This window comes from Pristiophorus japonicus, chromosome 4 (genome assembly GCF_044704955.1).
Source record: "Pristiophorus japonicus isolate sPriJap1 chromosome 4, sPriJap1.hap1, whole genome shotgun sequence".
NCBI lineage: Eukaryota > Metazoa > Chordata > Chondrichthyes > Pristiophoridae > Pristiophorus > Pristiophorus japonicus.
The window spans coordinates 124,916,752-125,044,675 of NC_091980.1; the positions used below are offsets into that span (position 1 = coordinate 124,916,752).

General features: G+C 45.8%; 1 protein-coding gene across 1 annotated transcript; it reads right to left on the reverse strand.

Annotated features, from left to right (window-relative positions):
• Positions 1-40,829: 40,829 nt before the first annotated feature.
• On the reverse strand, positions 40,830-105,441 carry LOC139262164 (uncharacterized). Its single transcript, XM_070877308.1, has 17 exons — positions 105,339-105,441; positions 102,478-102,656; positions 101,423-101,628; positions 98,199-98,336; positions 97,287-97,470; positions 92,269-92,359; positions 86,357-86,458; positions 75,885-75,975; positions 71,118-71,312; positions 69,440-69,581; positions 67,569-67,656; positions 59,881-59,975; positions 56,581-56,735; positions 53,031-53,214; positions 52,228-52,340; positions 50,864-50,957; positions 40,830-40,957 (listed from the first exon to the last, which is right to left on the reverse strand). The coding sequence occupies exons 1-17, from the start codon at positions 105,439-105,441 to the stop codon at positions 40,865-40,867; spliced, it is 2,253 nt and encodes a 750-aa protein (XP_070733409.1). The 3' UTR covers positions 40,830-40,864.
• Between the last annotated feature and the right edge of the window lie 22,483 nt (positions 105,442-127,924).

Consider the following 127,924-nt stretch of genomic DNA (forward strand, 5'->3'; position numbering starts at 1 on the left):
AACATTATACTCCAGCTGCCAAATTTTTGCCCACTCATTATGTCCTTTTGCAGATTTTTTCTGTCCTCCTCACACATTGCTTTTTCTCCCACCTTTGTATTGTCAGCAAACTTGGCTACGTTACACTCGGTTCCTTCCACCATGATTGAGCAGAGTCAACACAGATTTATGAAAGGGAAATCGTGTTTGACAAATCTGTTAGAGATTTTTGAGGTTGTAACTAGTAGGAAAGATGAGGGGAAACAAGTGGATGTAGTTTATTTGGATTTTCAGAAGGCATTTAAGAAAGTGCCACACAAGAGGTTATTAAATAAAATTAGGGCTCATGGGTTTGGGGATTATATACCAGCATGATTTGAGGTTTGGTTAATGGACAGAAAACAGAGAGTAGGAATAATCAGGTCATTTTCGGGCCGGCAGGCTGTAACTAGTGGGGTGCCGCAAGGATTGGTGCTTGGGCCCCTGCTATTCGCAATATATATCAATGATTTGGATGAGAGGACCAAATATGACATATCCAAGTTTATTGATGATACAAAGTTAGGTGGGAATGTAAGTTGTGAGGAAGATGTAAAGAGGCTTCAAGGGAATATAGACAGGCTAAGTGAGAGGGCAAGAATATGGTAAATGGAATATAATGTGGAGAAATGTGAAATTATCCACTTTGGTAGGAAAAATAGAAAAACAGAGTATTTTATAAATGGTGAGAGATTTGGAAATGTTGGTGCTCAGTAGGACCTCGGTGTCCTTGTACACAAATTGCTGAAATTTAACATGCAGGTACAGCAAGGGATTAGGAAAGCAAATGGTATGCTGGACTTTATTACAAAAGGATTTGAGTATAAGAGTAAAAACTTCTTCCTGCAATTATAAAGGGCATTAGTAAATCCACTCCTGGAATGTTGTGTACAGTTTTGGTTGCTTTACTTAAGGAAGAATTGAACTCCATCTGCCATGCTTCTGCCCATTTCACTATCCTATCTATGTCATTCTGAAGTCTACAACTATCCTCATCACTGTCTACTACTTTACCAAGTTTCATATCATCTACAAACTTTATAATGCTGAGACTAGGTCGTGTATAAACATTAAAAAGAGTAATGGATCCAAAACCAACCCTTGCAGAAAACTACTGCAAACCACCTCGCAGTCTGAAAAACATTCATCCACCAACATCCTCTGCTCCCTGTCAATGGGCTAATTCTGTATCCATACTACCACTTGGATGGGTTTTTACAACAATCCGACAGATTCATGGTCACTTTTATTCATCCCAGCTTTTTGATTTCCAGGTTCTTGTTTTAATATTAAACTAAATTTAAATTCTCAAACTGCCATGGTGGCATTTGATACCAGCTTGAAACGTGCAATGCACAACAGAAATACACGCATCCATAATCTAGGCCGTCCTTCAAGTAACTCGGACGGAACCTGAACCATTAACTCTCCACAGGTTCTGCCTGGCATTTCAGTGTTTTCCAGCATTTGCAGTTTTATATTTCAGATTTCTAGCATCCGTAGTATTTTGCTTTTGTCAGACAGACATGATGCCCGCCTGTTCAGGGGACGTTTAATAGATTTTTTTCAGTCTGTCAGCGTTGGCAAATCAGGTAAGTCATCTCTGGCGCTGCCTCTACCTTCGCAAGACCCACGTGACTTGGCAGACGCCAGCCCCAGAGCAATATCTTTCACTCACAGAAGCTGAATTTGAAGTCAATGAGACCCTGGAAAGGGATGAGCTTCCTGTGTTCACCATGACTCAACCACTGAAAGCTCAAAGAAGCCTTTGATAACAAGCGATCAGTTGTTGCAGCAAGAAACACCCAACACTCACGGGTCCCTAACTCTCGAAGCACAAAGTGAATGGCCATTATTATTTGATCAGTCAGGGCCATCATTGTAATCTCTTCTGAGGAGCAGTGGTCTTTTACTAACCGTTTTAAATTGCAGAGTCCCACACAACTTTGTTTTTCTAAGATCAGTATCAGGCGTTGGGTGCAAAAAACAAAAAAGCTGATAATGACTGCTATGTTGTCCATGAATATTACACGCACACAAGAGAAAGAGGCCGAAAAACATTTTCAAAAGCTTGTTTGCATCATCACTAATGCAAGCTGCTTAGGGAAACCTTCAACCCACCTACAGAGAGCAAGGAAGATATCTGAAGTATGTGACTGAGGCTCAGCTTGAAAACTAAATGATGGATTTTGGCTCCGATCCCTGGCCTTTAACCCAGCTTTGTTTTTTAAAAGCTTCAACGATCCATGTGAAGGGCACCACCAAAGTTTAAAAGGAGCAGGAGAAAAAGCAAGCTCAATCGCCAAGCATTGCTTACATGAAGCTAGCTTAGCTTTGATATTAAAAGGGAGACTGAGGGAGATACAGCTTCAAGTACCTCGGGAAGAATAGATTGGAGCAGGAGTTGAGCGGTGTGACTGAATCTCACTACTATGAAGTTACGCTGTCTTGAGACAATAATGATAGCTCTTTTCCTTCAGTCACTGGCCGGAAATTTCCTCAGTACTGCACTCGCTCCGCCACCATAACTTTGTTGGAAGTGCGAGGAAATTTATGGACACTATTTTTGAACTTGTTAGCAATTGATTTTCAATTGGACAGCTTACGAGAGTACTTCAGAGGGCATTAAGAGTCACAGACGTAGTGTGAAATGAGAGTCACATGTAGACCAGACCAGGTTAGGGTACCAGGTTCTCTTCCCTGAATGACATCAGTGAACCAGTTGGGTTTTTACATCAATCCGGATGTTTTCATGGTTATTTTTCTGGTATCAGCTGTGAATTACTGAATTTATCAAATTCAATTTCCCAATTTGTCAAGGTGCGATTTGAACTCATGGCCTCTGGGGTTACTGGGTCCAATACTTCTAATACACTACCACTGCTATAAAACATCACCTCCTACAGCACAGCATTCCCTGCATTAAAGTTCATAGTGGGACCGAAACCCACAACTTCCATGAATCAGAGTTGCAAATGCCACTAGCTGAATCAACATGATACAAGTGTGTGGGATGACGTATTTGGAGCTTAGAAAGAACTCGAGAGGAAAGTTCAGGGGAACAATGCCCACTAGCTGTTTTTGTTTCCAATATCATTGCTGCCCAATATCAGCAGTAACGCCCTCCCCTTCCTATTGACGAATGTGTATTTCTAAAAATCCTTTCCAGCAAAATTAGTTTTAAACCTCCTCCCACATTTCAATCTACACATTACTCATGTTAAAATTCTTCATCACGCCTACATTTCTCTGCTGGAATACCCCTCTGGTCAGATTCAAGTAGAGACAAGGGTGAGCTCTCAAAGAATGAGTAGAAATATCATGGAAATTCCTCATACATGATCATGTAGAAGAAAAATTAGGAGAATTTTGGAAGACTTCCACACTAGTTTAGGTTCGCTGTGCTTTTTATACATAAACATGCGAATATACAAATATGCAAAAATTGGCAGGAAAAGACCCATTTGTTTATTTAGACTTTCCTATATAGTTGTGATACCTAATGCATGTTATGCTTTGATCTATAGTGAATTGTTCTGTGAATACAACCTAGAATCCTGTTTGCTTTAGTTATAGTTTGATGGCACTGGTCATGAACCTTTAGAGATTGATGCACTAAAACACCCAGATCTCTTTATTTCACCACTGGCTTTAATTATGTTCCCTGTCAGGAGTAAGTATAATTTGGCAATTGATCATGGGGCATATCATCCCCCAACACCTACATCTAAATCAAGTCAATTCTCAGTCCAGCGCAGCAGATTACCACGAATTCCACAAGATTCTGTCTTGTAGCAAAGACTCGTGTGAGGCACCTTATCAAAGGCTTTCTGAAAGTTCAGGTAGACAATATCTGCCAAGTTACCCTCATTCACTAACCTGGTGATCTTCAAAAAATGCAAACAAACTCGTAAGAAACGACCTTGTAAAAATTGGAACTATGTTAGTTTCAAATGTGAAAGTCGGGGTATTGTGATATGTTTGCCTTTAAAATCCAATCCAGAAAGGAATCATATTTTGGACTGCTCCTTCGAGCTCAGTGAAGGATTGATTTCCTGTGGAAAGCGGTGATATCACTTTGATGATATCAGCGAGGAGAAGCTTCTTGGAGCTCACTGCTTCCTACCACTGTAATCAATGCACTCAAACCCATTCCATTCAGGCGTTTTATCTTTTCTTTTTGCATTCTCCGACAAGATAGATAATGGGGTTTACTAATGTTACTAATAGTAACTTTGAATAGAGAATTGGAGAAATACTTGAAGGGGAGAAAATTGCTATAGGGAAAGACCAGGAGAGTGGGACTAATTGGATAGCTTTTTCAAAGAGCCCGTGCAGGCATGATGGGCCGAATGGCGTCCTTCCGTGCAGTAATATTCTGTGATTCTATGATTCTTTGAAGACATGCTCTTTGGCCAATAATTGATTTACCCAGTGCTCAGCAGAGGACTTTTGCAAGGACAATGGGTAGAATGTGGATAGTCCAGGGAAAAACTCTGATCCTTGATGGTCCTACTTGAAGCACAACAAGTCCGTTCAAAAATATGCTATGATATCTGAGAACCTTCCAGGCCAGGTGTTGTAATCTATAAGGAGCTAGATCGGGGCTACTTGTGTTATTGTGTCACATGCAAGGCCCAGTCGAGCACTATCTCTTGCACCATGTTATAAGGCATCGTACAGTGCCAACATTTGTCTTCGGAACATAGGAACATTAGGAATAGGAGTAAACCCTTTAACCTCAGGCTCATTCCACTATTCATGGTTGGTCTGCACCTCAACTCCATTTATTGACCATAGCTCCATATTGCCTGACAAAAGAAAGAATTAGCCTTTATTTAGCATCTTTTATTACCTCAGAACATTCTGTCCCTCTCTCTCCCCCCCATCCCGTGTCTCTCTCTCTTCCGGTCCCCTCATGTCTCTTTCTTTCCCCCCACCCCACCGCCCCCCCCCCCCCCACCGCCATCTCTCTCTATCCCCTCCATCCCTCTCCCTCTCTCTCTCTTCCCCCCCCATTTCTCTCTCTTCCCCCCGCCCCCCCCCCCCCCCCACCCATGTCTCTCCCTCTCCCTCCCTCCATGTCTCTCTTTCTTCCCCCACATGTACGGTTTCGGGTCGGAGGTGTCTGCACATGTGCGAGTGGCAGAGTCCAGAGGACGTAGGCGCAGTAAAAACACAGTGCAAATAGTCACTCTGTTCTTTTATGTCCACCTGAGAGGGGAGACGGGGCCTCAGTTTAAAGTCTCATCTGACAGACGGCACCTCAGACAGTGCAGCACTCTCTCAGTTCTGCGCTGGAGTATCAGCCTAGATTTTGTGCCCTTATCTAACAAAAATCTATCGATCTCAGTCTTGAAAGCTCCAGTTATCACAGCATCTCGTCTTTTGGAGCTGACAATTCAAAATTTCTACTATCCTTTGTGTGAAAAAGTGATTTCTGATTTCTCTCCTAAATGGCCTAGCTCTAATTTTAAGATTATGTCCCCTTATTCTTGATACCCCCATCAGAGGAATAGTTTATCTGTACCTACCCTATCGAATCCTTTAAACTTATTAAACACCTCGATCAGATCAGCCCTCAGTCTTCTATACTCAAAGGAATACAAGCCAAGTTTATGCAACCTAGCCTCATAATTTAACCCTCTATGCACCGGTATCACCTTGGTGAATCTGTGCTGCACCCCTTCCAAGACCAATATATCCTACCTGAGGTATGGTGCCCTGAACTGAACACAGTGCTCCAGATGGGGTTAGACCAAGGCTGTGTGCAACTGAAGCTTCACTTTCTATTCCAGCCCCTTTAAACTAAAGGACATTGGTGCTGAAATTCCAATGTCCCGGGTTCGTACGAAGTTCCTACGGACCCAGGAAGGCATCGGAAAAGCCGATTTTCAGCGTGCAATGCGCATGCGCTGAAAACCAGCTTTTCCGATCTGTCAAGTTTCTGGCTTGACAGATCACGTACATATCGGGAGCGAGGACACTTGCAGGGTAAGATTTACGATATTTATGAATATCTTGCCCAGCAAATGTCCTTTAAAATCTTGTGTCTGAAAAAGCAAGCGTATAGCCTACTTTTACAGGTGCAAGTGTTTAAAAATACACAAAAACATTTTAAAATAAAGTTATAAAAACACATTTTACTGTTAAAATCCCTCCCCGCTATGTTAAGTTTATTTTAAGGCATAATTAAAAAAACTTCTTAAAAAGTCGGGAAAATATTTTTTTTATAAGAACTTTAATTTATGAATTTTAAATATTTAGTATATTTTTATATTTTTTATAAGTGTTTTGTGTGTTTGTGGGGGGTTTCTCATTCATAATAATGGGAACTCCAACTTACAGAGTTCTCATTATTGTGAATGAGAAAATACTGTACCTTGATTGGCTGCCCAGAGCCATGTGACTCCAGCTCCAGCATACGGACATCCCAACGTGACGCGCTCCAATCTGTAAGGAGTGAAGGCCTCAGGATCGGAAGTTCGTGTGGTCGCAGCAGGAACAAATTGGTGCGCAACTTTTTTAACTTTTTCAGTCGTTTGCCCGTGGGAAGACCTCGATCGGAATTTCAGGCTCATTCAATAGCTTTCTCAGGTCCAAAGTGGATTACATCATACTTGCTCACATTAAACTCCATCTGCCATAGTTTTGTCCTTGAGCAAATTCCTGCTCCCACCTGTACTACTTACTATCCCTCCTACTTAAATATCATCTTAATTATTTCTTCATCCAAGTCGTTAATAAATATAGTGAAAAGTTGAGGCTCTAGAACAGATTGCTGGGAACACCCCTTGTCACATTCTGCTACTCAGTGTATATACCTTTTATCCTCACTCTGTTTCCTACCTCCCACCCAATTTCCAACTCAATTCAAGAGGCTATCTTCAATTCCTGCTATGTTAGAAGTAGAGGTGTCTACAGCTGTGAGGACAGAGTTGGTAACACAGAAGTAATGAGAGGAATGAAATGATAGAGCATGTTACAGTGTGAGGATTGGGTTGGGCAGAGCATGCATGCTGTAAGGCTGACGATCTGTACCCTTGGAAAGTGTTGGATAAGGCCGAAGTCAAGTTCAATGGTGAGATGGTCAGACTGTGCATGAACGCTTCAGGAGAAGGTGCCCAATTATTGACTGACATACGGGATAGACTGGCAAAAATTATCAGGGGCCATTTTCAACTCTTGCCCAAAATGGGCATGAAGTGGGTGGAACATCCGTTGCACCCGCTCAAAGGTAGTCACCGTTTTAAGATGCATGCCTCAATACCATAGTAAGGGCATGTTGTCAGTGCTATTCACGCTTCTACTTGGTAGTCCACAAAGAGTACACTAGTCCTCCTGAAGATGCACCATCACACTCCGCAATCCTTGCTGCCCATATACTAACTTGCACCAAGCCCCGTTCACCCATCATCCCTCCACCTGCTGACCTACATTGGCTCCCAGTCCGGCAACGCCTCAATTTTAAAATGCTAATCTGTGTTTTCAAAACCCCTCCAGGGCCTCGCCCCTCCCTATCGCTGTAACCTCCTCTTGCCCTACAACCCCCCTGAGATCTCTGTGCTCCTCCAATTCTGGCGTCTTGCGTATCCACGATTTTCATCACTCCTTCATTGGTGGCCATGCCTTCAGCTGCCTAGGCCCTAAGCTCTGGAATTCCCTCCTTAATCCTCTCCGCCTCTCCACCTCTCTCATAAAATCATAGAATCATAGAATGGTTACAGCAGAGTAAAAGACCATTCAACCACGAGGGTCTGTGGAGCGTCTTCCTCTGTTTCGGATGCCCCCAAAAGTTTATCACCATCCTCTACCTGCTCCACGATGACATGCAGGCCATGATCCTTACCAACGGATTTATTACAGACCCAATCCACGTCCGGACTGGGGTCAAACAGGGCTGCGTCACTGCCCCAACTCTCTTCTCAATCTTCCTCGCTGCCATGCTCCACCTCAACAACAAGCTCCCTGCTGGAGTGGAACTAAACTACAGAACCGGTGGGAACCTGTTCAACCTTCGCCATCTCCAGGCCAGGTCCAAGACCAATCCAACCTCTGTCGTTGAGCTACAGTATGTGGACGCGCCTGTGTCTGCGCACATACAGAGGCTGAACTTCAGGACATAGTCAACGTATTTACTGAGGCGTACAAAAACATTGGCCTTACGCTAAACATTTGTAAGATAAAGGTCCTCCACCAGCCTGTTCTCGCCGCACAGCACTGCCCCCCAGTCATCAAGATCCATGGTGCAGCCCTGGACACCGTGGACCATTTCCCATACCTTGGGAGCCTCTTATCAAAAAGAGCAGACATTGATTTCGAGATTCAACACCGCCTCCAGTGCGCCAGTGCAGCCTGAGGAAAAGAGTGTTTTAAGACTTTGGGCTGGAACCTCTACTTTTTTTGCATGCTTAACGCCCACTTAATGCCCATTTTACTGCTGAAATGATGTAGAACGCCCATATATCGCCCATTTTGGCACAAAATGGAAACTGAAGCCCATTTTTAGGAAACTTTTCGCTGAGCATTACTTTCTCCATGAGCTTAATGCCTGGAAAATATATTACCGCCCGCCCACTTTTTTGGGGCGTAATCATCAGAATGGGTGAAATCAATGCCCATAGCATTGCCCTGCGTTACTTTCCACGCTGATTTAATGCCGAGATTCAATATTAATGCCCGCCCAATTTTTTTTGTCATAAAGAGCATATTTACCAAAACTGGTGGCCATGAGATGGCCCAGCTTTCACCACCTCGCACACATATCGCCCACAATATCGCTCGCCCAAAAAAACGCCCAGAAAAAGTGGAACTAAACGGGACTAATCACAGCGTTATGCATGCCATATTCCAGATCACATGTCTCATCCTTTAAAAGGCTGCTGTGCTTCAACCTCGGTGGAGTTCGGATGCACTCTGCAGGTCATTGGAGTGGATGTGAACATCTCTAAAAACATCTTGAACATACAGTGACCGATTGGAATTGAATAGGTGTCTTCGTCGGTGTTATGTATGCAACCCTATGTAACCAGCATTCTACCGCCATCAGAAGGTGTATCTGTTGGAGTCCCAAGGGATCCCAGCATCCCTTGGGAGCACTTTATATAAGCAGGCCTCCCATGCTGTACCAGCACTCTGGAGTTAGAATAAAGAGACTGAGGTCATACTTACTCACGTCTACAGTACTCAGTCACATTGCTTTATTCAAGACATAACAACTGGCAACGAGATAATGAACCATGCATAGAATGCAGAGAACTGTTGGTATCCTGGGGAAATTCTTAGAAGGTTACGATTGGGAGGCCTTCGTGGAATGACTTGACCAAAACTTCGTGGCCAAAGAGCTGGAAGGGAGTGCGAATGCTGCCAAACGTCTGCGGGGCAACAACCTATGGCCTCATGAAGAATCTTCGTGCTCCGATGAAACCAACAACCAAATCATATGCAGAACTGTCTACACTGGTCCAGGAGCACCTAAATCCGAAGGAGAGCGTTCTGATGTCAAGGTATCGATTTTACACATGTCAACGGTCTGAAGGCCAGGAAGTGGCGAGCTACATCGTTGAGCTAAGGCGCTTTACAGGACGTTGAGAATTCGATGGATTCCTGGAGCAAATGCTAAGAGACTTTTTTGTGCTTGGCATTGGCCATGAGGTTATCCTTTGCAAACTAATGACTGTTGAAACACCGAACCTGAGCAAAGCCATAACGATATGGCGGATTGCAAAAGTTTCGATAGATATGTAAAGAGAAAAAGGTTAGTAAAGACAAATGTAGGTCCCCTGCAGTCAGAATCAGGGGAAGTCATAACGGGGAACAAAGAAATGGCAGACCAATTGAACAAGTACTTTGGTTCGGTATTCACTAAGGAGGACACAAACAACCTTCCGAATATAAAGGGGGTCAGAGGGTCTAGTAAGAAGGAGGAACTGAGAGAAATCCTTATTAGTCAGGAAATTGTGTTGGGGAAATTGATGGGATTGAAGGCCGATAAATCCCCAGGGCCTGATGGACTGCATCCCAGAGTACGTAAGGAGGTGGCCTTGGAAATAGCGGATGCATTGACAGTCATTTTCCAACATTCCATTGACTCTGGATCAGTTCCTATCGAGTGGAGGGTAGCCAATGTAACCCCACTTTTTAAAAAAGGAGGGAGAGAGAAAACAGGGTATTATAGACCGGTCAGCCTGACCTCAGTAGTGGGTAAAATGATGGAATCAATTATTAAGGATGTCATAGCAGCGCATTTGGAAAAAGGTGACATGATAGGTCCAAGTCAGCATGGATTTGTGAAAGGGAAATCAAGCTTGACAAATCTTCTGGAATTTTTTGAGGATGTTTCCAGTAAAGTGGACAAGGGAGAACCAGTTGATGTGATATATTTGGACTTTCAGAAGGCTTTCGGCAAGGTCCCACAAAGAGATTAATGTGCAAAGTTAAAGCACATGGGATTGGGGGTAGTGTGCTGACGTGGATTGAGAACTGGTTGTCAGACAGGAAGCAAAGAGTAGGAGTAAATGGGTACTTTTCAGAATGGCAGGCAGTGACTAGTGGGGTATCGCAAGGTTCTGTGCTGGGGCCCCAGCTGTTTACATTGTACATTAATGATTTGGACGAGGGGATTAAATGTAGTATCTCCAAATTTGCGGATGACACTAAATTGGGTGGCAGTGTGAGCTGCGAGGAGGATGCTATGAGGCTGCAGAGTGACTTCGATAGGTTAGGTGAGTGGGCAAATGCATGGCAGATGAAGTATAATGTGGATAAATGTGAGGTTATCCACTTTGGTGGTAAAAACAGAGAGACACACTATTATCTGAATGGTGACAGATTAGGAAAAGGGGAGGTGCAACGAGACCTGGGTGTCATGGTACATCAGTCATTGAAGGTTGGCATGCAGGTACAGCAGGCGGTTAAGAAAGCAAATGGCATGTTGGCCTTCATAGCGAGGGGATTTGAGTACAGGGGCAGGGAGGTGTTGCTACAGTTGTACAGGGCCTTGGTGAGGCCATACCTGGAGTATTGTGTACAGTTTTGGTCTCCTAACTTGAGGAAGGACATTCTTGCTATTGAGGGAGTGCAGAGAAGATTCACCAGACTGATTCCCGGGATGGTGGGACTGACCTGTCAAGAAAGACTGGATCAACTGGGCTTGTATTCACTGGAGTTCAGAAGAATGAGAGGGGACCTCATAGAAACGTTTAAAATTCTGACGGGTTTAGACAGGTTAGATGCAGGAAGAATGTTCCCAATGTTGGGGAAGTCCAGAACCAGGGGTCACAGTCTAAGGATAAGGGGTAAGCCATTTAGGACCGAGATGAGGAGAAACTTCTTCACCCAGAGAGTGGCGAACCTGTGGAATTCTCTACCACAGAAAGTTGTTGAGGCCAATTCACTAAATATATTCAAAAAGGAGTTAGATGAAGTCCTTACTACTAGGGGGATCAAGGGGTATGGCGAGAAAGCAGGAATGGGGTACTGAAGTTGCATGTTCAGCCATGAACTCATTGAATGGCGGTGCAGGCTAGAAGGGCTGAATGGCCTATTCCTGCACCTATTTTCTATGTTTCTATGTCTATGTTTCTATGATAGCCCAGGCATTTATAGTGATAACACCAAACAAATTTTGCAGCATAAAGATGTTTCGGCAAGTACTGTACACAAAGTAACATCGTTTTCAGGCAGGAATGCATATGGCAGAACATACATGCCTGCAGCTGCACGACCTCAGATGACTCAGAGTCTGCCATCAAGCGTTAATGCGAGGCAATTGACACTTTGTTGGGGCTGCAGAGATGATCATCGAGCCCATCAATGCCGCTTCAAACACTATGAGTGCAAAGGCTGTGAAACAATGGGACACCTCCAGCGAATGTGCAGACGAGCTTCAAACCCTGCAAACCACCAAGTTGCAGAGGAAGACCGATCCATGGTGGATCAAACTGAAGTAGAGACTCAAACCAAGGAGGCAGAAGTGTACGGGGTACACACCTTCACCACAAAATATCCACCGATCATGTTAAAAGTCGAACTGAATGGAATTCCAGAATCTATGGAATTGGACACGGGTGCGAGTCAGTCCATCATGAGCAAAAAGGCCTTCAACAGGCTGTGGAGCAACAAGGCACACAGGCCAAGATGAGCCCTATTCATACCAAGCTGAGAACTTACACTAAAGAGCTGAGCCCTGTAATTGGTAGCACAGCAGTAAAAGTCTCCTATGATGGAGCAGTGCATGAACTGCCACTTTGGATTGTACCAGGAGATGGCCCCACACTGTTCAGCAGAAGCTGGCTGGGAAAAATCCGCCGGAACTGGGACGACATCCGAGCACTTTCGTCCATCGACGATGTCTCATATGCCCAGGTTCTGAACAAGTTTCCGTCGTTGTTTGAGCCAGGCATCGGAAGGTTCTCGGGGATGAAGGTGCAGATCCACTTGGTTCCCGGTACACGACCCATCCACCACAAGGCACGGGCAGTGCCATATATGATGCGAGAGAAAGTGGAGATCGAGCTGGACAGGCTGCAACAAGAGGACATCATCACGCTGATGGAGTTCAACGAGTGGGCCAGTCCGATTGTTTCGGCTCTCAAGGGCGATGGCACGGTCAGAATTTGCGGGGACTATAAAGTAACGATTAACCGTTTTTCGCTGCAGGACCAGTACCCACTACCCAAGGCAGATGACCTATTTGCGACGCTGGCAGGAGGGAAAACGTTCACCAAGTTGGACCTGACCTCGGCCTACATGATGCAGGAGCTGACGGAATCTTCGAAAGGCCTCACCTGCATCAACATGCACAAAGGTCTGTTCATCTACAACAGATGCCCGTTTGGGATTCGATCGGCCGCAGCTATTTTTCAAAGGAACATGGAGAGTCTGCTAAAGTCGGTTCCATGTACTGTGGTTTTCCAGGACGACATATTGATCACAGGTCAGGACACCACCGAACACTTGCAGAACCTGGAAGAGGTTGTAAGTCAGTTATATTGTATGGGACTCAGGTTGAAACGCTTGAAGTGTGTTTTCCTGGCACCAGAGGTTGAGTTCTTCGGGAGAAGAATCGCGGCAGATGTCATCAGACCCACCGATGCCAAGGCGGAGGCCATCAAGATCGTGCCAAGACCATAGAACGTGACCGAGCTGCGGTCATTCCTGGGACTCCTCAATTATTTTGGTAATTTCCTACCTGGGTTAAGCACCTTGCTAGTACCTCTACATGTCTTGCTATGCAAGGGAGATGACTGGGTATGGGAAAATCACAAGAGACAGCTTTTAAGAAAGCCTGAAATCTGTTAGGTTCCAAAAAACTGTTTGTCCTGTATGATCCCTGTAAACGTTTAGTGCTAGCTTGCGGTGCGTCTTCATATGGGGTCGGATGTGTGTTACAACAAGCAAACGAATCGGGAACATTGCAACCGGTCGCTTATGTGTCCAGGAGTTTGTCCAAGGCCGAAAGGGCCTACAGCATGATTGAAAAAGAAGCCCTGACATGCGTTTACGGGATAAAAAAATGCACCAGTATCTGTTTGGGCTTAAGTTTGAGTTAGAAACTGACCATAAGCCTCTCATATCGCTATTCACAGAGAGCAAAGGTATCAATACCAATGCCTTTGCTCGCATCCAAAGATGGGCGCTCACGGTGTCTGCATATAATTATGTAATTCGTCACAGGCCAGGCACAGAGAACTGCGCTGAAGCCCTCAGTTGGCTACCATTGCCCACCATCGGGGTGAATATTGCACAGCCTGCAGACTTGCTCTTGGTGATGGATGCATTTGAAAACGAAAAGTCATTCATTACGGCTCATCAGATGAGGACCTGGACCAGCCAGGATCCTTTACTGTCCCTTGTAAAAAACTGTTTCCTTTATGGGAGCTGGTCTAGCGTCCCAGCAGAGATGCATGAAGAGATCAAGCCGTTACAGCGGTGCAAAGACGAAATGTCCATACAGGCGGACTGTCTTTTGTGGGGTAATCGCATGGTTTTGCCCAAGAAAGGCAGGAAAACATTCCTATGCGACCTACACAGTACCCACCCAGGAATAGTAATGATGAAAGCTATAGCCAGATCCCAAGTGTGGTGCCCGGCATCGACTCAGATTTGGAGTCTTGCGTGAGCCAATGCAACACTTGCTCTCAACTGAGCAATGCACCCAGGGAGGCACCGCTAAGTTTGTGGTCATGGCCCTCCAAACCGTGGTCTAGGATCCACGTTGACTTTGCTGGCCTGTTTCTAGGCAAAATGTTCTTGGTTGTTGTGGATGCTTATTCAAAATGGATTGAGTGTGTAATAATGTCGGTTAGCACGTCTACTGCCACCATTGAAAACCGACGAGTCATGTTTGCCACGCACGGCCTGCCTGATGTCCTTGTCAGCGACAATGGGCCGTACTTCACCAGCGCTGAATTCAAGGAATTCATGACCTGCAATGGGACCAAGCATGTCACATCTCTCCCGTTCAAGCCCGCATCCAATGGCCAGGCAGAATGGGCAGTCCAAATCATCAAGCAAAGCTTGAAATGCGTGTCGGAAGGCTCCCTGCAGACCCGCCTATCCCGAGTCCTGCTCAGCTACTGCACAAGACCCCACTCGCTCACGGGGTTCTCCTAGCTGAGCTTCTCATGAAAAGGGCACTCAAAACAAGGCTCTCTCTAGTCCACCCTGATCTCCATGATCACGTCAAGGGCAGGCGGCATCAACAAATCATGTACCATTATCACGCAAATTTGTCATGCGATATTGAAGTCAATGACTCTGTATTTGTACTCAACTATGGACATGGTCCTAAATGGCTTGCTGGCACTGTCATAGCCAAAGAAGGGAGTAGGGTGTTTCAAGTCAAACTCGCAAATGGACTAACTTGCAGAAAGCAGTTGGACCAAACCAAACTGCGATTCAGACAGCCACGAGCAACCTGAAGAGGACACCACCAACTTCGACCCTTCCGACACACACATCATGGTTGACTACGAAGCTGAACTCATCATCCCCATCAGCCCAGCAAGGCCAGCTGTGCAGCAGCCCAGCGAAGAACCAACCAACTCACCTGCACCTGCATTTGTACCGAGACGATCGACTAGGGAGCGAAAAGCCCCAGATCGTCTCACCCTGTAAATAAGTGTACCATTGACTTTGGGAGGGAGTGATGTTATGTATGCAACCCTATGTAACCAGCATTCTACTTCCACCAGAGGGCGTACCTGTTGGAGTCCCAAGGGATCCAAGCATCCCTTGGGAGTACTGTATATAAGCAGGCCTCCCATTCTGTACCAGCATTCTGGAGCTAGAATAAAGAGACCAATGTCACACTTACTCACGTCTATAGTACTCAGTCACATTGCTTTATTCAAGGCATAACAGTCAGGACATTCCTTGTTTGTGACCAAATTGGTGGAAAACAGAGAGCTACTGCAATGGGGCCTGTTCTTTCTCACCCTCTCTTGGTGACCAATCACATGCAGCAGACTCGACATCTAAATTATGTGCCCAATATAAGCCTTGACATACTGATGAGGAGGACCAGATGTTACACCCCTCGCAAGTACAAGGAGATGCATTCTTACCTCGAATTGCCCGACGCCATCTGCCTTCGGAGACTGCGCTTCCACAAAGAGGTTATCACTGAAGTATGCCAGCTGATAAGGGCAGATCTGCAGCCTGCCAGCACCATCAGTCCGTCGAGATCAAAGTCACTGCAGCACTGTCGTTCTATGCCTCGGGTTCTTTTCAGGCCACAGCTGGAGACATTTGCGGACTTTCTCAGCATGCCACACATCGCTGCATTAGACAGGTCACTGAAGCCCTGTATGCATGCAGGAGGGATTTGATCAGCTTCCCTTTGACCAGGGAGGCACAGAGTGAGAGGGCTCTAGGATTCTCCAGAATTGCAAACTTCCCCAAGGTGCAGGGAGCAATAGACTGTACACACATTGCAATGCAGGCACCTTTTCAGGATGCAGAGGTTTTCAAGAACCCAAGGGATTCCACTCCCTGAATGTCCAACTGGTTGTCGACCACTAGCAAATTATACTGGTAGTGAATGATCAATTTCCAGGCAACATCCATGATGCTCACATCCTGCGTGAGATCACTCTATCTGACTTGTTTAACAATCAGCCACAAGGTCAATGCTGGATACTTGGTGACAAAGATTATGGCCTCGCCATCTGGCTGATGACCCCACTGCGTGACACCCACACCGAAGCCGAGAGGCGATACAATGAGAGCCACAAAGCCACTCTCAATATCGTGGAGAAAACTATTGGAGTGCTAAAGCAGCACTTTAGATGCCTGGACCACTCAGGAGGTGAGCTCCAATACCACCCATGGCAGATAGCTAAATTCATGGTGGTGTGCTCTATGCTGTACAACTCGGCTATCAGGAGAGGACAAGAATTGCCTGATGAGTCTGACAGTCCACCTCACCAGAGAGAGGAAGAGGAGGACGAGGAGGCGTACGCTGAAATCGGCCCAGACAATTAGGCTGACGCTGAAGCCATGCCCTCGCCCCCCTGTAGACCGCATGAAAGGGCCTGCGGTGGCATGATAGCTGCAAGAGCCTTACGTCAGGAGCTCATCAATGATCGCTTTGCCTGAATGAACATTGGCATTATTTACAAGGCGGACACACTGCTGGGTGTGCAGATGCTACATCAATGGTGGGCATCACCTTGATGACAGTTAAAGTTTAAGTTGATTGAAGTTAAGTATCATTATACTCTTTGATGTTAAGGAATCGCCAGCATGTAATGGTGCAGCTATCTGAGCCAATGCGCTACAAGGTTTTGTTAAATAAAAAACATTTAAACCAAACATTAGTCTGAAATCATCAGTATTTCTGCACAAACCAGCCCTTCTCCCACCCCCTGCTTCTCCTCCCCACCTAAACCCCTTCCCGTCCTGACTCCAAGCCGCCTGGCCAAAGATCTCCTCAGGCGATGCTTCATTGGCCGAGGCGGGGGGGAGGGGTGCGGGTGGTGACGGCCAAAACGCTGCTTGAACGGATACATGAGAGGACGGTCCAGAGGTGGGAACGTGCTCCGAGCCAGAAGCAAGATGTTGCTGCTGGCTGTCATGTGTGGTTGGCAATGGGGTGCGGCACCTTGGGGTGCAGTGCCGCACTCCGGGACCACTGGGAGCCCTCTGCCACTAGTGTTTCTGGCTACCAGCTCCAGGGCCTCCTCCATCCCTTCCATGTTATATCTTATTTGTTGAATAAAAACACGGTGCCAAATATATTCTTGGTGCTTAGTAGACCTCCAGAATCACGGGATTCGAGCGTTGCCATGCCATTGCTAAGGACGGCCACACTTTATGGCAAAAGGTCAAAAAAATATAACGCTACAGTCCATTTTATATCGCTCGTGGTAGCGCCCATTTTCAAAAGTGGAAACTAGGTGGTTTGAGAATGGGCGAGAAGCCGACAATCTCAAAACCCTTTTTAATGCCCACGCCGGAAATATCGCCCATTTGCCACCAAGCTCATGGTCTACAGGGCTGTAGTAATACCCGCCCTCCTGTATGGCTCAGAGACATGGAGCATGTGCAGTAGACAGCTCAAATGGCTGGAGAAATACCATCAACGATGCCTCCGCAAGATCCTACAAATCCACTGGGTAGGCAGGTGCACCAACATTAGCGTCCTCGACCAGGCCAACACCCCCAGCATTGAAGCACTGACCACACTTGATCAGCTCCGCTGGGCAGGCCACATCATTCGCATGCCAGACATGAGACTCCAAAAGCAAGCGCTCTACTCGCAAACGAGCCAAAGGTGGGCAGAGGAAACATTACAAGGACACCCTCAAAGCCTCCCTGAAAAAAGTGCAACTTCCCCACCGACACCCGGGAGTCCCTGGCCAAAGACTGCCCTAAGTGGAGGAAGTGCATCCGGGAGGGCGCTGAGCACCTCGAGTCTCATCGCAGAGAGCATGCAGAAATCAAGCGCAGACAGCTGAGAGAGTGTGCGGCAAACCTGTCCCACCCTCCCTTACCCTCAACGACTATCCCACTGTGACAGGGACTGTGGTTCTCGTATTGGACTGTTCATCCACCGAAGGACTCATTTTAAGAGTGGAAGCAAGTCTTCCTTGATTCCGATGGACTGCCTATGATGATGATGATGATGAAAATTATAGCATCATAGAAAGGTTGTAGCAGAGTAAAAGGCCATTCGGCCCATTGAGTTCGTGCTGGTTCTCTGCAAGAGCACTTTAGTTAGTCGCACTTCCCCGCCTTTTCCCCGTAGCTCTGCAAAATGTTTTTCTTTCAGGTACTTATCCAACTCCCTGTTGAAAGCCATGATTGATTCTGCCTCCACCACCCCTCCAGGCAGTGCATCCCAGATCCTAACCACTTACTGTGTAAAAAAGGTTTTTCTTACGTCGCCTTTGCTTCTTTTGCCAATCGCCTTAAATCTGTTTCCTCTGCTTTTTGACCCTTCTGCCAATGTGAACAGTTTCTCTATCTACTCTGTCCAGACCCCTCATGATTTTGAACATCTCTATCAAATTTTCTCTCAATCTTCTCTGCTCTAAGGAAAACAACCCCAGCTTTTCCAGTCTATCCACGTAACTGAAGTTCCTCATCCCTGGGATCATTCTCATAAATAATTTCTGTACCCACTCTAAGGCCTTCAAACCTCCTCCTTTACTACATTCCTTATCACCTATCTCTTTGACCAAGCTTTTGATCATCTGTCTTAATATCTATTTATGTGGCTCGGTGTCAAATTTTATTCAATAAGACTCCTGTGAAGTGCCTTGGAACATTTCACTATGCTGATGGTTCTATATAAATGCAAGTTATTGTTGTTGAGAGCACTATCACAGAAATGGGAACCTGGTGTACAGTAAGGGGCTGAATTACAGGGGTCTGCACTGGGCCTTTCACCAAGCAGTGATGAGCAGGAGCAAAGGGCAGGGGGTGGGGGAAAGGAGCACGTCCCCGATCTCTGGAGAGAGAGCTCGTGTCATATCTCTGCAGCACAGAAAACAATCGATGGCTGACATCAGCTATTGCCCTACGCACTGAACTGTCTTTTTCCGCACCATGCTGGACAGTGTAGGGGAGTCCACTTCTAACCTATGTGGAGTTCTCCTGCATGAGTTGCTGCAGATTATAACTCCCTCTAGACTGAGCCAACAATTTCCCTCAGTCACAATCCCTACTGCACGTAAATCATTGAATTTTACAGTAGGTCATTTGGTCCATCATGCCTGTACTGGCTCTTTGGAAGAACTATCTAATTAGTCTCACTACCCCGCTTTAACCCCATAACCATGCAAATTTCTCCATTTCAATTATATATCGAATTCACTTTTGAAGGTTACCGTTGAATCTGTTACCACCCTCCTTTTGGGCAGTGAATTCCAGATCATAACATCTCGCTGTGTAAAAAAATTGTCTCCTCATTTATCCTCTGGTCTTTTGCCAATTATCTTAAATCTTTGGTTACTGACCCTCCTGCTGGTGGAAACAGATTCTCCCTATCTACTCTATTAAAACCCTGCATAAGTTTGATTATCTCCCAAATCTCCCCTTAACCTCCTCTGCTCTATAGAGAACAATTCCACCTTCTCTCATCCACTCCACATAACTGGTGTCCCGCATCTCTGGTATCAATCTGTTAGATCTCTTCTACACCCTCTCTAAAGGTTCATCTAGTGTGAACATTTATTTGTTTCCCTCACCAGGGCCTCATGCCAGCCATGGGTGATGTGGGTGGGGAAACTAGCAATGGTTCAATAGCTTATTGCTACACATAACAAGAGATGGTATGTATCACCAATCTTTGCTGCATAGCTGCTCTTTGAGAATGGTATTGGAACAGATAGACCCTCAGAACCGGGTTGAAATTGCCCAAACTCATTTCATGTAGGGACCTTACAGTCCAGTGAGAGAGAAAGCTCTTATTCCTTCAGTCAGGGCTGAGTTTGACCATAACCCCTAGAAGTGAGAAAACAAAATGCTAACCAGCACACCTCCCCCAGAACAAATCCTGGCTTCTGATTTGGACGCAGAATGACATTGAGAAGCCTCACCTCCATTATTGTGGATTGTATTGCAAGCACAAAATGTTTCAAGCTGAGTCATTTTTTGTCCTTTCTTAAAGGCTTGATTGTCAGAAGACATTTAAATTCTCTGTAAACCCTTTGTACGATGAAAAAGACTCATTGCAGCTGTGAGGAACACCATTGTACAGAGGCTCTCAGCTGCTTGGACTTATAAGTCCCTGACAGAAGTGAGGCCAATATAAGAATGCAAAGAGGTATGGAATGAGGACTCTTGGACTCTTGCCAAGCTTAGGCGTAGAAATTCATCTTGGGTGGCATTGCTAAACAGGTGGTATAGCTTGGGCTGTCCGTTATATGCCCCGCTTTACATTCAGTTCTATCGAAGTCAGTGGAATTGAATATCGTGTGGTGAGTGCAGCAGGCGGCTAATTTTGATATCACCGTTTTGTGCTGCCGCCCAACAGGTATCTACAACCCATGGTGTAGTTAGGAACAGCTCTGCAAAAGGCAACCAATCCCCAACCATACAAGCACCTGTATTCCAGTTGTGGTAAACTATATTTTGGGATGTATGTAGAATTCATACATCTATTCAGGTAAATGGAAATATTGCACACAGACCAGAGATTGTCAGGTTGGACTAGTACTGCTGAGTCAGAAGGCTGTGGGTTCAAGTCCCACTTCAGAGACATGAGCACATAATCTAGGCTGACACTCCAGTGCAGTGCTGAGGGAGTGCTGCACTGTCAGAGGTGCCGTCTTTCAGATAGGACATTAAACTGATGCCCCGTCTTCTCTCTCAGGCGGACGTGAAAGATCACATGATCTATTTCAAAGAAGTGTAGTGTTCTCCCAGGTGCCTTGCCAATATTTTTCTCTCAGCCAACATCACGAAAAAACAGATCATCTGCATATTGATGACCAAAAAAAAACCCTCGAGTTAAATACCAAGTCCCCTGTGACTGGAGTGTGTGAAGGTCAAGACACTATCCCCAAATATAATGAAGTTTTAACAGAAAAAAAAAATACTATGAGAAGCAAAAGCCGAAGTGGCAAATAAGGAATTGGGACAGGCATTTAGGGGGCTCCCCTAATTCATGTGTTCAAATCCCATGTCGATCACAAGGGGATTTTTAAAAAACATTTTTAACTGCATTTTATTTTTAAGTTGGTCTACGGTGCCAGTACTGCATTATGAGCTGCCTCCCTACTGTAACTGCAGATTGTCAAGTTTTGTTAGAGAAAGGAAAATTTATACAGCACTTTTCAGGATCTCAGGATGTCCCAAACTGTTTTCTAGCCAATTAAGTACTTTTGAAGTGTAGTCACTTTTATAATGTAGGAAACGCGGCAGTCAATTTGCATATAGCAAGCTCCCACAAACAGGAATGTGATAATGACCAAATAATCTGGGGGTTTTTTGTGATGTTGTTTGAGGGATAAATATTGGCCAGGACATGTAAAAGGGGAGGTCGTGAAACTTCCTGGGTCTGAGAGGGTGTGAAAGCAGGTATATTTCTCAGGGAAAAAGGACAGCAGGAATTTTGGGTGCGTGCCCCTTTAAATTCTGGAGAGCAGGTGTCATGAGCCAATCAGTAGACTGGGCAGAACCGTTAATGGGTAAAAATACAGATGGATGCTGGGAAGTGTTCAAAGGCATATTTGGTTCAATGGAAGACCTGTGCATACCCCTAAAGTGCAAGAGTTCTACTTATGTAATTAAATAACCTTGGTCAACAAAAGAGGTGAGAGATAGTAAGAAACTAAAAAGCTTATTCAAATAAAAATAGTGGAGATCCCATGCACTGGGAGAGAGATACAGAACAGCAAAGGGATACCATAGGCCAGACTTTCCCTAAAGGCCCTCAACGCCCGATTGCCCGCTGAGAAGCATCGCTAACATTCGACGAAAAAAGCTGGTGAGAATTTCCATTTTAAAGATAAAAGTAAGTATAACTAATTGCCCGGCGAGAAAATGGGCGTTGCACACTCATTCTCAGCAGTTGTTTTGGCGGGTAAGTGCAAAGTTAGACAAATAGGCGGTCATTACCGGAATGGACGGTAAGCAGTAAAATTTACTCTGAGGCTGCGGTTGGGCCTAGGGAGGGGAGAAAACTTGAAAAAAAAAATTTCTTTAAAAAAAGATAAACACGTACAAAGCATTTCCATGACAGATTTAACCCTAATCGCCGTGTTAAAATTTTCAAAAACTAATTAAAGAACCTTTAACTTACCTTTCTTTGCAGGGACCCCACTTACTGCCCTGTAAAAGCAGTTTTTACAGGGCGGGTCTCTCGGCGATTTGGACGTCGGCGGTTGAGGCCAAACTTATGCTCTGGCGGTTGTTCCCGGCGTTGCACATGGGCAGTTTGGTCCCGGCAGGCGACTTCAGATGTGGACAATAACATTCAAAAACTTACGTGGAAACTGTCGCCGGGCGGAAAGCCAGCTGTAATGCCGAGAAAGTCGCCGACAATGAAGCCGAAAGTCTGGCCCAAAGAAACTAGTTAGAACTGCAAAAAGGGATTACAAGGAAAAAACTTGTGAGGGATATCAAGGACAACACTAACAGTTTTTAAAGTTATAATTAAGAGAAAGAGGGTGGCTAAGAGTAATGTGGGCCTCTTATGGACAGATGCTGGTGATATTGTAATTGAAAATCAGGAAATACCAAACTTGCTAAGTACTTACTTTGTATCCGTCTTCACAGTAGAGGGAGAGGATAAAGTACCAAAGAATGAAGAAAAGAGGAGGAACCAAATAGATTTAATATAAGTAAGAAAAATGGTAATGGAGAAAATTATGAGGCTAAAGAAAGATACATCTCCAGGACCTAATGGTTTCCAACCAAGTGAATTCAAAGAAGTAGATGAGGAAATTGTAGATGTTCTAGTCATGATCGTCCAAAATTCTCTTGATTCAGAAATTATCCTCTTGGATTAGAAATTTGCCAATGTCACTCCATTATTTAAGAAAAGATAAATTAGGAAATTATAATCTAACGTCTGTTGTGGGAAAGTTACTAGAATTTGTTATTGGGGCAGAGTGACTGAGCACTTGGGCAAATATGAACTGATCAGAGAGCCAGCATGGATCTGTAAAGGGTAAATCATGTCTAACAAACCTAGTTGAAGCTTTTGAGGAGGTAATTAAAGCGGTAGATAAGGAGATGTCTATTACTGTTATTTATGTGGATTTTCAGAAGGCATTCAATAAGGTTCCACCCAAGAGACTGTTAACAAAAATGTGAGCGTATGGAATTGGAGGTAACCTTTGACATGGGTAGGGAATTGGTTAGGAGATAGGAGAAAGAGAATAGGGAGAATGGCTATGTACTCCAACTGTCAGGATGTGACTAGTGCTATCCTCCAGGGATCTGTACGGCTACCTCAGCTTTTCACTTTATTTATATATGATTTGGATGATGGAATAGAGAGCCGTCTATCTAAGTTTGCTGATAACACTAAGTTAGGTGGCATAGTAAATAGTGTCAATGGGAACAGAAATTTGCAAAGTGACAGATTCAGTGAGTGGGCAAAATTGTTCAGATGAAGTTCAATGTGAGGAAGTGTGAGATAACACAGAAACATAGAAAATAGGTGCAGGAGTAGGCCATTCGGCCCTTCGAGCCTGCACCACCATTCAATAAGATCATAGCTGATCATTCATCTTATTACCCCTTTCCTGCTTTCTCTCAGCCACTTTGGACCAAAGCAAGATAGGTTAATATTCTAAATGGTGCAAAGCTTGGTGTAGCAGAGAGATTTAGGGGTCAAGTACAAAAATCACTAAAAGCTAGTGGAAAGTACAAAAATTAAATAAAATGGCTCTTGGAATATTGAAAATGGCTCTCCAGAGGGCTGCAAGAGGGTAGAAGTTATGTTACAGTTGTATTAAGGGGTGATCTATATGAGATGTTTAAGATGATGAAAAGATTTGATAGTGTAGATAAAAAAAAATCTATTTTCTCTGCTGGGACAGTCCAGAACAAGGGGGCATAATCTTAAAATTAGAGCTAGGCCGTTCAAGGGTGATGTCAGGAAGCACTTCATCACACAAAGGGTAGTGGAAATCTGGAACTCTCTCCCCCAAAAAGCTGTTGAGACTGGGGGTCAATTGAAAACTTCAAAACTGAGATTAATAGATTTTTGTTAGGGTCATCATCATCATAGGCAATCCCTCGAGTCAAGGATGACTTGCTTCCATGCCAAAAAGTTCACAATGTTTCAATGAAGGACCTAATATTCCAGATCCCGAACTATATCTTGATGGGTGGAAGATGCCTGTGTGTGGATTTTTTTAATGTGTGGTGGCCATTGCACACCAGCCACCACACGGCCTTGACAGAGCTAGGTCTTGGTCCAGTGGCAAGGGTTATCCAAGATGACTGGAGACCAGCTCTACTGCACGGACCTAGTGCGCACACATATCGCAGTGTGGGCTGGCCCGTGCTGCCCCTGGGCCCTCGCCTCTCCTGGGCCCCGAACTCACACCTCTCCTTGGCCCTGATCACATCCCTCTCCTTCGCCCTGACCTCGCCACTCCTGCAATACCTGCACACGCTCCAATCAGTGACCTGGATCTTAGTGACATCAAATCCAGTCGCCCTCTTCGCTACCATTGCTCTCCTGCTCCAGCACGTGCTGCTCCCTGGAGTGGTATGCTGCCACGCTGCTCCTCCCGCTCCCCGGCCTGCTACGATGGTGCTCGCAGGCCGGCGGCCGTGCAGACTATGTTATTCGACTATATTTGTTAGGGTCGATCATTAAGGGTTATGGAACCGAGTCACGATACAGATTAGCCATGATCTAATTGAATAGTGACCTGGATTTTGTGCTCAAGGCTCTGGAGTGGGACTTGAACCCACAACTTTACAATGCAGAGGAGAATGTGCTACCAACTGAGTTACGGCTGACACATTCTCTGGAGCAATGGTATAACCTAGAGTTGTCAGAAATGTGAATGTCCGACATATAGCATGGCCAAAATGTGCATTGCATATTTCTCATTAAATGTGGCCCCCAAATTCATTGTGCCACTAGCATCCGTGAAGTTAAGCTTAGAAATTGGCTGTTTGATGCGTGTTGGATCTTTGAAACACTGTTGTGTAACTATCAGGAAAACTGTTCAGGCTGGGGCTCTCTTCTCTAGTAAAGAGAGGATGGAGAGGTGACCTCATCGAGGCTCTTAAAATGATGAAATGGGTTTGATAGGTGAGACATAGAGAAGCAGATTGCCACTTGTAGGGGAGTCCAAAAATAGGGTCCATTATTGTAAGAAAGTCACATAAACCAATAAGGAATTGAGGAGAAACTTCTTTATTCAGAGAGCAGTGAGAATGTAGAATTCGATACTATGGAGTGATTGAAGTGAATAGCATAGATACATTTAAGGAGAGGTTTGCTAAGTACGTGAAGGAGAAAGGAACAGAAGGCGCTGTTGATGGGGTGAGATGAAGTAAGGTGGGTGGATGCTCGTGTGGAACATAATCACCAGAGTAGACCTGTTGGGCCGAATGGCCTGTTTCTGTGCTGTAAATTCGATATAATGTCATTCTATGTTGTTTGGTGTGGCTGTGAATGAATAGCTTAAAATTCAAAGCAACAATAAACAAAAGGAGCTTCATTCTTGTTTTCAAGTAGTAGGTGGAATGAAGGGCATGTATTCTGGGAACTCACTGATTGCAAGGAGACAGCTCCCTCTATCTTTAGTGTGATGTTCTCAATACTAATGTTTTTTTTTCGCTGAAGGAGCTGTTTAAGGGCTCTGTTTTCTGATCAGCAAAGTCCACATACTATGCATTCCTCTGTCCCCCACGTTGAAGCAAGCATTTCAAACGGAGGCTTCGAAAACCAAATGAAGCTGAATGTTTAACATAAACTGGTTTAATATCAACATTAAAATAGCAGAGAAAATTTTTTTTTGTGAACAGGTTTGTATCACATAAAACTGGATGGCATCCGAAAAAGGACACGGGGATTGCGATGCATGATTAACCTGCGGCCGTTCACTGTAATACAGGCAGCATTCCAACTTTGTGCTGCCTGCTATTTGTAAAGATTGCTGCAAGCAGCCGGTGCTAACCACGCTGTTCATTGGTTGCAAGCATCAGGAGGGGGTCCAATATCATTATTAACTTGCGTAACTCAAAACTAGCTTGCACGAAAAGCTAGCCTGCACCTCTTAAAGGGGAGGTGCAGTGTGGCTGGAGCAGGTGCTGGGAGTCATTCTGCAACTGAATATGACCTGGGAAAGAGTGAAGAATGGCTAACTATGGGAGAGAGCAGGCACCCAGGTTTTTGGACGTTGCACTGAAGGTCTGGGTGGAGGAAGTGGAAAGGAGAAGAGATATCCTGTACCCTCAGGGGAATAGGAGGACCTCCAGACACATGATGAGTGGGATCAGACAGCCGCAGAGGTCAATGTCAGGAGTTTAGCCCCAAGGACCTGGTTGCAGTGCCACAGGAAGTTTAATGACCTCACACTTGTAATCTAGGTCAGTGAAAGCACCTTCAAATGCCATGTCCAACCAATTGCACCACTAGCCTCAACCACTGCTCAAATCAACACACCTACATCACTCACCTACCAGCAATCTCTATCAATCAGGACTCATATCGAACATTCATACGCTTCACCTCACCCTCACACACTGAGCACTGTTGCAAGCCTCACACCCACGTCTCACAGCTTGCACACTGCCACATCACCGAAACAAATTGTGCAACACTCACTGACATACTTCCCCCTATCTTGCAAGAGAAGGTGGCGCACAAGCGGAGGCAGCAGGAGAAGCGCACCTGCATATTCTAACCCCCATGGAGGAAACGGTGCTGGCCATTATGGGAAGGGCCATTGTTGTTGCTGTGGCCACCAGCGGGGTTAAATCCATTGAAGATGATGGTATCCTAATATTAATCCTTCTCACATCCCACTTCCTCCTCATCATTAACTCTCTTCTGACTTACAAGCTGCAGATGGTGTAAGCATGCACTTCTTGCATAACATAAGAAATAGGAGCAGGAGTGGGCCATTCAGACCTTCAAGACTGCTCTGCCGTTCAATAAGATCATGGCTGATCCTCACCTCCACCTTCCTGCATATGACCATATCTCTTGATTCCCTTAGAATCCAAAATTCTATTACATAAGAACATAAGAAATAGGAGCAGGAGTAGATCATAACGCTCCTCGAGCCTGCTCCGCCATTCAATAAGGTCATGGCTGATCTGATCATGGACTCAGCTCCACTTCCCTGCCCGCTCCCCATAACTCCTTATCCCTTTATCATTTAAGAAACTGTCTATTTCTATATTAAATGTATTTAATGTCCCAGCTTCCACAGCTCTCTGAGGCAGCGAATTCCACAGATTCACAACCCTCTGAGAGAAGAAATTTCTCCTCATCTCAGTTCTAAATAGGCAGCCCCTTATTCTAAGATCATGCCCTCTAGTTCTAGGATGGAAACATCCTCTCTGCATCCACCTTGTCAAGCCCCCTCATAATCTTATACGTTTCGATAAGATCACCTCTCATTCTTCTGAATTCCAATGAGTAGAGGCCCAACCTACTCAACCTTTCCTCATAAGTCAACCCACTCATCCCCAGGATCAACCTAGTGAACCTTCTCTGAACTGCCTCCACAGCAAGTATATCCTTTCGTAAATATGGAAACCAAAACTGCACACAGTATTCCAGGTGTGGCCTCACCAATACCTTGTATAGCTGTAACAAGACTTCCCTGTTTTTATACTCCATCCCTTTTGAAATAAAGGCCAAGATTTCATTGGCCTTCCTGATCACTTGCTGTACCTGCATACTATCCTTTTGTGTTTCATGCACAAGTACCCCCAGATCCCACTGTATTGCAGTACTTTGCAATCTTTCTCCATTTAAATAATATTGACCACTGTCTTGAATATACTCAATGACTGAGCATACCTCTGAACAGCACTCTAGGGTAGAGAATTCCAAAGCTTCACAACCGTTTAAGTGAAGAAATTTCTCCTCATCTCAGTCCTAAATGGCTGACCCCTTATACTGTGACTGTGACCCCTGGTTCTAGACTCTCCATCCAGAAACATCCTTCCACCATCTACCCTATCAAGCCCCTTAAGAATTTTAAATGTTTCAATGAGATCACCTCTTATTCTTCTAAACTCTAGGGGAATATAGGTCTAGTCTACTCAATCTCTCCTCAGAGGACAACCCCCTCATCCCAGGAATCAGTCTGGTGAACCTTTGTTGCACTCCCTCTAAAGCAAGTATATCCTTCCTTCGGTAAGGAGACCAAAATTGTACACAGCACTTCAGGTGTGGCCCTATATAAGTGCAATAAGACTTCCTTACTCATACTCCAAGCCCTTTGTAATACCATTTGCTTCCCTAATTGCTTGCTGTAGCTGCATGTTAACGTTTTGTGATTTGTGTACAGGACACCCAAGTCCCTCTGAATACCAACATTTCCCAGTCTCTCGCCTTTTAAAAAATAATCTGTTTTCGATTTTTCCTACCAAAGTGGATAACTTCACATTGCTCCACGTTATATTCCATCTGCCAAGTTTTTTTTCCACTCACTTAACCTGTCTGTATCTTTCTGCTGCCTCTTTGGGCTAGACATTTCATTGTGCCCGTTTGGGGTGATAATTTTTGAAAAGTGAAAAAAGTATCGCCAGGCGATAATCCTTTTTTGATCCCGGGAACTTCAGCTTCAGCATTCCAAGAGGGAAGTGGAGCGCTAAATCAAGCGCGAACCATTTCTCTTAGGGTGCTAAAATGTGTGAGGGGGTAGTAGCAGCAGAGCACTAAAAAATCTTCAGTACTGTGCTATTGGCATCAGAGGCTCCTTTCTCGCTTAAAGGGAAGGGCCAATGATGGTTTGGAACATCCTGTGGGGTTAGGGGAACTGCGCGACTTTGATTACTGCCCCAATCAATCTCAGAGAGTGGAGGGCTTAGGTATCATGCGGCAATGAGGCTTCCAAAATTTTCTGCAGGCACCAGACTGGTGCGAAGAATAAAGTTTGGCCTACCTGACCACCACTGTGTTTAATTATCGCTCCTTAAGTGGCCAGCCAAGGTGGAAGCAACTCCTGTTGCCGCCGTTGTTGACGGCCAGCGATTCAGCAGTGGGCAGAAGTAAATTTCACATCCGGGCGGTAACGGGGTGTTGCATACTGGATGATGCCACGATCTACGGGGCGCTAGAGACCAAGGTGGTAAGTGTTAGCGCCAGCGAAAAACCATCAGGGAAGTTCACGGGCATTGCGGAATTTGCCGCGCCAGGTCGGTAACCCGAGCACCTTGTTACTGTCCCCTGTAGGCGCTAACAGGAGGTGCAAAGCAGCCAAATTTCTCCTCCAATTTGCGTCCGCCTCACAACTTACTTTCCCACCTAGCTTTGTAACGTCAGCAAACTGAAATATATCACACTTGGGCCTCTCATCTAAACCGTTTCTCCTCTCCCCTCATCACAACTCAACCCTTCTCCCTTTTGCATTTCAGATACCCAAGAACTGCAACCTGCCTAGGCAATGGTGGAAGAGCAGGAAGACAGTAATGATGAAGACACACCATCAATTGATTTCACACTCTCAGCCACCAGCTCAGATACTGACATGGCATGTATCTTAGAGGATAGCATACAGGCAGAATCTCCACATGGTGAGATACCAGCCACAAGTCTGCTATAGCCAGGGCAGGAGGAAAGGGTAGCGCAGGAGCCAGCTCGTCGGAATGCGAAGTCCCACACGAGTTCTGTTGCAGGATACGCGGATAAAGACTTTGATGGGCTGGGTTACAGAAAAAAAATATATTGGATGCCTATTAGCAAGGCTGCATTTAATGTCAAGGAGCATAGAGGAGTCCAGCTCCAACTTGGCACAGGGCTTTGCGCAGAGCTTGGAGCACAACCTTTCCAGCATGGAACCGGTGGCCAACTCCATTAGCACACTTGTGGATCCAACAATGATGCAGTGACTGATAGACAATCTCTCAGCTGCCATTGCAGCACAAGCCCGGAGGAGTGGCAGTGGTCCCATGGAGCACAAACCTGCCATCCTCTCTCAGGATGACAAGATTCGTTCTCCCACCACTGCCACTCTGCCAGTGCCCTTGTGGTTGCCTGTAAGCCAGCCAGCCCAGACTGCTGCAGCCCATGGTGCAATGGTGCAGTCTGAAGCCAGGCCTTCTAGGACCAGAGCTGCTCGAGGTCATCCTCCAAGGTCATCTGAAGTCTCCTCCACTTAAAGTTAGCAGCCTTCCATCAGCCATGCTGCAGCCACTCAGGTAGCACCTCATAGGAGCACGAGGACAGGCAAAGGCACATGGACGACAGCCATTAAGTGAAAAATCAAAGGTGATTTGTTTCTTTTTGCATGCAATGTGGCCTGATTTAATTTATAAATTTGGAATGGGAAATGTGTATTTTGTGTTGAATGTTATTTTTGCATTGTGGCAAAAAGTAGGAGTGTGAGATGGTTGGGGAGTTGGGGGTTGAGTTTACTGGTATCGTACTTGAATTAATTCTTCATGTATAACTTGGGCAGAAAGGGATAATCTAGATTGCAGCCTCTTTTCTTCTTCCTCCTCTTCTGCCTCCTCTTCCTCATCCGCCTCTTCTGTCTTCTCCTCATGCTCCTGCTCCTCAGCTTCTCGCTTGATTGGTGGTGGCAAGCGCTGTTGTCTCATGATGGTACGGTTGTGTAACATGCAGCATACCACCACAAATCTTGAGACCCACTCAGCCGAGTGTTGCAGGGCTCCTCCAAGCAATGGAATCATTGCTTCAGGAAGTCAATGGTCTGCTCTATCAGATACCTTTGAGGCAGCATGCCTCTCATTGTATGCATTCTGTGCATGTGTGCATGGGTTGCAAACCGCAGTCATGAGCCATGTCATCAGCGGATATCTTTTGTTGCCCAGCAGCCAACATTTGGTTTGCCATGGTGGCTGAAATACAGCTGGCGCAGAGGACTGCCGCAGAATGAATGCACCATTATTGCTTCCAGCATAGCGGGCATTGACCTGCATGTTACGCTGCCTATGGTCACACACCAGCTGCACATTGAGGGAGTGGAACCACTTTCAGTTCAGGTACATGGCAGTGTTGACATGAGTCACAGGCAAAGCAACGTGTGTGCAGTCAATGGCACCCTGCACCATGGGGAAGCCTGAAAATCTTACAAACCCTCATGCTCTCTGGCATGCGGGAATGAAATGAAGTTACCTCTTGTTGCATAGAGAACCTCAATAACTTCCCTTATGCAACAATGCACTGTAAACTGCGGTATGCTGCTAATATCTCCAGCTCTAGCCAGGAAGAAGCTAGACGCATAAAAGTTCATAGGCACGCTCACATTCACAGCCATTGGCAATAGGGTCCTCGCCCTGCTCTGAGGTTGCAGTTGTGGCTGCAGCAGTTGGCAGATTTGAGTGATGAATTACTTACTGAAACGAACAGGGTGGATAAAGGGGAACTAGTGGATGTGGTGTATTTGGACTTCCAGAAGGCATTTGACAAGGTGCCACATAAAAGGTTACTGCACAAGATAAAAGTTCACGGGGTTGGGGGTAATATATGGGCATGGATAGAGGATTGGCGAACTAAAAGAAAATACAGATTCAGGATAAATGGTTCATTCTTAAGTTGGCAATCATTAACTAGGGGAATGCTGCAGGGATCAGTGCTGAGACCCTAACTATTTACAATCGATATTAACGACTTGGAAGAAGGGACCGAGTGCAAAGTAGCCATGTTTGCTGATGATACAAAGATGGGAGGAAAAGCAATGTGTGAGGAGAGCACAAAAAAATTGCAAAAGAATATAGACAGGCTAAATGAGTTGGCAAAAATTTGGCAGGTAGAGTATAATATTGGAAAGTGTGAGGTCATGCACTTTGGCAGAAAAAAAATCAAAGAGCAAGTTATTATTTAACTGGAGAAAAATTGCAAAGTGCTGCAGTACAGCGGGACCTGGGAGTACTTGTGCATGAAAAACAAAAGATCAGTATGCAGGTACAGCAAGTGATCAGGAAGGCCAATGGAATCTTGGCCTTTATTGCAAAGGGGATGGAGTATAAAAGCAAGGAAGTCTTCCTACAGTTATACCGGGTATTGGTGTGGCCACACCTGGAATACTGCGTGCAGTTTTGGTTTTCATATTTACGAAAGGATATACTTGCTTTGGAGGCAGTTCAGGGAAGCTTCACTAGTTTGATTCTGGAAATGAGGGGGTTGACTTATGAGGAAAGGTTGAGTAGGTTGGACCTCTACTCATTGGAATTCAGAAGAATGAGAGGTGATCTTACTGAAATGTATAAGATTATGAGGGGGCTTGACAAGATTGATGCAGAGAGGATGTTTTCACTGATGGGGCAACTAGAACTAGGGGACATAGGGCTAGATTTTACACTTTTTTTTGCATGCATAACATCCACTTAATGTTCATTTTACCGCTGAAATGAAGTATAACACCCAGATATCGCCCATTTAGCCACAAAATGGAAACTGATGCCCATTTTTCTGACACCTATTGCCGAGTGTTACTTTCCCCATGTGCGCAACGCCGGGAAAAAATAATACCGCCCGTCCACTTTTTTTGGGCGGAATCATCAGAATGGGTGAAACCAATGGCCATAATATCGCCCAGCGTTACTTTCCACATGTAATTAACGCCGAGATTCAATAATACCGACCACCCACTTTATTTTGTCGTAAAGATCACATTAGCTGAAACTAACGCCCAGGAGATCGCCCGGATTCACTTTCACCACCTCGCACACATCTCGCCCATAATATTACTCGCCCAAAAAAACGCCGGGAAACAAGTGGAACTAACCGGAACTACTCACCATCTAAATCACATGTCATATCATTTAAAAGGCTGCTCTGCTTCAACCTCGGGGGAGTTCAGATGTACTCTGGAGGTCTTTGGAGGTGATGTGAACATCTGAACAAACATCTTTATCATACTGTGGACGATTGGAATTTAATAGCTGTCTTCGTCGGGACATTCATTCTTTGTGACCAATGAGTGGAAAACAGATAGTTCTTAGAATGGGGCCTGTCCTTTCTCACCCTCTCTTCATGACCAGTTACATGCTGCAGACTCGAGATGGCAGAAGGTACACTCGACAGCATCATGTGGCCAATGTAAGATGTGCTAGACTGGTGAGGAGGACCAAGCATTACACCCCCCGCAAGTACAGGGAGAAGCAGCCTTACCTCAACTTGCCTGACACCACCTGCCTTCAGTGACTGCGCTTCCACAAAGAGGTTATCACTGAGGTATGCCAGCTCATCAGGGGAGATCTGCAGCCTGCCAGCACCATCAGTACTGCACTCTCCGTCGAGGTCAAAGTCACCGTGGCACTTTCGTTCTACGCGTCGGGTTCCTTTCAGGCCTCAGCTGGAGACATTTGCACTATATCTCAGCATGCCATACATTGCTGCATTAGACAGGTCACTGAAGCCCTGTACGCACACAGGATGGAATTTATCAGCTTCCCTATGACCAGGGAGGCTCAGACTGAGAGGGCTTTAGGATTCTACCGAATTGCTAACTTCCCCAAGGAGCAGGGAGCAATAGGCTGTATGCAGATTGCGATGCGGGCACCTTTTCAGGATGCAGAGGTTTTTAGGAACCGCAAGGGATTCCACTCCCTGAATGTGCAACTCATTGTCGACCACCAGCAAATGATACTGGCAGTGAATGCTAAATTTCCGGGCAGCATCCATGATGCTCACATCCTGTGTGAGAGCACTGTATCTGACTTGTTTACCAATCAGCCACAAGGTCAATGCTGGATGCTTGGTGACAAAGGATATGGCCTCACCACCTGGCTGATGACCCCCTGCGTGACACCCACACTGAAGTTGAGAAGTGATATAACGAGAGCCACAGAGCCACTCGCAATATCATGGAGAAAACCATTGGAGTGCTTAAGCAGCGCTTTAGATGCCTGGACCACTCAGGAGGCGAGCTCCAATACCACCCTGAGCAGGTAGCTCAATTCGTGGTGGTGTGCTCCATGCTGCACAATTTGGCTATCAGGAGGGGACAAGAATTGCCTGAAGGGTGTGATGGTCCACCTCAGCAGAGAGAGGAAGAGGAGGATGAGGAGGTGGAGGCTGACATCGTCCCAGACAATCAGACTGATGCTGAAGCCATGCCCCCACCCCCCTATAGACCACATGAAAGGGACTGTGCTTGCATCATAGCTGAAAGATTCTTACATCAGGAGCTGATAAATGAGCGCTTTGCCTGAAAGAACATTGGTGTTATTTACAAGGCTGACACACTGCTGGGTGTGCAGGTCATACATCAATGGTGGGCATCACCGTGGTGACAGTTAAAGTTTAAGCTGATTGATGTTAAGTGTAATTATACCCTTTGATGTTATGAAATCACCAGTGTGTAATGGTGCAGCTATCTGAGCCAACAAGATTATGTAAAATAAAAATCATTTAAATTGTCCATTTGTCTGAAATCATAAGTATATCTGTAAAAAATAATCCTTCCACTCCACCCCCCCTTCTCATCCCCACCTCTACCCCTTCCCCTCTTGACTCCAAGCCACCTGGCCGAGGAGCTCCTCAGGCTCTGCTTCATTGGAGGGGGGATGACGGCCGAACCGCTGCTTGGACGGATACGGGAAAGGACGGTCCCAAGGTGAGAACGTGCTCCGAGCCAGAAGCAAGATGTTGCTGCTGGCTCTCATGTGTCATTGGCAATGGGGGTGCAGCACCTTGGGGTACAGTGCCGCGCTCCGGGACCACTGGGAGCCCTCTGCCACTAGTGTTCCTGGCTAACAGCTGCAGGGCTTCCTCCATCACTTCCATGTTATATATTATTTGTTGGACAAAAACTCGGTGCCAACTATGTTCTGGGTGCTTAATAGGCTTTTTGCTGCTGGTGAATCTCCCTCATGCCTCCCACAACAGCCAAACAAGCACTCACCACACACACACACACCTTCAGTCCCTCTGAGCTCCCTCTCTCTCTGTCTCTTCTGCGCATGTAATGATGACCCCTGACCTTCTGAATCGCAGGAAACAAGCATTGCCATGCCGTTGCTAAGGTCGGCGACACTTTACGGCAGAAGGTCAGATTTAACGCTAACGCCCATTTCAGATCGCTTGTGGTAACGCCCAATTTTTAAAATGGACACTAAGTGCTTTGAGAATGGGCGAGAAGCCGGCGATCTGAAAACCCATTTTTACCGCCCACATCGTAAATACCGCCCATTTTTGGGTGATCTGCACAAAATGTAAAATCTAGCCCATAATCTTAGAATAAGGGGCCGCCCATTTATAACTGAGATGAGGAAGAATTTCTTCTCTCAGAGGGTTGTAAATCTATGAAATTCGCTGCCTCAGAAAGCTGTGGAAGCCGGGACATCGAATAAATTTAAGAAAGAGATAGACAGCTTCTTAACCATTCTGGGATTAAGGGGTTATGGGGAGCGGGCAGGGAAGTGGACCTGAGTCCATGATCGGATCAGCCATAATCGTATTAAATGGCAGAGCAGGCTCGAGGGGCCGTATGGCCTATTCCTGCTCCGATTTCTTACGTTCTTATGAGACTCATTCTAGGCTGAGCTTGAGGAGAGTTTTTCTCCAAGGGCAACCTTTGATCTATATTTGGACTCTCTACAACTTCAGATTGTTTGTTTGATTGACTCAGACTTAGCCTTAAATTCTGACTTTCTCTTGGACTTGTTTCCAGTACATCTGATGTAGAATTTGCTACTGGCACTCTACTTGTAACAAAACTATCTGACTCATCAGAAAGTACCGAATCATTCCAACTTTCAACTCCTTCCACATCTGTAGATATAATATGAGCAATGTGAACAAACCTAACCTTTCCATGATCAAACATCTTGACCAAATATGTGTGAGGGCCACATATCTTCATTAATCTTCTTGGTAACCACTTTAACCATTTATGGTGATGTTTCATCACTCTCACCTTCTGATTTAATTTCACACTGCTCTTCTCTTACTCTACCTCTATCATGATTCTCTTTCTGTCTTAATTGTTTCTCTTCTACACACTGTACCAATTCGGCTTTAACAGCGTGAACCTGATTTGTGGCTATCAAAACAACTCTGCTGGTGTTCTACCAATAGTTGTATGAGGAGTCTTCAGATATGTAATTAGAAAATTTGCCAATTTGTGATCCAACGACAACTGCATTTCTTTGGATTTGGATCCAACATTTGCTTGATGAGGGCACATTTTACAATTTGTACTGTGCGCTCTGCGGCAACATTTGAAGCAGGGTGGTACAGTGGAACTTTGGTGTGTTTCACACTGTTTCTGCTCATGAACTGTGCAAACACTTCTGAACAAAATTGCGGCCCATTATCAGATTCAATTTCTTCCGGAAGACCATATGAAGAAAGCAATCTTTGCAAATTGTCCAATGTTTTACTTGTTGTTATTTTCCATATCGGAAACACCTCTACCCACTTCAAATGGCTATCAATCACAATGAACAATTGTTGTCCTTCTAACTCAACAAAATCTATATGTCACCCTTGCCACACCCTGGGAGGCCATTTCCATGGCTGTAATGGTACTGATGGTGGTTTCTTGCTTAATGATTGACATTTTGTACATTAACGATGTACTCTATGGGGTAGAAATTGATCCCGCGTTTCGATGGTTTTTACCACAGCTGCGGTTTAGGTCGACTCTTGCGTGATGTTCGGCTCTTTGTTGTTTTTTTTCCATGCATCCAGAACTCGCTCATAATGGGGGCGGTGACAACACCTGAGGGGTGGAAACATGGCAGTGACAGTAACTGACGGACGGAAGTTGAGTGCGGAGCGGAGTCACTGCCACAATAATGTTATCACGGCGCCGTGTTAAAGGGGACAGCCGCCACGATTTTTAAACTTCGGGCCACTGGGCCACCAGGGAGGCTGAACCCGAAGGCACAATTGTCGGGCCGACATTGCAGTCGGCCGACAAGAAAAAAAACATGGCGACAGCGACAGTGCATCCTTCCTTTTGAGGGAAGCCGCACCGCTGCTGCAGAAGGCCACAGCCTCACTGGACCACTGGGAAAAAACAGGTTTTGGCACCGCCGGGTTGATTGAAGATTTTCCGAGGGGAATGTTGCCGTTGGGGGGTTAGTTTGGTGGTACGCACGGTAATGACGTGCTTAAGGCGGATCAGCAGCAGCGGAGCGGTAGGTGGGGATCGGGGCACCGCCAGGAAACCTTGGGAGGGCAATTGGGCTATCAGTGGCCAATCCATGAAAAGTCGGCAGCCACTCCACTCCGCAGCATGGCCGCTGATTTGCAGTGGTAGCAGGCCTGAAGGAGCGGGCAATTTTGGCCACTATGCCTTTATCCAAATCTGGCCACCATAACAAACTGCATGCAAAACTCTTGATCCAGCACATTTCCAGGGGCTGGTCAAGAAGATCTTCTAAAAATTTGGACCTGAACTTATTTGAAATACTAATCTTACACGCCACATGATATAATCTTTATCCACGGATAATTAATTCCTACGAATGAAGTATGGATGAATATCTTCCTCTAATACCTGGTTTGGCCAGTCATTTGCTATGTAATCATACACGTTTGACATAACTGGGTCACATTTGGTTGCTCTACCAATCTCTTCAGCTGTGATTGGCAGCTCATCAATCTATGAAATATAGAACACTTCATCCCTATTGGGTGTAACTTGTGATGCGGATGGCAACCTGGACATAGCATGAACATTACCATCTGACTTAGGTACAGCAACAATGGGTATAGCCATTAGAGATAATGTTCTCAGTTTCTAGTCTTTTGAGTTATTGCTCAACTTTCTCCTTGAGTGCATATGATATGGGACGTGTCTTGCAGTAAACTGGTCTAGCGTCCTTCTGGCCTCTGACACTCGCCTTGAAACATTGGATCGGGCTGCCTGTTTCATGGAACACCTTTGGATACTGTTTGATGACATCATTTTTTGATGCAAATTTCATTTCAACATGAAAAATCCAATTCCAATCCAGCTTCAGTGATCCCAACCAATTTCTACCTATTAAGGCAGGCTTGTGGCCTATCACTACTGTGAGAGGCAAGCTCTGAAACTGATCCATGTATTTCGCCTGACTAGCCTCGCAGCTCTATCTTCGACTTCTCCACTGGAAAATCACTGAAATTGTCAAGATATAGCAATTCTGGTACTACACTCATGGATACACCAGTGTCGATTTCCATGGGTATCCTGGCTCCTGCAACATCTACTTGGATGACGATACTTTGCGAATCATTGTTAGGTACCCTCGTGCTCCTGATGACATGTATCTCCAGAAGCTCCTCGTCCTGTTGCTTCCCTTCAATGCTCTGTAGTCTCCAGCGATTTTTACTTATAGCATTGAAAGTTCTTCAGTCAGCATGCCTTCGCAACATACCCAGTTTTCTTGCAGAAGAAACACTCTGCCTTCACATATGGACAACTTTGAGCTGTGTTGTCCCAGGCACCAATAGCATGACTTCAATATATTGTTACCAAGGCAAGTTGCTGAGGCCTTGGTGCCCAACTGTCTTTTACTTCTAACCTGTAAGCGATTAACACTGCTGTCTGATGACTAGAAATGGCACAACATTCTCAGGACTATTGGCTGGCCAAATGCATCGACATAGCTGTCTGACAAGCTAAATCAAAAGTCAAGTTAGGGTTGCCAACAACTTTCTTCTGATTGCTTCATTTTTCATCCCACAAACAAAGCGGTCACACAACGCTCGGTCCTGAAGGTTTCCAAAGTGGCAGTGATAGGATAGCTTTTTTAATGCTACAATACTCACTGAAACTCTCGTCGGTTAATTGATTTTGTATACCAAAACAATAACTTTCAGAAATTTCTAGGGGCTCAGCACTGTAGTGCTGTTCTAACTTGGTTAGAATCTCCATCAATGGTGTGTCATATGGCTTGACGGGAACAAGCACATTTTTAAGGGTTCCATACACCTCAGGGCGTGTTTCAGTCAAGAACATAGCCCGTTTCCTTTCTAAAACCACCCGATTACAGTTTTCATCATCGGGCACTTCGACGATACTATTGATGTGTATCTCCATTTCTAGCCACTCAACATATGTTCTGAAAGTCTCTATGAAAGGCGCATCCATCTGGACTCTTCCGTTCAGCCAAGTGTGCTTTTAATTTACCTTGGATTTTTAGCTGTTCTTCAAAACAAAGAACCTCTCAAAGTCTCTCTGTTTTTTGGCAGAAACATCCACCAACAAAATTTCAGCTGGGGAATCCAATTATCTCATCCTTGTTGCCAACATGATATATTCTTTATGACATCACAAACACACACAAAGATGGCTCTACAGGAACTCATCATGTGACCTTGTCACATGATATTTTTTATTATATACATCATTGTTGCATTACCACAGTAGCCCACTAGGGGGAGTTCTATATTACATATGTATTGCACCTTGTTGTTACTATAGTTTAAAGAAGGGCTTCAAGAAGAATTGCCTGCTGTACAAAATGACATCTGGCTCCATCGAGGGGACACAGCTCTGGTCGGCAATCTCAACGATAATGCACGTGGCATTTCCTGAACTTGCCACGGCTGGATTTTTCTGATGTGCCCCATCAGCAAGCAGAGGAGCTCCACAGGACTGGTTCACTTGCATTTGCCACTCATGGTCAATGTGACAGCTTTCTGTGTTTTTTTGACAGTAACAGGTAGTGTATGAAGCCTTCGCTGTTATTGTTCCCTGTCGTGGTATTTGAGAACCTGGCATTAACATTGCCATCTCTGTTTTGGCCAGAATTTGGTACGAGCAGTAACCAGGGGTCAAAAAAAAATGCAAAACATTTTTCTAGCACAATATGACATTAATATAACATTAACATTTACAGGAAATACTCAGGCAAAAAGGGGAATCAAGAGCGATTTCCCTAAAGCATATAGTATGTCCGCAGATCATTAGTTTCTGACTTGCATCATCTTTATACCCTTCTCAACCTTGGTGACAGTCTACAATATAGGTCTTGGGCCTTCACCTGGGTTTGTCACAGTTTACTTTAATTCATTAATGGGATTTGGACATCACCGGCAAGGCTAGCATTTATTGCCCATCCCGAGTTGCCCTTGAGAAGATGGTGGTGGCGGTGAGCTGCCTTTGTGACTGTTGCGGTATGTATGTTGCTCCCACAGTGCTGTTAGCAGGGAATTCCAGGATTTTGATCCAGTGACGATGAAGGAATGGCAATATATGTCCAAGTTAGGATGCCATGTAACTTGGAGAGGAACTTGGAGCTAATGGTGTTCCCATGCGCCTGCTGCTCTTGTCCTTCGAGGTGAAAGAGGTCACGAGTTTTGGAGGCGCTGTCAAACAATCCTTGGAGACTTGCTGCAGCGCATCCTGCAGATAGTACACGCTGTTGTCACGGTGTGTTGATGGTGGAGGGATTGAGTGTTTAAGGTGCTGGATGGGCTGCCAAGAGGACTGCTTTTTCCTGGATGATGTTGAGCTTCTTGAGTGTTGTTGGAGCCGCACTCATCCAGGCACGTGGAAATTGTTCCATCATACTTCTGACTTGTGTCTTGGAGGTTGTTCAGAGGCTTAGGGGAGTTAGGGAGTGAGTCACTCACCACAGAATAACCAACCTCTGACCTGCTCTAGTAGCTATGGTATTGATGTGACTACCATTACAAAACACTGCTAATAGATAAGTGGTGGTAAACAGACTCATGTCTCACTTGATGAGAACAAGTTCAAATTAATTTCCAAATGTTGAATCAGCAAGGTGTTTGATGTCCAATTGACATTTCTTTTCAGCGTGTTGCACTTCATACATTTTCCCTCATTTCTTTGCTTCTGGGAAGAAATTTGATGTAAGCATTCCAGACACGCAGAGTACAATCCCAGGATGCAGTAATGTACTGAAGAGAGAGCACACAAATGTTTAATAGTTAATAGGAGGGGAGATTTAATAGAGGTGTTGAAAATTGCAAAGTGTTTTTCTAGAGTAAATAGGGAGAAACTGTTTCCTTTTCAACTATATAGCCTATTCCTTTTTGAAAGTTACTACTGAATCTGCGTTGAGTAAAAAAAAATCTCTTCTTTCTCCTGGCTTTTTTGCCAATTTTCTTAAATCTGTGTCCTATGGTTACTGACCCTCCTGCTACTGTATCAATACCCCTCATAATTTTGAACACCTTTATTAAAGTTCCCCTTAATCTTCTTTGCTCCTAAGAACACATTCACAACTTCCCTAGTCTCTCCACATAACTGAATTCCCTCATCCCTGGTAGCATTCGGGTAAATCTTTTCTACACCCCCTCTAAGGCCTTGATATTCTTCCTAAAGTGTGGTGCCCAGATTCAGCAGAGGTCTAACCAGTGTTTTATAAAAATTTAGCATAACTTCCTTGCTTTTGTACTCCAGGGGCTAGAAATTCGGATATTAGCGATTTCGCCCGTTTTTGGGCGATAATCGTGGAGCTTTTTTTATTAGCGTTGGGATAGCGTTATCGCTGGACATCGCAAAATTTGCCAAACGGTGACCAGCAATAGTGATAGCGCTAAATCCGACCATGCACAATGGAATTTGGGCGCCGGAGCTGAAATTTGTGATGAAAAAAAACGGACCTTCTGTGCATGTGCAAATTTTTTTTTCCTGATTTATTTTTCTGTGATTTTTTTTTCCTCTTCCCACAATTCTGGTCAACTGTCAGGGTGAGCTTGTGCAGCAAAGTATATCCAGGGCTGAATCAGGTATTTTTCAAAGACTAAGTAGCCATGATGGAAGGGGACTCCAGCAAGCAGAGAGCCCAAAAGTTTAGTTATGAGGCAAACGAGGCCCTGATTGCAACTGTGCAAAGCAGATGGGCGGAATTAATAGGAGGGCTGCAGGTAAGCCCCTCCCAGCTGTGTGAAGGCATTTGTGGACCAGCGTGGCCAAGGAGGTTTCCTCAGTCGATAATATCAAGAAGGACCATCAATAATGTCGTAAAAAGTTCTATCACCATTGCAGGGTCATGAGAGTAAGTAATATTTTTATTCATGCACTGGTTCAATATTAAATTGTAAATCTGACACATATTGGTATAGGTAAGTTTAACGTTGCACCTTATTTGCCATGAATGATCATTACACTTTAGTAGGACTGCTTTTTGACATCTTAAACAATGTTTCTGCACTTCAATGTCTTCCTCATGAACCATATGCACCTACCAGGGCCATTAAACAGAGGACTGTATTAAATGCACACAGTATGGTATAAGTGCTTTGATGGGTATCTGAGTATGCCACAAGAGCAGAAGGGCCCTCTGGTATCCATTCCAATTGTCAGGGAAATTTGTTGCATAGCCACCAGGAGCAACGGCGCAAAGACGGTGGTCCACCCATGCACTGCCATTAACAGATCTGGAGGAGCACGTGACAGCTCTCATCGGTGCTTCAGGGAGGTCAACTACTCGTTGTCTGCCCACTCTATCCCACCATGTTGACTATTCCTCCTCTTATTCTGTATATTGCAGATTGTCATGGCTGTCAATGACCACGCCCAATTGATGGTCTTGACCTTTGGCACTGCAGTCCCCAGTGTCACAGAACCCAGACCCATGTCACATGTGAGTGGCGAGACCGAGCAAGAAGCTCTCCATACCCCGATTTTCTTCAGGGGATCCAAACATGCCATTGTTTATCCCCCTTTTAGAGCAGGCCTCTGGCCGTGTTGCTGCACAACATCTTGGTACCACCTTCTGTACGGTCATGGCGTGAGGGAGAGGTTTAGGATGGAGGAGCGGGAGGGGGGAAGGAAGGGCTGCAGGTAAAAGACATTTGGTGCAGGGGTTGTTCTTTTGTTGTTTTGTTGTTGTTGCTATTTTATAACAGTTTTAAAAGTTTCCCAATTCTGTTAAGTTATTAAAAGTTCACAATAATGTTTAATAAATGTTATTCCATTTTCCAAATTACATTTACAATGTTTAATAAATCTTATTCAAGTTACTGTATGTTAAATAAATTACTTTGTTCACCTAAACCATTCCTGTGTAGTGTCTCATTTGCAGAATAAGAGGGGGAATAGTTAATATGGTGGGATAGAGTGGGCAGGCAATGGTCAAACATGCCGTTCACTCTTCAAGCAAAGCGATAGATTATGAGCTGCTGATGTAAGGCTTTTGCAGTGGTGAAAGCTCCACAAGGCCTACACTGTGGTGGTAGTGGGGGTGATGGTGATGGCATGGGTTCATCGCCAGGTTCCTCGTCCTCCTCCTCCTCCACCCCCACCTCTCCTTTTCCTGAGGTGGTCCTGCAATCCCCATTGGCAAATCCTGTCCCCTAATGATGGCTAAGCTGTGTAGCATGCAACACACCACAATGAACTGAGAGACCTGCTGAGGGGAATATTGCAGGGAGCCTCCAGAGTGGTCCATGCATCGGAAGCGCTGTTTGAGCACTGCAATTGTCTTTTCGACGATGTTTCGTGTGGCTACATGGCTGTCATTATACCGATGCTCGGTTTCTGTCCAAGGGTTCCGGAGGGGGTCATGAGCCAGGTGGTGAGGCCGTAACCTTTGTCCCCCAGCATCCAGCTCTGGCCTTGTAGCTGATGCTTGAACAGATATGAGACAATGCCCTCACGCAAGATGAAAGCATCACAGATGCTCCCTGGAAATTGGGCATTTACTGCCATGATGTGCTGAGTATAGTCGCAGAAGATCTGTACGTTCAGGGAGTGGAATCCCTTTCGGTTTTGGGAACCTCTAGGGCGATGTGCGTACAGTCAATGGCAGCCTGAATCTTGGGGAAGCCAGCAAATCATCCAAGATGTACAGCCAGCTCATTCTGTGCCTCCTTGGTCATTGCAACTTTATAAAGTCCATTCTGCGTGCGTACAGTACAGTAGTCACCTGGTGAATGCAGCGATATGTAGCGTGCTGCGAGATGGAGCATATGTCCCCTGCTGATGCGTGAAAGGAGCTGGAGGCATAAAAGGCAAGTGTCGCAGTCACCTTCACCTCAACAGGCAGTGCAGTCCTGTAGGTCTGCCTTTATGAGCTGGCATATCTCTATGACCACCTCTTTTCAGAAGCGCAGCCTTCGAACGCACTGTGTCTCAGACAGCTGCAGGTATGAGCACTGTTCCCTGTAAATTCGTAGAGGGCCTCTTCCCCATACGTCTGTGAACTCTTCGATTATGCTCAAAATGCTCTTGAATAAACCACCTTCCAGCTCGATGTTGCATAGAAAAAGCAACCAGCAACAATAAAAGATATTATAGCCCTGATTCTTTTAAATGTCCTTAAATATCCTTAAAAACAATCTATGAACTCACATAAAGCTCACTGTGTAAAATACATCCTTCCCTCCAAATGCTTTTATGCAATGAACTTTTGTTCCATTTTTGAAGGTGGCACTGTTAGCGCTGAGTGCCCCCTGGATCCGACCTGGTAAAACTTGATTTTTTTGGGGCGTGTTTTTTGGGCCAGCGATAAAAATGGCGATATCAGCGATTTTTCCAACCCCAGCGATAGTACAGCATTACATGTCAACTGACATTATAAAAACGGCAACAAAACAGACCGATAATAATTTTTAGCGCCAGTGCAAAACCACTGCTGAATTTTCCACCCGGGCGCTAAATTTTTTGCGACTTGTTTAGTGAAAAATAAAATTACTTTTTCAGCTTTGCCATGATGCGAAATGGACACAAACCTGCCGAATTTCTAGCCTTATGCCCCTATTTATAAAGTTAAGGATCCCATATGCCTCCCATCTGGACCTCGCCTTTCCCACTGATGGCCTGGCCTCCTCCCCTCCTCCAGCAACTGGTGCGTACAATGGCTGTGACCCCCACCCCCCCATTTTGAACCCCAGTGCACCACTGCACCCCCCCCGCAATGCCTGCCCTCAACCAAGCCTTGGACCACCTATAATCAAGGGCACTACCCAGCGGCGAGCCTGCGGCCAACACCTCGCCGTAGGTAAATAGGCCCATATAGCAGTGCCTGGTCTCCAGTCGTCCTGGGCCCCCTTGCCACTGGACCAAGACCTCGCTCAGCTAAGCCCGTGTGGTAACTGGTGCGCAACGACCGCCTCACGTTAAAAGAAATCACGCACAGGCATCTTCCACTCCTCTAACATGAAGTTTTGGACCTGGAACGTCAGGACCCTCATAGACAACCCCAACAGCGACAGACCAGAACGCCGCACCGCCATAGTTGCCCGGAAACTTAGACGCTTTGATATCGACATCGCAGCCCTAAGCGAGACCCAGCAGGCAGGGGAAAGCCAGCTCAAGGAACAAGGTGGAGGTTACACCTTCTTCTGGAAAGGGAAACCAGAGGCAGAACGCTGCCTCCACGGAGCTGGCTTCGCCATCAATAACAAGCTGGTCGACCGCCTCATAGACTCCCCCTGCGGGGCCAATGAACGCCTCATGAGGCTTCGACTCACCCTATCCTAGAACCAGTGAGCCACAGTCATCAGTGCTTACGCCCCAACACTCGATGCAACAGATGAGGCCAAAGAGGGATTTTTACTCCAACCTCAAAAGATCCCTGACCTGCGTTCCCGCGGGCTACAAACTGATCCTCCTCGGCGACTTCAACGCCAGGGTCGGCAGGGACACAGACCTCTGGGGAGGCGTGATTGGCAGAGAGGGAAAGCCAACTCCAGTGGTACACTATTCCTGACAAAATGTCTAGAGCATGAACTGGTCATCACCAACACCTTGTTCTGCCAGAGGGACAAATACAAGGCATCGTGGCAACACCCTTGCTCCAAACACTGGCACCTGCTCGACTATGTCATTGTCCGAGCCAGGGATCGCAAGGATGTGCGCATCACCCGCGCCATGACAGGAGCCGACGACTGCTGGACGGACCACCGCCTAATCCATCCATCATTGACATCAACATAGCCCCAAAGCGAAGGGGGCAGCAGAAGCAGTGTTGAAAAAAAGTCAATGCCGGGACACTTAAGGACCCAGCTAAGAGAGCCCTATACTCTCAGCGTCTCACAACTAACCTGGCATGCTCGCGACACAGAATGCCCATAGCGCTTGGTCTGCCCTCCAGGCCTCCATAACCAGTGCCTGCAAAGAGACGCTCGGTCACTCAACCAGGAAACACCAGGACTGGTTTGATGAGAATGACCAGGAGATCCAAGAGCTAATAGATTGCAAACGCAGGGCATTTCTGAGCCTTAAACAGCAACCCAACTCAGGAGCAGCAAAGCAGCATTACAGACGGCAAAAGGCTAAGGTCCAACAAAAAACCCGGGACCTAAAGAACAGGTGGTGGATGGAGAAAGCACAGGAGATACAACAGCTGGCCGATAGCCATGATGTGCAAGGATTCTTCACCGTAGTTAAGGCCACATACGAAGCAAACTCCCAAGGCCCCACCCCACTCCTGGCCAAGAAAGGGGAAACACTCATCAAGGACACTGATGCAGTCAGGGCCTGGTGGAAGGAACACTTAGAAGATTTCCTTAATCGAGACTCTGTCTTTGTCTCGAGTGTCCTTGACTCCATTCCGCAGCATGCTACCCGCCACCACCTCAGTGAGATCCCAACACTGCACAAGGTAGAAAAAGCCATAAGACAGCCAGAAAAAAACAAGGCTACGCGAGCGGATGGAACCCTGCAGAGGCACTGAAGTATGGCGGAGAGACACTACTGGCACGAATACACAACCTCATCTCTCTCATCTGGAGGGAGGAGAGCATGCTGAGATCTTAGAGATGCAGTGATCGTTACCATCTTTAAAAAAGGGGACAAGTCCGACTGCGACAACTACAGAGGAATCTCCCTACTATCAACCACTGGGAAAGTCGTCGCTAGAGTTCTCCTCGACCGTCTTCTCCCCGTGGCCGAGGAGCTCCTCCCAGAGTTGCAGTGCGGATTTTGTCACCTCCGGGGCACAACGGACATGATTTTTCCAGCGCGACAGCTGCAGGAAAAATGCAGGGAATTGTGCCAGCCCTTATACATGGCCTTCTTCAACCTTACAAAGGCCTTTGATGCTGTCAACCGCGAGGGTCTATGGAGTGTCCTTTTCCATTTCGGATGCCCCCAAAAGTACGTCACCATCCTCCGCCTGCTCCACAACGACATACAAGCCATGATCCTTACCAATGGATCCATCACAGACCCAATTCACATCCAGACCGGGGTCAAACAGGGCTGCGTCATTGCCCCAACCCTCTTCTCAATCTACCTCGCTGCCATGCTCCACCTCACAGTTAACAAGCTCCCTGCTGGAGTGGAACTAAACTACAGAAGCTGTTCAACCATCACCATCTCCAGGACAGATCCAAGACCACTCCAACCTCTGTCGTCGAGCTACAGTACGCGGACGACGCCTGCTTCTGTGCACACACAGAGGCTGAACTCCAGGACATAGTCAACGTATTTACCAAGGCGTATGAAAGCATGGGCCTTACGCTAAACATCAGGAAGACAAAGGTCCTCCATCAGCCTGTCCTCGAAGCACAGCACTGCTCCCCCAGACAGCAAGTTCCACAGCGTGGCCCTGGACAACGTGGAGCACTTCCCTTATCTCGGGAACCTCCTATCGACAACAGCAGGCATCGACGACAAGATCCAACACCGCCTCCAGTGCACCAGTGCAGCCTGAGGAAAAGAACGTTTGAAGACCAGGCCCTCAAAACTGTCACCAAGCTCATGGTCTACAGGGCCGTAGTAATATCCGCCTCCTGTATGGCTCAGAGACATCGACCATATACAGTAGAAATCTCAAGTCGCTGGAGAAATACCACCAGCGATGTCTCTGCAAGATCCTACAAATCGCCTGGGAGGAGAGATGCACAAACATTAGCGTCCTCATCCAGGCCAACATCCCCAGCATTGAAGCACTGACCACTCTTGATCAGCTCCGCTGGACAGGCCACATAGTTCGCATGCCAGACACGAGATTCCCAAAGCATGCGCTCTACTCGGAACTTGTCCACGGCAAACGAGCCAAAGACAGGCAGTGGAAACGTTACAAGGACACCTTCAAAGCCTCCCTGATAAAGTGCGACATCCCCACTGACACCTGGGAATCCCTGGCCATAGACCGCCCTAAGTGGAGGAAGTGCATCAGGGAGGGCGCTGAGCTCCTCGAGTCTCGTCGCCGAGAGCATGCATAAATCAAGCACAGGCAGCGAAAGGAGCGTGCGGCAAACCAGGCTCCCTGCCCACCCTTTCCCTCAACGACTATATGTCCCACCTGTGACAGAGACTGTAGTTCTCGTATTGGGCTGTACAGCCACCTAAGGACTCATGCTAAGAGTGGAAGCAAGTCTTCCTCGATCCCGAGGGACTGCCAATGATGATGATAACAGCCTTCTCAACTTGTCCTGCCGCCTTCAAAGATTTGTATATATGAGCCCCTAGGTTCCTGCACCCCCTTTAAAATTATGCCATTTATTTTATACAGGTTCTCCTCATTTTTCTTCCAAAATGTATAATTTTGCACCATTAAATTTCATCGACCCATTTCACCAGTCTGACAATGTCCTCCTGAAGTCTGCTACTATCCTCCTCATTGTTTTGTGTCTTCTTCAAACCTCTAAAGTTATGCTGCTGTACCCAAGTGTAGGTCATTAATATATATCAAAAACAACAGTAGTCCTAATACCGATCCCTGGGGACACCAGTGTATACTTCCCTCAGTCTGAAAAACAACCATTCACTGTTACTCTGCTTCCTGTCTCTCATCCAATTTTGTATCCATGCTGCCATTGCCTCTTTAATCAAATGGGCTTCAATTTTACGAACATGCTTTTTAAGTGGTACTTTATCAAACACCTTCTGATAGTCTATGTACACAACATCAACTGCACTACCTTCATCGTTATTTCATCGAAGAACTCAATCTTAAGTTTGGCAGATATGATTTGCCTTCAACAAATCTGCGTTGGCTTTCATTTATTAACTGGATCAGTTCCTATGGATTGGAGGGTAGCTAATGTAATCCCACTTTTTAAAAAAGGAGGGAGAGAGGAAACAGGGAATTATAGATTGGTTAGCCTGACATTGGTAGTGGGGAAAATGTTGAAATCAATTATTAAAGATGTAATAGCAGCGCATTTGGAAAGCAGTGACAGGATCGGTCCAAGTCAGCATGGATTTATGAAAAGGAAATCATGCTTGACAAATCTTCTAGAATTTTTTGAGGATGTAACTATTAGAGTGGACAAGGGAGAACCAGTGGATGTGGTGTATTTGGATTTTCAAAAGGCTTTGGACAAGGTCCCACACAAGAGATTGGTGTGCAAAATTAAAGCGCATGGTATTGGGGGAATGTATTGACGTGGATGGAGAACTGGTTGGCAGACACGAAGCAAAGAGTAGGAATAAACGGGTCCTTTTCAGAACAGCAGGCAGTGACTAATGGGGTACCACAAGGTTCAATGCTAGGACCCCAGCTATTTACAATATACATTAATGATTTAGACAAAGGAATTGAATGTAATATCTCCAAGTTTGCAGATGACACTAAGCTGGGTGACAGTGTGAGCTGTGAGGAGGATGCTAAGAGGCTGCAGGGTGACTTGGACAGGTTAGGTGAGTGGGCAAATGCATGGCAGATGCAGTATAATGTAGATAAATGTGAGGTTAGCCACTTTGGTGGCAAAAACAGGAAGGCAGAATATTATCTGAATGATGACAGATTAGGAAAAGGGGAGGTGCAACGAGACCTGGGTGTCATGGTACATCAGTCATTGAAAGTTGGCATGCAGGTACAGCAGGCGGTGAAGAAGGCAAATGGCATGTTGGCCTTCATAGCGAGAGGTTTTGAGTATAGGAGCAGGGAGGTCTTGCTGCAGTTGTACAGAGCCTTGGTGAGGCCACACCTTGAATATTGTGTGCAGTTTTGGTCTCCTAATCTGAGGAAGGACATTCTTGCTATTGAGGGGCAGAGAAGGTTCACCAGACTGATTCCCAGGAAGGCAGGACTGACATATGAAGAAGGATTGGACCAACTAGGCTTATATTCACTGGAATTTAGAAGAATGAGAGGGGATTTCATAGAAACGTATACAATTCTGACAGGACTGGACAGGTTAGATGCAGGAAGAATGTTCCAGAGGTTGGGGAAGTCCAGAACCAGGGGTCACAGTCTAAGGATCAGGGGTAAGCCAAATAGGACTGAGATGAGGAGAAACTTTGTCACCCAGAGAATTTTGAACCTGTGGAATTCTCTACCACAGAAAGTTATTGAGTCCAGTTCGTTGAATATATTCAAAAGGGAGTTAGATGTGACCCTTACTGCGAAAGGGATCAAGGGGTATGGAAAGAAGGCAGGAGTGGGGTACTGAGGTTGTGTGATCAGCTATGATCATATTGAATGGTGGTGCAGGCTCGAAGGGCCGAATGGCCTGCTCCTGCACCTATTTTCTATGTTTCTAACCCATCTATTGCCAAGTCACAATTAATTATGTCTCGTATTATTGTCTCTCGAAATTTCCCACTACCGATGTTCAGCTGACTGGCCAGTAGTTACCTGGTTTATCTCTCAACCCTTTCTTTGAACACCTCAATTAAAATTCCCCTTAATATTACCCATGAGTATTTGATGGCACAGTGTAGAGGAAGATTTACTCTGTATCTAATCCATGTTGTACCTGACCTGGGAGTGTTTGATGGGACAGTGTAGAGAGAGCTTTACTTTATATCTAGCCTATGCTGTACCTGACCAGGGAGGGTTTAATGGGACAATGGATACCTGAAATAGAAAAGTGTTCTATTTGCCAACATTGACGCGCCTCACTGCTGAGCAGAAAATTCACAAAAAAAGTCATAGAAGGGATAAGTATTGGCCAGGTTACCTGGGTCCTCTCAGGGATGTGGATGACGGAACGGATTGAATCATTGTGTCCGATGTTTCTCTGCACTTGTACGAAAGAATCAGGGTCATATACTCTGAGAAAATATTTATTAATGACAATTAACCAGAGCTGAAAAGGAATTGCAAAAAGATCAAAAGGACTGCCTTTCGAAAGCTTGGTTAAAACTCAATAATCTAAAAGAAGAGCTCTTTGACCTGTGCCTTTAGGACCACACAAGGTCCCAAGCTGAAGGCATGGCCGCCAATGGTGCATCAATGAAAATCGGGGAGGCGCAAGAGGCCAAAATTGGAGGAGCGCAGAGATATCAGGGGGTTGTGGGGCTCAAGGAGATTACAGAGATAGGGAGCAGCAAGGTCATGGAGGGATTTGAAAACAAGGATGTGGATTTTAAAATCATGGCGTCACTAGACCGGGAACCAATGTAGATCAGCAAGCAGAAGAATGATGGGTGAAATGGACACTTTGATAGCATGCCTGATAGTTTGTGAGTCTCTGGGAATTAACCATTTGTCAACTGAATCTAACTTCGTAGTCATATCACCATACAAATTCAAGAAAAAGCACTTCAGCCCAAATCAGGAAAAAATGTAAAGGGCTGAAAGTTGCAGGCTGGGAGAGGGGAATTAGCAATTTCCAGAAAGGTGCCTCAAGTGTGAAAAATATGGAAAATCTCCTGCTATATTTCCCACTGTCGCTTAATTTTAGCAAAAGTTTGGCATAACTATTATAATTTTTATTCACATCTACAGTTTTGCTAAAATCAACTGAGGAAAATGTAGCCATCTATTCCTAATCCCCATTAAATATTCATGATCTGCCTTTTTTACCTCCCTCCCTCCCCTTTCCATAAGGTGCTGATTCATCCTGGGGTATGCTTGCACTGAAGCTGACTACTCTCTGATACCTTGCCCAACTGGTCATTCACCATGTGCGAGACAAGATAGTCATGGTGATCAAACACATCACAGTGGTGCCCCATCCCACCTTCACTGACATGCACACTTTCATGGGCTTCCTGGGGAGTATAGCAGGATATTTTCCAGATTTTTCACCTTTGGGGCACCTTTCTGTAAATTACTCACTCCCCTCTCCCACTTTCATGGGGCTTCCAGGGTATGACCTCCAACGCCAGCCCAGAGCAGGGGTTGCACCTGACTCCTTGGATGGGGCTGTGAATATACTGACTCAACCTTTTGGTGGATCTTGACTATTCATTCCTAACCACAATCTCTGAAACGGGCAATGAGTATAATGTACTAACCAATGAAACAGTTAAATTGAAATTTGACGATAACATGTCCTGATATAGTTGGTAATAACAGAGCTGATCCGTCAAGTCTTACCTCATGATTGCCTGAACCCCAGCTATAATGCAGCCATTAACCTGATCGATGCAGAGGCAATTAACTGCTCCGTGTGTGACTAAGATCTGCTCACACTGCGTTCCATCTTCACTCTGTTATAAATAAGCAGTCACATAACTGTTGAGAAACATTCACATGACTCAGTGTCCTTTAACTGATCGCACAGGGTGTTTACAGCCCTGTCCCAGTGTTGATGACCATCATTTCACTGGTAGCCCACAGTAGGTTGAAGAAGAGGTGCTCCATGTATTGCCCATATCTGTTCATACTCAGCTGTCAGCCTTGACGCAGTGGTAGCACTTTCGCCTCTCAATCAGAAGATTGAGGGTTCGAATCCCACCCGAGCCTTGAGCACATAATCTGGTCTGGCACTCCAGTGCAGTACTGAGGGAGCGCTGCACTGTCGGAGGTGCCGTCTTTCGGATGAGTCGTTAAACTGAGGTCATCATAGGTGGATGTAAATTGCATTATTTGAAGAAGAGCAGGACAGTTCTCTGTGGCTTGTCCGATATTTATCCCTTAACCAACATCACTAAAACAGATTATCTGGTTATTTATCTCATTGCTATTTGTGGGACACTGCTGTGCGTAAATTGGCTGCCACATTTCCCTCCATTACAAGAGTGACTACACTTCAAAAGCACTTCAAGCACTTTGGGATGTCCTGAGATTGTGAAAGACACTGTATAAATGCAGGCTTTTTCTTTAATCTCTATCAGGCCAGCTCCAGAAAGTGTTACTGTGAGCAGCCTTGCACATGCCATTCCCCGCGAGGCACTTACCCAGATCCGGATCGTCCCATCCTCCGAACCGCTGAGCCACTTATTCAAGAGGGGATGCCACAAGACGGCAGTGATATCAGCCTCGTGACCCTGCAGCACGCTCATGAGCTTCATCTCACTCGCGACGGGGCTGAAGTGGCGAATGTAGATCATCCCATCACTCGAGGAGTAGGCAAATTCATTCCTAACAACAGCAAGGTGATTGTGCGTAAATCCTGTTTCCAACAGCAACGTGTATTTTATTCATCGCTATCAATCGAAGTAATAATCGGTGACAAACAGGGACAGATTAGGTCAGTCTGCTCTGCGAGTTAGCCTTTGGTATAACTTATATGGTGAAGGTGGATATTCACTGGTGTCTGATAGCCCCAACCTCCCAAACTATTCGGTGGGCTACCGAATTTAAAACTCAAGACCTGAATCGTTAACATTTTACTCACAATTATTATTATTCATTCTTAGGGTCTCAACATCGCTGGGAAGGCCAGCATTTATTGTTGATCCCTAGTTGCCCTTGAGATGGTGGTGGTGCTGGGTCGTCTTCTTGAACGGCTGCAGTCCCGTGTGGTGAAGGTGTTCCCACAGTGCTGTTACTCTTTATAGTGGCTTGATACAACTGAGTGGCTTGCTAGGTCACTTCAGAGGGTTGGTAAAAGTCAACCACGTTGATGTGGGACTGGAGTCACATATAGGCCAGACCGGATACGGACGGCAGGTATGCTTCCCTGAAGGACATGAGTGAACCTCTTAGTTTCTACGACAATTCGACAGCTTCATGGTCACTTTTGCTGATATTAGCTATTTATTTCTAGATTTGTAAAAAACATATTCAAAATCTCAAACTGCCGTGGTGGAATATTAGTCCAGTGTTATAAAACAAAATTTGACACCCAGCCACATAAACAGATGTGAGGACAGGTGGCCAAAGGCTTGGTAAAAGAGGTAGGTTTTGAGGAGCATCTTAAAGGAGGAGAGGGAGGTAGAGAGGCGGAGAGGTTTAGGGAGGAAATTTCAGAACTTAGAGCCACAGCAGCTAAAGGCACAGTTGCTAATGGCAGGGCGAAGGAAATCAGGGATGCGCAAATGGCCAGAATTGGAAGAGTGTAGCAATCTCAGAGATTTTAGGGTCGGTGGAGGTCACAGATATAGGGAGAGGTGAGGCCATGGAGAGATTTGTACACAAGGATGAGAATTTAAAATTTGAGATGCTGGTGGACTGGCAGCCAATGTAGGTCAGTGAGCACAGGGGTGCTGGGTGAATGGGATTTGGTGAATCTTGGGATACGGACAGACGAGTTTTGGATGAGTTGAAGCTTATGGAGGGTGGACAATGGGAGGTTGACCAGGGGGCATTGAAATAATCGAGTTTGGAGATAACAAAAGCATGATTGAGGGTTTCAGCAGCAGATGGACTGAGGCAGGGTCAGAGACGGACGATATTACGGAGCTGGAAGTCTTGGTGATGAAGAGGAAACAGGGTTGGAAGATCAGCTCAGGGTTAAATAGGATGTTGAGGTTGCGAACAGTCTGGTTCAGCCTCAAGCAGTAGCCAGGGAGAGGGATGGAATCGGTGGCTAGGGAATGGGGTTAGTAGTAGGGAATGAAGGCAACAGCTTTTGTCTTCCCAATATTTAATTGCAGGAAATTTCTGCTCATCCAGTACTGGATGTCGGACAAGCAGCGTGACAAATCAAAGGCAGTGGAGTGGTCGAGAGAGAACCCCTTTTTTTTCCTTTTGGGAGTGAGGGGAGAGGGATGGAGCGGAATGAGTACAAGGGGTGGGGGATGGGATAGCGAGCTGAATGCGTTCAGAGGGTGGGGGAGGGGATGGAGAGCTGAATGAGCTCAGGGAGTGGGGGAGGGGATGGAGGTGAATGAGTTCAGGGGGTAGGGGAGGGGATGGAGAGCTGAATGAGTTCAGGGAGTGGGGGAGGGGATGGAGGTCTGAATGAGTTCAGGGAGTGGGGGAGGGGATGGAGGTGAATGAGTTCAGGGAGTGGGGGAGGGGATGGAGAGCTGAATGAGTTCAGGGAGTGGGGGAGGTGATGGAGAGCTGAATGAGTTCAGGGAGTGGGGGAGGTGATGGAGAGCTGAATGAGCTCAGGGAGTGGGGGAGGGGATGGAGATGAATGAGTTCAGGGAGTGGGGGAGGTGATGGAGAGCTGAATGAGCTCAGGGAGTGGGGGAGGGGATGGAGAGCTGAATGAGCTCAGGGAGTGGGGGAGGGGATGGAGAGCTGAAAGAGTTAGGGGGTAGGGGAGGGGATGGAGGTGAATGAGTTCAGGGAGTGGGGGAGGGGATGGAGGTGAATGAGCTCAGGGAGTGGGGGAGGGGATGGAGATGAATGAGCTCAGGGAGTGGGGGAGGGGATGGAGATGAATGAGTTCAGGGAGTGGGGGAGGGGATGGAGATGAATGAGCTCAGGGAGTGGGGGAGGGGATGGAGATGAATGAGTTCAGGGAGTGGGGGAGGGGATGGAGATGAATGAGCTCAGGGAGTGGGGGAGGGGATGGAGATGAATGAGTTCAGGGAGTGGGGGAGGGGATGGAGAGCTGAATGAGCTCAGAGAGTGGGGGAGGGGATGGAGAGCTGAATGAGTTCAGGGAGTGGGGGAGGGGATGGAGATGAATGAGCTCAGGGAGTGGGGGAGGGGATGGAGATGAATGAGTTCAGGGAGTGGGGGAGGGGATGGAGATGAATGAGCTCAGGGAGTGGGGGAGGGGATGGAGATGGATGAGCTCAGGGATGGGGGAGGGGATGGAGATGAATGAGTTCAGGGAGTGGGGGAGGTGATGGAGAGCTGAATGAACTCAGGGAGTGGGGGAGGGGATGGAGAGCTGAATGAGCTCAGGGAGTGGGGAGGGGATGGAGAGCTGAATGAGCTCAGGGAGTGGGGAGGGGATGGAGAGCTGAATGAGCTCAGGGAGTGGGGGAGGGGATGGAGAGCTGAATGAGTTCAGGGAGTGGGGGAGGGGATGGAGATGAATGAGCTCAGGGAGTGGGGGAGGGGATGGAGATGAATGAGCTCAGGGAGTGGGGGAGGGGATGGAGAGCTGAATGAGCTCCCGGAGTGGGGGAGGGGATGGAGCTGAATGAGTTCAGGGGGTGGGGGAGGGGATGGAGATGAATGAGCTCAGGGAGTGGGGGAGGGGATGGAGCTGAATGAGTTCAGGGGGTGGGGGAGGGGATGGAGATGAATGAGCTCAGGGAGTGGGGGAGGGGATGGAGCTGAATGAGTTCAGGGGGTGGGGGAGGGGATGGAGAGGTGAATGAGTTCAGGGAGGGAATGGATTGCTGAATCTGTATGACAAATTCTCTGAGGAGGCAGACACATATTGGCTGATAAGCTTTGTTTCCTTTCGGAAATTGTTGACCCTTGGACGATGAAATTCCTTTGAATACATTGGTTGATGTGTTTGTGTCACATTCCTGTGTACTCGAGCAGTTAGCCAAATCAATGAATATAGGGATTTCATGGAGACAGGTGTATAGAAAGCTATCGACGGATTTAACCAGAGTAATGAAGACTTTTGCACTGACTACTACTCACCGCTTAGGGCTGTAGGCAAGATCTAAAATTGCGCCATCACAGGCCAGCTCTTGTACATCGCTGCCCTCACCGGATGCGGTGTTGGAGAATGTGTCATACAGAACACCCGCTTGCAGATCCCACACGCACAGTCTCCTGTCCCACCCCCCAGAGATCTGACAAACATCAAACAACAGGAAAAAAACAAAGTCAGTAAATGGCAATGTTCCCTCCAATGTTTTGTTTTGTCCCTTTAAATTGCTGCGTGGCCCAGTCACATTTTGCGCATGCGCGGTTTTTACAGTGCTAAAGTCGGTGAGAGGCCTGTGTGGAAACTCACACAAACTGCACCTCCTTGCGGTTGCACAGCTTTCACAGGAACATTGGTAAACAGTCACACCTGCAACAAGGCAAACTTATTGTCTTGTTTTCTACAGGATTTAGTGGCAAGTGTTCTCAGAGTACAGACTAAAAGTCCATCTACATGGTGCTATCAGGCACTCCCACGGCAGGTACAGTATAGGTTAGATACAGAGCAAATCTCCATTTACACCGTCCCATCAGATACTCCCAGTGTAGGTACAGCACGGGTTAGATACAGAGCAAATCTCCATTTACACTGTCCCATCAGATATTCCCAGTGTAGGTACAGTACAGGTAAGATACAGAGCAAATCTCCATTTACACTGTCCCATCAGATACTCCCAGTGTAGGTACAGTACAGGTTAGATACAGAGCAAATCTCCATTTACACTGTCCCATCAGATATTCCCAGTGTAGGTACAGCACGGGTTAGATACAGAGCAAATCTCCATTTACACTGTCCCATCAGATACTCCCAGTGTAGGTACAGCACGGGTTAGATACAGAGCAAATCTCCATTTACACTGTCCCATCAGATATTCCCAGTGTAGGTACAGCACGGGTTAGATACAGAGCAAATCTCCATTTACACTGTCCCATCAGATACTTCCAGTGTAGGTACAGCATGGGTTAGATGCAGAGCAAATCTTCATTTACACTGTCCCATCAGACACTCCCAGTGTAGTCACAGCATGGGTTAGATACAGAATAAAGTTCCCTCGATACTGTCCCATCAAACGCTCCCAGGGCAGGTACAGCATGGGTTAGATACAGAGTAAAACTCCCTCTAAACTGAGTTTTACTGGTGCAATTTTTTAAAACAAAGTGATTTCACAAATGGTTAAAAAGAAAGGTCACAGGCTGCAGACATTTGAAGACTATGCAATAAACCCAGACATGGAAGCTATTACCAAGGTCAATCGGGGACATCATCATCGTAGGCAGTCCCTTGGAATTGAGAAAGACTTGCTTCCACTCTTAACATGAGTTCTTTGGTCCAATATGAGAACCACAGTTAATGTCATAGGTGGAACAGTCATTGAGGGAAGGGGTGGGTGGGACAGGTTTGCAACACTCTCTTTCCACTGCCTGCGCTTGATTTCTGCACGCTCTCGGTGACGAGACTCGAGGTGCTCAGCATCCTCCCGGATGCACTTCCTCAACTTAAGTTGGTCTTTGGCCAGGGACTCCCAGGTGTCAGTGGGGATGTTGCACTTTATCAGGGAGGCTTTGAGGGTGTCCTTGTAATGTTTTCTCTGCCCACCTTTGGCTCGTTTGCCGTGAAGGTGTTCCGAGCAGAGCACTTGCTTTGGGAGTCTGGTGTCTGGCATGCGGACTATGTGGCCTGCCCAGCGGAGCTGATCAAGTGTGGTCAGTGCTGGGGATGTCGAGGACGCTAACGTTGGTGTGTCTGTTCTCCCAAGGGATTTGTAGGATCTTGCGGAGACATAGTTGGTGGTATTTCTCCAGCGACTTGAGGTGTCTACTGTAATAGAGGAGCTGTTAACTCATTTTTGGTGCTAGCAATAAACATTCATGCCTTGGAATGTCTCTTCCTATTGAGCATTGTACAATACTAGTTTCAAAAGGGGATGGGGCACAGCATCACCTTGACTGCCAGCTCCCCTGGCCAACCATTTGACAGGGAGTGGGGTTATTATCCAAGCCATCGCTTTCTGTGGAAAATTAAACAAGAGAACAAAGACCCACGTGTTGTGAGATCAGTTAAGCCAGTTCAGTAAAAGCTGCAAAACCAATTGGTGACTAAAAGGAGATAGCTGTGAGGGAAGCTATGGCCAGGCTGAGACAGAGAGTTATTTTGTTGTGGGGAAGCGTAGCTTGTTCATTAATGTTATATTAATATACAAAGACAAATTGTACTGATTGAATTGTGAGCCCAGTTATAAATGTTGCTCTATCGGTTAACTTGCTGTGCAATAAAACAGCTTAATGATTTGTAGCTAGCCTAGTCTTACCAAGTATTATTTTGATCCACCGTCAAAGAGCGGGAGAGGCTCATGGAGACACATGTGCGAGGCGCACATATCTGGTGCCGATCACAAGCTGGTAATATTGTTAAATTCCCTATTGTATCTGTGGATATTGGGCAGTGTGAGTCAACTCCGGGATGTGGGCTCTACTATGGGGAGTGACTGATGCCGTTGAACCTGTGTATGTACTGCAGTACTTGAATTTGTAACATGCTTCCTGTGATTTGAGATCAACCACTCCCGAGTGAGACACAAAATGGGTTAGCGGGAGAATAAAGCTTTCTCTCCTCAACCCCAACACTGCCTCAATCCTAACATCAGTACAGTGGCTCAGTGTGACCTTCTCCATTTTGTTACCTGCCGTCCTGAGATTACCAATTTAGTGCAACTGCTACATAAATCAGGACAGTTTGTGCTATAGGTCCATGTTGGATGGAGACTGTTTCAACCCATTTCCCTTAAGACCCTCACATTCAGCAGACAAAGGAGACTTCAATCCTATCAGTCTGAGTTGGTTATAAATCCAATGCCCAGAACTCAAAGGTCAGTATCTAACCTACTGCATCACTCAGTTCATCCTTTTGGGGATTCTGAGAATTTGAATCAATAAGAACTACCCCACCCCTCCCTGCCCACCCTCATGTAATTAAACTCACTCGAAAGTCCCATGGATTGTTACATCCAACAACAACATGAACAACTTCTATTTATATAGTGCCTTTAATGTCGTAAAATGTCTCAAGGTGCTTCATAGGAGCGTTATCAAACAAAATTTGACATCAAGCCAGGTCTTTCATTGTTTCATAGGAGGGAGATGCTATGTGCAGCCTGTCCCTTTCCTACACTACCAGCTCCTATTTCAGGAATTGATGTACTTTGAATTTATATACAATCCTTTGTAAATAATCTTTTGATCTTATCATTGGTCAAGATTTCATGTTGGAGGAGTTGCAGGGAATGAACTCACCAGGTAGTCAGTGCTGTAGCCACAATCTCTCCCAACCACACTAATTCCTCCCACAGGCTGAATGTGGTGAGACAACACCTTCTTACAGACAAACCCTACAGTAGAAAAATAATGCAGTTAGTGTGGGAGAGTGTGCTTATGTGTGCAGGAGTTTGCTTGTGTTTGTAGGTGTGTGTGTGTGTGTGTGTGTATAGGAGAGTGTGTTTGTAGGAGTTTGTGCGTGTCGGAGTGTGTGCTTGTGAATATGAGTTTGTGTGTCAGAGTTGTTATATTTTCAGTAACTCACAGAAACACACACAGCCTTAAGATGGCAGAACATCCTGGAACTCACCAGTCGGTGATCTGTTCCCTTTATTATAAACAGCACTGGCTGCAGTGCCAAGGAGTCCACAGGTGGAGCTATATATATTACACTTCTCCCTCCTTAATGAAGAAGTAATTATAACAAAATAATCATCATACATAACTTGCATGGTTATACATAACAAAAGATATGGACTTATTTTGCCATATTTACAAATCAAGCTTAACCACTTGTTTTCAGTTTCGAAGAGGATATCTTCGCTCTCAAACAGAACCTTCCAAACATGGTGTTGAATTTAAACTCATTCGAGGCTGATCCTGAGGAAAGTTTTCCTCCAAGGGATGCCCTTGATTTCCATTTGAACTCTCTCTAACTTCAGACTGTTTGTCTGCCTGACTTGGACTCAGACTTAAATTCTGACTTTCTCTTGGATTTGTTTTCAGTACATTGGATGTAGGATATGCTACTGGTGTATCAAAACTATCTGCTGAGTCAGAAATAATTGAATCATTCCCACCTTCAACTACTTCCATCTGCAAGTAAAATATGATCAATGTGAACAAACCTAACCTGTTCAGGATCAAACATCTTGACCAAATATTTGAGAGGATCACATATCTTCACCACTCTTCCTGGTAACCACTCTTGCACCCCACATGATACAATCTTTATCGACTGGTAATTTATTCCTACGAATGAAGAATGAATGAATATCTTTGTCTGTTACCTGATTTGGCCAGCCATTTGCAATATAATCATACGTCTTTGACATAACTGGGTCACGTTTGGTTGCTCTACCAATCTCTTCAGCTGTGACTGGCAGTTCATCAATATATGAAAAATAGAACATTTCTTCCCTATCGGGTGTAACTTGTGATGGGGAAGGCAATCTAGACATAGAATCAGCATTACTGTGAACAGCTGATTGTCTGTATTCAATATCATATGTATATGCTGACAAAATCAAAGCCCACCTCTGCATTCGGGCTGCAGCTAATGTTGGAACTGGGGACTTTGGATGGAGGATTGCTGTCAGGGGCTTATGGTCTGTAACGATGGTAAACTTATGACCATACAAGTAATTGTCGAACTTTTTGACCAAAAAATTAATGCCAAAGCTTCCCTTTCGATTTGCGCATAATTACGCTCACTGGCACTGAGAATGCGTGAAGCAAAAGCAATTGGTCTCTCTTCCCCACTGCGTAATACATGAGAGATCACTGCCCCAACTCCATATGGAGAGGTATCACATGCTAGCTTGATCTCCTCAGATACGTCATAGTGAACAAACATGGTGCTCTCTACCAATTTGCTTTTACACTCCTTGAATGCTGAATCGCATTCTTCTGAACACTTCCAATGGACCTGTTTTTTCAACAGTTCATTCAGTGGATGTAATACTGTAGCCAAATTTGGTAGGAACTTCCCATAATAGTTCAAAAGACCTAAAAATGATCGAAGTTCAGTGACATTCTTGGGAGTGGGTGCATTTCTAATTGCATTCAGCTTTCCCTTGGTTGGATGTAAACCAGCTTTGTCTACTCTGTACCCTAAGTACTCCACTGAGTTTTGAAATAACTCACAATTGCGAGCAGACTCTCGTACTCTGTGCTTCTCTAGCCATTTGGGGACTTCATTCAATATATTATTATGAATTTGCCTATTTGGTGCTGAAATGAGTATGTTATCTAAAAAACATACTACCCCTTCAATACCTTGCAAAATCTGGTTCATCACCCCTTGGAATATGGCAGGGGCGGAAGACACTCCAAATGGTAGCCTATTAAATTGATATAGGCCTGGATGAATATTTATAATCAAGCATGACTTGGACTCCTCATCTAGTTCAAGTTGTAAGTAGGCATTCGTAAGATCCAACTTTGAGAAGATCTGACCACCTGTCAGTGTTGTGAACAAATCTTCTACATTTGGCAATATATTGGGGACATTACCCTCTAGAACCTGGTTTATGGTTACTTTATAATCACCACATAATCTTACCTTACCATCGGACTTAGGTATAACAACAATGGGTGTAGCCCAATTACATCGATCTATCTTAGAAATAATGTTCTCAGTCTCTAGTCTTTTGAGTTCTTGCTCAACTTTCTCCTTGAGTGCATATGGTACCGAACGTGGCTTGCAGTAAACCGATCTAGCGTCCTTCTGTACCCTGACACTCGCCTTGAAGCCTTGGATCGGATTACCTGTTTCGCAGAACACCTTCGGATAATTCTTGATGACATCATCCTTTGATGCAAATCTTGTTTCAACACAAAAAATCTCACTCCAATCCAACTTCAGTGATCGCAACCAATTTCTTCCGAGTAAGGCAGGCTTGTCTCCTACCACTACTAATAGAGGCAAGCTCTGAACTTGATCCTTGTATTTCACCGGTACGGTGATACGACCTACAACAGGAATGTTCTCTCCCGAGTAGCCTTGCAGCTCTATCTTGGATTTCTCCAATGGGAAATGATGCAATTTGTCGAGGTATAGCGACTCCGGTATTACACTCACGGATGCACCAGTGTCGATTTCCATGGGTATCTTGGTTCCTGCAACATCTACGTGGATTGTGATACTTTTCGAATCGCTGTTAGTTAACCTCATGCTCCTGATGATGTTTAGCTCTAAAACCTGCTCGTCTTTTGTTTTTCTTCCATGCTATGTAGTCCCTGGGGATTTCTACTCATAGCTTTGAAAGCTGGTTTACCCTTCAGTCGGCATGCCTTCGCAAGATATCTAGTTTTCCTGCAGATGAAACACTCAGCCTTCACATATGGACAACTTTGAGCAATGTGTTGTCCAAGGCACCGATGGCAGGACTTCAATGCTCTGTTACCATTGCCAGTTTCTGAGTCTTTGGGGCCCAACTACCTTTTACTTTTAACCTGCAGGCGATTCACCTCGGTAGTCTAACGACTGAAAATAGTATGACATTCGCGGGAATATTGGTCGGCCATGTTCATTGACATAACTGTCTGACAAGCTAAATCAAGTTAGGAGTAGTCAATAACTTTCTTCTGATCGCATTATTTTTCATCCCACAAACAAAGAGGTCACGCAATGCTCGGTCCTGAAAGTTTCCAAAATTACAGCAAAAAGTAGCTTTTTTAATGCTACAATGTATTCACTGATATTTTCTTCGGTTAACTGATCTCGTATTCCGAAATGATAACTTTCAGCAATTTCCAGGGGCTCAGGGCTGTAGTGCAATCTGCTTAAGAGTTGTGTCCTTTGCCTTGACAGGCACAAGCACATTTTTCAATGTTTCATACACCTCGAGCCCTGCTTCAGTTAAGAAAATAGCCCTTTATCTTTCCAACACCACCTGGTTATTGTTTTCATCATATTGGAGACTTCAATTATATTATTTGCGGTGAAAAACATTTCTAGCCACTCCCCACAGACTCTGAAACTTTCATGGTCATTTTGAAACTTCCCCCAAACAGCCTATTATTCCCATAGGTGCAGCCATCTGGACTCTGGCAGTTCAAACAAGTGTGCTTGTAATATACCTTGGATTTATAGCTGTTAATCAAAACAGAGAAGCTCTCAAATTCTCTCTGTCGGTTGGCTGAATCCTCCACCAACAAAAATTTCAACTTTTTTTTTCCCGATAATCCCATCCTCGTTGCCATTGTTATATTTTCAGTAACTCACAGAAACACACACAGCCTTAAGATGGCAGAACATGCGGGAACTCACTAGTCAGGTGACCTGTTCCCTTTATTAGAAACAGCACTGGCTGTAGTGATGCAGGAGTCCACAGGTGGAGCTATATATATTACAGGCGTGTATGCATGTGTATGTGAGTTTGTGTGTCGGAGTGTGTGCTTGTGTATGTGAGTGTGTGTGTCGGAGTGTGTGCTTGTGTATGTGAGTGTGTGCGTCGGAGTGTGTGCTTGTGTATGTGAGTGTGTGTGTCGGAGTGTGTGCTTGTGTATGTGAGTGTGTGTGTCGGAGTGTGTGCTTGTGTATGTGAGTTTATCTGTACCATCAGAAAAAGGCTCTGTCGGGTCAAATTCGGATCCCTCTAAAAACCTGATTGTTCGTGCAAAACGCAACGATGAGGGTGGGGGGTGACGGGGGGGAACCAGTTACCTTGGGTTCCTGTTTCTGATCCCTAATTAGTTACCCCTGCTGGAATGTGCACGTGTGTGAATGTCCAGAGGGTTGGGCACAACTGTGAAGCACTCCATGGTAAAATTGTCTGCCAAAAACAGTTTCGGATCTCTAGCCTCGCAAGATCCAGTGCTTTCAAGGGAGGAGGAGGAGGAGGCTTGGAAGAAACATGGCAATAGTAGTGAGACAATGAGGAGAGACATTTTCCATTTCTTCTGCAGCTCTGGCTGAGAAGGTTTTGATCTGTGTTCAATCATATAAAAAGCCTGAAGACCTCATCGTACAATGGGATAGAATGATACCGATAACGAATCAGCGGGTTAGGGAAATAAAAAAGCTTGCTTCTTCTTTCATCCACCTGCTGTACTCTGGTCTCTGCCCTGCCCACAATGAGCTGCTTAATGAAGGCTCATCACCCATGTCACATCACCCCAGCAGTGTTTCCTGCTGGTTAACCATTGACAGCTGTTGTAGAGAAATATCAATTGTCTGCTCTCTTAGCTAAACAAGGCAGGGAGTGGTCTCTGAGGAAAAGAGAATCGGGACAAAAAACTCAACAGTAAACCGGCTTCCTCGATCCATGTCAAAATAGTATAGGCCTTCTCCATTAGTACCAAAGCACATCAACAACAAATTGCATTAATGTAGTTAAACATCCCAAGGTGTTTCACAGGGGCATTATCAAACAAATTTGACACTGAGCCATATAAGGAAATATTAGGAGATATCAAAAAAGCCCGACTTCTTGGGACACTCAGAGGAGCAGTTTGGAGCGCGAGGCTGGAGCTGTGGGCAAACCAAAAAAAGCTAGCCACTGCAGCAGCAGAATCAACAACGGTCTCGAGGGGGCGACAAAACCAAAGTGGGTGACAAAATTAGACATCATCAGAATGCACGTAGATGATTGGTGGCATCTCTTGGAGGGTAGTGGAGCCTAGCGGAGGAGAAACGACCCAGCAGCAGGAGCGGGAGAAGCAGAGGACGGAAACGGCGAGGAGCGGAGGTTGGAAATCTGCGTGGAGCGGAGGTCGGAAGCGGCGAGGAGCAGAAGTCGGAAGCGACGAGGAGCGGAGGTCCGGAGATCAGAAGTGGAGAGGAGGATGGGCGAGGCACGGAGGAGTGGAGAGGTGGAGCAAGGTGGACAAGACCAAGGGGAGGCGCAGCACGGGCCAATAGCGAGGCTGTGAGGTTGTGCAGCTCACATTGTGAACTATGAATTCCACGTAGAGAGAGGTCCTGTGGGAAGGAGGAAGGAAGGAGGACAGTAGGAGTATGTTTGAGTTTGTGTGTATGTATTGGCACATGCGGCGGAGCCTGGTCTCCAGTCGTCTTGGATCCCCTTGCCACTGGACCAAGAGCTTGCTCCGTCAAGCCCGTGTGGTGGCTGGTGTGCAACGGCCACCCCACATTAAACGAATTCATGCACAGGTATCTTCCACCATTTAAAATGAGTTCATCAGTCACCTGAGTACTCATTTTTAGTGTGGAAGCAAGTAATCCTTGACCCCAAGGGACTGCCTATGATGATGATGATGCCAATGGTGACCGAAAGCTTGGTCAAAGATTTTAAGGAGTGTCTTAGAGGAAGAGAGAGGTAGCGAGACGGAGAGGTTTCAGGAGAGAATTCCAGAGCTTGGGGCCTAGGCAATTTGCAGGTGACACCAAATAAATTGTGGGGGTATAGTTAATACTGAGGAAGATTGTGACAAAATACAAGAAGACATTAATAATTCAAAAATGGATCTCAATATAAATAATTGTGAGGTGATGCACTTTGGTATGAAGAATAAGGATGCCACATACTCCTTGGGAAATAAGAGACTAAATGAGGTAGAGGAACAGAGGGGTCTGGGGTTACAGATACACAAATCACTAAAGTAGCAACAATGGCCATACAAAAGCAAATTGGTTCATCTTGAGAGAGATGGAACTAAAAAGCAGAGAAGTTATGTTAAACTTGTATAGGACCTTGGCTTGACCATTACTTGGCGTATTGTGAACAGTTATCATCTCCTTATTATAAAAACAAAACAGAAGTACTGACAAAGGTGCAAACAAGATTTACAGGGGTGGTACCAGAACTGAGAGGTTATACCTATCAGGAAAGATTGAAGTATCTGTACTCTTAGACCCTTTTGTTCCTCTGCCTCATTTAGTTTCTTATTATCCAAGCTGTATGTGGCCTCCTTATTTCCCTACCAAAATGCACCACCTCACACTTGTCTACACTGAAATTGAGGTTCTTTTTTCTAGAAAGGAGAAGACTGAAGGATTACCTGATAGAGGTCTTTAAGATTCTGAGACGGTTTGATACAGCAGATGTAGAGAAGATATTTCTACTTGTGGGGAGACTAAAACTAAGGGCCATAAATATAGGATAGTCGCTAATAAATCCAATAGGGAATTCACGAGAATCTTCTTTACTCAGAATGGTTAGAATGTGGACTTGCTACTGCAAGGTGTAGTTGAGGTGAATAGTATAGCTGCATTTAAGGAAAGCTAGATAAAGACATGAGGGAGAAAGGAAATAGAAGGATACCTTGATGGGGTTAGATGAAGTAGGGTGGAAGGAGGCTCGTGTGGGGCACAAACACTGCCATAGACCTGTTAAGCCAAATGGCCTGTTTCTGTGCTGTATAATTCTATGTAAGACCAATGGTTTCAAATTCTCATCCTTGTGTTTAAATCTCTCCATGGCCTTGCCCCTCCCTATCTCTGTAACCTCCCTCCACGATCTCTGCGCTCCTCCAATTCTGGCCAATGGTTTCTGAAACCAGCACCTTTTAGTTCCATGGGCGCTGTTCACCTTACCGTACTTTGGCCAAGTGGCCATTATGAACGGGCGAGTGTTGAATGCCAGTATCCATAATCTTTTCAACCATGTAGGGCATCCTGGCGGAGCTTAACCCTGCGCTCATCCAAAGTCACATGCACACCTCCAGCAGGGGTAACTGCAGCAATAACCCAAATGGGACTCCCCCACGTCCAACCCAGGGCCTCTAACGTTCAACTGTAGCAACTTTACCTACGCCTAGTTACGATCAGCTAACTCAGTCCAGACCAGATAATAAACCTGCGACCTTTCTGTTCCGTATGGCTCAGCTACTCATTAGGTAAACCAGCTCGGTCATGAGCTGGAGCCGAAACCAGTACCTTTGGACAGTTGGCCAGAACCGACACCGAGTGTCTGATTATTGGCTTTTCGTGCCTGCCGTAATCATTCTGATTTGGCCAGTCTCTCAAGCATTTCCTTTACCTGAAACACGATTAGTGACCGAACCATTCTCCTCTTCAAGTGGAGAGTATTGTCTGTCAATGGTTTGCTCCAATAAGACTTCGGATCTCTAGAAAAAGGCCAAAAAGAAATTGATCTTCCAGTTGCATGAGGTGAGTTTCATTTTGTTCTTCAGACCCAATAGAACTGAAATCAATTTCCTCCTTTAACTTCTTGCAACACCAACCCTGCAACCCCAGTATGTAGCTGCCTGAAGTCACTATGGTGCTGCAGCCCTTTCTCCGACTAGGCTTCTTTCCATGGTATGTCTCCGCTGGGAGTCTGGGATTGGTATGGTTACCTTTATGTTCCATATTAAGACAGAATGGTAGTAAAATTTAGGAGCTGCGACCACCCTCCCCCCCACCCCCCCCACACACACACACACACACACACACACCCATTGCATGGTTAACATCCTGCGGACAAATGGTGAGGTTCAAAGATAGTGCTGCAGGAGGAAGCTGCACACAGTAGATGTTGCAACTCTCTGTTTTGTGGTAAGTGGTTGGACTCGGGATTAGAGAGCCTCAGAGTTAGGATCAGGGGCATCGGGGGGGGGGGGCGGGGGCTAGGAGTCGGGACCGGGAGCGGCGGCAATCGGGATGGTGTCTGTGGGAAGTAATTACCTTGTTTTGTATACAATGTCTGGGTTAATTTTCCCCAAGTGCATGGGCCTTGGCACTGGCTGCCTCAGGACAAACCAATGTTGCAGCGGGGGACCTGAAGCAGGTGTGAAACTCTTCATGTGCATATGAAAAGGTTTAGGCGTGGGTTAAGGTCACATCTTGTTCAATCCTTACTCAATATGGCCAGAAGTGTGCGCGAGCTTCCTGCCCGCCACTTTGGAGCATTAGGTAGCTGGGTAGCGCCTGAAAAATGGTTGCTATATGGCCCAATTTAACATTCATTATCTATTGGACCCCAGAATCCGAATATTAACCTAGGGCAAGAGACGCGTTTTGGGGCAGACGGAGAGAGCGGCAAGCTCGACTCAACTCGCCGATGTGAGGACCTGGGCTATTTTAATTTTACCTCCTGGGCCTCATTCACATGGTCCAGGCCTGACTCCCTGGTGTCCTGGCCAATATTATCCCTCAACCAACATCATTAAAACAGAGTATCTGGTCATCATCACATTGCTGATTGTGAGACCTTGCTATGTGCAAAATGGCTGTTGTGTTACATTACAACACTTCAAAAAAATTACTTCATTGGCTGTAAGTGCTGTGGGACATCCTAAAGTCTTGAAAGGCACTATGAAAATTTGTTCTTTCTCTCTCTTTCTCTCTCTCTCTCTTCTCTCCTTCTTAGACACTTTCTTTCTCCTCCCTCCATAATGTCTGCAGCAGCCACTTAAGGAGCTTCCCACGCTTATTTTCTAGGATCACTTCTATTCTAATCCTGATTTCTGCTTGAAAGCGAAGCATCAGTAAATCTGCCAGCCTTCCCTGCTGTCGAAGCCCCTATCCAAGGCTGCTCCATCCTCACCCATTGCTGCACCCTGAGAGAAAACATGAGCCCCGTTAATCAGTGGTAACATTTGAAATGCCGAAGCACTGATCGTTCCCTCCCTTCCAGATGTTGTGAAGCAAAAGGCAGTGTTTCTACTGCTATGAACGTGCCAATTACATGTCTTCGGAAATTTGAGCGTGATGTGATGGTAGCACATGGGCAGGTGGTAGTACCACTCTAACTCTAGTCCACTAATCAGAGTAAAACCTAGCCATCAAAAAGTCCTAATTGGTCAATGAATTTTCATGATGGGAAAACAAACATCAAGTCATGATTGTATTGACTACCCGCTTTGAATCTGACAAAAGAAGGCAACCCATCTCTGCGTGCTCTCTCACCCTTGTCTTATCCTGCTCTTGTGTCTTTTTTGAAGGCATCATCTTGAGGATACTAGAAAGGGAGTCATCAAAGCCCCAAAGGTAAATATTGCCATCGTCAGCAGCAAGGACCAGCAAATCCAGCTCTTCCACAAACACGGACCTGCAACCCATAAATTCTCAGTGAGACATCAGGCTACCACGAGTATTCATAAATACACACCGGTCATGCGTCAGCCCATCACATTGTCCTCCTTATTTTGCTGCATGATTGTTTCCACCCCCATTCTGTCACCCTCGTGGTCTCACTCACAAAACAGGCCATTTGAAAGTATCAGCTTTGCTCAGTTCTGAGAACTCTGCGCTGCTCCAATTCTGGCCTCTTGTGCACACCTAACTTCCTTTGCCTCACCACTGGTGGCAGTGCCTTCAGCTGCCGAAGCCCTAAACTCTAGAATAGCCTCCCTAAACCTCTCTTTCCTTCTTTAAGGTGCTCCTTACTTAAAGTTGACCTCTTTGACCAAGCTTTTGATCACTTGGCCTAATATCTTGTGGTTCGTTATTAATTTTTGTCTGATTAGGCTTCTGTGAAGTGCCTTGGCAGGTTTTACTATATTAAAGACACTATAGAAATGAAAATTGTTGTTCTTCTGCAATTAGAAGGTTGCCCCATTATGGACCTGGGCACATAATCTAGGTGCAGTACTGAGGGGATGCTGCTCTGTCGAAGGTGCTGTCATTCAGAGAAGTCATTAAATTGATTTTGCTTGGATAGAGTTTACTTGGTCAGGTGGATGCAAAAGATTCCATGGCACTATTCGAAGAAGAGCAGGGGAGTTCTCCCCAGTACCCTTCCTTAACCAATTTAACTGGTGATTCATCTCATTTGTAGTTTGTGGGAGCTTCCTATTTGTGCAAATTTGCCTCTATTACAGCAGTGATTACAGTTCAAAAGTAAATCAACTTGGGACATGTTGAGGACAGGAGAGGCACTGTATCAATGAAAGTTCTTCCTTAGCTTATCTTTCTTAGATTTTTAAACAAGAGTTTTACCATCCATTACGTTAGCCAATCATCGATTCTGCATTTTATAGCTCTGTGAAGAACTTGCTCCCTGGACTTGTAGGGTAGACAAGGAAATGATGATAGGCATGTCCAGAGCCGCTACCAATTGTCCTATCGCATTTGAGACAAAGTTTGGACATTACACAAATGTGCTTGTTGTCCATATAAAGAACTTGCATTTATATAATGCCTTTCATGACCTCAGGACGTCCCAACGAGTTTCACAGCCAATGATGTTAGTCACGTGGAAACGCAGTAGCCAATTTGCCCAAAGCAAGCTCCCACTAATAGCAATTTGATAAATTACCAAATAATCTGTTTCAGTGATGTTGATTGAGAGATGCATATTAGCCAGGATAGCAGGGAAAACTCCCCTGCTCTTTTTCAAATACTGCCATGGGATCTTTTACATTTACTTGAACAGGCAGACGGGGGTACTTGGTTTAGCATCTCATCCGAAAGACGGCAACTCTGTTAGTGCAGCACTCCCTCAGTACTGCACTGAAATGTCAGCCTAGAATATGTGCTCAAGTCTCTGGAGTGGGTCTTGAATCCGCAAACTTCTGACTCAGAGGTAAATGTGCTACCCACTGAGCCACAGCTGACACCGACGGAGAGCAGAGGACCCCTTTACCTGGTGAAGCTCGGTGGTTGGGTGGTTATCTGCGATGCTGTGACTCCAGGTGATTCCTTTTCCCCTCTCGGGCCCATTTCTACAGAACGATGGGCTGATTGCGCTTTGTGGCGTCTGGCCTTCCTTGGTGCTTTGGTGTTGCTGTACCCGTCCTTTCCTTTGGACTGTGTTTCAAACATATTGAACAATTCATGACTGAAGGGGGGTGGGAAGGAAGAAAACATCACAGCAGCTGGTTAGTGACAAGATGCATCGTACCGATGATTAAGAGCTCAATGAAGAGGAATTTTAGAAATAATATGTAGGAAACAAACTCCAATAAACCATGTAAGGAACATCTTAACACTAGGAGGCCCAGGGAATCAGTGGTCTGGTGTCAAGGGTTGTTATATGCAGGTACAATTTCTAACAAAGGGTTCAAAGTGACAATGTGCTAAATTATAATGGCCCAGTGAAAAGTGGCCAGCGTTCCCGTTCCACCTCAATCCAGCGACGAGTGCTGGAAGTGTGGACTTCAAGGACAGGATCTTAGGAATGATAAAAGGCCACGGGCTATAAATTCCACATTTAAGAATAGCATCGTTTTTTGGCGCTATTTGTGAATAACAGACGTCTTTTATGTCGAAATAACGCTAAAAAAAAGGCCTAAGTTTTGCCAAAAGTTTTAAAAACTTTGGTGTAATGTTAAAATACCACCGTTTTTAAGGATGGAGATAAAAAAATGTTGTGTTAAAAATAACGCCCATTTTGCGCATGCGCAAAGAAAGAAAATTGCTTGTTTTTCATGTGACAGGTGTGCCCGTGCCTGTGCACTTCTTGGCTGGATCAGCCATTTTTAAAGACCAGGAGATTTATGAGTACTTCCACACAGGAGTTACAAAATGAAAAATGGAGTCTGATATGGAAAGGAAAAGCGCCAAGAAGTTTAACCAAGACGCCAATGAGGCCCTGGTAGGTGCTGTGGAGATAGGATGGCACCAGGTGGGCAAGAAGGTTCTTGGTAAACTTAAACCAGCAGCAATAGCTCAAGCTTGGCAATGCATTGCAGAGCAGGTTTCCTCAGTCGGGTCCATCAGGAGGATTGGCCAGCAGTGCCGGAAGAAATGGCAGGACATTTGCCAAGCAGTTAGAGTAAGTAATATTTTTATTTATGCACTACAATTACTTGAATTGTAAATGTGACTATCTGTGTGTGCCACGACAGCAGAAGGCCCCGCTCTTAAAAAATTCCATTGCCATCTTTGCAGAATTAAATGTCCGACAACCATCGAAAGCGGACAAAAACTGGTGGAGTTCCGCCAAATGTGCACCCACTAACGGCCTTGGAAAGTAGAATCGCAGGTATTGTCGGTGAGTCCCAAAGATTGATCACCCGTGTGGATGCTGGGCTCAGGTTGCAGAGAAAGGGTAAGTCCTGCAAAATCCAGTCTGGGTTGGCACAAGTGGGCTATGTTTCGGTTTATGCGATGTACTCTCCGTCGGCTACACTTTGGTTTCTGTGATGTACTATCATTCGTCGTGGTCCTTCAAATGATCCTGCGTTATGTGAGCCTACTCATGTCACCCTGTCCCCTCCCCTGCTGCTAACCATTCGTCTGTTCTGTTATATTTTGCAGATGTTGCACAGACATCCAATACTGAAGGAGAAGACTCTGCCACCTTACCACAAGCAGAAATGAATGACCCCAATCAGCCATACTGAACAACTTCCACAAGACGATCAGGAGGAGGACAAGGAGGACTGGGACGCTGACAATATTTTTCATGAGGTGGGGGGGAAGGAGGAGGATGATCAGACAGTGCTATTACAATTGGAGGAGATGCAGGCCACGAATATACCAAGCATTTTCAACAGCTCTATGCGCGAAGGGACATTTCTGGGTTGTCCACCCTACGAGGTCGCAGGTCCCAGTGGGTTGCAGGAAAGCACACCCAAGGCATCAGTAGGCCCATCTGTACAGAGGGAGAGGAGACCTGAACAGTGCTCTCCTGGAATGCAGGCTCCACGGGAGGTGGTAGAGCTCATGAGTGGGGAGAGTGTTCAGCTTACAAAATTGCTCCGTGAGGCCTTGGGTGGGATCAAGGGAGAAAGAGCAGCACTGTCTGCTGATATTAGAGGCGGTATGTTGGCAGGAATAGCAGCACTATCTGCCCTGTCGGAAATTGCCCTGCTGCAATGCGAGAACACACCCAGGCTGTCATTGTCCAGCAGCGATTGACGGTCTCAAGTGATGCGACTCCCATTGCAATCCCCAGCCCAACCACAGCAGTCAGTGTGCAGGTTGATCTACAGGCTGAAGAGTCCCAAGCTGGGCCTTCCGCAGCCAGAGGTTTTCAAGAGCTTCCATTGCCGTCTCCTGCGTCTGTCCCCCAACAAGCAGAGCGCTGTATCCGAGACACTAACAAACACCTTGGACTCACCGGGAAATGGCCTAAGGCTAAGGAAACAGCCAAGGCTAGTGGCAAGTCCAAGAAAGGAAAGAAGGGCATGTGGCATGGCGGTTTTTAAATGTGGGGGGCGGGGGGAAGAGCTGGCTGCAGCTGAAGTTTGTTTGCTGCTGTTCTTGTTGTTGTTTTGCTGTTGATTTGTTCTTTTATTGTTATTTAAGTGATGTTAATTTAAAGTTTAATATAAATTTTTTAATTAAAGTTAAGTACAAGTGTACAAATGTTTAATAAACTGTAAATTATTTTTTCAATTAAAGCAAACTGATGTAGTGTCTCATTCGCAGAATAACAGGTGGAAATAGTCAACATAGTGGGATACAATGATCAAACGGCTGTTCAGCCTTCATGCAAAGTGCTGAAGTATCAGCTGCTGATGCAAGGCTCTTGCAATGGCAGAACATCCGCGAGGCCTCCCATGTAGTGGTGCCATGGGTTCCTCATCATCCTCCTTCTCCTCCTCCTCCTCCCCTCTGCCCCTCCCCCACCTCTCGTGAGATGGTTCTGCAATCCCCAGTGGCAAATCCTGTCCCCTCATGATGGTTAAGTTGTGTAGCATGCAGCACACAACAATGAACTCAGAGACCTGCTGAGGGGAGTGTTGCAGGCAGCCTCCAGAGCGGTCCAGGCATCAGAAGCGCTGCTTTAGAACTCCAATTGTCTTCTCGACGATGTTGCGTGTGGCTATGTGGCAGATATTTTAGCGGCGCTCGCCTTCTGTCTGCGTTTTGCGGAGGGGGGGTTCATGAGCCAGGTGGCGAGCCAATAACCTTTGTCCCCCAGCATCCAGCTCTGGCCTTCTGTGTGCTGCTAAAACACCTGTGAAACACTGCTCTCACGCAAGATGAAAACATCAGGGATGCTCCCTGGAAATTAGGCATTGACTGCCATGATGCGCTGAGTATGATCGCAGACGATCTGTCCGTTCAGTGAGTGGAATCCTTTTCGGTTTCGGTAAACCTCCGGATCCTCAAAAGGTGCTCGCAGGGCGATGTGTGTACAGTCAATGGCAGCCTGTACCTTGGGGAAGCCAGCAATTCATGCAAAGCCTACAGCCCTCTCATTCTGTGCCTCCCTGATCATTGGGAAGTTGATGAAGTTGTCCCTGTATGCAAACAGTGCAGCAGTCACCTGGCGAATGTAGCGATGTGTAGCCTGTGGCGAGATGCAGCATATGTCCCCAGCTGATGCCTGAAAGGAGCCGGAGGCATAGAAGGCAAGTGAGACAAACACCTTCACCTCTATGGGCAGTGCAATCCTCCTCCCACGGGTAGGTTGTAGGTCTGCCTTTATGAGCTGGCATATCTCTGTGAACACCTCTTTTAGAAAATGCAGCCTCTTACGCATAGTGCCTCAGACAGGTGCAGGTATAAGCACCGCTCCCTTTAAACTCATTGGGGGTAAGGCCTCCTCCCCATAAGTCTGCAACCTCTTTGATTACGCTGATAATGCTGTTGAATAAGCCTTCTTCTATGATAATCCAGGATAACAGAAACACTCACCACATATGGCAAAGGTAGAATAGCCCCCATTCTTTAAATGCCCTTAAATGCCATTAAATCTCCTTAAATGTCCCTAAAAATGCATTATAAACACCCCCCAAAAACCTCCGTTTCCTAAGATAGCGCCGTTAATGCCGATTTCGATGGGACTTGACCAGGTAAGGCAAGTTTTTTCAAATTAGAACTGTCCTTAAAAATGTCCTTATTTGGGAAACTATCAAAAACGACATTATTGTTGGTTTTGACGCTGAGTGATGTCACAAAAACGGTTTAAAAAAATCGTCACTTATTTTTTTAAGGACGGCGTTACATGACTGGCGAAACTAGCAAAATTACCATACATTTATTAGCACCCAAAAAAAACTTTTAACATGGAAAAATGTAGCTAAATCGATCGTTACAGTGATGAATTTCCAGCCCCACGGTTCAACCAGTTCGTCTTCTACTATCCTACTATCCTACACTATACAATGATAATGGAGTTGTATAATCATAGCAATCAAACTCGATAAATTAATCGACAATTGGCCCAGACATGACGCAAGGAAAACTCCAGTGGGGCAGAGCTTTGGGAACCAAAGTCATCTGTTTCTCCCGAACACTCAAATGACTCAAATACTACATCCCAAACTGTTATTTTTTGAAAGAAATCGATCTAATTTGAATTTGCATTGTGGTGTCCTCCTCCATTATCAAGCCTCATTCTCAAGGCTTATAGTTGAATAATGCCCAATTCTGTAAAGTATTTGAGGGGTCATGTAAATCCCATCAGAACGGGTAACTGCCAAAAAAATAATCGTGTTTCAGTGTGAACTCTGACCTGTACAGGAAGTAAGATGACTGTTGTCTTTCCCATTTCAGAATCGTCCCGTCACTGTGTCCACTGAAAATGAGTATCGGCTCCTTCTGGGCTAGGGAGGAAACAGCACATGGTGTAATTAAGGCAATAGTTTTATTAATTAGAATTCACTTAACAGGGCACCCTCCCGCCTCAGTGGTGGCAATGACCGTGTTACAAAAGAAAGAAAGGAGAAGAACAAATTTGCAGTTTTATAGCGACTTTCACATCCTTAGGATGTCCCAAAGTGCTTTGTAGACAATAAATGCACTTTTGAAGTGTAGTCACCATTGCAATGTAGGGAGAAGCGGCAGTGAATTTTTGCACAGCAAACTCCCACAAACACCAATATAAGGTGAACATAAGAACATAAGAAATAGGAGCAGGATTAGGCCATTCAGCCCATCAAGCCTGCTCCACCATTCAATAAGATCATGGCTGATCTTCTACATCAACTCCACTTTCCTGCATTATACCCATATCCCTGGATTCCCTTCATATCCAAAAATCTATCAATCTCTGTCTTTAATATACTCAATGACTGAGCCTCCACAGCCCTCTGGGGTAGAGAATTCCAAAGATTCACCACCCTCTGAGTGAAGAACTTTCTACTCATCTCAGTCCTAAATGGCCAACCCCTTCTGAGACTGTGACCCTTGGTTCTAGACTCCCCAGCCAGAGGAAACATCCTCCCTGCATCTACCCTGTCAGGCCCTGTAAGAATTTTGTATGTTTCAATTAGATCGCCTCTCATTCTTCTAAACTCTAGAAAATATAGGCCTAGTCTACTCAAGCTCTCCATAAAAACATAAGAACATAAGAATTAGGAACAGGAGTAGGCCATCTAGCCCCTCGAGCCTGCTCCGCCATTCAACAAGATCATGGCTGATCTGGTCGTGGACTCAGCTCCACTTACCCGCCCTCTCCCTGTAACCTTTAATTCCCTTATTGCTTAAAAATATATCTATCTTTGACTTGAAAACATTCAATGAGCCAGCCTCAACTGCTTCCTTGGGCAGAGAATTCCACAGATTCACAACCCTCTGGGAGAAAAATTTCTTTCTCAACTCGGTTTTAAATTGGCTCCTCCGTATTTTGAGGCTGTGCACCCCACCAATGGAAACAACCTCTCTGCCTCTATCTTGTCTATCCCTTTCATGATTTTAAATGTTTCTATAAGATCACCCCTCATCCTTCTGAACTCCAAGGAGTAAAGACCCAGTCTACTCAATCTATCATCATAACTTAATCCCTTATTTCTCGAATCAGCCTAGTGAATCGTCTCTGTACCCCTTCCAAAGCTAGTATATCCTTCCTTAAGTAAGGTGACCAAAACTGCACGCAGTACTCCAGGTGCGGCCTTACCAATACCTTATACAGTTGCAGCAACACCTCCCTGCTTTTGTACTCCATCCCTTTCGCAATGAAGGCCAACATTCCATTTGCCTTCCTGATTACCTGCTGCACCTGCAAACTAACTTTTTGGGATTCATGCACAAGGACCCCCAGGTCCCTCTGCACCACAGCATGTTGTAATTTCTCCCCATTCAAATAATATTCCCTTTTACTGTTTTTTTTCCCAAGGTGGATGACCTCACACTTTCCGACATTGTATTCCATCTGTCAAACCTTAGCCCATTCGCTTAACCTATCCAAATCTCCTTGTAGCCTCTCTGAGTCCTCTACACAACCCGCTTTCCCACTAATCTTAGTGTCATCTGCAAATTTTGTTGCACTACACTCTGTCCCCTCCTCTAGGTCATCTATGTATGTTGTAAACAGTTGTGGTCCCAGCACTGATCCCTGTGGCACACCAGTAACCACTGATTTCCAACCGGAAAATGGGTCCCATTTATCCCGACTCTCTGCTTTCTGTTAGCCAGCCAATTCTCTATCCATGCTAATACATTTCCTCTGACTCCGCGTACCTTTATCTTCTGCAGTAACCTTTTGTGTGGCACCTTATCGAATGCCTTTTGGAAATCTAAATACACATCCATCGGTACACCTCTATCCACCATGCTCGTTATATCCTCAAAGAATTCCAGTAAGTTAGTTAAACATGATTTCCCTTTCATGAATCCATGCTGCGTCTGCTTGATTGCACTATTCCTATCCAGATGTCCCGCTATTTCTTCCTTAATGATAGTTTCAAGCATTTTCCCCACTACAGATGTTAAACTAACCGGCCTATAGTTACCTGCCTTTTGCCTGCCCCCTTTTTTAAACAGAGGCGTTACATTAGCTGCTCTCCAATCCGCTGGTACCTCCCCAGAGTCCAGAGAATTTTGGTAGATTATAACAAATGCATCTGCTATAACTTCCGCCATCTCTTTTAATACCCTGGGATGCATTTCATCAGGACCAGGGGACTTGTCTACCTTCAATCCCATTAGTCTGTCCAGCACTACCTCCCTAGTGATAGTAATCATCTCAAGGTCCTCCCTTCCCACATTCCTATGACCAGCAATTTTTGGCATGGTTTTTGTGTCTTCCATCCCAGGAATCAGTCTGGTGAACCTCTGTTGCACTCTCTCTATGGCAAGTATATCCTTCCTTAGGTAAGGAGACCAAAACTGTACATAATACTCCAGGTACGGTCTCACCAGGGCACTATATAATTGCAGTAAGATGTCTTTACTCTTATACTCAAATCCTCTTGTAATAAAGGCCGACATACCATTTGCTTTCTTAATTGCTTGCTGTACCTGCATGTTAACTTTCAGTGATTCGTGTACAAGGACACCCAGGTCCCTCTGAACACCAACATTTCCCAATTTCTCACCATTTAAAAAATACTCTTCTTTTCTATTTTTCCTACCAAAGTGGATAACTTCACATTTCTCCACATTATATTCCATTTGCCATGTTCTTGCCCATTCACATAGACTGCCTATATCCCCTTAAGGCCCCTTTGCATCCTCCTCACAACTTACAATCCCATCTAGCTTTGTATCATCAGCAAACTTGGATATATTACATTTGGTCCCCTCATTCAAATCATTGATATAGATTGTGAATAGCTGGGGCCCAAGCACCGATCCTTGCGGTACCCCACTAGTTACAGTCTGCCAACCTGAAAATTACCCATTTATTCTTACTCTCTGTTTTCTGTCCATTAACCAATCCTCAATCCATGCTAGTATATTACCCCCAATCCCGTGTGCCCTAATTTTGTTTAATAACCTCTTGTGTGGCACCTTATCGGATGGCTTCTGATAAATCCAAATACACCACATCCACTGGTTCCCTCTTATCTATTCTGCCAGTTTCAATCTCAAAATACTCTTAACAGTTTTGTCAAATGTGATTTCCTTTTCATAAATCTGTGTTGACTCTGTCCAATCCTATTCTTTTCTAAGTGCCCTGTTACCACATTCTTAATAGATTCTCGAATTTTCCCTACTGTTGATATCATGCTAACTGGTTTGTAGTTCCTCATTTTCTCTCCCCCTTTCTTAAATAGTGGGGTTACAGTTGCTACCTTCCAATCTGCAGGAACCATTCTAGGATCTATGATATTTTGAAAGATGACAACCAATGCATCTGCTATCTCTATAGTCACCTCTTTCAAAACCCTAGGATGTAGTCCATCAGGTCCAGGCGATTTATTGGCTTTCAATCCCATTAATTTCTTCAGTACTATTTTTTTACTAATACTAATTTCTTTCAGTTATTGAACAGTAATCTGTATTTGGTGATGGTGGTTGAAGGACGAATCTTGGCCAGGACAGCGGGAGAACACCCTGCTGAGGGGAGGAAATTGGCAAAACAGGATCTTGGTTCAATATCTTATCCAAAAGATGGCACCTCCAACAATGCAGCACTCCCTCAGCAATACAGTGACTTCACTACCTAGGTTATGTTTTCAATATCCTTCAATGTCTTTCTTCTAAGGAAAGGAAGAATCAGCCTGTGTGCCCTCTCTATGCAGGGACCTCTGCTGGAGTGTGTATGTGTGGACAGGTAATTGAAGCAATGGACTCAGTTTAGAGTGACCTCCATGTCTAAATTGGCTAATAGTACTCACTATCATAATACATGCCTGTGCATCCTCCCATAAAACTATATGTCATGAACTTAGCTTCACTGTCCAGCCTTCAGGCAGCTGGTGGGAAATGGAAAAATGGCACGCTGATATTGGAAGTGGGAGCTCTTCTGAGGTTGGGACTGAGGCACATTGTTGCAGCAGAGTAGACGAAGCGTTATTCTGCATCTGATCTGGGAGTGTTGGATGTTTACACTGGGTAGTTATCAAGGGAACGTGCTCCATTCCCAGCATGGACATCCCTCATTTTTATCAGGACACGTCGAAATCTCAAACTATCAGGATGAAAGTGTCAAGGAAATTATCCATAAGTTTGCTGAAGACATGAAGAAATGTGCGAGGAATTTGGATAAAAAAAGTAGCTTGCAGGCAGATCTAGATGAACTGGAGAATCAGCCAATGTAGGAGGAGATGTTGTTTAATACGGAACAATGTAGCGTGATGCACTTGGGTAGGGATAACTCCAAGAATGTGTAAGCCATGAAGCATTGCTTGCTCAAGGCCACTGAATGAGAGAAGGACCTGCTGGTTATAGTGTACAATTCATTAAAGGTCAGTGCAGTGAGGCCATTGTGCAATAAATAATAGGTAGTTAGAATTTATTGCCAAATCAATTAAATATAAAGCCACAATATTCTTTGTATAAACGAGACTAACGATCCAGAACACATCTAGAATACCAAGATTAGTTTTGGTCCCCTCACTTGTAAGAGAATAAAGAGGGCCCAAAACAGCCTCAAAATAAGGTTCACACGATTCATACTCAAGGCAGGTACAGCCTGGGTTAGATCCAGAGTAAAGCTCCTTCTATACTGTTGCATCAAACTATCTGAAGCCAGGTACAGCCTGGGTTAGATACAGAGTAAAGCTCCTTTTACACTGTCCCATCAAACACTCCCAGGGCAGGTACAGTACGGATTAGATACAGAGTAAAGCTCCTGGCGAATGATACTTAAAGGGTTGACAGTGGTTTGGCAATGGCAAACATTTAAAGATCACATGGATGAACTTCAACAATTGTACATCCCTGTCTGGAGTAAAAATAAAACGGGGATGGTGGTTCAACCGTGGCTAACAAGGGAAATTAAGGATAGTGTTAAATCCAAGGAAGAGGCATCTAATTTGGCCAGCAAAAGCAGCAAACCTGAGGACTGGGAGAATTTTATAATTCAGCAGAGGAGGACAAAGGTTTTAACTAGGAGGGGGAAAATAGTGTATGAGAGGAAGCTTGCTGGGAACATAATAACTGACTGCAAAAGCTTCTATAGATATGTGAAGAGAAAAAGATTAGTGAAGACAAACAGTCAGTCAGATTCAGGTGAATTTATAATGGGGAACAAAGAAATGGCGGACCAGTTAAACAAATACTTTGGTTCTGTCTTCACGAAGGAAGACACAAATAACCTTCCGGAAATACTAGGGGACCGAGGGTCTAGTGAGAAGGAGGAACTGAAGGAAATCCTTATTAGGCGGGAAATTGTGTTAGGGAAATTGATGGTATTGAAGGCCGCTAAATCTCCAGGGCTTGATAATCTGCATCACAGAGAACTTAAGGAAGTGGCCCTAGAAATAGTGGATGCATTGGTGATCATTTTCCAACAGTCTTTCAACTCTGGATCAGTTCCTATGGACTGGAGGGTAGCTAATGTAACACCACTTTTTTAAAAAGTTGGGAGAGAGAAAACGGGTAATTATAGACTGGTTAGCCTGACATCAGTAGTGGGGAAAATGTTGAAATCAATTATTAAAGATGAAATAGCAGCGCATTTGTAAAGCAGTGACAGGATCGGTCCAAGTCAGCATGGATCTATGAAAGGGAAATCATGCTTGACAAATCTTCTGGAATTTTTTGAGGATGTAACTGGTAGAGTGGACAAGGGAGAACCAGTGGATGTGGTGCATTTGGACTTTCAAAAGGCTTTTGACAAGGTCCCACACAAGAGATTGGTGTGCAAAATGAAAGCACATGGTATTGGGGGTAATGTACTGATGTGGATAGAGAACTGGTTGGCAGACAGGAAGCAGAGAGTCGGGATAAACGGGTCCTTTTCAGAATGGCAGGCAGTGACTAGTGGGGTGCCGCAGGGCTCAGTGCTGGGACCCCAGCTATTTAAATATACATCAATGATTTAGATGAAGGAATTGAATGTAATATCTTCAAGTTTGCAGATGACACTAAGCTGGGTGGCAGTGTGAGCTGTGAGGAGAATGCGAAGAGGCTGCAGGGTGACTTGGACAGGTTAGGTGAGTGGGCAAATACATGGCAGATGCAGTATAATGTGGATAAATGTGAGGTTATCTACTTTGGTGGCAAAAACACAAAGGCAGAATATTAACTTAATGGCAGCAGATTAGGAAATGGGGAGGTGCAATGAGACCTGGGTTTCATGGTACATCAGTCATTGAAAGTTGGCATGCAGGTACAGCAGGCGGTGAAGAAGGCAAATGGTATGTTGGCCTTCATAGCTAGGGGATTTGAGTATAGGAGCAGGGAAGTCTTACTGCAGTTGTACAGGGCCTTAGTGAGGCTCACCTGGAATACTGTGTTCAGTTTTGGTCTCCTAATCTGAGGAAGGACGTTCTTGCTGTTGAGGGAGTGCAGCGAAGGTTCACCAGACTGATTCCTGGGATGGCAGGACTGACATATGAGGAGAGACTGGATCGACTGGGCCTGTATTCACTGGAGTTTAGAAGGATGAGAGGGGATCTCATAGAAAAACATATAATATTCTGACGGGACTGGACAGGTTAGATGCAGGAAGAATGTGCCCGATGTTGGGGAAGTCCAGAACCAGGGGACATAGACTAAGGATAAGCGGTAAGCCATTTAGGACTGAGATGAGGAGAAATTCTCTTCACTCAGACAATTGTTAACCTGTGGAATTCTCTAACGCGGAGAGGTGTTGATGCCAGTTCATTATATTCAAGAGGGAGTTAGATATGGCCCTTATGGCTAAAGGGATCAAGGGGTATGGAGAGAAAGCAGGAAAGGGGTACTGAGGTGAATGATCAGCCATGATCTTATTGAATGGTGGTGCAGGCTCCTATTTTCTATTTTTCTATACTGTCCAATCAAACACTCTCAGTGCAGGTACAGCATGCGTTCGGTACAGAGTAAAGCACCCTCGACACTGCCTCATCAAACACTCCCAGGTCAGGTACAGCGCGGGTTAGATACGGAGTAAAGCTCTCTCTGCACTATCCCATCAAACACTCTCAGGGCAGGTACAGCATGGGTTAGATACGGAGTAAGGCTCCATCTATACTGACCGATTGAACACTTCCAGGGCAGGTACAGTACAGGTTAGTTACAGACTTAAAGCTCCTTTAAACTGCCCCGTGTCAGGCAACAAGCTAGGTTAGATACAGTAAATCTCCCTGAGCCACCCTCCGTACTGTCCCATCAAACAGTCCCAGGTCAGGTGCAGTTTTTAAAAGGTATTCGTCCACAGGATGTGGGCATCGCTGGCAACGCCGGCATTTATTACCCATCCCTAATTGCCCTTGAGAAGGTGGTCTATTCGATTCCCTGCAGTATTTACCATCGTATCTGCATCAGCCAACAAGAGGTTATCCAGTGTAATCCCACTTACCAGCTCCAGGTCCGTAACTCTGCAGGTTACAGCGCTTCAAGTGCACATCCAAGCACCTTTTAAATGTGGTGAGGATTTCTGCATCCACCACCCTGCCAGGCAGTGAGTTCCAGAGCCCCACAATCCTCTGCATAAAGAAGCCTCCCCTCAAATCCCCTTTGAACCCTCCACCAGCCACCTTAAAACTATGCCCCTTCATAATGGACCCCTCCACCAAGGGAAATAGGCCCCTGCTATCCACTATATCCAGGCCCCTCAAAATTTTGTACACCTCAAAGAGGTCTCCTCTCAACCTCCTCTGTTCCAATGAGAACAAACCCAGCCTATCCAATCTGTCCTCATAGCTAAGATTCTCCATTCCAAGCAGCATTTTGGTAAATCTCCCCTGCACCCTCTCCAGTGCAATCATGTCCTTCCTATAATACGGCGACCAGAACTGCACGCAGTACTCCAGCTGTGGCCTAACCAGAGTATTATACAATTTAAGCAGAACCTCCCTGCTCTTGTATTCTATGCCTCGGCCAATAAGGCAAGCATTCTGTATGCTTGTGCAAGTGAATGATTGTTTTCAAGGCAGCTTCCCACAATTATCATTTTAAGACTGTCCTGTTAGACTGTGGGCCGAGTCTCAAAAAAATGTTTTCAGCGGTTCCCTCTGTGGAAGTACTTCATATTGACACCAATATTAGTTTACGGACCACTTATCACAAAAATAAATGTTCCCACCTTCAAAAAATGAGCATTTAGCAGAAATTTTCATTAGAAAATAGGCAGAAATCTCGTCAAAACCCAGAGATATGATGTAATTGTGAGTTACTTAAATGACCAATCACAACTGCTGTATTTGTCAGTACTGCAAAATCAGCCAATCATGATCTCTGTATTAGAAAGGCCAATCTTTGGGTGGCCCCTGGGAGATCAATGTCATTCTCTCCAGCTGTGGCTGATGATATCTGTTTTGTTCACCAGGATTTCAATTGAGTGTCACTGTAACAAGGTTCATTCTTCCACAAGAGTCCTCATAGAGCATACTACTGGAATTTTGAAAGCAGCCTTCCTGAGTTTGGATTGGTCTGGAAGAGATAGAATCATAGGGGGAAGAATTTGGCATGTTAGTGCCTTCAGTTAGCGCCTGCCGTGGGCGCTAACGGGGCGCTCATGCAGTCGCGCTGTGGCGGGACGAATCTCACGCTGCATGGCAAATTCTCTGGCCCATTGCGCCGGTGATAACAGTTAGCGTCTCGACACCTTTCGCCATGCAGATCGTGATGTCACGCTCGCTGGGCACCCGATCTACAAACTTCAGTAATGCCCTCCGCCAACTTATTTCCTCGTGCTGACAGTGCCAGAGAGCGGAGGCATGAACCAGCTGGCTGGTGGCTGGTAGGGTGCTACTTAAAGGGGTGCACCCCAGCTGTCAAGGAACTTCCGTTCCAAAGGTCAGTTATGAGTGGCAGAGAGTGCAGGATGCATCTGTAGCCAATTAAAGGCTGCTTAGTCCCTGGAGTGTTGCAGGCTGTCACAGGCCTTTGCATTTTATCCCACAGCTTATTGCCGTTCAGCACTTCACGAATCATTGGGGGATGGTGCTCAGACTCCAGTGACCCTCCCCTTTAATAGCTGGAGGGCGCCTTCACCAATACACACCTCATATTCATTATCGCTTGGAGCCTAACACCATTAGCGCCTGATTTTGCGCTTCCCTGCATTCTTTGAGCACTGAGACTGAATTTAGCAGTTTACAGCCAATGAGAAAGTTTTTGAAGTGTAGTTACTATTGTCATGTAGGAAATACAGCTGCCAATTTGTGCACAGCACGATCCCACATACATCAGTGATTGATTGAGAGATAAATATAAGATCTTTTACATCCATCTGACAGAGCCTCGGTTTAATGTCACATCTGAAAGGTGATTAGCACCTGGCGCTAAACTTCCAACTTCTCAAAAGTTAATGCCCCAACCGGGGCGATACCGAATTTCCAGCCCATAAAAATATTGCGTGGAGCTGGGCAGGTTCAAAATGGATCCCACTCAATTTTCTTTCCATCCCATCCTTTCTGCCCGATTTTCTTCTCTACCCACCACCCAGGTGGTACTTTATGCCCATGCGGTACTTTATGCCCATGCGGTTATGGCAATAATCCATCTCAATGTCTGAATGCCCCATGAGTCACATGTCACAAGGAATCTTTAAGAAGGAGAGAATGGTTTAGGAAAAGATATTTAAAGTCCAACAAGTTTATTTACAGATTGCATACCAGCCTTCTCACTATATCCTTTAACCTCCTTCCCTCTCCAGGAATGTATCCAATTGAGGGAGAACTTGTATTTATATAGTGACTTCATGACCACAGGATGTCCTGAAGCACTTTACAGCCTATGAGAAAGTTTTTGAAGTGTAGTTATTATTGTCATGTAGGAAATACAGCTGCCAATTTGTGCACAGCACGATCCCACACACATCAGTGATTGATTGAGAGATCAATATAAGATCTTTTACATCCATCTGAGAGGGCAGACAGAGCCTCGGTTTAATGTCTCATCTGAAAGGTGACACCTCTGACAATACAGCACTCTCTCAGTATATCAAGTCTCTGGAGTGGGTCTACCCACTGAGCTAAGGGTGAATTGTTTCCAAACTCATTTATACTGCCCAATTCCCCAGTAACTGATGCTTCATTTCCATCACCCACTGGGAGACCTTTTACTACACATAGATTTGTGTGAAACTCATCATTGAACAGATTGTGTTGGAATTGATGGTAAACTATTACAGTCCTACAGCCTCTGTTCCTATCGTGCTGCACTCACTGTATGTCAGGCATTCCATGGGCTGCTTGCTTCGTAACACTGTGACGCAACCCATCTTGTTGTACTTCCACACCGTCACGTCTCTATGCTGCCTGCTGAAACCTGTCATGGAAAGATGTGCAAGGATTAGAGAGTCACTTCCCAGTTTCCTTACCATCTTATTCCTCTCCCGCAGGTGTTGACTCATCCCAGGGTACAGTTCACCGAAGGGTGGGGGGCCGTCAAAGGCAGCCCTCCAGTACCTCGCCCAAGCGGTCATTCTTCACATGTGTTGCGCAGACAGTCAGGGTCCACAGGCTATTGAACCATGGGGGTCATCACCAGCTGAGCCGGAGCCAGATCCTGTCCTTCCCTGATACTCACACAGACCCACACAGGCAGAGGTCTCCCACAGAGGCTGGGAGCAGGGACCCTGCTTGATTCTTCTGCTCCCAAACCCTGATGCACTGAGACGAATTGTAGCACCACATTGTGATCTTGGCACAGAGTGAAGAGTGAACCTTGGGGCCGGGGCCTGTCTGATCTGTACGAGTCAGCAATACATGGACGGAGAATATACCAACCAAGACAGCAGAGCGGGATGGCAATTTAGGGTGGTAGAGGCAGAAACCCTCACCACATTTAAAAAGTACTTGGATGTGCACCTGAAGTGCTGTAACCTGCAGGGTTAGGAACCTAGAGTTGGAAAGTGGGATTAGGTCAGAGCGCCTCCTGTTGACTGGCATGGACATGATGGGCAGAAATGGCCTCCTTCCGTGCTGTAAACCTCTATGATTCTTAGTTCATCTATTTATTAATTACACATTTTTTAATTAAGGAAACTTTTTATTTTTGGACCAACTTGTCGACCTGATAGCTTGAATCAGTGATAGGAGCACTTTTATCTCTGGGCCTAAAGATTTTGGTTTCAAGCTCCACTGCAGGACTTGAGCGCATAATCCAGGCTGACACTCCCAGTGCAATACTGAGGAAGTGCTCCACTGCCAGAGATGCCGTCCTTCAGATGAGATGTTAAACGGAGGCCCCGTGTGCCCTCTTAGGTGGACATAAAAGGTCCATGGCACTATCTTGAAGAGCAGGCGAGTTCTCCCCTGTGTCCAGGCCAATATTTATCCCTCAACCTACATCAATAAAACAGATTTTTGGGTTATTTGTTTTATTGCCGTTTGTGGAACCTTGCTGTGTGCAAATTGTTTGCTGCATTAACTGATTGCACTTCAAATATAATTCATTGGATGGGAACCACTTTGGGACAACCTGACGATGTGAAAGACGCCAAATAAATGCACATGCTTTTCTTTCTTTTTGCTTGAAGGTGAGATATCTTAGTCCTGGGGAACAGAACATGTTTCACATCAGTAACCTGGTGCGGGAATTTTAACCCACCTTGCCTGGCATTCACCCTTCATGCCCTGATCCCGCTGGCCACCATTTTAACTGCTCACTGCAGTTCGGTGAATGAGGGGCTCGCCGGAAGCAGGCCGGAGCCTCATAAATTTATGCAGATCGGGGTCTCATTTCATCTTCGGGACCCCAGTCGTCTTTTAACTCTGCCCTGAGCGGGGAAGTGTAAGCATCGGCTCCCCAAGAATTTCTTGGACATTATCTGGACATTTCGGTTTAATATTTTTCTCACTGCAGAAAATCTGGAAACTGTTTGTGGGAGGGGCCCAGGTACTTCACCAAGTTGGACTTAGAATCAGAACATAACAAATAGGAGCAGGAGTAGGCCATACAGCCCCTCGAGCCTGCTCCGCCATTTAATACGATCATAGCTGATCCGATCATGGACTCAGGTCCACTTCTCTGTCTGCTCTCCATAACATTTATTCCCTTATCGTTTAAGAAACTGTCTTTCTGTCTTAAATGTATTCAAAGTTCCAGCTTCCATAGCTCTCTGAGGCAGTGAATTTCACAGATTCACAAGCCTCTGAGAGAAGAAATTTCACCTTATTCAGTTTTAAATGAGCGGCCCCTTATTCTAAGATTGTGCCCTCTAATTCTAGTCTTTCCTACCAGTGGAAACATCCTCTCTGCATCCACCTTGTCAAGCCCCCTCATAATCTTATATGTTTCGATAAGATCACCTCTCATTCTTCTGAATTCCAATGAGTAGAGGCCCAACCGACTCAACCTTTCCTCATAAGTCAACCCCCTCATCTCCGGAATCAACTGAGTGAACCTTCTCTGAACTGCCTCCAAAGCAAGCATATCCTTTCGTAAATATGGAAACCAAAACTGCACGCAGTATTCCAGGTGTGGCCTCACCAATATCTTGTACAACTATAACAAGACTTCCCTGCTTTTATACTCCATCCCCCAATAAAGGCCAAGATTCCATTGGCCTTCCTGATCACTTGCTGTACCTGCATACTAACCTTTTGTGTTTCATGCACAAGTACCCCCAGGTCCCACTGTACTGCAGTACTTTGGAATCTTTCTCCATTTAAATAATAACTTGCTCTTTGATTTTTTTCTGCCAAAGTGCATGACCTCACACTTTCCAACATTATACTCCATCTGCCAAATTTTTGCCCACTCACTTAGCCTGTCTATGTCCTTTTGCAGATTTTGTGTCCTCCTCACACATTGCTTTTCCTCCCATCTTTGTATCGTCAGCAAACTTGACTACATTACACTTGGTCCCTTCCTCCAAGTCGTTAACATAGATTGTAAATAGTTTGGGGTCCCAGTACTGATCCCTGCAGCACCCCACTGGTTACTAATTGCTAACCCAAGAATGAACCATTTATCCTGACTCTAATGTTTTCTGTTAGTTAGCCAATCCTCTATCCATGCTAATATATTACCTCCAACCCCGTGAACTTTTATCTTGTGCAGTAACCTTTTATGTGGCACCTTGTCAAATGCCTTCTGGAAGTCCAAATACACCACATCCACTGGTTCCCCTTTATCCACCCTGTTCGTTACATCCTCAAAGAATTCTAGCAAATTTGTCAAACATGACTTCCCCTTCATAAATCCATGCTGACTCTGCCTGACCGAATTTTGCTTTTCCAATGTCCTGCTACTGCTTCTTTAATAATGGACTCCAACATTTTCCCAACCACAGATGTTAGGCTAACTGGTCTATAGGTTCCTGCTTTTTGGCTGCTTCCTTTTTTAAATAGGGGCGTTGCATTTGTAGTTTTCCAATCTGCTGGGACCTCCCCAGAATCCTGGGAATTTTGGTAAATTACAATCAATGCATCCAGTATCCCTGCCGCTACTTCTCTTAAGACCCTAGGATGCAAGCCATTGGGACCAGGGGATTTATCCGCCTTTAGTCCCATTATCTTATGAGTACCACCTCCTTAGTGATTGTGATTGTGTTAAGTTCCCCCCCCCCCACCCCCATAGCCCTTGACTATCCACTGCGAGAATATTGTTAATGTCCTCTAACCGTAAAAACTGATACAAAATATTTGTTCAGAGTTTCTGCCATCTCCATGTTCCCCATTACTAATTGCCTGGTCTCATCCTCTAAGGGATCAACATGTACTCTAGCCACTCTTTTCCTTTTTATATACCTATAGAAACTCTTGCTATCTGTTTTTATATTTCGTGCTAGTTTACTTTCATAGTTTATCTTCCCTTTCTTAATCATTCGTTTAGTCATTCTTTGTTGGCTTTCAAATGCTTCCCAATCTTCTGTCCTCCCACTAGTTTTGGCCACATTGTATGCCCTTGTTTTTAATTGGATACCGTTGTTTATTTCTTTAGTTAGCCACGGATGACTATCTTTTCTCTTGCACCCTTTCCTCCTCACTGGAATATACTTTTCTTGAGAATTGTGAAATATCTCCTTAAATGTACACCACTATTCATCAACCGTCCTACACTTTAATCTATTTTCCCAGTCCACTTTAGCCAACTCAGCCCTCAAATCTTCATTGTCTCCTTTATTTAAGCTTAGTACGCTGGTCAGAGATCCAACTTTCTCACCCTCCATCTGAATTTGAAATTCAATCATGCTATGATCACTCATTCCAAGGGGATCCTTTACTAGGAGATTGTTTATTAATCCTGTTTCATTACACAGGACCAGATCTAAGATAGCCTGCCCCCTGGTTGGTTCCATTACATACTGCTCAAGGAACCCGTCCCTTATGTACTCTATGAACTCTTCCTCAAGGCTACCCTGACCAATTTGATTTGTCCAATCAATATGGAGGTTAAAATCACCCATGATTATTGCTGTTCCCTTTTTACAAGCCCCTACTATTTTCTGGTTTATGCTCCGACCAACAGAGTTGCTACTGTTAGGGGGCCTATAGACTACGCCCACCAGTGACTTTTTCCCTTTATTATTCCTGATCTCAACCCAAACTATTTCAACATCCTGATCATTTGAGCCAATATTATTTCTCACTATTGCAGTGATTCCATCCTTTATTAATAGAATGATGAGCAGGTGTGGTCTGGGAAGACAATGACCAAGATAAGGCAATTCATCGCAGGTGATGGGCAAATTGAGGGTCCGTTGTTAAGCAATGTGAACTCGTCAAAGTTAGATCAAATGAACTGATCAGTGATCGAGCCATTACCTGGATGAGATACCAGAACAATAGAAAGCCATTAAGCCCAAACCAGTCAGAAGTGAAAACCCATCACTGGACTCAAATCAGGAAACCTCGAAACAAAGGAAAAAACTTTATTGGGCCAGAAGACACACCTACAGGAAGCCTCAATACAACAACACACTTTATTTGGCCTGAAAAGGCAAACAAACTGGGGGTATAAAAGAAGCCGTGAGGCCACATCTCGCTCTCTTGCTCTCGCTGCTTCACTTCTACAAGAACCGAACCCTCCTTGTGGGACGGAGAGAAGAAACCAGAAGAGATACGTTTTCATCAGAAGAAGCAGCAAGTAAGCCAAAGAATCGGTGAGCATCAATCTCTGCCCACGCATCTTTTAAGATCACAGCCACGGTGTGAGGGGGTATCGTGCGTTCTCCCAACCAAATCTTAGGAGTTTTTCAGAGGAGGTTTTAGACGTGAGTACTTCGTGTTAGGGGGCCTGTTTAGATGGGCCAGATTGTGTGTTGTACTATATTTGTTTGTTTTACACATCAGGGTGTGTGTGGTTTTATTGGGTGCAGGTGTGTGCATTAACTTTAATAAAAGCATTGCCGGTTGAGACCAAGGTATTCGTTCCTGACTCATTCATCTGTTCAGTAGAGTAATCACTCCCAGCTCAAGAACTATTGTAAAGTGGGGGTGCGTCGAAAACACCTAAAGGGAACCACTTACAGAAGCCACTGCAAATTTCCCGCTGGTAACGACAGGTCAGAATCCGTCGGGTGGACGAAGAGGCTCCAAAAAGGGTAAGTGGATAACTTTCCTTTGTGAGGCCAAGAGGAGGAGGAGTGGCCTCATTGACCACACTCAGTGGCAGCTTCACCTTCCCCGGGACTCTTCCCACTTCCCCATTCCCTCTAGTGAGTTCTCCCGAAAACCCCTCAGCATTACTAACCTTCTTGCCCGGAGAGCCTTCCTTTGGTGTCAACCTGTGGCCTCTCGGCAGCGGGACCTCCACTCACCCCCGCCTGCCCACCAGCGAGCTACCGCTTTCCTGACAGTTTTGGGCAGATAAGGCTCGTGAGTGAAAATCCCATCCCGGGTCTGGAATCTGGACCTGCGAGTGGGTTTTTCACTCAGCCATGACCCCATGTCCCGAAACTCACTGGGAGTTAAGACAACCCATTAGTGTCAGCACCAAGCACTGCAGGAAGCTTCAGCCAACTATACTGGACATGCTGGCACTGCAAAAGTTTCATTTCAGATTCCATCCCCTTGAAAATATTCGAGAAGACACCTTTTGCTGTGTTCAGAAGAACAAGAAAATGCTTACTGAGTTGACAGTATTGCTGGCAAAACCACTGGTGAAAGTGTGGCAACGTAACTGCTTACCAATCACGTGATTGGTCTCCGGGATACAGACCAGTTGATGCAGCGGATGTCCAATCTCATGTGTTTGGAAAGTTTCGATAGACTCAGAAACCTGGAAAAAGAAATTGGGATAACACTCGGGCATTGAGCTATTGAGGAGACGGGTGCGTTCCAGATCTGGGTTAAAGTTTAGCCGAGCAGAGAGGTTAAAGGACTCTTTGATGGGTGCCATGGGTGAAATAAGTTTGGCAACTCTCAATGAAAGTTGCAAAGGACCTCACCCTACAGCAGACAACCAGAGTATTTTATGAACCGCAACGAAAAAGAGCTGAGAGGAGGAAAAAGAACATAAAGAACCAGAGTAGCTGAGTGAGAACATAGGTCAGCAGTAAGGACAGAGAAGGTTAGAGTGAATAGCAAGAGTAAATGTTCCCATTACATTCTCCTGCAACATTAAGCAGGTGACTGATCCCATCTTTTCCACAGCAGACATTTTCATCCCTACTGAGAATCAGAAATGGCAGGATCAAGCTCTGGGAATTGCACAGATTTCAGGATTCCACCAGGTCTAGGGCGTCATTGAACCCACTCGCATCGCCCTGCGTCTCCTTCATGAATCGCAAGGGCTTCCACAGCATTGGTGTTCAATTGGTGGTCACCAGCAACGTGCCAACGAAGTCTGGGCCTGCTATCCCAGAAGCTGGCATAATATTTTTATATTGCACTAATCCTCCACCATCCCTGCCCCACAAGTCTTTACCCCTGCACAGTAAGTGAGAGGCTGGCTGATTGGGCACACTTGGCTCATGACTCTTCCCATTAATCCACACTGAGTGGTTGAACTGCACTACAATTAGATCCATGGGTCAACTAGAGCCCTCATCGGGCAGACCACTGAAGTCCTCAAGCAACGAGTATGCTACCTGCTCCTGCAGCTTGGTCCGGAATCCGTCAATCAGGCTGACTTCCGGGCAGGGAACCTGTCAATGACAAAAGAGGCATGCTGTGGAGTTAGAACTCCATAGCACGCGGGGAAATTCAGACTTCTGGGAATGCCATCCAAAACTCCACCTCTCCGATACCATAACCCACCCCTGTTTATCCAGGCCTTTATATCTAATTGAAGAGGCAGACTGAACCTTGGTTTAACGTCTCATTCAAAGGACAGTACCTTCGACAATGCAGTGCTCCCTCAGTAATACACCATAGTGTCTGCCTGAATGATTTCCTCAAGGCCTGATGCAAAATCTTTTGATCCGCTGGTGAGAGTGCTACCAAACGAGTCAATGAAGGGGAGGGGAGAGAATTGCGGGCACATGATATAATTTATTTGGCTACATGGAAACATAGAAATTTACAGCGCAGAAGGAGGCCACTTCAGCCTATCGTGTCCACGCCGGCCGACAAAGAGCCACATGGCCCTCGGTCAGCAGCCTGAAGGTTACATATAAACCTATGAACAATGAACAATGGTGGAAAGGTAAAGAGTATCCGGCCCAACCAGTCCGCCCCACACAACTGCGACACCCCATGTATTGCGACATTTTACACTCCACCCCAACCAAAGCTATGTGATCTCCTGGGAGAGGCAAAAAACAGCTAAAAACCCAGGCCAACTGGGGAAAAATATCTGGGAAAATTCCTCTCCGACTCATCCAGGCGATCGAAACTAGTCCAGGAGATCAGTCTGGCTGTATTAGATTCCATGATGTACTTACCATCGTATCTGTGCCAGACAACAAGAGGTTATCCAGTCTAATCCCACGTACCAGCTCTAGGTCTCTAACCCTGCAGGTTACGGCACTTCAAGTGCACAGCCAAGCACTTTTTAAATATGGTGAGTGTTTCTGCCTCTACCACCCTACCAGGCAGCGAGTTCCAGACCCCACAACCCTCTGTATGAAGAAGCTTCCCCTCTAACCGCTCTAAACCTTCCACCAACGACATTAAACCTATGTCCCCTCGTAATTGACCCCTCCACCAAGGGAAATAGGCCCTTGCTATCCACTATATCCAGGCCTCTCAAAATTTTATACACCTCAATGAGATCTCCCCTCAGCCTCCTCTGTTCCAAGGAGAAAAAACCCAGTCTATCCAATCTGTCCTCATAGCTAAGAGTCTCCATTCCAGGCAGCATCCTCGTAAAACTCCTCTGCACCCTCTCCAGTGCAATCACATCCTTCCTATAATACGGTGATCAGAACTGCATGCAGTATTCCAGCTGTGGCCTAACCAGTGTATTATACAATTTAAGCATAGCCTCCCTGCTCTTGTATTCTATGCCTCAGCCAATAAAGGCAAACATTCCATATGCCTTCTTAACCACCTTATCCACCTGGCCTGTTACTTTCAGGGATCTGTGGACAAGCACTCCAAGGTCCCTTTGTTCATCTACACTTCTAAATGATCTACCATTTAAAGTGTATTATACCCTCCCAAAGTGCATTACCTCACACTTCTCCAGATTAAATTTAATTTGCCACTGTTCTGCCGCCCTGACCAGTAGATTGAGATCCTCCTGCAGTCCATGACTTTCCTCTTTATTATCAACCACACAGCCACACATGACGAGGAGGGTTGGATATATATATATTTATAGGATTTCAGCAGTGAGCAGAGTTGATAAATCCAATGTTTCCTCTAGGTGGTGTGTGAGAACAGCTTGCAAAGGATTCCCTCCAGAGCTCCCTCTCAGCTCAACTGTACTGAAGAGTTTCCCAGTGGCAGCATAACTGTGATCATGTATTGGACTGTTCAGTCACCTAAGAACTCATTTTTAGAGTGGAAGCAAGTCTTCTTCGATTTCGAGAGACTGCCTATGATGACATAGCGGAGTTAAGGAATCACAGGCCTAAAGCACGACCCTCCACCCGTGTGGCTGCTCGGCCACAGTGCACCACCTCTCTTATGGATCCTTCCTCTTCTCTGTATTGTGTCCAATTCTACGCATCACACTTTAGGAAAGTTGTAGGCCTTGGAGAGGGCACAAAGGAGATTTACTAGAACTGTACCAGGGATGAGGGTCTTCAGTTACGTAGTATGACTAGAGATGCTGGGATTGTTCTTCTTAGAGCAGAGAAGGTTAATGGGAGATTTGATAGATGTGTTCAAAATTATGAGGGGTTTAGATAGCATAAATGGGGTGAAACTGTTTTCACTGGCAAGAAGGTTGATTACCAGAGGACACAGATTTAAGATAATTGACAAAAAATCCAGGGGGGAGATGAAGAGAATTTTTATTTACACAGCAAATTGTGATCTGGAAAGCACTTCCTGAAAGGGTGGTGGAAGCAGATTCAGTAGTGACTTTTATAAGAGAATTGGATAAATATTTGATAAAGAGAAATTTTCAGGGCTATGGGGAAAGAGCAGGGGACTGCGACCAATTAGATAACTCTTTCAAAGAGCCAGCACAGGCATGATGGGCTGAATGGTCTCCTGTGATGTATGATTCTATGATTTTCTCTCACATGCAGGGGGTGAAATTTGTCTTGGGAGGTAGTGTAAAACAGGTGATAGCAAAGCTGCAGCCTGTTTTACACACCACCTGATTTTCTATTCCATTGACTTCAATGGCCAAAAAAAAATCAGGCGGAGTATAAAACAGGTGGCCGATTCGCTATCGCACATTTTGCGCGACCTCCCAAGACAGATTTCAGCCCTGCAGTACCGTGCCAATTTAACGGGTAGCTCACCTACCCAAGAATTCAAATTATTTTATTTCAAAATTGACAATAATAATGGTCACAGGAGAGCTGTGGACAGTGGAAGGCTTCCTGTAGAGGCCCAGTAGGTAAGAGCACCGCCTGGGATGGTACTCACTTGTACAGGCTGGTAGGCCTCAGTTTGTGCTGTTAACATGGCAGTGGTGCAATTGGGCTTAACCCCCAGCCAAGGAAAGGTATAAACAGGCAGAAGTCCCCCTGCTTATTACTAGCCCCCTTGAAATATAGGGTTGCCAAGTCTGGCTGGACGTATTCCTGGAGGTTTCATGACATGACCTCCAGCTCCCGCCCCCCCACTCGCCCTGACCATCCTGCCATTGGTCGCCCATCCTCAGACACCCCTCATTCCCATGCCAATTGGAAAGCAAACAGACTCTTCAGTACCTGATTGAATGATTCTTGACTGTCAGTCAAACAGACTTCCCCCTCTGATATTTTTATGACTAATAAATTAAAGTGTTCAATCAAAATGAAAGAAACATACAATTTTTTAATGCACACTATAATATTTCTCCCAGTTGCTCCTAGGAGAGATTAATCTTAAATTGTTGGAAGCTCCAGGGTAATCTTGGAGAGTTTGCAACCCTACTGAAATGTCAGCTTGGTTGAGTGGAGTTGTGGGTTCAAGTCCCACTCCAGAACTTGAGCACAGTACTGAGGGAGTGCTGCACTGCCGTCCTTTGGCTGAAATGTTAAACTGAGGCCCTGTCTGCCTGTAAGCGATCCCATGGCACTATTTCAACAAAGAGCAAGGGAGGTCACCCCTGTGTCCTGGCCAATATCTATCTCTCAATCAACACTACTGAAAACAATGTGGTTTGTGAGATCTTACTGTGCGCAGATTGGCTGCTGCTTTTTAATACATAACGACAGTGTCAAAAGTACTTAATTGGCTGTAAAGTTTTTTGGGACATCCTGAGGATGTGAAAGGCTCTATATAAATGCAAGTTCTTCCTACCTGAAAATGTATGTGTGTGAAAACTAGAGGAAGACAAATGAAGTACTTTTGACACTGTTGTTATGTATTAAAAAGCAGCAGCCAATCTGCGCACAGTAAGATCTCACAAACCACATTGTTTTCAGTGATGGCTGTGATGCCATCCATGGCTGAATAACTGCCAACGTTCACAGCCTAGGCCACTTGAGAGGGGTATTGGAGGGTCCCTGATACTCCAGAAAGAGTATGCCCCTTAGGGGAAGAGGATGAGGGAGGGAGAAAGGTGGTCTAGAAAATCAAATGATAGTCCCATCAGTCGAAAATTCTCCACAAAATCCATGAATTATTCCAACGAGGAAAGAAATGGGTACACTCACAATCTCTTCAGAGCTTGGATCAAAGATGGAAGGGGACAAAACGCCACTGCAGATCCAGACAGAGTTCACGCAGGGCACAAAGCAGAGGCTGCTGATAAACCCGGGAAAGTGAGGGAGCTTCAGGATCAGCTGACCATCCTGTGACCATACTTTCACACTTTTATCGAAGGAGCCGGTCACCAGCCTGTATTGGGGTGAAAGAGAGCTTGTTAAAGTTAAACGCTAATATCTCTGTGGACAAGCATGGCAACATTGTAAAGTCAATCCAAATAGCACCCTGCTATGAAAATCCTCACCTCACTCAGTCTTCCCTTCTTCCTACAATTTTTGAAATAATTCTTTGGAAATGGGCATCACTGACAAGGCCGGCATTTATCAGCCATCCCTAGGTGCCCTCGAAAAGGTGGGAGTGGGCCTTCTTCTTGAACTGCTGAGATCCGTGTGGAGAAGGTGCTCCCACAATGTTGTTGGGCAGGAAGTTCTCGGCTTTTGACCCAGTGACGATCAAGTATTGAAAAGGGTTGAGGATAGGAAATCATCGTCATCAGTCGATGATTGTCAGAGCCCCTACAAGTGTCCTCCATATCACTTCATTCATCATGCATGATAGTAATTCTTATATTGGAGAAGACTTTCTGTCTCCTGTACAAGTTCAATTTTGGGCACGTCTAACTGATTTTTTTTGCCCTTTACCAAGATGATGGATGGCACGCTTCCACCTCACAATGAGTGTGTACTTCCGGCCCTACATATTGGAGGCTTAGGATGCTGTTTGGTGCCTGAAAAATGCAGACAGCATGGCCGAATTTCTCAGCCCAAATCTTATGCTTTTTGAGATATCCTGAACTAAAATATTAGCAATCAGGAAGTACACTGCTGTTTGCGGCAGCGAGGCGTCACTGCATCCCTTACCTTGTGCTCTCATATTCCCGGACGACCATCAGATTAGTGATTCCCGCATCGTGAGCACTGGAGTTGCAGTAGACAACCTGCAGGGTTTTGCTGTTCGGATATGAGCTGGTGTTATAAATGATGAGTTTCTTGTCGTACCTGGTCAAACAAGAGAAGTGGAAATGTTTGTCAGTCAGAGGGTGGAAAAACCCTTTATTTGAGATAATTGGCCCACTCTCGGTGCCTCTGTCACCTTATCCCACCTTCCTTTAGCTTTGCAGGGAGGGGTGGGGAAACATTGGAACAGGAGGAGGCCATTCAGCCCCTCTGTCCCATTCCGACGTTCAATCAGATCACAGGTGATCTGCACCTCAACCCCATTTACCTGCATTTGCTCCATATCACTCGATACCCTTACCTATAAAAAAATCTTTTGATCTCAGTCTTGAAAGCTCCATTTGAATCCCAGCATCCACAGCCTTTTGGGGGGAGATTTCCATTACCCTTTGTCTGAAGAAGTGCTTCCTGATAGCAATTCTGAATGGCCTAGCTGTAATTTTAAGATTATGTCCCCTTGTTCATGATTCCCCCACCAGAGTAAATAGTTTAATTGTATCTACTCTATCGAATTCTTTTAACATTTTCAACACCTCGAACAGATCACCCACAGTGAAAAGATTTAATTTAAGTTCTTTATTTTGATCAAGCACCCAGTTATTTATCAATTTCCTTTGCCTTGTATTTTAAAGGCAGTTTTGACCTCAAACAGTCCCACTTCACTCCGATTATCTCGTTATATCTTTACGCTTCTGCTCACACTGTGAGGTTCTGTAGTGTCACGTTTAAAACCAGGGGTCACAGTCTAAGGATAAGGGGTAAGCCATTTAGGACCGAGATGAGGAGAAACTTCTTCACCCAGAGAGTGGTGAACCTGTGGAATTCTCTACCACAGAAAGTTGTTGAGGCCAATTCACTAAATATATTCAAAAAGGAGTTAGATGAAGTCCTTACTACTAGGGGAATCAAGGGGTATGGCGAGAAAGCAGGAATGGGGTACTGAAGTTGCATGTTCAGCCATGAACTCATTGAATGGCGGTGCAGGCTAGAAGGGCCGAATGGCCTACTCCTGCACCTATTTTCTATGTTTCTATGTTTCTATGTCACGGTGGTATTTCCTCTTCTTATGCACGCTTGTTTTTCTGGACCATTTGCATCTGACTAGAGTATAGCTCGATGAAATATGTATTCCAATTCACTCTGCATGAGTTTAAAACCAAAACCGCAACTTGACTTCAAATTAAGAGCCCTGTTGGTCATTTAATATTTGAACAAAGCTTAGCTTCAAAATGTAATGGGGCTGAAATTGCGATCGGAGGCTTCCTGCGGGCAATTGCTTCCGACCTAAAACATTTCTATGAAATTACCTGGTGGTCCGGGAGGAGCGTGGGATTCCAGTGGGGAGGCTTTCTCTTCCCATGCTGCAAAGCACGCTCCCGTCCTCCAGGTTCCCAAGCAGAAGGTGCAGTCACGTGTGGCTGCTCAGCCAATCAGGTACAGTATTCCACAGCTTTCTCATTAATAGCAATGAGAACTCCGTATCTACGAGTTCACATTGCTATTAATGAGAAAAACAAACAAACACACGAAATACATATAATAAAAAACAAAAAACACACCTCACTTAATTAAAATTAATTGAAATTAAAGTTAATAAATATCTTAGAGAACATTTTTTCCCAAGTTTTAAAAACCTTTTATTTTAATTATATTTAAAAATAAATGTAACGTAGTGGGCAGGGTTTAAAAAAAAATAATATGTGTTTTTTAATTTAATTTAATTATATTTTTGTATGTTTTTAAACTCTTACATCTGTAAAAGTAGGCTATAAGCCTGCTTTTATCAAGCGCAAGAATTTTGAGGACATTTACTGGGCAAGATATGGATAAATACCGCAATCTTGCCCTTGCAAATGTCCTCGCTCCTGATATATAGATGATCTGTCAAGCTCCAGCTTGGCAGATTGGAAAAGCCAGTTTTCAGCGCATGCGCATTGTGCACTGAAAACCGGCTTTTGTGATGCCTTTCCAGGTCTGTACACACTCCGTACGGACCTGGGAAGGCCGGGATTTCAGCGCTATCATGTACATATGAACAAAGAGCTTCTGGTCCATCCAGCCTTTCTCACACAATATAAATATACTCTCCACTCCCCCCATCCCCCCAGGGCCATGTGATCTCCTGGGGGAGGCAAAAAATAGTTAAAACATGGCCAATTTGGGGGAAAAATCTGGTAAATTCCTCTGCACCCCAGATGGGTGATCAAAACTAATCCAGGAAATCACTCTGGACCTGATAAATCTATGCAGTGCCTACCTTTTGTATGAGGTGATCCCAGCCCCAGCCAGAAACACATCTTGCTCTCGCTTGAAGGAATTCAGTAAAGCCGTGCCCAAACTATTGGCTCTCCTCTGCACTCTCTCCAAAGCCTCAATATCACCCACCATTTGAGGAGACCAAAACTGTACACAGTATTTTTACTGAGGCCTGACCAAAGGCAAAGCAGTATGTTTTGCCTTGTAGAAAATTGTCCTATAAATGCATCCCAACACCAATTCACTCTAGCTATCGAATCATATGTAACGCTGTTAATTCACTGGAGGAACAGTTTCCCAAATTAGTCAGAAGCCATTTTACACTAGAGGAGTGCAGCAATGCCATGGGAACACCGTCACCTCCAAGTTCCTATTCAAGCCACAGCCCCTTCTGACTTGGACGTATATCGCCATTCCTTCATCACCACTGGGCCATCATCCTGGAGTTTCCTACCGAACACCATCATGGGAGCACCATGCCTGCTAGGCATTTCAAGGTGTAGGCCCACCATCACTTTCTCAGCGGATATAGGGATGGGCAATAAATGTCGACCTTGTTAGTGATTCCGTGCCTGTGAAGCGCCTTCAGATAGTTTACTACATTAAAGGTGCTATATAAATGCAAGATCTTGTTGTCATTGAATGCACTCGGGGAGTCGCTGGTTCTTGTCAACCTGTGCTTAGGGTCTTTGGGCTTGGGTAGGTGGCGAGTCTCAATGTGAGGAGAGAGGGTGTACTTCATACCGACAAATACAGACTCTGTTTCTGTACATTTCACTGTGTTACGAGTCAAGCCTCTTGAACAAGATGATGGGTATCAGATACTCAAAACACTAATTGCCTTTTCCTAGTCTTGTTTTACAGGTACTCACCCAGCAGAATATATCCGTGTATCAAGGCAGACTACAGATGACACGATGTCCTTATGCCTGCGATCAGTGAAGCTCTTCCGCAAATCTAACAAGTGACCAGAATCTTTCTTGTCATCCAAAGCAAAGACCCTGAGCTGGTTTTTGAATCCGCAGATGAGCTGATGCCTCCGGTGATTGATTGCCATGCAAAATATTGACGTGTTTAACTGGAAGTGAAAGACAAAATGACAGAAGCAGGAGGTGCATCGCTAAACTACCCATTTGTTTGCTGTTTATGGAATCTTGCTGTGCGCAAATGGGCCTGTGCATTTTCTTGCAGACTGTGACTGCACTTCAAAAGTAATTAATTGGCTGTAGAGCACTTTAGGACATCCTGGGAACATGAAACGTGCTATATTTATGCAAGTTCTTTCTTTCTTAAACCAGTATATATGTGCAACAATGTTCCCTTTTGTGGCCAGGCAGTGCTCTGCAGCTCACCAGCTTTAACATTGGAAATAACGCACATGCGCGGTATTTTGAATGAGACGCGTAGCCCCTTGAAGAGGCTCATACAAAGGCACCCAAAGAAACAATTCAAGGGAACATTGCTGTGCACCAATCAAATGATTTATTACTAGTCATTCAGATGTTAGCCGTGGCTCAGTGATAGCACCCTTACCTCTGAGGCACAGAGATGCCATCTGACAGATGAGACCTTAAATTGAGGTCCCGTCTCCCCTTTCAGGTGGACGTCAAATAATCCATGGCAGTATTCAAAGCTAAGCAGGGAGGTTCTCCCTGGTGTCCTGGCCAATATTTATCCCTCAACCAATATCACTAAAACAGATTATATGGTCATTATCACGTCGCTGTGTGTGGAAGCTTGATCTGCACAAATTGTCATTTCCTACATTACAACAGTTTACACTTTGAAAACTTTCCTCCTTATTTTTAATAGTGACCTCTGGAATTTGAACTCTTTGCCACTGTTTATGTGGGTCAATTTAGCCAATCCTCTTGACAACCTGGAATAAAAGTCGTAACAACAACAAAAAAAAGGAAGCAGCTCTTACCGTAATCCGGTCAAATACCGTGGCTCCAACAGTCCACACCACGATAGTCCCATCATTCGATGCCGAGAAAAGGAGCTTGGGTTCACCCCAGTACAAGAACTGTGTGACCATACCAGTGTGCTCAAAGACCGAAAAGGTCATTTGTCCGGTCTCCAAATCCCACCATTTAATAACACCATCTGAACAAAGGCATGAGAGAAAATGTTCATTGAACAAACGTAGTACAATAATTGCACTCCATATTCAGTGTTCCTTTCACAGAGTTTTACATGCAAAGAGGAGTAGGCCATTCAGCCCCTCGAGCATTTTCCACCATTCAATTAGGTCATGGCTGAATTGTACGTCAATTCCATTTGCCCGCCCTTGCTCCTTATCCCTTGATACTTACCTAACAAAAATCTATTGATCTCAGTTTTGAAAGCTCAGAATGACCCAGCATCCACAGCCTTTTGATGAAGAGAGTTCCAGATTTCTAAGTACCTTTAGTGTGGAAAAGTGCTTCCTGATTTTGCTCCTGAATGGCTTAACACTCTTTTATATTATGTCCTAATTCTTCAGTCAATAGAAATAAAAATGGGGAGAGATGTAAAACGTGCTGCCAACTCGCTATCAACAGTTGTACACTATCACACAAGATCTATCTCAATGACTCTACTACTGACACAGTTTCAGACACTGGGAACAGCAGTGTCCCATGATTGAAGTAGATGAAAGTAATTGGGGTAGGATGGCCAGGGACTACACAAGGACTACCCTTGTCTAGGCGTGCCATTGTGCTGGGTGGGAATGTGACAGCGGATGTCAATGGCAGTACTCTCCTCACCTTCGTGCACATGTCAGCCACTGTGGGAAGGCATTGTGGAGCAGATGTAGAGGCTCTAGGTGGATTGTTTAGGATAAGTTTCTATTTTCCTCCCCCCCTTCCATAATGGTTATTCTACTGCTGGCCATTTTTCTTTCTTTTCCCTCGATTGTTAGCTTGCTCTGCCTGAAGCAGAAGGGAGTAATCGCTGCGCAAACAAATGGTTACTAGACAATAGTCTTTCCGCAAACACTGTGATTAAAGTCCTGTGCTGTCAGGAATCCACATTAAATTGACCTTGTTTGATTGAAATGAGAGGAGATAGCAGTGTTTGTGCTTGTACCTCAATAGGTTGCTTATCTCACCTGGGTTACTGCCAGTCCATTGTAATTTCTTGTTAGAAAGTCCTCCTACTTTTCTGCCCCTCACCTCTTTGTATGTTTTTGTACAGCTGTGGTTATTATTGGGGTGTGGGTGAGGCCAGGTTGCGAGGGGAATTTTATATTCCTCTTTTTGTGGTACTTCTTCCCCTGAAATTCTCCGGGTTAGAACTCCAGCATTGTGATTAGCAGAAGCAGTGCTGTGTTTGATGTTCCATATTGTTTCTGTTCCCCTGTCTGCAGCCGGTGAATCGTTTAAGGGGCACAGTTCCATCAGAACTTCTTCACGTGTGAGCAGAGACAACAAAGGGGTGGATGGACTTTCAGATTGCTGTGTGCTGGCGCTAAACATGGCGGTGCCAAATTCCTGCCAGCGCTAGTTTAGGACAACTGTGAACCAGGATCGGCTAGTTTAGGTGTTCCCACCAAATCTATCACTAAGTGTAAACTAGTCAACAGTTAGTTGGGGTAAAGCCGAGTCCAATCCCGTCCTCATTGTAGTTGCATTCTCTGATCGGTATCAGCGACTGATTTCCCCCTGCCTTAACCTGGGGGTGCTGAGGCCAACTGTCACACCTAACTGCTATCCCAGCTGAGATCAATAAGGCAAATGTAAGAAATTCATGCCAACAGTGAATTAAATAACGTTAAACTTAATATGTGGACAACAGCTTCACAAGAGAGGCCCTAATAAAGAAAATTGTTTGGCCTATTTCATCTCACCTTTCCAGGATGCCTAACCTATTACTGCTTTAGCCTCTGCCTGAGAAGCAGACACAACCTCAGTTTAATGTCTCTTCTGAAGGACACCATCTCCAACAATGCAGCAGTACTTCAATCTCATGCTGGAATGCCAGCTTGGATTGTAAACACAAGTTCTGGCATTGGGGCTTCAGCCCACAACCTTCTGACCGGCTGAGACAAGTTGACACTCTGAGTGCGTACCTTTTATTTCTCCTTCCTGTACCCCAACTCCAGATGGAACATTCCCTTTGATTGCTTGGCTAAATGGGGAACGTGTGGAACAAGGACACCGCCAGGATTCTTTGTTCTCCTCTGTGCTGTACTGTGTGACTAAATCAATGACAAATAATGGGTGAGACGGTAAACCGTGGGTGAGATGGTAAACAGCTCGATCCAAGGAAGACTTGTAATTTACTATAAGTAGCCATATAATGAGGAATACTCCCAATTGTTAGCTTGGCACAGTGGATAGCACTCTTGCCTCTGAGTTTGAGGGTCGTGGGCTCTAGGTTGATGCTTCAGTGCAATATTGAGGGAGTGTTGCACTCTTGGAGGTGCTGAAATCTGGATAAGATGTTAAAGTAAGGCCGCATCTGCTTGTTCAGTTTGATCCCATGGCACTATTCAAAGAAGAGCATGATGGCTGTCCTAGCTAATATTTCTCAACCAAAATCATTAAAATGAATGAACTGGACATTCACCTCATAACTGGTTTGGGGACCTTGCTGTGTACAAGTTGGTTGTCACGTTTGCATATATCACAACAGTCATTTTACTTCAAAACATGAATCATTGTCTGTGAAGCACTTTGGGCCGCCCTAAGGTCATAAAAGGCACTAAATAAATGTAGGTGCATTCTTCATTTTATCACAATCTATGCTACGAGTGATTTAAAATGTTGAGATTTACAGCAGTAACTTGCTCAGCACTCTTACCCTCAAAGCCGGTCAGGAACTCTCTCCGAGCCAAGTGATATCCCAGAGCACTCACTGAACGGTTGTGGCAGTCTGGGACTGTCAGATGCTTCTGCATGGACATCTTGGGTCAGATCTACAAAGGGACGCACGGCGAGCAATCAAGGGAGCCGGATAATCTGAGTTATGTCCCTGGTGTGAGTCCTAGATCAACATCTTAGAACTCTTCTGCCTCCGCTTTGTCTCAAAAGAGAAATTGCAGAAAAAGATCTCTCTGAAGTCACTTCAAATGCTTAGCCAAGCTCGGACGCACACACAGTGGAGCGTGCTGGGCCGCCCTCTGTGGAACTTGTCTCAATCTAACCCCTTCCCCTGTGTCAGACAACGGGCTGGGTGACCAACAGCCCCGACTCCACCGGGCACAAACATAGCTGCACAGTTTAAAAACTTCCTGCTCTGCAACCATAGAAACAGGACGCCAAGTCAGCTGACTCAAAGCCAATAACATGGGCCTCACGCCAAGTTTGAATTCCTTCGCTTCAGTTACACCCAGCCCTGAAAAGCAACGAGGAAGGAAATGATCCTTTGTAAAATAAACCTCGAAAGGGAGACCAATGCAACATATTGGTGAATCTGATCGAAAAAAATAAAATAATAACCACAGGCTCTTAACCCTGACCTCCCACATTGCAAAACTACCATTCCTGTACATAAAGCAAAGCAGGGGAACGCATGTTTCTAATCAGAGTTGAAGAATGCACTAGTCCACTTTAATTATAATTTCCCACTTTAATTTGCAAATTGAGGCATTTTAATCCAAGTTTCTCTTAAATTAATAAAAAAATATGGACAGAAAGATCGATTTCGAGCTCCGCATAGCCCTCACCCACCCCACTCCAGCTTCTGTTGTCTCGGGGTAAGGTGGAAAGTCCATGGGGAGGGTCCTTGGTTCAGAACTGAACAGATCCTAATCAGAACGACATTCATCCAAATGGACAGTTCCAGATTTGCTTTTTTTTCCTCATCCTGTGTTCAGCCCCGGTCTCCAATTCTCAAACCTTTATAGTGTTTCAAACCAGATTTTCCGGTGAAATTCGCAAGTCCAACCCCATCCCCACCTGCGCCCCGCCCCAATAAATCTTTGCCCTTGAAGTAGCAAAGGAAACCTTGGTAGGCTTGTGGAGTCATTTCAGCAGCGATCGTGCTCTATTTCATCCCTTGAATTTAAATAGCACGAAGGAATACTGCAAACCTTACTGATTTGGGAAATCTGTACAATAATGGAATATTTTGAATGGGAGTCAAAAAGGTCGCCGGTCAAAGGAAAGATTCACCAGCACTCAGGGAGGGTTGCTGTGCCTGGGAAAGGAAACTATGAAAAATAATTATTGTAGTTGAAATGTGTGTGTGTGTGTGGGGGTGGGAGCGGGCAACCCTATTGCTCCCAATCTCTCCCTAAGCATAGTATTCACACCACAGGTTTAGCGTCCATCTAATGTGGATTGGGCTTTGCATCGTCCCAACTCTGTGTAAATGGGTGTTCAGGCACAAGCTCACTCCGAAGCGAGGCTGTCTCCTCCACCCGTCCAGTGTCAAGGTCAGACCCGGACTCCAGGTTCAGGCTGCATTTACACTATAGCAGGAAATATCAAATAAAAACAGAAAATACTGGAAATACTCAGCAGGCCAGGCAGCAGCTGTGGAGAGAGAAACAGAGTTAACTCGATGACCCTTCATCAAAAAAGATGTTGGCCTTGGCTCAGCGGCAGCACTCCAGCCTCTGAGGTAGGAAGTAGTGAGTTCAGGACCCACGCTAGAGACTTTTAACCTAGGCTGACACTCTAGTTAAGGAATGCTGCAATGTCAGAGGTGTCAACTTTCGGATGAGACGTTAAACTGTCTTTCTTTCTTTTCCCCTTTCCCTTTCTCTCCTCCCTTTCTCTTCTTTTCACTTTTTTTCCCTCTTTATTGTTCTTTCTCTCTCTCTTGCTCTGTCTTCTTCTCTATCTCTCTTTGTTTCTCTTTCATTCATTAGTTGGGTCACAGTCCGGTGCTGTTGTGTCACTTTCTCTGACGATTGGCGAATGGGAGCAGCATTGGTGGGAACCGAGCTGACTGTCCGGGTAAGATGCTGTGTACGTGACCATGTTTGCAATAATGGGAGAGAGGTTTATCAGCATGGCGTGTTTATTCTGCGCGCTCTCTTCACTGCACACACCTCCTGCGATAACGTCACTGCACTGTTTGTCCTGTGTTGTAAATCGAGATGCTGCTAATGCCCCCACCACCCTCGCCATTCAGCATCGACAAGACCTTCCATCGGGTTCCCTCTCTGCGAAGATGCTCTTTCAGTCGACAGAAAACGCTGTGCAGGTAACAAATAAAATGAGCGAGTGTGTGCTCTCTCGGGAGAGAATATGGTCGCCATGTAAATACCATGCCCTGATACTTTTGAGCACGTGAGTGGTGTTTACTGTCAGCTGTCGTTCAGTTGATAGCATTTTCGCCTCTAAGTCAGAAGGCTGTGGGTTCAGATCGCACTCCAGTGACTTGAGCACATAATCTAGGCTGATACTCCAGTGCAGTGCTGAGGGAGTGCTGCACTGTCTGAGGTGAGATGTTAAACCGAGGCTCTCTCAGATGGATGCAAAAGATTCCATGGTGCTTTTTCCAAGTAGAGCAGTGGAGTTCTTCTGTTGTCCTGGCCAATATTTATCCCTCAATCAGCATCACTAAATGATCTAGTCTTTATCACATTGCTATTTGTAGAAGTTTGTGTGCACACATTGGCTGCAATGTCTCCGACAATCCAACAGAAGGTATGCTCCAAAACTACTTTATTAGCTGTGAAGTGCTTTGGGGCATCCTGAGATCTTGAAAGGCACGATATAAATGCAAGCCTTTTCTTATCTCCTGAGAGTCAGTCTCAGATTTGTTTGACCAGCATCGCTTTGGCTGAATGTTCTTTATTGGACCTGTTTATCACTTTTGTTTGCACAGTTCTGTTCAAAACAATATGGGTGGTATTTTACACCTCCACCTCTTTGGGCAGAAACCTATGAAGTGGATTGCACGACTCATGTAGGACCCGTCCGAATTTTTGTCATAAATATCGGGTGGGATCTGTGGCAGGTGGGTGACCCGCTTGGCCCAGTTACTGCCCTATCGTGAAGGTGTAAACTACCCTGCAGTGCCTGATCTTCATTTGTCAAAGCAATGCCCAGTGTGGAGCTGAACTTCACAGACTGTGGGGTTGATTTTAACTATTGGGTGACCAATTGCCAGTGGCTCTGGAAAGAGACGACTGCCATTTTGAGGCGTGGCCTCATTAACATTGGATTGGCGAGATGCAGGTTGCCAAACGGGCATGTCGGAATGAGGCCTCCCAATAGCGGGCTACCCCGGGCTCCAGCGAGGTCAGTGCGGGGGTCGCAATTGCGAAGGCGGTGGGGGAGGGGGGGGTCCTAAGGGTGGCAGCGGCCCAGATTATTTTTGATGGGCCCTGAAGGTGCACTCTTGCTCCCTTTGCTGGGCCTCTTCGGCTCTATCGCATGTGGAATTGTTCGGAGTTTGCAATGGCTCATATTCTGATCAGCTCCGACCGAAGATGGCAATCTCGGACCCCGATTTACATATTAAAAGAGGCCTATCATCTGAGACAGGCGAGCGCTTCGGGCTCCTTTCAAAATGTTGCTGGCCTCTTCACTGGTGTTAACAGGTTGGTGAGGCTACCGACTCTATTTTGAAGCCTTTACCACCCCATTAACACCAGGCGATGAAGTGGAAATTGATCCCCACCAACGTACCAGGCTCCATCCCCGGTTTGCGCTGAGTTAGTTCATCTGAGCTGGGGACCCACAATTGGCCTCAGTGTCCCGTAGCTAGAGGAAGCGAAAAATCAGCCGCGTGTATAGCATGAAGTTCAATTTGGGCCTGATAAGTCTTTATAGAAGGCTTAACGTGCAAAGGATGTTGGGATAAATTGCCCTCCATAACTGCTCTTGCTGGAAAGCAAAAGGGAACAGTTGAAAATCCTAGAGTTGCATCGGCTGTAAGAGAAACACAAAAGAAAAACAGAGAATAAATCCTGTGTTATCAGTGCTGCTTTGGCAGTAAGGCAAATAGAAGCGATGGAGACGATTTTAACCCTACTCACTCAGCAGAAAACAGGCAGTGAGCAGTCAAAATAACCCTGGCTCTTACCTGTCAGAAATCCATTATGATCGCAACATTCGTAATTTAAACCTGCTCTCCTGAGCAGGCAGCAAGGACACACTCCTGGAGTCGACAGGGTCCTTCTCAATATTCCCCCAATTTTTTCCACGTGGCCCATTCACAGTTTCGTGCATACTCAAAATTAAACATGAGAAAGGTGGTCTCGGGCTGCGCTGGACTGGCAGAGAGGGAACGTTGATCCTTCTTTACATATAGATGTTGCAGCCCGATGATATAACTGAGACCCGACTGTAATTTTATCTCAGGCTTGAGTGGGGAATCCACCTGGAGTTAAAATCTAATCATTTTCACTTCCTGGTCACATTACTCTCCTCAAGACCCTCCTTAAAAGCCACTTCTTTTAGTCACTCCTCCTCCTTTGACTTAATGTCAATTTCCATCTATTATGCTCCTGTGCAAAGTTGGTAAGAGGGAACAAGTGTTAAAAACCCACACGGATCATCTCCATCAGACTGTGACATGATATTGGAAAGACAGGTAGGATTTAATCTGGTCTTCGAACATTCTTTTCCTCAGGTGGATGAAGGCTGCACCGGCGCACTGGAGGCACTGTTGAATCTCCTCATCAATGTCTGATTTTGTTGATAAGAGGCTCCCAAGGTATGGGAAATGGTCCACGTTGTCCAGGGCTGCGCCGTGGATCTTGATGACTAGGATGCAGTGCTATGCGGCGAGGACAGGCTGGTAGAAGACCTTTGTCTTACGAGTGTTTAGCGTAAGGCCCATGCTTTCGTATGCCTCAATAAATACGTCAACTATATCCTGGAGTTCAGCCTCTGTATGTGCGCAGATGCAGGCGTCGTCCGCATACTATAGCTCAACGACAGAGGTACAGTACACCTCAAGTTGCTGCCACCACAAGATCCTACAAATCCCCTGAGAGGACAGATGCACCAACATTAGCGTCCTCGACCAGGCCAACATCCCCAGCATTGAAGCACTGACTACGCTTGATCAGCTCCGCTGGCCAGGCCACATTGTCCGCATGCCAGACACGAGATTCCCAAAGCAAGCGCTCTACTCGGAATTCCTTCATAGCAAACGAGCCAAGGGTGGACAGAGAAAATGTTACAAGGACATCCTCAAGGCTTCCCTGATAAAGCGCGGCATCCCCACCGACACCTGGGAGACCCTGGCCAAAGATCTCCCTGAGTGGAGGAAGTGCATCCGGGAGGGCGCTGAGCGCCTCGAGTCTCATCACCGACTGCATGCAGAAAACAAGTGCAGGCAGCGGAAGGAACGTGTGGCAAATCTGTCCCACCCTCCCTTACTCTCAACGACTGTCTGTCCCACCTGTGGCTCTCATATGGACTGTTCAGCCACCTAAGGACTCATTCTAAGAGTGGAAGCAAGTCTTCCTCGATTCCGAGGGAATGCCTACGATGATGATGAGGATTTAATCAACATCTTGAGCTGCCTTAACTTGAGGTGTTGTTCAGATTCTAGTCAGCTGGCACTGTTGACCTAGCTCCCAGTGTTCCCATTGCAATGTCCATCTTTCTTTTATTCTGGTGGCAGGCTCGGTTTCCCAAGGGCCTGTGATTCTGTTGTTTTTTAAAATTTGTTCAGGGATGTGGGCATCGCTGACAAGGCTAGCATTTATTGCCCATCCCTAATTGCCCTTGAGAAGGTAGTGGTGAGCCGTCTTCTTGAACCGCTGCAGTCTGTGTGTTGAAGGTACTCCCACAGTGCTGTTAGGGAGGGAGTTCCAGGATTTTGACCCAGCGACGATGAAGGAACGGTGATGTATGTCCACATCGGGATAACGTGTGACTTGATGGGAATGTTTACCAATCAAGTGGGCTGCTTTGTCCTGGATGGTGTCAAGCTTCTTGATTGCAGTTGGAGCTGCACTCATCCAGGGAAGTTGAATGTATTCCATCACACTCCTGACTTGTGCCTTGTAGATGATGGAAAGGCTTTGGGGATTCGGGAGGTGAGGCATCACTAAGACTCTTTGATGCCACACTTGGTCAAATGCTGCCTTGATGTCAAGGGCAGTCACTCTCCTCTCACCTCTGGAATTCAGCTCTTTTGTCCATGAATGGACCAAGGCTGTAATGAAGTCTGGAGCTGAGTGGACCTGGCGAAACCCAAACTGAGCATCGGTGAGCAGATTATTGGTGAGTAAGTGCTGCTTGATAGCTCTGTCGACGACTCCTTTCATGACTTTGGTGATAATTGAGATTAGACTGAGGGGGAGGTAATTGGCCAGATTGGATTTGTCCTGCTTTTTGTGGACAGGACATACCTGGGCAGTTTTCCACATTGCCAGGTAGATGCCAATGTTGTAGCTGTACTGGAACAGCTTGGCTAGAGGCACAGCTAGTTCTGGAGCACAAATCTTCAGCATGACAGCCGGGATATTGTCAGGGCCCATTTGCTGTATCCAGTGCACTCAGTCGTTTCTAGATAGCACATGGAGTGAATCAAATTGGCTGAAGACTGGCTTCTGTGATGGTGGGGGCCTGAGGAGGAGGCGGAGATTAATCATTCACTCGGCACTTCTGACTGAAGATGGTTGCAAACGCTTCAACCTTGTGTTTTGTACTCGCATAATGGGCTCCGCCATCATTGAGGATGGGGTTATTCATGGAGCCTCCTCCTCCCGTTGGTTGTTTAATTGTCCACCACCATTCACGACCGGATGTGGCAGGACTGCAGAGGTTTGATCTGATCCGTTGGTTGTTGGATCACTTAGCTCTGTCTATAGCATGCTGCTTTTGTTTTTTATCATGCATATAGTCCTGTGTTGCAGTGTCCCTAGATGGGCAGCTCATTTTTAGGTACACCTGGTGCTGCTCCTGGCATGCTCTTCTGCACTCCTCATTGAACCAGGGTTGGTCACCTGGCTTAATGGTAATGCTCGAGTGAGGGGTGTGCTGGGCCATGAGGTTACAGAGTGTGGTGGAATACAATTCTGCAGCAGATGATGGCCCACAGTGCCTCATGGATGCACAGTTTAGAGCTGCTAGTGCCACACAACATGATGGAGGGTGTCCTCAGTGTGAAGATGGGACTTCGTCTCCACAATGACTGTGCGGTGGTCACTGCTACCAATAACATCACGGACAGATGCATCTGTGACAGGTAGATTGGTGAGGATGAGGTCAAGTAGGCTTTTCCCTTGTGTTTGTTCTCTCACCACTCGCTGCAAGCCTAGTCTGGCAGCTATGTCCTTCAGGACTCGGCCAGCTCGGTCAGTAGTGGTGCTACCGAGCCACTCTTGGTGATGGACATTGAAGTCCCTCCCCCAGAGTAAATTCTGTGCTCTTCCCTTACTTCCAGTACTTCTTCCAAGTAGTTTTCAACATGGAGGAGCACTGATTCCTCAGATGAGGGAAGGCACTAGGCGGTAATCAGCAGGAGGTTTCCTTGCCCATGTTTGACCTGATGCCATGAGACCACATGGGGTCCGGAGTCAATGTTGAGGACTCATAGCGCCACTCCATCCTGATTGCATACCACTGTGCCTCCACCCCTGGTGGATCTGTCCTGCTGGTGGGACGGGACATACCCAGGGATGGTGATGGAAAATTCTGGGACATTGGCTAAAAGGTATGATTCAGTGAGTATGAGACTATGTCAGGCTGTTGCTTGACTAGTCCGTGGGACAGCTCTCCCAATTTTGGCACAAGTCCTCAGATGCTAGTGAGGAGGACTTTGCAGGGTCGTCTGAGCTGGGTGTGCCTTTGTCGTTTCCAAAGCCAGTGCTGAGGTCGATGCCGGGTGATCCGTGTGGTTTTATTATTATTTTTTCTTGCAGCAGTTTGTTGTAACTGAGTGGCTTGCTAGACCATTTCAGAGGGCAGTTAAGAGTCAACCACATTGCTGTGGGTCTGGAGTCACCTATAGGTCAGACCAGGTAAGGACGGCAGACTTCCTTCTCTAAAGGACATTCGTGAACCAGATGGATTTTTACGACAATCTGGTGTCTGGTGATATAGGAGTTGGAAGACCTGGGATCTGGTCGTATGGGAGCTGGGATCTGGTGGTATAGCAGCTCACAGATTTGGATATCGGTGCTACGACAGATAGCCGGCCAGGAGCAACATCATATCATAATAAAGAGTTGAGTGTGGTTAGGAAAGAATTGTATTTGTCCAAACAGTGGAAATTCTTTATGTTTCCTAATTTATTCTGTCATCTATATACGCTGGTTTTGAATAAACACAATTTCTTCCAGAACTGGTTCCCTAGTTACACAGATAATGACGGGACTCAGATTAATAACACAGTTGTTTGACGTGGGGTTCGATGACTGTCATAGAGACCAAACCATGTAAACATCAAATGACCAAATTGGTCTGGGTGTTGACCATACAACGCGCTTGTTTTAACTTGTGTTACCATCATACTGAAAGCCATTACAGACTATTTTAATTGTCAGCCAGTCTATTTAAACATGCTATCACCCCTCTACCTGCTTGCTGCACGCAGAATCATGAATGTGACGCATCCAAACAGCCTGTTAAACCGGAGCAGGATTATCCAGTGTAAACAGCAAGACAACGAGGAAGTGAGATCAAACTGCCAACATCACTGTTTATAAATAGCCAGCGTCAGTCACCAACTGCGTTCCTTTAACAGTTGACAACTCTGAGTGTGTAGACTCAGGGTGGGTTACGATTCGATAAGTACAGGGCAGACAGAACCTTTCCCCAGTGCTCGTTCACCAGGTGTGAGCTTAGGCAGTCAGTGCTTTTTTTTCCAAAAATATACTTTATTCATATCAAATTTTCACAATACATTGGAAAATAGTTCAGTAACTTGCGGTCAGCAATTCCATATAATCGTTTGGATGCTGACAGCAGTTTCATACAATGCACTAGTGTGCATTTCATTTCAAGGTACAGTTTAGTACAATCCATAAATCACGTTACATTTAGTACTGTGCAAATAAGGGTATTACATGGAGCAGATGAGAATAGGTTTACATTATATTCCAGGATACATTTCAGTACCGATCACGAATCACGTTACATGTAGCACTACACAGAAGAAAGCAGTACACAGAATAGATGGGAATACATTTATATTTCTTTACAAGTTACTAAACAGTGCAGAGACATTCATTATACATGGCACAACACAGGTGTTTTTCAGTACATGGTGCTCTATGTATACAAGCAGATTAACAAATACAGCCCGAGGGGGGTCTGATTCCATCCCCTGGGTTTACCATGGCGGAAGGGCCTTAAACTGTAGCTCTTCCCCAACGTGCCTTTGCGACGACTGCACCAATCTTTAGTGCGTCCCTCAGTACGTACTCCTGGACCTTGGAATGCGCCAGTCTGTAACACTCGGCCGTGGACGTCTCCTTTTTCTGGAAGACCAGCAAGATTCGGGAAAACCAAAGTGCGTCTTTCACCGAGTTGATGGCTCGCCAGCAGCAGATGATGTCTGTCTCAGTGTACGTCCCTGGGAACAGTCCGCAGAGCACAGAGTCCTGTGTTACGGAGCTGCTTGGGATGAACGTGTCTCTGAAACCCCGGCTGTATATGAAGAATCTGATGGGTAGGGCCCTTTTCACCGCCAACCAAGCTACGTCTTGGTGCGTGTGTGAAAGCTCTGGCGATGAGACATTCTGCCAAACAAGTTCGACAATCTGCTCGGGGAACCGACAGGATCCATCATCTCCTTTCGTAGGGGGTTCAGGACCTTGCGTGCTGACCACTGCTTTTTATGTCCTTGTGGTCAAAGGTGTTTTTCTTGAAAAACTTTTCCACGAAGGACAGGTGGTGAGGCATGGTCCAACTGGTTGGAGCGTTCCACGGCAGCCTGGCCAGACCCATCTTTCGCAACACCGGGGACAGATAGAATCTCAGTATGTACTGACACTTGGTGTTTGCGTACGAAGGGTCTATGCACAGCTTGTTGCAGCCGCACACAAAGGTGGCCATCAGGATGAGAGCCACGTTTGGAACGTCCTTTCCCCCCTTGTCCAGAGATTTGTAGATTGTGTCTCTACGGATCTCCAGATGAAATGGAAGACGGCTCAGGTGACAGCACGGCACAGGAGCGGGGTATGGGCCAGACTTGCGCCACGTACAACAACACCGAGAGCCCCTCACTCCTGATGACCAGGTTCTTTCTTGCAATGGAGAGGGAGCGCAGCTTCCACCATCCCAGTTTGTGTTTGGCTTTAGCAATACGCTTCTTCCAGTTTTTGGCGCACGCCCCGTCCGCTCCGAACCATATTCCCAACACCTTCAAGTAATCTGACTTAACGATGAAGGGAATAAAGGATTGGTCGGCCCAGCTTCCAAAGAACATGGCCTCGCTTTTGCTGCGATTAACCTGCGCCCTCGAGGCCAGTTCAAATTGGTTGCAGATTGTAAGCAATCCGCAGACCGATTGCGGATCCGAGCTAAAGACGACGACGTAGTCCATGTACAGGGAGGTCTTGACCTGAGCGTCTCTGCTGCCTGGGATTTTCACCCCCCTACTGCCCCCATTCTTCCTGATGTACTCGGCAAAGGGCTCGATACAGCACATAAACAAGACAGAGGAGAGAGGACAGCCTTGCCTGACTCCAGACCTGATCGGAAAGCTTTCAGTTTCCCACACGTTGATTAGAACTGTGCTACTGATGTCTGTGTAGGGCAGTTGGATCCAATTGCGGAAACCCTCTCCAAACCCCATTTTGGAGAGCACGTCCATCAGGTACGTGTGCGATATCCTGTCAAAGGCCTTCTCCTGGTCCAAGCTGATTAAACAGGTGTCCACCCTCCTGTCCCACACGTAGGTGATCGTATCCCTGAATAGCGCGAGACTATCCGAGATCTTCCTGCCGGGGACAGCGCAGGTCTGGTCCGGGTGGATCACCAGCTGCAGAGCAGACTTGACCCTGTTTGCGATGACCTTCGACAGGATCTTGTAGTCCACATTGAGGAGCAAAATGGGCCGCCAGTTTTTGATTTCCTCTCTCCTCCTTCTGCTTGTAGATTCCTCATCGATTCTGACATGCTGCCAGCCAGAAGCATACCCCTGTACATTTCCAGCAGGTCTGGGCCTATCCAGTCCCACAGAGCCGAATACAACTCGACCGGTAAGCCATCGCTTCCGGGAGTTTTACTCGTTGCGAGGGACCGGATGGCCTTTGTCAGCTCGTCCAGAGTTAACGGGTGGGCCAGACTCTCCCGCTCGCTGTCGTCTAAGACCTCCAAGATAGACGACAGGAAAGACAGGGAGGACGCGCGGTCTGTGGGCTTGACTTCGTATAGCCCGGCATAGAAGGATTTGCTGATCCTCAGCATGTCAGGCTGCAAAGACTTCACAGAACCATCCTCTTCCTTTAGGCTGTTGATCACAGAGCTCCCTCTGTGTACCTTTTGGAAGAAGAAACGCGAACACGTCTCATCCTGCTCAACGGAGCGTACTCTGGTGCAGAAGGTGATTTTGGAGGACTCTGATTCACCTCTCAGTCGGTGCCGGCAGGCTGTGCAATCGTGAGCAGGTCTCACAGCTTTGGGACCGCTCACGGCCGCTCTTTCACTGACTTGCTCTGTACCACAGCTGGGTCCCGGTTTGTAGGGTGTGGGCGCCGTTGGCTAATTCACTCAGCCACATTTTAATGCCATTTTATCCATCCAGGGTGCCACTCGCCCTCCCCGCCCAGGTGCTCATGGGCCCGAGGCCGAGGGCTCTTTCTGAAGGTGACCGCCGCCTGACACTCGGAGTTTTTTTTTAATTTTTCGTTGCCAATCTTTCCAATTCTTTGTCAAATCACAAACGCCAGAGGTCACCTTGCACACATCAAGGATCACTCTGCGCCAATGCTCTTAGCCAAAAGGCCGAGAGCCACTGCACCGTTCCTGGAAGTACTGCAATACCAGGTTCGTGCCATGGAGGTGGATGGGTCAGGCCCCCCACACACCTCCGTGGAGGTGGATGGGTCAAGCCACCCCCGGAGTTGACCAATCACAGGCCGCACCGTCTGCTGCAGCAACAGAGTTGAACATGGGACCTGACCGCAAGGAGTTTGATGTGGAGACTCTTGAAGGTGGTGATGGTTTTCTCCTGTGCCAATCGCAGTCCGGCCAACAAATAAAAATAAGATTATGTGTATTGAATGCGTTTGGTGCATTGGCCGAGCTGCCTCTGACTGGGGTATTGGTATCAATGAGGAGAGTGCCAAGCCCCACTTTGATTGCAGCAATAGCCCTTTCAATATAGCAAAACGTCACAAGTACTTCACAGGAGTGATTTTCAAACAAAATTTGACACCAAGCCACATAAAGGAGATATTAGGATGGATGACCAAAAGCTTAGTCAAAGAAGTAGATTTTAGGGAATATCTTAAAGGAGGAGAGAGAGAGGTAGAGAGGTGGAGAGGTTTAGGACAGAATTCCAGAGCTTAGGACCTAGGCAGCTGAAGGCACGGCCACCAATGGTGGAGCAAAGGAAATTGAGGATGTGCAAGAGGCTAGACTTGGAGGAGCGCAGAGATCTTAGAGGTTTATTGGGCTGGAAGAGGTTACAGAGATAGGGAGGGGAGAGGCCATGGAGGTATTTGAACATGAGGATGAGAATTTTAAAATTAAGGTGTTGCCATATCAGAAGCCAATGTAGGTCAGTGAGCACAGTTGTGATTGGTGAATGGGATTTGGTATGAGTTAGGATACGGGCAGCAGAGTATTGGATGAGCGCAAGTTTACGGAAGGTGGAAGATGCTCAACTCAGAATCAAATAGGACACCAAGGTTGGAAACAGTCTAGTTCAGCAGTGCAATATCTGGAGTATTGGTCATCTCATTTTAGGTGCTGCTGAGCAGAAAGGTACTGCACCAAACTAACAATGGAGCCAGAACATCAGAATAACAACTCATAGCTTAGCAACAGCGCTGAATCTAAGCCAATGAAATGTGAAAAGGAGCAATAACATTGAGAGTGCAGTGTCAACTGGGCTCCTAACTTAAGCTGTGGATATACCCAAAAATACTTCACCCATACCAGAGGAAAATAATCTAAATACAAACCCAATCTCCACTTACACTCACTCTCCGCTCAAACCCTCACTCACAGTCACTCTCCCTCAAACCCTCACTCAGTCACTCTCCCTCAAACCCTCACTCACACTCACTCTCCTCTCAAACCCTCACTCAGTCACTCCCCCTCAAACCTTCAGTCTCCCCTTAAACCACTCAGTCAGTCTCCCTCAAACCCTGACTCAGTCACTCTCCCTCAAACCCTCACTCAGTCACTCTCCCCCCAAAACCTCATTCACATTCACTTTCCCCCCAAACTCTCACTCAGTCACTCCCCCTCAAACCTTCAGTCTCCCCTTAAACCACTCAGTCAGTCTCCCTCAAACCCTGACTCAGTCACTCTCCATCAAACCTTCACTCAGTCACTCTCCCCCCAAACTCTCACTCACATTCACTTTCCTCCCAAACCCTCACTTAGTCACTCTCCCTCAAACCCTCAATCAGTCACTCTCCCCTCAACCCTCACTGACAGTCACTCTCCCCCAAAACCCTCACTCACAGTCACTCTCTCTCACTCTCCCTCAAACCTTCACACAGTCATTCTCCCTCAAACCTTCACTCAGTCACTCTCCCTCAAACCCCCATTCACAGTCACTCTCCCTCAATATATTCAAAAAGGAGTTAGATGAGGTCCTTACTGCTAGGGGGATCAAGGGGTATGGCGAGAAAGCAGGAATGGGGTACTGAAGTTGAATGTTCAGCCATGAACTCATTGAATGGCGGTGCAGGCTAGAAGGGCCGAATGGCCTACTCCTGCACCTATTTTCTATGTTTCTATGTTTCTAAATGCTCACTCAGTCACTCTCCTCTCAAACTCCCACTTACCATTACTCTCCCCGCTGCACTCTTCCTGCTAGCTCATTTCTCCCTCTCCCAACTTACTTCGTGGAGGCCACTCCTCCGCATCTGCCCTCTTGGATCGTTCCCCCCCCCCCCGCATTCCCGTGCCACACCTGTGCCATCTCACCTGCTGTTGCTACATGCTATAGGAATTCCTGATCTCATGTGCATTTGAATTGGGATTGGCACTGTGAAGGAACTGAGAATAAAAAGAAAAACTTGCTTTTATACAGCATCTTTCATATCCTCAGGACCTCCCAACGCGCTTTACAGCCAATTAAGTGCTTTTGAAGTGTAGTCACTGATGTAATGTAAGAAATTTGTGCACAGCAAAGTCCCATAATTTGATAATGAGCAGATAATCTTTTTTAGTCATGTTGATCGAGAGATAAATATTGGCCAAGGCACCGGGGATAACGCCTCTGTTTTTCAAAATAGTGCCGTTGAATCTTTTACGTCCACCTGGGAGGGCAGATGGGGCCTCGCTAAAATGGTTCATCCGATAGATGGCACTCCAACAATGTAGCACTCTCTCAGAACTACGTTGCAGTGTCAGCCTCGATTTTTGTGCTCAAGTCTCTGGAGTGGGACTATGAACCCACAATCTACTGACTCAGAGGCGAGAGCATGACCAATGAGCCACAGCTGACACTGGCTGAGAGCAGGGTTGAGGGGAGGAGTTGAGAGCAGGCCTGAGGAATGGAGCTGGTAGGACAAGATGCACAAACTTGGTTTATAATTTCTTGAGGTTAGAAGATTTGCGGAGTGATCTGATTGAGGTATTTAAAATAAGAGTTTGGATAGGGTAGATTCAGAGAAACTATTTCCTTTGATAGGTGAATCCAGAATAAGGGGGCGCAATCTTAAAATCAGATCTAGGCCATCCAAGAGGAAACTCAGGAAGCACTTTTTAACACCAAAGGTAGTGGAAAATGTTGAATTCTCTCCAGCAAAAGGCCATGGATGCTGAGGGGGGGTGATTGAAATTTTCAAGACTGAGATCAATATATTTTTGTTGGGTAAGTGTATCAAGGAATATGGAGCTAAGGCGGATCAATGGAGTTGAGGTACAGAGCAGCCATGATCTGATTGAATGGCAGAATACACTCGAGGGGCTGAACGGCCTGCTCCTGTTCCGATGTTTCCCCTGTGTCTTTGATTTTCCTCTTCAGATGTGCTTAAAATGCTGAGTGTTTGCATGAATTGCAGAAAGTTGCCACAAACACAGCTGTCACTGACATCATTAGAATGGCCCTGGAGGAATGAAGGCCCAGAATGGGAATACACGATAATCAACATTTTTTTATGGTGGCATTTCCTCCTTCCCCCCTTCCCCCATACTCTACTAACACTAGGGAACAGGAATATTAGCTCTACTTTTCTTCCCCTTTAATGCCGACAAGGCCAATGAGTTCAGTGCCAAATTGTGAGGTAACCCTTTGAATATGAGGAAATACAAATTGGAGAAGAGCTCCCTCTGGTGGCTTAGTAAGTGCATCAGATGGCGTGGTACTGGGCCATGTTAGGTCTATGCTGACTCTCTGGGGTACCATGGATACACCATTATCGTGAGTGTCTTTAATGCAGTACGGTTAAACATGATCAAGTGAGAAACGTCACCTTTAATTGGTGCTGAAGAAGCACTTAGCAAGCCAAACAATAAAATCTATTGTCAGCGTCAGCTTTGTGTGTTAACATGCATTAATCTAATTTAGTCATGCAAGATATTTTGGAAGCATTAGCAAGGTGATTGCATCTGATTATGACACATTTGCGCGCACTTATCATGTGGGTTAGCGCCAACACATCAGGAAAGGTACTGGTGAGCAGTTGGCAGCTGTGGTATCCTAGACCCTAGCAGGGGTCAGCCTCTTCAGGAGAGGAAGAGCCCACTCTTCAAATATAAAACAACAAAATAAATCCAAGACTTTTTTGATATATATGGTGCTTGTACACTGTTAACTGATCACTGGATTGCTCCAGTCTGTTAATACCCCACCCATACCAGTATTTATTCACACATAACATGTGTGTCAGCTGTAGCTCAGTGATAGCACTTTCACCTCTGTGTCAAGTCCCACTTCAGAAACCTGAACACATAATCTAGGCTGACACTCCAGTGCTGTACTGAGGGAGAACTGCTGTGCCAGAGGTCATCTGAGATGTTCAACTCTCAGGGGGATGTAAAAAAATCCCATGACGCTATTTTGAAGAATGCAGTGGAGTTCTCCTCAGTGTCCTGGCTAATACTTATCCCTCAACCAACATCACTAAAACAAATAATCTGGTCAATAATTCAATGCTGTTTGTGGGATGTTGCTGGGTACATTTCCGGCTTTACAACAGTGACTACACTTCAAAATAACTTCATTGGCTGTAAAGTGCTTTGGAACATCCTGAAGTTGTGAAAGGTGCTATATAACTGCAAGTATTTGGTTTGTTGCCTCACTCTTGCCTTCAGCTGCTTACTCCCTCCCTAAAATCCTCAGGGCTTGATTTTACACTTTTGTGCATATCGCCCAAAAATGGGAGTTATTTCCAGCGTGGGTGGTAAAAATGGGTTTTCAGATCACCGGCTTCTCACCCATTCTCAAAGCACCTAATCTTCATTTTTGAAATTGGGCGTTACCGTGAGTGATAGGAAATGGGCGGTAGCGTTAAATCTCTCTGACCTTCTGCCGTAAAGTGTTGCCGTCCTTAGCAATGGCATGGCAACACTCGATTCCCGCAATTCAGGAGGTCAAGGGTCATCATGACATGGGCAGAAGAGGAGACAGAGAGAGAGGGAGCTGAGAGGGACTGAAAGCGTGTGTGGCCATGGTGTGTGCTTGTCTGGCTGTTGTGGGAGGCACGAGGGAGATTTACCAGTAGCAAAAAGCCTACTAAGCACCAAGAACATAGTTGGTACCGAGTTTTTGTCCAACAAATAAGATATAACATGGAAAGAATGGTGGAGGCCCTGGAGCTGGTGGCCAGGACCACTGGTGGCAGAGGGCTCCCAGTGGTCCCGGAGCGCGGCACTGCACCCCAAGGTGCCGCACCCCCATGGCCAACGACACACGAGAGCCAGGAGCAACATCTTGCTTCTGGCTCAGAGCACGTTACCACCTTGAGACCGTCCTCTCCCATATCCGTCCAAGCAGCGGTTTGCCCCTCATTCCCCCCCCCTCCCCCCCCTCCCCAATGAAGCATCGCCTGAGGAGCTCCTCGGCCAGGCAGCTTGGAATCAGGAGAGGAAGGGGAAGGGGTAGAGGTGGGGAGGAGAAGGGTTGGTTTTGACAGAAATACTGATTATTTCAGACAAATGTTCGGTTTAAATGTTTTTTATTTAACAAAACCTTGTTGTGCATTGGTCAGATAGCTGCACCGTTACACACTGGTGATTCCTTAACATCAAAGGCTATAATTACACTTAACTTCAATCAACTTAAAATTTAACTGTCACCAAGGTGATGCTCACCATTGATGTATGACCTGCACACTCAGCAGCATGTCAGCCTTGTAAATACCACCAACGTTCTTTCAGGCAAAGCGCTCATTGATGAACTCCTGACGTAAGGCTCTAGCAGCTATCATGCCACCACGGGCCCTTTCATGTGGTCGACAGGGGGGCGGGGGCATGGCTTCAGCGTCAGCCTGATCGTCTGGGCTGATGTCAGCGTCCGTCTCCTCGTCCTCCTCTTCCTCTCTGTGGTGAGGTGGACTGTCAGATTCTTCAGGCAATTCTTGTCCCCTCCTGATAGCCAAGTTGTGCAGCATGGAGCACACCACCACGAATTGAGCTACCTGCTCAGGGTGGTATTGAAGGTCGCCTCCTGAGTGGTCCAGGCATCTAAATTGCTGCTTAAGCACTCCGATGGTTTTCTCCATGATATTGTGAGTAGCTCTTTGGCTCTCATTGTATCGCCTCTCAGCTTCGATGTGGGTGTCCCGTAGGGGGGGAGTGGGGTGGCGGGGGGGGGGAGGCAGGTCGTCAGCCAGGTGGCGAGGCCATATCCTTTGTCACCAAGCATCCAGCATTAACCTTGTGGCTGATTGTTAAACAAGTCAGATACAGTGCTCTCACGCAGGATGTGAGCATCATGGATGCTGCCCGGAAGTTTAGCATTCACTGACATAATAATTTGCTGGTGGTCGACAACGAGTTGGACATTCAGGGAGTGGAATTCCTTGCGGTTTCTGAATACCTCTGCATCCTGAAAAGATGCCCGCATTGTGATGTGTGTGCAGTCTATTGCTCACTGCACCTTGGGGAAGTTTGCAATTCTGGAGAATCCTGGAGCCCTCTCAGTCTGTGCCTCCCTGGTCATAGAAAAGCTGATCAAGTCCCTCCTGCGTGCGTGCAGAGCTTGAGTGACCTATCTAATGCAGCAATATGTGGCATGCTGAGACAGACCGCAAATGTCGCCAGCTGAGGCCTGAAAAGAACCCGACACATATAACGACAGCGCCGCTGACTTTAACCTTGACGGACAGTGCAGTACTGATGGTGCTCGCAGGTTGCCGATCTCCCCTTAAGAGCTGGCATACCTCAGTGATAACTACTTTGTGGAAGCGCTGTCTCCGAAGGCAGGTGATGTTGGGCAAGTCGAAGTAAGACCGCTTGTCCTTGTACTTCTGGGGGGTGTAACATCTGGTCGTCTTCATCAGTCTGACACGTCTTACATTGGGCACATAATGCTGTGGAGCGTACCTTCTGCCATCTCGAGTCTGCAGCATGTAATTGGTCATCAAGAGAGAGTGAGAAAGGACAGGCCCCATTGCAATAGCTCTCTGTTTTCCACCGATTGGTCCTGACGAAGACACCTATTAAATTACAATCGGTCACAGTATGGTCAAGATGTTTGTACAGATGTTCACATCACCTCCATTGACTTCCAGAGTACATCCAAATTCCTCTGAGGTTGAAGCACAGCAGCCTGTTAAAGAACGCGACATGTGATCTAGAACATGGCGTCCATAACGCTGTGATTAGTTCCGGTTAGTTCCACTTTTTCCTGGTGGTTTTTTGGGCGAGCGATATTGTAGGCGATATGTGTGCGAGGCGGTGAAAGTGACGCTGGGCGATCTCATGGCCGTTAGTTTCGGCAAATGTGATCTTTACAACAAAAAAAAGTGGGTGGGCGGTATTATTGAATCTCGGCATTAATTCCGTGCGGAAAGTAATACTGGGCAATATTATGGGCATTGATTTCATCCATTCTGATCATTCCGCCCCAAAAAAGTGGGCGGGCGATATTATTTTTTTCCAGGCGTTACGCACATGGGGAAAGTAACGCTCGCCAATAAGTTTCCGAAAAATGCCCGTCAGTTTCCATTTTGTGGCTAAATGGGCGATATCTGGACGTTATATGTCATTTCAATGTTAAAATGGGCGTTAAGTGGGCGTTAAGCATGCAAACAAAGTGGAAAATCTAGCCCTCAGACTTTCCACCTTTAAAAACTTCTTATAACTCTATTTTCAACTAAGCTTTTGGTTACCTAGCTTACCCACTCATTCCTTTTATTTATTTTCCCCTATATGAACTGCCTTGGTGTATGCTGAAGGTACTATAAAGATACTAATTGCTGTCACTTGCCTGCGATCTGTTCTCCAGCTGTTACAGTGGGTCGCACACACCAAAGTACAGATAATTACTCACCCTATACACCAGATGGCTCTGTTCGTGGAGTAAACACCTAATCGATCTGGAACTGCTTTCGCTAATTAGTTCACACTGATGATCAAATTGAGGGATGTTGGTGCTTGGTAACTTCCTATTTCATATAGTTATTATCAGTATCATGGGCTCCCAGATCAGAGTAAAGCTCCCTCTACAGTTTCCCATCACATATTCCCAGGCCAGGTGCAGAGTAAAGATCCCATAAAAGTAAATAACTTGTATTTATATAGCAGCTTTCATGACCTCATGACGTCTCAAAGTGCTTCACAGCCAATGAAGTGCTGTTGTAATGCAGGGAACTTATGTACAGCAAGGTCCCACAAATAGCGATGAGATAAATAACTAAATAACGATGTATTCCGTGGTCAGTTACAGTGCAATTAGATACAGAGTAAAGTTCTCACTGCCCCACTGAGGTGCCTCAGTATCAGCCTCAGATGAGCACCCCCTACTGGACCAGTGTGACATTTTCCATATCCCTTGCACTGTGGCCTTGCTGACTGAACTGCTGCCAAATTGGGACGCGCTTTCTGTTGTGGGCCCATGCCCACTCGGAATTGGAATGAGACTTCACAAACTCATTTCACGTATGATTCCCAGACTGCGCTGGGTTAATTGATGTCAGTATTGGCGACATTAGGGTTTCGACAATTGACATCAGTGTCACTGGGCGAGAGAGGAGAATTAAAAAAATCAGCTGTTATGTTCTTGATCATTATCCAATCAGCTCTGGTGGAAGTTGCAGGTATGTGGAGGTAAGCTATGAGAAGACTGAGCTTACGAAAGTACAAAATTGATAGACAGGAGAAGACTAGCTGCCCCAACAAGCCTGCCCCACGCTCTTGATGGGTGGAGCATCATGAGTGGACACTTCCTATCCACCCACCCTGCAGCCATGTCATCTCCTGGGAAAGACAAAAAAAGCAGAGAAAATCCCAGGAACAATAAAGGAAAAAATACTTTGTGAATTTCCTCTCTGACCCCCTCAGTCAGTTGAAACCAGTCCAGGAGATCACATAGACAAAGTGTTATCTGTAAAACCACTTAACCACTAACACTACAAGATGTGATTTCTGCCCCATACAAGAACACATCCAGCTCCATCTCGAAGGCAAGCTCAAGAGAAAACCCGGCTTGACTTCGTGCTCACCAATCTACCTGTGTCCAGGACAGCATTGATAGCAGTGACCACCGCACAGGCATTGTGGAGATGAAGTCCCGTCTTCACACTGAGGACATCCTCCATCGTGATGTGCGGCACTACCACCGTGCTAAATGGAATAGTTTCAGAACAGATCTAGCATCTCAAAACTGTGTATCCATGAGGTGCTGTGGGCCATCAGTAGCCGCAGAATTGTATTGCACCACAATCTGTAACCTTATGGTCCGGCATATCCCACACTCTCTCATTACCCTTAACCCAAGGGACCAAACCTGGTACAATTAGGCATGTAGAAGAGCAGCACCAGGCATACCTAAAAATGAGGTGGCAACCTCGGGAAGCTGCAACACAGGACTACATGCATGCTACGCAGCGGAAGCAACATGCTATAAACAAAGCTAAGTGATCCTACAATCAGTGGATCAGACCAAAGCTCTGCAATCCTGCCACATCCAGTTGTGAATGGTGGTGGACAATTAAACAACTAACTGAACAAGGAGGTTCCATGAATATCCACACATCTTCAATTATGTCGGAGCCCAGCACGCCAGTGCAAAAGACAAGGTTGAAGCGTTTGCAACCATCTTCAGCCAGAAGTGCCGAGTGGATGATCCATATCGGCCTCCTCCTGAGGTCCCCATCACAGCTAGTCTTCAGCCAATTCGATTCACTCCATGTGATATCAAGAAACGGGTGAGCGCACTGGATACTTTAAAGTCTATGGGCCCTGACAACATCCCGGCTGCAGTGCTGAAGACTTGTGCTCCAGAACTAACCGTGCCTCTAGCCAACCTATTCCAGTATAGCTACAACACTGGTATCAGCCCGACAATGTGGAAAATTGCCCAGGTATGTCCTGGCCAGCAAAAGCAAGATAAATCAAATTCGGCCAATTACTTCCCCGTGAGTCTACGCTCAATCATCAGCAAAATGATGGAAGGTGACATCGACGGTGCTATCAAGCGGCACATATTCACCAATAATCTGTTCACTGATGCTCAGTTTGGGTTCAGCCAGGAACACTCAGCTCCAGACCTCATTACAGCCTTGGTCCAACATGGACGAAAGAGCTGAATTCCAGGTGAAGTGAGAGTTATTGCCCTTGATATCAAGGCAACATTTGACCAAGTGTGGCATCAAGGAGCCCTGGTAAAATTGAAGTCAATGGGAATCAGGGGGAAAACTCTCCAATGGCTGGAGTCAAACCTAGCACAAAGGAAGATGGTTGTGTTGGGGGCCACTCATCTCAACCCCAGGACAGCATTGCAGGAGTTCCTCAGGGCAGTATTCTAGGCCCAATCATCTTCATAGACAGGACATACCTGGGTAATTTTCTACTTTGTCAGGTAGCTGCCAGTGTTGTAGTTGTACTGGAATAGCTTGGCTAGAGGTGCAGCTAATTCTGGAGCACAGGCCTTCAGCACTACAGCCAACATCATTGCAGGAATTCCTCAGGACAGTGAGTGTCCTAGACCTATCTTCAGCTGCTTCATCAATGACCTTCCCTCCATCATAAGGTCAGAAGTGGGGATGTCGCTGATGATTGCAGTGTTTTTAGTGCCATTTGCAATGCCTAAGATAATGAAGAAGTCCATGCCAGCATGCAGCAAGACCTGGGAAACATTCAGGCTTGGGCCGATAAGTGGCAAGTATCATTCACGCCATACAAGTACCAGGCAATGACTATCTCCAACTAGAGCATCTAACCACATCCCCT

Excerpts from the sequence above, each read along its gene's own strand:
- LOC139262164 (XM_070877308.1), bottom strand. The coding sequence starts at position 105,441 with ATGTCCATGCAGAAGCATCTGACAGTCCCAGACTGCCACAACCGTTCA. Across the intron at positions 97,471-98,198 it reads CGGGAATATGAGAGCACAAG|GCTGGTGACCGGCTCCTTCG; the intron begins GTAAGGGATGCA and ends ACCCCAATACAG. Across the intron at positions 92,360-97,286 it reads ATCCAAGCTCTGAAGAGATT|GTTTCTGAGTCTATCGAAAC; the intron begins GTGAGTGTACCC and ends TTCTTTTTCCAG.